This window comes from Heteronotia binoei, chromosome 21 (genome assembly GCF_032191835.1).
Source record: "Heteronotia binoei isolate CCM8104 ecotype False Entrance Well chromosome 21, APGP_CSIRO_Hbin_v1, whole genome shotgun sequence".
NCBI lineage: Eukaryota > Metazoa > Chordata > Lepidosauria > Squamata > Gekkonidae > Heteronotia > Heteronotia binoei.
The window spans coordinates 22,269,809-22,412,150 of NC_083243.1; the positions used below are offsets into that span (position 1 = coordinate 22,269,809).

Consider the following 142,342-nt stretch of genomic DNA (forward strand, 5'->3'; position numbering starts at 1 on the left):
TTTTTCACTGTCCCCGCCCCCATTCAAAGTGGTGGTGGGGAACAGGGTTTGCTGGCAGGAGACCTGTCTGAAATAGGGTTGTAAGGTTGTGACTGGAAACTTTTGGGGAGGTTTAGGGGTGGGGATGTGGGGGGCTGCAACAGTGCATGTGCCATTACATCGCATCTGGAGAAAACCCAGAAGTGAGAGAGGGTAGCTCTAGGAATTTTCAGAAACTCTATGGTAAAACCACAGAGATGTCCCCTTGAGTTTCCCACCATTCCTAGAGCTGCACTATCACCTCTGGGTGATCCCACTGTTGTTTTTTAAGTTCTGATGCCACTTGGAGCAACAGCAAGCAACGAGACCCTGGGGTCAGGGGATCCTTCCAGCCTCATGAAGACTTCTGTAGAACTTGAAAGCTTACATGGAAGTCTAGCGTGATTGGTCCTAAGTAGGGTTACCAATCCCCAGGTGGAGGCAGGGGATCCCCCAGTTTGGAAACGCTCCCCCCACTTCAGGGTTATCAGAAAGCGTGAGGGGGGGGGGAGAGAGAGAAACATCTGCTGCCCACTCCATTATTCCCTATGGAGACCAATTCCCATAGGGTATAATAGAGAACTGATCCATGGATATTTGGGGCTCTGTGGGGGGGCTGTTTTTTGAGATAGAAGCACCAAATGTTCCGCATAGCATCCCGTGCCTCTCCTTAAGATGTTCTCCAAGTTTCAAACACATTGAACCAGGGGGTCCAATTCTGTGAGCCCCAAAAGAAGGTGCCCCATCCTTCATTATTTCCAATGGAGGGAAGACATTTAAAAGGTGTGCAGTCCCTTTAAATGTGATGGCCAGCACTCCCTTTGGAGTTCAATTATGCTTGTCACAACCTTGCTCCTGGCTCCACCCCCAATGTCTCCTGGCTCCACCCCAAAGTCTCCTGGCTCCACTCCCAAAGTCCTCAGATATTTCTTGAATTGGACCTGGCAACTCTAGTCCTAAGAAAATGTATGACCTGGCTTTTTTTTACAGAAATTGCTTTGGACCAATGTGACTACTGCGGCTGTCGAATTACCTGTGGCAATGTGGCTATTGAAATAAACTTGCAGTCACAATTTACGTAGGAACGAAATATCTAGTTTGATAACTTGCTGTATCATAATAACGGATCAATAGCAAGCTAGAAAATCGCAGGAGATAATTGGGAACTCGGGGTTTGTGACGCAATTGCCTCCCTTGTGTGAAGAAATGGTTTTCCTTTAATGTATTATTGCTGAACTCTCTCCCCTTAATTCAAAATACATTCAGCACTGAACAGTTTTCCAGTACGCGGTGATTTGATGCTGGCATATATGCTTTAAGGAGCAGGTTTTGCAGAAAAAGATTTGGCTGCTGCCTCCAAAGAAATCACGGCTTACCCAAATGAATTTATGTTCTTCTGGTCGTTTTTTTTTTTAAATTGTTTTTGCAATTATGTTGTTGGATTGTAGAAAAACCAGGGAAGAAGGAAACAAGCTGCAGTGACTGAAAAGAGGAAACAGTTGTTTGAAAAGGAAAAGCATCAAAATTATAATTAAAGAGATAACCTTTGGCATTGGCTTGCAGCGAGACTTTTGCACTGCCATATCGGTTTTGTTCCTACCTGTCTTCATTCCACCGCCACCCCCTCCAACCAATGCATTTGTTTGTCTGTTTTCCTAGACATTTTATTTTATGAGCTGATCTGTCTTCTAGCCCAGTGGTCCCCCAGCCTTTTTGGCACCAGGGACCAGTTGTGTGGAAGACAATTTTTCCATGGACCAGGAGAGGGGGATGGTTTCAGGATGATGCAATTGTGCACATTATTTTGATGTGGTGGTTAAGCGTGTGGATTCTTATCTGGGAGAACCGGGTTTGATTATCCACCCCTCCACTTGCAGCTGCTGGAATGGCCTTGGGTCAGCCATAGCTCTTGTAGAGCTGTCCTTGAAAGGGCAGCTGCTGTGAGAGCCCTCTCAGCCCCACCCACCTCACAGGGTGTTTGTTGTGGGGGAGGAAGATAAAGGATATAAATCCAAGGCCCTGTTCACACAGCGTGTTGAGTCCGTGTTAAACTGACCCAGTTCTGTTCCGAATATCTTTGTTCCGGATATTATCGATCAGACTGCCATACTGCAACTTGAATCACTCTGCGGTGAAACCGTCTTCTGCCGTCCACACGACGGCCCCATGCAGTTCTTTTCCCCCCTCCGCTATTATGCGCACATTATGCACATGTGTGCATTATGTGCATGCGCACATGTTAAAACATTATGTGGTTATGCGCATATCGCTAAGTAGTTAAAAAAATTGGCGACCTTAAACTGGATGTCTGAGGCTCCTTTTGCCCTGGGACAGCCTTCAGACATCCGGAAGTTGCTTAATATCGCAGCAGAACTATCCAGATGGAAAAAACTACGAGGTGAAATCGGAGAACTCAAAAAACACCACAAAGGAGCAGGTAACAAAATAATCCGGTTCCGAGAAGGCTTGGGGGGGGGGGGCTACCACGAGTTAATACCGGGAGGCAGATGTTGCTGTCTGATCAGCCACTTTAAATCCGGAAGGAAACAGCAGCGACATCTGATTATACTGTGCGTCTGAACGGGGCCTAATGTTGTCTTATTATTATTACTACATTATAGAATCATAGAGTTGAAAGGGACCTCTAGGGTCATCTAGTCCAACCCCCTGCACAATGCAAGAAACTCACAAACACCTCCCCCTAAATTCACAGGATCTTCATTACTGTCAGATGGCCATCTAAGCCGCTGTTTAAAAACCTCCAAGGAAGGAGAGCCCACCACCTACCGAGAAAGCCTGTTCCACTGAGGAATCGTTCTAACAGTCAGGAAGTTCTTCCTAATGTTGAGCCAGAAGTTCTTCCTAATGTTTTGATTTAATTTCAACCCATTGGTTCTGGTCCTACATTCCGAGGCCACAGAAAACAATTCCACACCATCCTCTATATGACAGCGCTTCAAGTACTTGAAGATGGTGATCATATCACCTTTCAGCTGTCTCCTCTCCAGGCTAAACATCCCCAGCTCCTTCAACCTTTCCTCATAGGATTTGGTTTCCACACACCTCACCATCTTCGTCACCTCCTCTGGACCCGTTCCAGCTTGTCTATATCCTTCTTAAAATGTGGTGCCCAAAACTGAACACAATACTCCAGGTGAGGTCTTACCAGAGCAGAGTTAAGTGATACCATCACATCACGTGATCTGGACACTATACTTCTGTTGATACAGCCCAAAATTGCATTTGCCTTTTTAGCCACCACATCACACTGTTGACTCATGTTCAGCGTATGATCCACTAAGACCCCTAGATCCTTTTCGCACATACTACTGCTAAGACAAGTCTCCCCCATCCTATAACCATGCATGGGATTTTTCCTACCTAAATGCAGAACATTTATCCCCGTTAAAATTCATTTTATTGGTTTTAGCCCAGTTTTCCAGCCTGTCAAGGTCATCCTGTATCCTGTTTCTGTCTTCTTCTGTGTTTGCAACCCCTCCCAATTTAGTATCATCTGCAAATTTAATAAGCATTCCCTCTATTCCTTCATCCAATAATTGATAACGATGTTGAACAAAACAGGTCCCAGGAAGGTCCTCTGAAGCACTCCACTTGTCACTCCTCTCACAAGCACTCTTTGGGTGCGATCTGTCAACCAGTTACAGATCCACCTAACGGTAACAGGATCCAAACCACATTTTACCAACTTGTCAACAAGGATAGTATGTGGAACCATCAAAAGCCTTAATGAAATCAAGATAAACTACGTCTACAGCATTCCCCCAATCCAGCAAGGTAGTCACTTTCTCAAAAAAAGAGATCAGGTTAGTCTGACATGACTTGTTCTTGAGAAAACCATGCTGACTTTTAGTAATCACATCCATTCTTTCTAAATGTTCCAGGACCGACTGTTTGATGATTTGTTCTAAAACTTTTCCAGGTATAGACGTCAAGCTGACAGGTCAGTAGTTACCCGGATCGTCTTTTTTCCCCTTCTTGAAGATGGGGACAACATTCACCCGCCTCCAATCTTCCAGCACCTCTCCTGTTCTCCAAGAATCTTCAAAAATAATAGCCAGTAATTACATCCGCAAGCTCTTTTAGAACCCTTGGATGTAGTTCATCTGGCCCTGAGGGCTTAGTTTCATTTAAAGAAACCAGGTGTTTATGTACTACCCCTATGCTGATCCTAGGTTGGAACTTCATACCCTCCTTATATGTTCTGTTTTTGCCATGTTGAGCACCGTTCCCCTCAGAAGAGAAGACTGAGGAAAAGTAGGAATTGAGCAGTTCCACCCTCTCTTCATTACCTGTTACAATTTCACTTTCTTGCCCTCGCGATGGGCCTACCATTGTAGTATATAATAAAATAATGATGCAACTCACAGCCCAGAGGTTGGGGGCACCTGTCCTAGCCCATTGGTCTTGAACTGTTGGATCGATATCTGTGAGTGGTTGCACTCAGGAATTTTTGTTTAGCAGGAACATAATTCCAACTGGCTTGGCGTCAAGCGTGTGGCGTAATATGCATATAAGTTCCTGCGGGGCTTTTCCCACAAAAAAGCCCTGTGTGAAACAACAGTGACATCAGGGGTGTGGCCTAATATGTAAATAAATTCCTGCTGGGCTTTTTCTAAAAAAAAGCCCTGGTTGTGCCATAATCTAAGGTGGACCATGCCGGAAGTGCTAATTTTGGATTTTCTTCGTTAACACGAGCCAGGTAGAACAGAGAAACAGAAAGAGAGGTGGGAGAGGAGAAAAATGGATGTATTATTTATTTATTTTATCACCCTCCTAGAATCATAGACTCACAGAATCAGAAGGGACCATACAGGCAGGGCAGGCCCTGCCATTAGGCAAACTAGAGGATTGCCTAGGGCGTTGGTCTTCAGGGGGCGCTGAATTGGGTGCCTCCCATGTGACTTGGTGATGTTATTAGTGCTTGGGGGGGGGGTCGCCAGAAGTTAGCTTTCCCTAGGGTGCCAGACAATCTAGGGCCAGCCCTGCATACAGGCCATCTAGTCCAACCCCTTGCTCTAGGGTTGCCAAGTCCCCAGCGTTGTACCATAGAGTTTTCCATCCCAAATGACAAGAGCATCTGGGGAAACCATAGAGTTTTTCCGGAAATGTCTAGAGCAGCCGTGAGTGACGACACCGGCGCGATGACGTCACTTCTGGGTAACGTCATTGTGCTGACGACGTCGGGGGAGGTTCCTCCCATCAGCCCAATGTGGGCCGGTGGGTTGGGGACGGGGGGGCTTGGCAGCCCTACCCTGCTCAGTGCAGGATCAGCCTAGAGCAGGGGTGGTCAACCTTGCTTAATGCAAGAGCCACATAGAATAAACGTCAGGTGTTTGAGAGCTGCAAGACAGGAAGGGAGGGAGGGAGGGAAATAGATTTGGGAGAGAGGTGTAAAGAAAGCAATTTTAACTTTAAATGTATTCTCCATAGGGTTGCCAAGTCCAATTCAAGAAATATCTGGGGACTTTGAGGGTGGAGCCAGAAGACTTGGGGGCATAGCCAGGAGACATTGGGGCGGAGCCAGGAGCAGAAGAAGAAGAAGATATTGGATTTATATCCCGCCCTCCACTCCGAAGAGTCTCAGAGCGGCTCACAATCTCCTTTACCTTCCTCCCCCACAACAGACACCCTGTGAGGTGGGTGGGGCTGAGAGGGCTCTCATAGCAGCTGCCCTTTCAAGGACAACCTCAGAGCTATGGCTGACCCAAGGCCATGCTAGCAGGTGCAAGTGGAGGAGTGGGGAATCAAACCCGGTTCTCCCAGATAAGAGTCTGCACTTAACCACTACACCAAACTGGCTCTCCGTGACAAGGGCGTGACAAGCATAATTGAACTCCAAGGGAGTTCTGGCCATCACATTTCAAGGGACAGCACACCTTTTAAAATGCCTTCCTTCCATAGGAAATAATGAAGGATAGGGGCACCTTCTTTTGGGGCTCATAGAATTGGACCCCCTGCGCCAATCGTTTTGAAACTTGGGGGGTATTTTGGGGAGAGGCAAAAAAAAAAATGGGGGAGAATCCGAACAGAATCCCAGTAAAAATGTTACTTTGTAAACTTAGCCGTTGGCAGGGTGAGACACTACTATTTTTGGATTTGCAGTTTATTTCCCTGTGGTCCCGCTTGGTTCTTAAGAGACCTGCTTTTGTGGCAGAGCGGCCACGGGAGCCTGGCTCTCCCAGACTGCGGTCACACACAAGTCCTCACAGAGTTGTTCCTCTCAAGAGCAGGTTCTATCAGAGCTCTCTCAGCCCCACCTACCTCACAGAGTGGCTGTTGCAGGGAGGGGGAAGGGAAATAATAGAATTATAGAGTTGGAAGGGACCTCCAGGGTCATCTAGTCCAACCCCCTGCACAATGCAGGAAATTCACAAACACTGTCCCTCCTCCCTAAATTCACAGGATCCGCATTGCTGTCAGGTGGCCATCCAGCCTGTGTTTAAAAACAGAGCCGCTCTGAGACTCCTTCGGGTAGTGAAAGGTGGGGTATAAATACAATCCTTCTAAATAAGGCACTTTCAGTGCAATTTATAACTGGACTGGACTGTGTGACCTGGCAAAACCCAGCTGGGAAGTGCATTATTCAGGTGTGTGTCACAGATTTACTGCCACACAGTCCACCCAATAGACCACGGGGTGTCGAATTCATTTGTTGAGGGCCGGATCTGACATAAATGAGACCTTGCCGGGCCAGGTTGTGTCAGACTGTGCCCTGTGTGTACCTATTTAGGATTAGGTAGCAGAGATATAAACACAGACAAACATGACTAAAGAGTTTTTTTAAAGGCTTAAAATAAAACATGTTTAAAACATTAGCACTTGTTGGTTTGGAAGGTGCTTTCCTTGTATTTCTCCCGTGGGATCCAGGGAACTGGGCAAAGGAAGCTCTGGCTCTTTCCCTCCCTTTCCAGGGGACCAGGATGGGGAGGAGCCTCAGCCAATGGAGGAAATCCAGGTTTTGCTCTGTAGCTCCTGTGCAATTAAGCAAGCCTGGCAGAACAAGCTGCGATGCAGAAAGACCCACCTCAAAAAAAATGGCAACACAGTATACAGCAGAAAACAACAACTGTGCAGAAAACACACAATTATATATATTATATATCGTCCTTGTTTGTCTCTGTTTGTTTTCAATAATACCAAATACACAGAACTTCAAATGTCCAGAGGATACTCAGTCCTTCACTTCTCTTAGTTCAGTTCTGTGTGGTATCCAAATCCCATCCAAATCCAGGCTCCTTCACGTGCCTGTCAACTTGGATCACGTTTTGCATTAAATGCTTCCTCAAAGAGCCAATCTGCTAAATAGTGCCTATTGGACATTTGATTAAGTGGTCTTAGTTGACCTCAAAAAGAAAATATTATTGAAAACAAACAGAGACAAGCAAGAAGGACTATATTGCACACAGGTTTTTTTTTTTCCTGTGATGCAGAAAGAAGCAAGAGAGAAGAAGGAGGAAGCAGACAAGACACAAAAGCCGGTTGCTGGGGGGGGGCCTGAAACGGCCTCTGGGCCGCATGTTTGACACACCACCACTAGACCTCATTGCCCCTCTGCGCCAGCCTCTCTCCTCCCTCCCTGGCAGCTGCCGTAAGGAAACCTCCTCTCCGCCGCCTCCCTCTACGCCCCGCCTCCCGCCGACGTCACAGCACGGCCGGCACGGATTGGCCACGGGCTCTCTTAAAAGGCCAGGCGCGGGCGGGCGAAAGCGCTGCCGGCTGTCGCTTCTGTCGTGAGGGGAGGAGAGAGCGAGAGAAGAGCCCGCCTGAGGCAGCCAGTCATGTCGGGCACCCGAGCGGCCACGGCGGCAGCGGCGGCCGCCTCCAACGACCGCGCCCCTCACCCGGCGGTGGCCTCCGGGGGGCTGAAGCGGCTGCGGAGCGAGCCCGGCGGCGGCAACCGGGTGACGGTGGTGCTGGGCGCCCAGTGGGGGGACGAAGGCAAAGGCAAGGTGGTGGATCTGCTGGCCACCGAGGCCGACGTCGTCTGCAGGTGCCAGGTGGGCAGTGGCGCGGCGGTGCTTCTCCTCTCCCCGCGCCGGGCTGCCAACGTCTCGGTCCCCTCGTGCTCCTCTGCCGCCTAGGAGGGCTTCCTCCTTAGCTTCTTAAGGCGTGGAGACGAGATGGGGGGGGGGATCGGTTGCTTGGATAGGGTTGCCTTTATTTCTTATTTAAGGATTGCAAAAAATCCAGGTGCTGCCAAGAGCAGAGCCACAACAGCCAGCTGGAAGTTGGTAACGTTTGTGGAGACGTTTTCTTCCTCGACCTTATTTATCCACCCCTTCTTCTTTTTTTTTAATTTCCCAATCTTCATTTTTTGGCATAAGAACATAAGAGAAGCCATGTTGGATCAGGCCAATGGCCCTTCCAGTCCAACACTCTGTGTCACACAGTGGCCAAAAAAACCCCAGGTGCCATCAAGAGGTCCATCAGTGGGGCCAGGACACTAGAAGCCCTCCCACTGTGTGACCTCCCCAAGCAGAATACAGAGCATCACTTGTCCCAGGCAGAGAGTTCCAAGGATAAGCTGTGGCATAAGAAACGATAAGCTGTGGCATCAAAGACTGATGCCAGAATGGCTTTTTGCTAGCCTTTCAAATGCTGCTAGAAGCCTGTTTTAATTTTGCAGCTGCAGACTAAACATGGATACCCACCTGTGGGAATAAATCCTTTTCCCCCTGTCATCTCTCCCCCCCCCTGATATTATTTTCTCTGGCTTTCTTTATAGTGATCAATTCAGATAGGTAGCTGTGTTGGTCTGAAGTTCTAGAACAATGTTAGAGTCCATTGGCACCTTTAAGACCAACAAAGTTTAATTCTGGGTGTAAGCTTTTGTGTGCAACACACTTCTTCACAAAAGCTTATAGCCAGAATTAAACTTCATTGGTCTTAAAGGTGCCACTGGACTCCAACTTTGTTCTGTTGCTCTATACTGGTTGCTAGTATATCCGGCTCCCTTCCTCCCACATAGGTGTCTGCCGTTTCCCACTTTTTTGTGTGTGTTTCCTTTTCCATTACAGTTTGTCACCCCCCCCCCTTAATTTTTCATTTTTTTTAGCCTATGCCCAAAGAACGTAAAGTGGTGTATATTGATGCGCACAACAACCCTCTAAGGTGTGTTAGTCTGAGAGCAAAGTTGCCAACATGAAAAAATAAACCTGCCTCTTTAACAGAGATTCAGTGAGTGGAAATGGCAGATGAACCTTTTTGGGCATGGAATTGCAGGAATTCTCCGGATAACTACTGCAGATCAAACTGATATTATAAAAGGACAGTTGGAGGGACCATTTAACACGTTGCCAACTGTAGCTGAGAGTGACTGGCATATGGTCAGATCCGAATGAGGATTCGAACTGTTGTCCTTTGTCTCTGTGTTGTTCTCTCTCCCCCCCCCCCCCCCCACCACTTTTCTATTCATTTATTTAGAAAATGTTACCTGCTTCTTTTCTGGACACCTACTGGAAGCAACTATGGTCACTTCGTCCAGCTTTACTTTTACTTTCCCCCTTTATTCTCCTCCCCCCCCCACAAATATTTTGCTTTCCTTTGTTTGCTGTTTCCTCTACCTCTTAATATTTTCCTTTCTCTCCTTTGTCCTTGTCCCTTTCTTAAGTAGCTGCAGCTTTTGGAGGTGGGCTGATCCTTGGGGAAGGGGGTGGAGAGAAAGAAAGGTCCAAAGCTAAAAATACAAATAGCTGACCCTTAGTGATGAGTGACACAAGATCCCATGGTCCAGACGGGAGTGTGGTTGAACATTGGCACATTTGCGTGTGTGTGTGGGGGGGATCCCAGCTCTGGTGTTGGGTAACAACCTCTTGGAAGAAAGGTTGCTGAAGGTGACCAGGGAAATAAAATGGGAGCTTCTCGTGGTTTGACTTTGTGGCAGAAGTTTATGCTTGCTTGTTTGATTCCTTTCACAGACTTGACAAAGCATTTGTTAGATTTGCTGTGGTGCAGTAATAGTAGTGTCAGACTAGTGGGCAACCCGGGTTCAAATCCCAACTCTTCCTTTGCTGAGGAAAGTCATCTGTGCTTCCCGGGTTTTTGTTTTTTTCAGCCTGCACTTCTAAGAGAAATCCTTATTGTTGAGGAGGGACCTAATGAATAACCTCCGACAGTTGTAAAATGGTTTTTAGAATGGATGGCTGACATCGGGGATACCTCCCCCCCAATAATTTCTACCAATGGGCAATCTCTGCATTTTGATGTTTGGCCAAGCCCCACAGCTAACTTCTTGCATTGAACATTTAACTATTATCTACCTGACTTTAATTAAAAAGTACAATAGATTGTGATGATATGCTTTGGGAGTAGGATTGTTGACTCCAGATTGGGAAACTCCTGGCCATTGGGAATGGAGCCTGGGGTGGGGGTGGGGGAACCTCTGTGGGGTACAAGGCCTTTGCAGGGGTGTCGAACTCATTTGTTATGAGGGCTGAATCTGACATAAGAGACCTTGTCGGGTCGAGCCATGTTGGGCCGGGCCATGTGTGTACCTATTTAAGATTAAGTAGCAGAGATATAGACTTTATAAAGGACACAGACAAACACAATTACTTTTTTTATAAAAAATCCTTAAAGCGTGTTTAAAACATTATCGCTCGTTGGTCTTAAAGGTGCTTTCTTTGTATCTCTCCCATGGGTTCCAGAGAACTGGGCAAACGAAGCTCTGGCTCTTTCCTTCCTTCCCCAGGGGATGAGGAGGGGAAGGAGCCTCAGCCAATAGAAAGAAGAGAGGCTTGGCTCAGTAGCTATGGTGTGTGATTGGGAGAGCCTGGCAAAGCAAACTATCCCTCCTCCCCAAGGGAGGAGCCTCAGCCAACAGAGAAAATAGAGGCTTTGCTCTCTAGTTCCTGTGCGATTGAGCAAGCCTTGCAAAGCAAGCTGTGATGCAGAAGGAAGCAAGACAGAGGGAGAGAGAAGCAGATAACAGCCAGTTGCTCGGGGGGCTTGATAGGAGCCCTCTGGGCCACATGTTTGACACCCCTGTCATAGAGTCTGCCCTTCAGAGCATCCATTTTCTCCAGGGGAGTTAATCTCTGTAGTCTGGAGATGACTTGTAATTCTAGGGTATCCCCAGCTTCCACCTGGAGGTTGGCATCCCTGTTTGGGAGCTAGTTTGGCCGCAGAATGGGAGATCAGTTCTTCACATAAACTTTGGCAAAACAAGTCAAACGATGATGAGGAACGGGAAGAAAAATTGAATCACTCGTTGCTTAAAAACCTTCAGACCAGCAAAGAAATAAAGCATTTCTTTATGTAGATGGGAAGCAGGAAGTCAGCCTGGAAAGTGACCGGCTGGGCTATTAGACCACAGAGGTGTGAAAGAGTTGCCAAAGGTGGAAAAAAGAATTCATTCAATTTTGTGGCGGCTTTTTTCAACATTGCCCTAATTTTTTTTCCTTATCAGATGAGTAGCGTGACCATTTATTTTCAAAAAGAATCTGAGGTAGAGTTTGATGATAGGATTTCCAACTTCCAGGTGATGGCTGGAGACCTCCCAGAATTACAACTGATCTCCAAATGACAGAGATCACAGTTCACCTGGAGAAAATGGCCATTTTGGAAGCTAGATTGCACAGGGGTGTCAAACTCATTTGTTATAAGGGCCGGATCTGACATAAATGAGACCTTGTTGGGCCAGACCATGCCAGTTTGGGCCGAGCCATGTTGGACCCAGGCCATGTGTGTACCTATTTAAGATAAGGTAGCCGAGATATAAATTTTATAAAGAACACAGAGAAACACAAATATTTTTTTAAAGAAACTTAAAACATACATAAAACGTTAGCACTCATTGGTCTTAAAAATATTTTCTTTGTATTTCTCTCATGGGATCCAGGGAACTGGGCAAAGGAAGCTCTGGCTCTTTCCTTCCTTCCCCAGGGACTGGGGAGGGAGTGAGGAGCCAATGGAAGGAAGAGAGGCTTTGCTTAGTGGCTCTGCTGTGTGATTGAGAGAGCCTGGCAAAGCAAGCTGTGCCTCCCCCCACTTCCTCTCCAAGGGAGGAGTCTCAGCCAATGGAAAAAATAGAGGCTTTGCTCTGTATCTCCTGTGCAACTGAGCAAGCTTTGCAAAGTAAGCTGTTATGCAGAAGGAAGCAATATATAGGGAGAAGGAAGCAGATGACAGCCAGTTGCGTGGGGGCCTGATAGGAGCCCTCTGGGGGCCTCATTCGGCCCCCAAACTGCATGTTTGACACCCCTGTTCTACAACATTATACTCCATTGAAGTCTCTCCTCTGCGTTCCTCAGGCTCCACCCCCAAAATCTCCAGGTATTTCCCAACCCAGAGCTGGCAACTGTAGATATTTGGCTTTTGAACACTTTGGTGCTGCGTGTGCTAACGGAAGCTAATCAATCTGCATTGTTGTTTTTCTTATTTCTGCTCTCAATCTCCAGTGTAACCAATCTTCTAAATATGGATCAAACTAAAAAGCCAAGGATATTTGTGGACAGATATTTCTGCATTTTTTTTAAAGGTAAAAAAAGCTGCAGCGTTGCTGGAGCTTCGTATGTTGGGGGGTGATGGTAAAACCTCCGCCCCCCCAGCCCAGTTTTCATGGGAAAGGGTCAACTCCACCTGCTCTTAGCACTGTGGTTCCGATCTAAAATGCTGGGTGTGTGTGTGGAAGAGCTGCAGCTTTTAACTTTTAAAACCTAATTTTGGATCTCCTAAAATGCCATATAATTTGACCCTTGGAAGGGTGAGGTTTAAGTTCCTGACATATCCACTTAAAAAGGGATCTTGGAGAACAGCTGTTGGAAAAACCCTTGGCCTGGGTCTTCGGGGAGCTACTTCTGCTTAGAGAACATAGATGGACCAGTGGTCTGAATCCTGTGTGTCATTCATGCAGCCAATTAATAGTATTTGAGTAAGATGGATTTATTTTATTGAAATATGCAGAATGACATCCATGCTGGCTCTGCCTACTACATTTTTGGGGGAGGAGGGCAGAAATCAACTATCTAGTGACAGCAGAAAGATGTCTCACTCCTCAGAAAGGTATGGGTATTCTGCTAGATGTAGTTATAGCCATGAATCATACAGTTGGAAGGGATCTTCAGGATCATCTAGTCCAACCCCCTGCACAATGCAGGAACTTCACAAATACCTCCCCCACTCCCACCTCGCCCCTTCCTGATCTCTTTCTCATGATCTGCCTAATTCACAGGATCAGCACTGCTGTCAGATGGCCATCTAGCCTCTGTTTAAAAACCTCCAAAGGAGAGTCCACCACCTCCCAAGGAAGCCTGTTCCACTGAGGACCCACTCTAACTGTCAGAAAGTTCTTCCTGATGTGTAGCTGAAAGCTTTTTTGAATGAATTTCAGCCCATAGGTTTTAGCCTGACCTTCTGGGGCCACAGAAAACAATTCTGAACCATCCTCTATATGACAGCCCTTCGAGTACTTGAAGATGGTGATCATATCGCCTCTCAGTTGTCTCCTCTCCAGGCTAAATATACCCAGCTCTTTCAGCCTTTCCTCATAGAACTTAGTCTTCAGGCCCCTCACCATCTTTGTTGCCCTCCTCTGGACACATTCCAGCTTGTCTATATCCTTCTTAAATTGTGGTGCCCAAAACTGAACACAATACTCTGGGCAAGGTATAACCAAAGCAGAGTAAAGCAATACCATCACTTCACGATCTGGACACTATACTTCTGTGGATACAGCCCGTGAGCATTTTCTTTTATTGCTGTCAAGGCACATCTGATTTAGGGCAAGCCTGTAGGGTTTTCAAGGCAAGAAATGATGATGATGATGTTGGATTTATATCCCACCCTGTACTCTGAATCTCAGATCTCAGAGCGGTCACAATCTCCTCTACCTTCCCTCCTCGCCCCCACAGACACTCTTTGTGGTAGGTGGGGCTGAGGGAGCTTTTTACAGCAGCCACTCTTTCAAGGTCAACCCCTGTGATAGCCATGGCTGACCCAAGGCCATTGCAGCAGGTGCAAGTGGAGGAGTGGGAATCAAACCCGGTTCTCCCAGATAGGAGTCCACGCACTTAACAACTACACCAAACTGACTGCCTGCATAGCGACCCTGGATTTCTTTGTGATCTCCCATCCAAATATTGACCAGGGTCAATCCTGCTTAGCTTCTGACCTCTGCCAAAACCAGGCAAGCCTGAGCTATCTAGGTCAGGGTACCATGACCATAGGGAGCTTTAGAAAGGGGGCTAGACCAGGCCTTGGACAAATTTTCTTTGGCTTTATTTATTATATTCAATTTGTAAATGGCCCAATCCTGGGCAATGTACAAAATAAGCCACCCCAAACATTCAAGAGCCAGGTTTACATTTAAGTCTTCAGGGTTTATATTATAATGACCATAATCCTAAATTTTTCAGTTTCCTATCATTTTTGAAAAAAGGTATAACAGAAAGCGTATAAATAAATATGGGGCAACCCTGATGGTCATCACATCTGAAAGCTAACCTCCGGCTCTCGCCTCAATAACCTCTGAAGATAGATTCGGCTAGGTGGCCGTGTTGGTCTGAGGCAACAACAACAACAAAAGTTTTGAGACTAGCGGTACCTTTAAGACCAACCAACTTTAATTTTGGGTATAAGCTTTTGTGTGCTTGCACACTTCTTCAGATGCATGCATATGAAAGCTTATACCCAGAATTAAACTTTGTTGGTCTTAAAGGTACCGCTAGTCTCAAAACTTTTGTTGTTGCCTCAGACCAACACAGCCACCTAGCCAAATCTATCTTCAGAGGTTATTGAGGCGAGAGCCAGAGGTTAGCTTTCAGATGTGACTCAAACTTTGTTCTAAATAACCTTTGTCCTTCTACTGAGAATCACCAAGAGGCATTGGCAATAAGCAACTATTGAAAATTTTGAAAACTATTTGAATTTTCATGCTGACGATACCCTAGTGAAGATGGTTGTATACGCTTGCATGCTGTAAAGTGCAATCCACAGGGGCACTTTTGCTAGGAACGACGATTTTTGCGATTGCTCCCTGCCAACCGTTTGATTGGCTAGTGCATGTTTTCTTTTATTGTTCCAAACGTACCGTTGCCAGGGGGAAATTTCTTGCAAAGCGGTTGTTGAAATATTCAGCCATTTCCAACAATTGAGACTGTTCTTAAAAGCCTACACAGTTGCATGGCTAAATGTTTCTTTGCTATTGTTTTTAATTCTTAAATGGCTTTTCTTGGCGTATGGTTTATATGGACTGTTAAACCTGAGTAAAGACAAAGAAACAGACTAGGTGCTACAGTGAAATGTCTAGGCCTCTTGAAGCCTAGGATTTGTGAAGCCCTGGGTTCGGCAGATGCATGGAGGAGAGTTCCATTAATGGCTACCAGCTGTGGCAGCTAAAGGGAGCCTTCCTATGTAGAGGCAGCACACCTCTAAATACCAGTGGCAGGAAGCAGCACCAGAAGATACCCTTTGCCTCCGTCGTCTTTTTTTTTTTTGCTGACCATGGAACAGTCTTGGTTGATTTCCCTTAGGACGGACTGATTTGATCTTCTTGCAGTTCATGGGACTCTCAAGAGTCTTCTCCAGCACCACAGCTCAAAAGCATCTATTCTTCTGTGCTCGGCCTTCCTTGTGGTCCAACTCTCACAGCCACACATAACTACTGGGAATACCATTGCTTTGAATATATGGACTTTTGTTGGCAGGGTGATGTCTCTACTTTTTATTATACTGCCTAGGTTTGCCATAGCTGTCCTCCCAAGGAGCAAATGTCTTTTAATTCCATGGCTACGGTCACCATCTGCAGTGATCTTGGATCCCAGGAATGTGAAGTCTGTCACTACTTCCATGTCTTCCCCTTCTATTTGCCAAGGAGTGATGGGGCCGGATGCAGTGATCTTAGTTTTTATGATGTTGAGTTTCAAGCCTACTTTTGCGCTCTCCTCTTTCACCCTCAGCAAGAGGTTCTTTAGGTCCTCTTCACTTTCTACCATAGCTTTCTGATCCTGTAGGAGTTCCCAATAATGCTCCCTCTAAGCTGTGAAGTCTTGTGAGCAAAAATTCTACTTTGTTGAGTTTCTGGCATTAAAGCTGTGAGCGAGCTATTTAGCTACTGCATAACTTAGCTCAGGAAGGATGGCCCCAGAGCAAACTAAGACAAAAATGTGTGAGCCTGAGGCTAAAAAACTGAGCTAGCTCACACAGCTCAGAAGGATCACTGGTTGCTAGCCTTTCTGTGCCTCTGTGTACCTTTGGAATTTTGACCTGGTGTGGAAGGCGGAGCCAGGTAATGTCTGGCTGCTGAAGCTTACACTCAGTCATACAGGGAAGAGCCTTGTTCTGTGATGACAGCTGCTGCCAAAGCAATGCTTTAAAAAAAAATCTGTACAACCAATTAGAAATTGTGTTGGGCAAAAGCCCCACCTGGCCCTGCTCACTTTCTAAGAACATGTGGAGGGCACCAGACAACATGTTAATGAGAACCAGTTTGGTATAGTGGTTGGTTAAGTGTGTGGACTCTTATCTCGGAGAACCGGGTTAGACTCCCCCACTCCTCCACTTGCAGCTGCTGGAATGGCCTTGAGTCAGCCATAGCTCTTGCAAGAGTTGTCCTTGAAAGGGCAGCTTCTGGAAGAGCTCTCTCAGTCCCACCTACCTCACAGAACAGGTATTTTTTTTTTGTGGGGGAGGAAGATAAAGGAGATTGAGCTGCTCTGAGATTGAAACTCTGAGATTCAGAGTGGAAGGTGGGATATAAATCCAATATCTTCTCATCTTCTTCTTCTTAGTGGGCACCACATTGGGAGCCCCCATTGTAGACAGTCACCTAACCTAAGATAGTTGCATAGCAAGAATCTTTTTCACAAAGAGTTTTTTCATCTGTCCCTGTGAAATCTAGAGATAGTGATGGAGAAGTTGTCTTCCCAAGACGTGTCGTCTCCAGTCTGAATTTTTTCTCATTAGAGGGCTGGGTGAATCATGGGTATGCTTATTTCAAAGCTTGTAGAGCATCTCATCCAATGGGGAGGGGACTACATTTTTAAAAAAAGTGTAAAATGTTTAATTAAAATCTAATAAAGCAGCATCAACATAACTCTCCTCCTTTGGAGGTTTTAAAGCAGAGGCTAGATGGCCATCTGACAAGAAAGGTGAATTCTGTGAATTTAAGCAGATCATAAGGAGAAGAAGAAGATATTGGATTTATATCCCGCCCTCCACTCCGAAGAGTCTCAGAGCGGCTCACAATCTCCTTTACCTTCCTCCCCCACAACAGACACCCTGTGAGGTAGATGAAGATACTGGATTTATATCCCGCCCTCCACTCCGAAGAGTCTCAGAGCGGCTCACAATCTCCTTTACCTTCCCCCCCCACAACAGACCACCCTGTGAGGTAGACGAAGATATTGGATTTATATCCCGCCCTCCACTCCGAAGAGTCTCAGAGCGGCTCACAATCTCCTTTACCTTCCTCCCCCACAACAGACTCTGTGAGGTGGGTGGGGCTGGAGAGGGCTCTCACAGCAGCTGCCCTTTCAAGGACAACCTCTGCCAGAGCCATGGCTGACCCAAGGCCATACTAGCAGGTGCAAGTGGAGGAGTGGGGAATCAAACCCGGTTCTCCCAGATAAGAGTCCGCACACTTAACCACTACACCAAGGAGGACAGGAAGGGCTGCATCAGGGCTTAGCTCTCATGGCCCTTTTTACCTGCCCAGGGAAATGCTGATTGCCACTTTGGGGTCCAGTTTTGCCAGGGATCCTGGAGGATTTTGTCTTGTTTTTTGCCATCTTGTGGGCATGGAGCAGGGTTCACAGGGGGTGTATGGGGGAGGAGGTATTTCTGAATTTCCTGCATCATGCAGGGGCTTGAACTAGATGACCCTGGAGGTCTTTTCCAACTCTACGGTTCTATGAGTCTTAAGCTACTAGCCTGAAATCAGTTTGCTGGCCTGCCCCACTTCCCTTCCCTGGCTCAGTCTGACTACAAATGCCTTGTAACACTTCCAAAAGCTTTTGGAGCTCTGAAGCTGGCAAATTTTCAGAGAGAGAAAGAGGAGCTGTGGGCAGTTACACGAGAGGGCTGTCCTATGTACTCTGGCTGTCGGAACACGGGGCACAGATTGCATTGTTAAACAGGGCACTCTTGGTGAGTCCTGTTTGGCGCCTTAGCCAGGAATCAGCCAGAACCTGAAAAGACTACTGACTTCAGTCAACAGCCACCTTTGGGGATAAGGTAGCTTGAGAGGTGATGCATATTTTTAAACCCCCAGTTACTCATTAATTAGGTGCTGTCCATGCATGGCAATAAATAGCATCATGATTATCAAAAGAAATCAGAGGCACTCAGTGATCCAGCAATAAGTGTGCATAAGACTGCAGCCCTATCTTTTACACGGGAAGCTCCACTTCGTATTAATTAATGCTTGCATATTAATGTAAACTGCATTATGTTTGCATAGTAATGCTTTTGTATACTCCTGTGTGAGTCTGGTAAGGGCAATCTTCTGAGAGCCAGTTTGGTGTAGTTGTTAAGTGTGTGGACTCTTATCTGGGAGAACTGGGCTTGATTCCCCACTCCTCCACTTACACCTGCTGGAATGGCCTTGGGTTAGTCATAGCTATGGCAAGAGTTGTCCTTGAAAGGGCAGCTGCTGTAAGAGTCCTCTCAGCCCCACCCACCTCACAGGGTGTCTGTTGTGGGAGAAGAAGATAAAGGAGATTGTACGCTGCTCTGAGTCTGATTCAGAGAGAAGGGCAGGGTATAAATCTGCAGTCGTCGTCTTTCTGGTTGGGCCGTTGGCCTGATCCAACATGGCTTTTCTTATGTTCATCTTCAGCCATCTTTCCGTAGAGTCCTTGAAGGGACAGGCGGTGTATTGGTTAGGAGTGTCAGGCTAGAATTTGGGAGGCCCAAGTTTGAATCCCAGCTCCGCCATGGAAGCTCACCGAGTGACCTGGGGCCGGTCACACATGCTCCGCTGAAACTCCCCTGCAGGGTTGTAGTAAGGATAAAATGGAGGAGAAGAGGGCGATATAAGCTGCTTCAGGTCTCCATTGAGGAGAAAGGCAGGGTGTAAATCAAGCAAACAAATAAAGTGGTGAAACCACTAAAAAGGCTTGCCGTGAAGGAGCCGAACCGCCGGTTGATGGTTATTGAGTGCAGCGTTTTGTGCACAGTTGCTCTCTCTCTTCCCCGTAGGATCTCTGACCCTTTTATGCCAATAAAGGTATTTGGACTTGGATCTCTGCCCTGCCCAAGGTGAGCTCTCTCATCCACTGTCAGGCTGCCAGGAAGTCCCCGTTCTTGAGTCTTTCTCTGAGGGAAGCACCTGAATTCCCACCATGACAAGGATGCAACATGGTCCCTGTTGCGAGTTTAGTTGTCCTGATTCCCCAAAACTAGTTTGTTGCTATGGTTTTTGCTTTGGAAGCCACCTTTTGGGGTCCTTGATTTCATAATTGTACGCTAATGTTCCCTGATCAGAATCTCTCCTGCCTTGGAATCCAGTGAGCAGAGAGCCAGTTTGGTGTAGTGGTTAAGTGCGCGGACTCTTATCTGAGAGAACTGGGTTTGATTCCCCACTCCTCCACCTGCAACTGCTGGAATGGCCTTGGGTCAGCCATAACTCTCGTAGAGTTGTCCTTGAAATGGCAGCTGCTGTGAGAGTCCTCTTGGCTCCACCCACCTCACAGGGTGTCTGTTGTGGGGGAGGAAGGGAAAGGAGATGGTGAGCCACTCTGAGACTCTTTGGAGTGGAGGGCGGGATATAAATCCAAAATCATCATCATCTTCAGTGTCCATTCTGAATTGCTGCTGGTGACCCTTCCCCATCCATGCAAAAGAGACACCTGAAGCAAGTTTATAGTTTGAATTCATAGGACAGACTTTGAGTTGAAACTGAGTACAGTCTAGGACAGGGGTGTCAAACTCATTTGTTAGGAGGGCAGGATCTGACATAAATGAGACCTTGATGGGCCAGGCCATGTTGGACTGGGCTGAGCCATGTTGGGCCAGGCCATGTATGTACCTATTTAAGATTAGGTAGCAGAGGTATAAACTTTATAAAGGACGCAAATACAATTAAATATATATATTTTTTAAAACTTAAAACTTCCTTAAAACATTGTTGGTCTTAAAGATGCTTTCTTTGTATTTCTCCCATAGGATCCAGGGAACTAGGCAAAGAAAGCTCTGGCTCTTTCCCTCCTCCCCCAGGAGACCAGGAGGGGGAGGAGCCTCAGCCAACAGAAGGAAGAGAGGCTTTGCTCAGTTGCTTTGCTGTGCAATTGAGTGAGCCTGGCAAAGCAAGCTCTCCATCTTCCCCCTTCACCTCAAGGGAGGAGCCTCAGCCAAAGGAGGAAATAGAGGTTTTGCCCTAGCTCCTGTGCAGATGAGCAAGCCTTGCAAAGCAAGATATAAGAAGAAGGAAGCAGATGATATCCAGTTGCTTGGGGGCCTGATAGGAGCCCTCCGGGGGCCTGATTCGGCCCCCGAACTGCATGTTTGACACCCCTGGTCCAGGAGCTGGCTAGTGCAATGGCTGTTTGGGGGAACCTGTTGTAGGACTGACAGCTATGCTGTCTACTTATGAATGAATATGCTTCCACCTTCCTACCTGTAAATAAATTAGACATTGACATGGTTCAGATGTATTGACAGATTCATGCAATCCCTGCCCCTTTGTCCATGGCTCAATATTAAACACTTCTGTAGCCAAATACAGTTTGTGGCTGCCTCTGAATCTCTGTTCTCTTCCTTCTAAACCACAGTTTAATCCTGACTTGTTGGCTCAGGTGGGCAGCTGTGTTGGTCTGAAGCAGTGGCACCTTTAAGACCAACGAAGTTTAATCCTGGGTGTAAGCTTCCCTGTGCATGCACGAATCTCCAGCTAATTGGAATAGAGTTCCTCAAGCCTTACATATAGGGAGGTGCGGTTACTTGCCAGGAAGGGCTGCTTAGAGTCAAGATGCATAAGTAGGCCCTTCTTGGCAACTAACACCCTAGGGTTGCCAAGTCCAATACAAGAAATATCTGGGGACTTTGGGGGTGGTGCCAGGAGACACTGGGGGTGGAGCTAGGAGCAAGGGTGTGACTAGCATAATTGACCTCCAAAGGGAGTTCTTCTGGCCATCACGTTTAAAGGGACTGCATACTTTTTAAGTGCCTTCCCTCCCTTGGAAATAGTGAAGGATAGGGGCACCTTCTTTTGGGGCTCAGAAGTGGGCCCCCCGGTCCAATCCTTTTGAAACTTGGAGAGTATTTTGGGGAGAGGCATTGGATGCTATGCGGAAAATATGGTGCCTCTACCTCAAAACACAGCCCCCCCCTCCAGAGCCCCATATACCCGCGGATCAATTCTCCATTCTACCCTATGAGAATTGGTCTCCATAGGAAATAATGGAGTGCCCAGCAACCATTTCCCTCCCCCCTGCTTTCTGATGACCCTGAAGCGGGGGGAGGACCTCCAAACTGGGGGATCCCCTACCCTCACCTGGGGATTGGCAACCCTATAACACCCCCCCTTCCTACCTATATGTAAACCTTGAGAAAGTCTGTTTCACTGTATCTGATGAAGTGTGCATGCGCATGAAAGCTTCTGCTTAGAATTAAACTTCGTTGGTTTTAAAGATGCCACTGGACTTAAATAGGCTTAAATAGGTGTCACTATTTTTGAGTTCCGAAGTAACAAAACCCTGTAGCTTGTTATGCAAACATTTCATTATTTTCCGCATGTTTGTTATGCAAACATTTCATTATTTTCCACATATCTGTGTTTGTGTCTATGGGAGGAAAGTAAGTGAACCCAGGTGCCTCTAACTAGGGTTGCCAATATCCAGATGTGACCTGGAGATTTCCAGACTACAGAGATTAATTTCCCTGGAGAAACTGGCTACTTTAAAGGGTAGGATGACATAGTCCACTGTTCTCTCCCCCCCCCCCCCAGTTTCCACCCAAAATTTCCAGGCATTCCCCAACCTGGAGTTGGCAACCCTACCCCAGTTCATTCAGGAAACAAGCAGCCATGATCTGTTTTAATGCTTTAGCCATGTCATGACCAAAGTTCCCACTAAGCTGCAGAGTCTTGTGAGCAAAAATTCTACTTTGTGAGCTACCGGCATTAAATTTGTGAGCTACTGCATAAATCAGTGTGCTTTGGGGTCATCCTTCCTGAGCTAAGACATAATGTGTGAGCTGGAGGCTAAAAATCTGTGAGCTAGCTCACGCTAACTCAGCTTAGAGGGAACACTGGTCATGGCACCTCTTCAGTAATTTTTTTCTCATCTAAAGAAAGATAAATGCTGCAGCACCATCCCCAGAAATCCTGCCTCTCAGAAGTGGGAAACACATACCATCAGGTTTTGGGGTTTTTTTGTAGCAGGACCTCCTTTGCATATTAGGCCACACGCCCCTGATGTAGCCAATCCTCCTGGAGCTTCCAGTAGGCCCTGTACTTAGAGCCCTGTAAGGAATTCTAGCAGGACCTCCTTTGCATATTAGGCCACACCCCTCTGATGTAGCCACTAGCCAGTCCTCCTGGAGCTTACAGTAGGCCCTGTACTAAGAGCCCTGTAAGCTCGTGGAGGATTGGCTACATCAGAGGTGTGTGGCCTAATATGCAAAGGAGTTCCTGCTACAAAAAAAGCCCTGTATACCATTAGTAACTTCTGGGAAATAGTTATGGATTCCTCTGAGTAGGCAGAGCTTAAAATGGACAGTGAGCTTTAATTTAACATGTACTGATTTTTTTTTTTAATGTTGGGCTGTTGTGATTTAAGTTGATTCTTTTTATTATGTTCAATGTCTGTTTTAAATCCCTTTTTAAAACTGCCCCAAGGCAAGGGTATAAATAAAGCCAGAGTATTAATGAGACGCCCAGTTAATCATAATAATAATCATCAGACAAATGGGCACCCAAACTCCTCCATGGAAATTATCCCAAAGTGGAGCTGGTCCGTTCTTTTTGTATAAACTCTTCCAAACCACATCAAAGATCCATTAAAAATGAGTGAGAGGGACGTCGGTTAGACTAGAGGCTTTCTTGCATATGAAGAAAGGCTCTGTCTTATGGGAGCCCTCATATCAGTGAAAGATTTAAACTACAAAGTGACGTTGCTATTTTAAACCCCGGCTTCTCTTCTGGGCACCAAGGGGAGAAAAAATATCACTCCAGGATCACCAGTAATATAAATACTGTATGAGAAGGTCAAGTTTAAAGTTACCAAAGCTCTGGAAGAAAACAAGTCTGGCTTCCAGTGCCCTTAGGAGAATCTAAGCTTACCGATCCCACGTGACAATCAGAAGCGGACAATTGAAAACTTAAGTTCAGAACGGCACTTGTCCCTGTCCAGTTTGTTGCTTGCTTTTTTCTGATATGTGTAAGCAAGATAAATGGCAAAGATCACACCCTTGGGTAACACTTGCTTCCTTTGGAAGATGTTGCTGTAATTTGGTTAAAAGGAACTGAGGCACTGTTACTAGTGGTTCTGAAAGTTGAAAGGCTTTTTAAGTTGATAGGCTTTGTGGGAATTGATTGTATATGAGCAAAAGTAGAAGAAAAGCCACGTGGTAATAATCAACCCTTTGGTATCTGAGGAAGGGAACTTTGACTCTTGAAAGCTTATAGCCTGGAGAAACTTAAGTTGGTCTTTAAGGTGCTACTGGACTCTAGTTCAGGGGTATCAAATGTATGGCCTGATCAGGCCCGCGAGCATCTTGCTGTCATCTGCTTCCTTCTATCTCTCTTGCTTCCTTCTGCATAACAGCTTGCTTTGCCAGGCTTGCTCAATCACACAGGAGCTACAGAGAAAAGCCTCTATTTTCTCCGTTGGCTGACCAGCACATGAAACAGCTTATGTATAAAAGCTCACAATGCCCAGCCGCTTCATGTTTCCCCCTGGGTCAGGCTGAAAGCACTGACCACGAGATTTCTGTAATCAGAAGTGGGTTTGCAACTTACAGACACACACCTGAACAGCATACTCAAGATTGCTACAGCACAGATGTTGTCTCCAGGTTTTGATGCAATAATTTAGAGCAAGAAGTGTCAGTTATCAGAAACTGTTAAATAAACAAAATATTGCAAGTGTGCTAATCTTTTAAGCATATCTTAATTTTTAAAAAAAAAATCTTTATTTTTTTTTTGTGTCCTTTATAAAGTTTATATCTCCGCTACCTAGTATTACATTTTATGACACACATGGCCCCGCCCAACAAGGTCTCATTTATGGTCAGATTCTGCCCTCATGACGAATTCTACACCTCTGATCTAGTTGGTCTTTCAAGTAGACTTTTGTAATCAGAGACATTTCTGATCAATGTAGTCTGTAGACATGATAATGAGGCAGACCTTCTGTCTATCAAAGTCAGTACCTTCTGCTGTGATTGGCAGCTGATGTGCAGGGTGTCAGCTAGCGATCTTCCGTATCACCACCTGTGCGATCCTTGTTTTTAACCGGGGATCAAACCGGGAATCTTCTGCATGCAAAGCAGATTGTCCACCACTGAGGCACAGTCCCTCTGCCATAGGGAATGCAAATAGAATCTGTGGAAAATTACCGGCATGGCAGTGACTTGGGCCTCTGGCACTATTTGCTTCCTCTGTTATGGCAATTAAAACGAATATCTTGTTACATCAGAGGTTTAGGGCCCAGTCTTTCCCCTACAGTAGTAAGGGGCTTAGGCTTGGCATTATTGTCTGAGCTGATTTACTCTCTGCAAGCAAGGACTGTTTAACCTTTCGATACAAAGCATGCGCTTCAAGAGTTCGATAAAGATGTTTGCGCTGGGGATGTTTGGCATGCTTCCCTTTAAAGGCCGCAATGCCTGTGCCAGCTCTCCCTGTCGCATACAAAGGCTGCTCGTTTAAAATTGAGACAAGATCTTTGATGAGAACCAAGTGCTGTGAAAAGAATCATGGTGCGGAGGAGGAGAGCGGGAAGAACAATGGTTGCGTTCCTTTTATGCGTGGCAGTGGCTGGGTAAGACTGGTTAAGCAGATGAGACAGAAGAACATTCCAGCCAGTCCTTAAAAAATGTAAAGCCACACATGCCATTGATGAATTAATCAGAATGATTGATTAAAATGTGGGATGTGAGTCCAGAGGATATAGTGACGGTCCACAAGCATGAATGGCTTTAGAAGGGGATTAGACAGATTCATGGATCAGAAGAGTTAAGATTTGCATTCTGTTGGTTCTGTAGGGACCAAAGCATCCAGCCAACCTCTCTGTGAATTGCATAAAATGTCAAATGTATAAAAATGTCAAATACAGAAAAAGTGTCTATGAAATATAAATGAATACAAATCTTATAATAAATCAAAGCGTTTTCCATCCATGATATTGTTTTCAACCACACCAGTCTCTGAATACAACAGTCAGTCTCTACATAATACAACTCTGTCAGTCTCTACGTAACACCACTACTAATTGTTTCCAGTGTTGCAGCACAGGTCCATATAAACAGCACTGTAGTTGGCTTATCAAAAATAATTATCTATGTCCAACAGATTACCGGTCCTTTGTATCTGTTCTGAATTAAATCCTCCTTTCAGGGATCAATTTCAGCAAAGCTGTCCAGTTGTAATTCTGTAGATGAGTATGTTACTTGTGTGGAATTCTTAGTGGTATGTATAAAACGATCCAAATAGTCAACAAGGGATATATGGCACTTTCATACAAACATGTTTCAACTGAACACCACTGCCATTATTTCCTCCTAGACAGCAATAATGTTTCCTGTTTTCCTCTACAGTTTGGTTTCCTGTTTTTCTCCGGGGTCCCGGTTTGTTCAGAGTATAAGCTTTTGAGCAAGCATAGCCAGCTTCAAGAGGGGACTGGATAAATATATGGAGTCGAGGTCCATCAGCGGCTATAAACCACAGCATATTGTTGGAACTCTGTCTGGGGCAGTGATGCTCTGTATTCTGGGTGCTTGAGGGTGCCCATTGAGAGGGCTTCTACCGTCCTGGCCCCACTGATGGACCTCCTGATGGCACCTGGTTGGTGTTGTTTTTTTTTTTTTGCCACTGTGTGACACAGAGTGTTGGACTGGATGGTCCATTGGCCTGATCCAACATGGCTTCTCTTAGGATGAGAGTCAAAGTTCCCTTCATAGATGCAGTTGTCTAAGGGAGCTTTAACTGTTGAAAGCTCATACTCTGAAACTCTTGTTGGTTTCTTAAGGGGTTACCAGACTCAAATCTAACTGTTCTACTGCAGACCCACCTGGCTACCCTCAGGAGCTATCTTGATAGAAGAGAGGAGGGTCCATCATTGGCTACTAGGGACGTTGCCTGGTTCAGTTTGCAAGCCATGGTTTGGCGAAGGCTTCCCACGAACCCTCACTGAGCTTTTCAGCTTGGTTCGGCTCACCTGTTTGGCCTGGCACTTCGTGGGGGGGGGTGCGTTGGGTTTGGGGCCATCCAGTTCGTGAGCCCTGGACCAAACTAGGCATTCCTGGTCTGAGTGCATCCCTAGTGACTATTAGCCGCAGTGACTAAAGGCAATCACCACATTCAGGGCTTTTTTTGTAGCAGGAACTCCTTTGCATATTTCCACACACAGCCCAATGTAGCCAATCCTCCTGGAGCTTACAGAAGGCCCTGTACTAAGAGCTCTGTAAGCTCTTAGAGGAGTGGCTACATCATGGGGTGTGGCCTGATATGCAAAGGAGTTCCTGTTACAAAAAAAGCCCTGACCGCATTCAGAGGTGGTAAGTCTCTGAGTGCCAGCTCCAGGAGGCAACCTCAGGAGAGAAGGCTTTGACCTCTAGGCCCTGTTGTTGAGCTTCCATAGTAATGGATTGGCCATTGTGGGAGACAGGATGCAAGACTAGAGTGACTGCTGGTCTGATCCAGCAGGGTTGTTCTTGTGTGTTCTCATGAGCACTCTCCAAATCCTACAGAAGTTGAAAGGCAGACCTCTAGTTAATGTTGAATGGAGTTAGGTATCACCCTATTCTACTTGCCTGTGCATGAGTTTACAGTGCAGTCCTCACCAGAGTTATGTCTTCCTAAGCCTTTTGATTTCGGTTTTATCTAGAACAGTGTAACTTTGCTTAGGATGGTACTGTTAAATATTTAACCAAATCACTGGTTATTGGCTGATGTTTGTATGTCTCCATATAGTAACCAAACCAGTTTATTAATCAAATGTTTATGTACCCTTGTGCTGCGTAGCTATTTGAAGCAAAGCAGTGGGGACAAAAAAAAGAAGGAAGGAACCTTGAAGGTTGCCTGCAATTTAGCTCTGGCTGTAAAGATTAAGTATAACATCTCTGCAAGGGCAATGTCTGGTAGAAATACTGAAAATGCCATATCACCACTTTTCAGAAGTGGGCACAATTTCAGCCCCTGCAAATGGATTCTTAAACTGTCTAGTCACACCTTTAATCTTTGTTTTTGTGTGTTTACTTTTTTGCAGGGTGGAAATAACGCGGGGCATACAGTGGTGGTTGATGGGAAAGAATACGATTTTCACCTTTTTCCTAGTGGCATCATCAATCCAAAAGCAATTTCTTTCATTGGTAAGTTTAAACTTCAGTTCAAAGACTAATCATATGTTGTAAATAGATCCCTTCATCGCTAGGAGTCCTGAAGTTTAAGTGATCAGGTAGTGGAGGGCAGGGAGCTGTTCCTGTTAGCAACAGAATAGGGCTTGCAATAATGGGTTTAAATTACAGGAGGAAAGGCTCACCACTTTAATGCCAGTAGCTCACAAAGTAGAGTTCTTGCTCACAACACAGCTAATAGGGAACATTGATGCCCACCAGCACTTTTTCTGGTGCTCATGAAATGTTAGAAAGTGGGCAGGGACAGGTGGGAACTCAGAAGTCCAGCAAGACTTCTGATTGGCCATTGGAGGTTTGATTGACTAGTGTTTTTTTTTTGTCGGTTGTATGAAAAATAGTAAAAGGCCATTTAAGATGATCAAACAGAACGATGCTTTCAGGGTTTTGGTTTTGTTTGTATGTGTCCCCTCCACCCCCCAGAAGAAAAAAAGGAACAGCTGTTATCCCCGTTAATCTTGACTCCTTTTGCACCTTCAGCGTATGACATCCGGTGCTCCTAGAATTCAATATGCAGATTTATGACAAGGAAAATGGATTTTGTTAAAGCAGCTGTTCAGAGCTGTCTGAAGATGGTGGCATCAACTAGTTTTGCTGATATCTGAACTGTGTGTGTTGACCTCTCGTGGGGTTTCAAGGCAAGAGACGTTCAGAGCGATGTTCCCCCTTTTTTGTTTTGATTTTTTTGCAACTGAACAGAGCAGTTTACATCCTGAGCAAAATAGGACTGCTGCAATCTTAAAATGAGCAAAACCTGGCACGACTCCAGATTTCTACCGAGCGGGGCTTCTTGTGTTATTGAGTGGCCGCTCATGTGCACAGCTTAGAGCAGAGGTGGCCAAACTTGCTTAACATAACAGCCGCATAGAATAAACGTCAGATGTTTGAGAGCCTCAAGACAGGGGGTTGGACAAGATGGCCTGTATGGCCCCTTCCAGCTCTGTGATTCTATGATTCATGGGGACCTCCACCAAGGGGCTTTCAAGGCAAGTGAGAAGCAGAAGTGGTTTGCCATTGCCTTCCTCTGCAGTCTTCTACTTTGATGCTACCGTAAGCTTTTTGTGGTGATCCATTGGACACAGTGGTCTTTGGTCCATAAAAGCCTATGTCACAAGATAATGTGGCACAAGACTCCTGTGTTCATTTTTTACTGCAACAGGCTAACAAGGCCACCTCTCTGGAAACGTTCAGGTCAAAGAAGGTAGGCTGATCTGTTTGTGTAAGATTCAGGTGGAGACGAATGACAGATGTCACAAAGGTGTGGCCCTTAAAGTGATGGAGAGCTGTGGTTTTAAACATATCTGGCTTAATAAGAGCTCCAGTTCAATCCCTGGTCTCTCCAGTTTCAGTTTCAAGTTGTTTTAATTTTAAACTATTGATGGGTTCCATGCATTCTTTGTTCTTTTGACCATTGGATTCCCTGTCTTGTAACAGATCTTTTGTGTATCATTTTTAGGCAACGGGGTAGTTATACATTTACCAGGCTTGTTTGAAGAAGCTGAAAAAAATGAGAAAAAAGGTTTGTATCAAATAACTCGGATACCTTTTTTAAAGGGGAGGTTGGGAAAAATGATGGGTAACATGATGCTTCGCTGTTTTCAGTAGGGTAAATAAGTGCAGAAGCACAGGGCACAGCTAGACTCAGGCGAAGGCAGGGCTGGAATTCTAGCAGGAGCTCCTTTGCATATTAGGCCACACACCCCTAATGTAGCCAATCCTCCAAGAGCTTTTAAAAAAAAAAGAGCCTTGTAAGCTCTTGGATTATTGGCTACATCAGGGGTGTGTGGCCTAATTTCCAAAGAGCTCCTGCTTGAATTCCACCCCTGGGCATAGGGGTTGTCTGCCTCCTGCTTTTGGCTGAGGCCCCAGGCCAGAACATGCTGCCTGCTGCCACCTTTTGCTCCTCCAGCAAGATCATGTTGCAGTCCTGTGTCTGCTGCCTAGGCTGCTGGAAAGATGGCTGGCTGTTCCATGTGCTGCAGGTAGACGCTCTTTGGTCCCACCTCCACCATAACAGAGCTATGGGTTTCTTATCATGCTATGCATTCTAAGTCACTCAGTTCTCATTTATACCTAGAAAAACCGTGTTGGTCTTAAAAGTGCCACTGGACTCAAGCTTAGTTCTCACATTTGTTGTTAATTCCTTTATTATCTGTTTGCCAGTTTGCTATTTACACGTCTTACCCCAAATGTGTTATTCCAATCTTAACTGTATTTATTGCTCAGTCACTTATGCATTTTGACTGTTCCTAGCTACTGACCCTCCCTCCCCAATAATATTCAAGGAAATCTGTTTCATTCAGTGTATCTGAAGGAGTCTGCATCTATACACGCTAAGTCTTTCAGTTCTCGCTTATACCCAGAATTGAACTTTGTTGGTTTTGAAGGTGCCACTGAACTCAAACTTTGTTCTCACATCTGTTTGTTTTTTGTATTTGTATGCTAATTTGCTGCTGTTCAAACATTTTACCTACTGCCTTAATCTAATCTCAGTTATACTCATCATCCAGTTACTTATGCATCTTGACTCTAACTAGCCCTTTCTAACAACTAACCACACACCCACCCTCTCCGTACCTATATGTAATGGTTGAGGAAATTGAGGAAATGATTTAAAGAAATTAGTAATTTAGTAGCTGAGAGCTATGTTTTAGTCCTTTTTTTCTGGAACAGGATAAGAGCATAACAAGAGCCCTGCTGGATCAGCCCAGTGGTCCATCTAGTCCTGCATCCTGTCTCACACAGCGGCCAACCAGTTCCTCTGGAGGGCCAGCAACAGGGCAGAGAGGCTGAGGCCATAAGAACATCAGAAGAGTCCTGCTGGATCAGACTAGTAGTCCATCTAGTCCAGCATCCTATCGCACATAGTGGTCAACCAGTTCCTCTGGAGAGCCAACGGCAAGGCATAGAGCCCAAGGCCTTCATAAGAACATTAGAAGAGCCCTGCTGGATCAGCCCAGTGGTCCATCTAGTCCTGCATCCTGTCTCACACAGCGGCCAACCAGTTCCTCTGGAGGGCCAGCAACAGGGCATAGAGGCCAAGGCCTTCATTAGAATATCAGAAGAGCCCTGCTGGATCAGACCAGTGGCCCATCTAGTCCAGCATCCTGCCTCACACAGTGGCCAACCAGTTCTTCTGGAGGGCATAGAGGCTGAGACCTTCCCCTGATGTTGCTTCCTGGCACTGGGATTCAGAGTATTAGTGTCCCTGAATGTGGGGGTTCCCCTCAACCACCAGGGCAAGTAGCCTTATCCTCCATGAATCTTTGTAATCCCCTTTTAAAGCAGTTTATTCTTGTGGCCATCATGACATTTTCCGGCAGTGAATTCCACATTTTCATCACTTTCTGTCTAAAGTAGTGTTTTATTTTCTCCATCCTGAACTTAACTGTGCATCAGCTTCATTGGATGCCCTTGAATTCTAGTGTGCTGGGAGAGGGGGGGGGGAATTTCTCTTTGTCAACTGAGATTTTCTAAACTGAAAAATCTCAGACTCTTCAGCCTTTCCTCCTAGGGAAGGTGCTCCAGCCCCCAAATCATCTGCGTTGCCCTCCTCTGTACTTTTTTCGAGCTCTGCAATGTTCTTTTGGGGATACGGTGACCAAAACTGTACACAGTATTCCAAATGCAGCCACACTGTAGACTTATACAGGGACATTACAACACACTAGAGCAGGGGCAGCCAAACTCACTTCACGTAAGAGCCACATAGAATAAATGTCAGATGTTTGAGAGCCGCAAGACAGGAAGGAAGGAAAGCAAAGAGATGGGAGGAGGGAGAGGTGGAAAGAAAGCAAATGCATTTTCCAAGCTGCCAGCTGACTTGCAGAAATGATTTAAAGATTGAAATACTTTCTCCAAGCCAGTTGACGGGGCAGCGAGGGCTTCAAGAGCCACACAATAGGTGTGAAAGAGCCACATGTGGCTCCCGAGCCACAGTTTGGCCACATCTGCACAAGAGAGTATATCCTCCCTGATTACTACAGCAGTTTTATTTCAAAGAGCTCTTTTAGAAATACAGGTAAAAGGACAAGATCGTAGTTGGAGGCCTTTTATATTTTGGTTTGTGGATGATTTCAGCTTTGGGGGTTTTAAAACGGATTTCATGCGTTGGCTTTTTTCTGTATCTGACCTTTTAATAACTTTGGGGGAAAGAGTTTATAAATTCATATGCTGTGGATTAAAAATTAATCCTAACTGGCAGCACATTTCTTTCAACAGGTTTAAGAGACTGGGAGAAAAGACTGATCATATCAGACAGAGCACATATTGGTGAGTTTTAGTCGGACGGTGCAATGTACTCAACACATGAGCGAGGCGCGGGCCCTTTTTGTTTTGTGAGAGTTCTGATTGGCTGCTCCAGCTTCTTATTCGCATTGAATAGAGTTCATGCTTTTCTTACCTAGGAGGTAAGTAACCCTGACTCAGATTGGCTCAAGGCAAATAAGAGTTGTAATTGCTCTGGCAGATGGTACCTCTCACAGTCACACAGGGGCTTTCCCCCCTTGGTTCCTGGGCCGCTAAAGTTGCAAATGCGTGTGTGTGTGCGCCCGTGATATTTTGAAAAAAAACCAAACTCTCTCTTTGTTTCCCTTGATTCTTCTTCCTGTGACTTTTCCCTCTGCTGTGCAGTGTTTGATTTTCATCAGGCAGTTGATGGACTTCAAGAAGTTCAGCGGCAAGCACAAGAGGGGAAAAAGTAATTATATATATGTCTTAATTGTTGCTTCTAGATTTGGTGTAGGACTGTAAAGAATATTAATCTCACAGCTTATGGTACAGATTAATAATAACTGGGGACTGTCGAGTCTCAGTGGACTCATGGGGTTTTCAAGATGAGAGAGGAGCAGAGGCGGTTTGCCATTGGCTTCTTCTCTGTAGTAACCCCGGACTTCCTTGGTGGTCTTCCATTCAAGTACTGACCAGGGCTGACACTGCTTCCCTCCCCAGCTTTGACAAGATTGGGCTGGGTTTAGGGCTGCCAATACTCAGTTGGGGGACAGGGCATCCCCTGGTTTGGAGGCTCTCCCCCTGCTTCAGGGTTATTAGAAAGTGGGGGGGTGGATGGGAAATGTCCGCTGGGCACTGCATTATACTCTATGGAGACCGGTTCCCATAGGGCATAACAGAGAATCAATCCGTGGGTATCTGGGGCTTTAGGGGACTGCTTCTTGAGGTAGAGGCACCAGATTTTCAGCATAGCATCTGGTGTCTCTCCTCAAAAACAACTCATCCAGGTTTCAGAAAAATTGGACCAGGGGGGTCCATTCTATGAGCCCCAAAGAAAGGTGCCCCCATCCTCCATTATTTCCGATGAAGGGAAGGCATTTAGAAGGAACGCAGTCCCTTTAAATGCGATGGCCAGAACTCTCTTCAGAGTTCAGTCATGCTTGTCACAACCTTGTTCCTGGGTCCACCCCCAAAGTCCCTAGATATCTCCCGAGTTGGACCTTGAAACCCTAGCTGGGCTGAGCTACCAGGCTTCTATGTAGTGCAGAATAGGATCCTGGGGAGCACTGCTTTTGAGGTCTAGGATGTAGCAAACATCTTGTTCTGTGTCTGAATTGCATTGGTAATTTGCCATTTCTCCCAAGAGCTCTGGACAGTGGTGTAGTTGAGGCTTCTGGTTCCCCAGAAAACCCTTATGAGGCAGATTGAATTGAGATATGATGATCAACTCAGGTCCCCTCGCAGGCTTCTTAGCCAAATGAGGATTTAAATCCCAAGTTGGTGAGAGCCGGTTTGGTGTAGTGGTTAAGTGCACGGACTCTTATCTGGGAGAACGGGATTTGATTCCCCACTCCTCCACATGCAGCTGCTGGAATGGCCTTGGGTCAGCTGTAGCTCTTGTGGAGCTGTCCTTGAAAGGGCAGCTGCTGTAAGAGCTCTCTCAGTCCCACCTACCTCACAGGGTGTCTGTTGTGGGGGAGGAAGGTAAAGGAGATTGTGACCGCTTTGAGATTCAGAGTATAGGGCGGGATATAAATTCAGTAAAAGAAAGAAGTTCAGTTTGTACATCCATCTACAATTTCACGCCATCTTACCCCTTTCTGTGTATGGAACTATGTTCTATCTTGGAAATGGCACCTGTTTCCTCATTCTACAGTAGAGAAACAATAGGTGTGTTCCTAATTGTGAAAAATGCATTTTGTGCAGGATACCCATAGTGTTAAAGATATAGCACTGAGACTACTGTAGCAATAACAAAAGTGATTCCCACATGAACCTTTCCAGCCACTCTTGTGGCGGATGGTTGTAACTGAAGCAAGGGTTACTTATAGGTTGGATGGAGCATAGCAAGAGTTGCACACATAAGAACATAAAGGAAGCCATGTTGGATTAAGCCAATGGCCCATTCAGTCCAACAAAGTGTCACACATTGGCCAAAACCCAGTTGCCATCAGGAGGTCCACCAGTGGGGCTAGAATTCCAGAAGGCCTCTCACTGTGGCCCTCCCACTCATACTCCTTTGGCACATCTGCACAAATTTGGCAGCCAAACCTCTGCAGTGTGCGTCAGGATCCCAACATCCGACCTGTTCAGCGGCAGGGAAGATTCTGCCCTGAGCAGGTAAAGATTCCTTCTTTGCTAGAGGGATGACATCTACATCTGTGTGCAGCCCCTAAATGTTGGCAGTGTCAGTAGCGACTTAGTAAATGTAGAATGCTCTCTTAGCTGTCACGCTTCTCTCCCCCCCCCCCGGTACATCCTGGCCACGCCCCCTATGCTGGGTTTAACTAGGTCAGTGAAGTGGAAAGCGATACTCATCTATCCTGTTTGGAAGAGCTGTGAAAGATATGCGTGAAGAGAAGAGACCCACAGGAACCTCAGCTGGAACATACCCCTTGGCATGAAATTCACTTTTTGTCACGTGCACCAGTCCAGCCACCGTGTGAACTTTGGGAGGGAGGCGCGAAGGGGCACCTGTTGAAACAGCAATTACTTTGTAGCTCTCCCAATGACTCTGCAGAATCTGTCATAAGACTGTGTGAGTGAAGGCAATAACACAGAGACAGAAGTCAGGATAGGTAGAAGTATATCTTGGCTATTACAATAGAGGGCCCCTTTCAAGGCAGGGTGCACAAGGAGATGATGCATAAGAACATAAGAAGAACTCTGCCGGATCAGACCAATGGTCCGTCTAGTCCAGCATCCTGTCTCTTATAGTGGCCAGATAGTTCCTCTGGATGACCAACATCAGGGGCATAGAGGGCCAAGGCCTTCCCCTTATGTTGCCTCCTGTCTCTGGAATCCCAACATCCATATTGTTGGAACTTTCTGTCTGGGGCAAGTTATGCTCTGTATTCTTGGTGCTTGGGAGGGGCAACAGTGGGAGGGCTTCTGGAGTTCTGGCCCCACTGATGGGCCTCCTGATGGCACCTGGGCTTTTTTGGCCACCGTGTGACACAGAGTGTTGGACTGGATGGGCCATTGGCCTGATCCAACATGGCTTCTCTTATGTTCTTATGTGACACAGAGTGTTGGACTGGATGGGCCATTGGCCTGATCCAACATGGCTTCTCTTATGTTCTTATGTGTGACACAGGGTGTTGGACTGGATGGGCCATTGGCCTGATCCAACATGGCTTCTCTTATGTTCTTATGTGACACAGAGTGTTGGACTGGATGGGCCATTGGCCTGATCCAACATGGCTTCTCTTAGGTTATTATGAATCCAGAGGTTTAGTGCTGCTGAATTTGGAGGTTCCCCTCAGTGAATGTGGCTAGTGGCCATTGATAGACTTGTCCTCCATTAATCTATCTAATCCCCTTTTGAAGCTGTTTATTCCCGTGGCCCTCACTGCATCCTTTGGCAGTGAATTCCACATTTTAATCACTCTCTGTGTAAAGTAGTATTTCCTTTTGTCTTTCCTGAACCTTGGATGCCCAGAAGTTCTAGTAAGTCTGGGAGAGGGAGAAAAAGTCTCCACCCTGTGCATAATTGTATAAACTTCTATCATTGCACCTTTTAGTTATCTCTTTTCTAAGATGAAAAGATTAGAGGATGGTAGGATTAGTGGTGTCATTCGGGTAGCTTGTGAAGGAACAGGCCACCCGAAAAACATTTTTGTGTAATATGTGATGAAGCTTTTGAAGTTCCATGTACCAAATGGCTGGACTAGACATCAGCTCTCTTCTACCCCCACTCCCCTCCCAAAATTTCAAGTGACATCTAAGAGGGGATAAATCCTTTATTTTAGGAGTTTTAAGTTACAAAGCAAAATGTTTACCCTTTTCTGAGTGATTCCACATTATATATTTAGAGCTGTCTTATTACTTTTCCCAGCTTTTGATAACAATTTATTATTTTTTTGTTTTGCTAGTATTGGCACAACAAAGAAAGGAATTGGACCAACCTATTCTTCCAAAGCTGCGCGGACAGGCCTTCGGGTCTGTGACCTTCTCTCAGACTTTGACGAATTTTCTTCAAGGTATTCTGATAAGCCATGCAACTTTTTAAAAAAAGTGAATTGTAGTCTTACGTGGTAATTCTTTCTAGTAAAGATTTTAAATGTATGGAGGCGGAGTGCAGCGAGACAGGAACAGTTATGTAACTCATTGTTTAGCCCTTCAGTAATTTCCAGATGTATTGAGTTTTCAGAAGAAGAACATAATAGAAGCCGTGTTGGTGTAGTGGTTAAGTGTGCAAACTTTTATCTGGAAGGACTGGGTTTGATTCCCCATTCCCCCACATGCACCTGCTGATGTGACCTTGGGTCAGTCATAACTCTCCCAGTGCTGTTCTTGGAGAGCTCTCTCCAGCCCCACCTACCTCACGGGGTGTCTGTTGTGGGGAGGGGAAGGAAAAGAAGATTGTAAACCGCTCTGAGACTCCAAGAGGAGGGTGGGGTATAAATCCAATCTCCTCTTCTTCATCAGGCCAGTGGCCCATTCCGTGCAATGCTCTTGCGTCACACAGTGGACTAAACTCAGGTGGTTCAACCTGTTCTGGGGCCTGCATATCTCTGGGACCACCTCTCCCCATATGAGCCCCCCTGGGTTCTGAGGTCAGATGCACATCTCCTTGTGATCCCTGGTCCTAAGGACGCCTGATTGGCTTCAGCAAGGGCCAGGGCCTTTTTGTTCTGGGCCCCCACCTGGTGGAATGAGCTTCCGCTGGAGATCCGGGCCCTGTGGGACTTATCTAAGTTTCTCAGGGCCTGTAAGACGGAGCTCTTCCGCCAGGCTTTTTAATCGATCCAGCCGGTGTCCCCTGAAATCACTGCTTCCCCCAGCACCTTACCATCTAGGTGTTGATGTTATGCTGAACACTACCAGCCTATATGTGGTTTATGACCTGTTGCCAATGATCATAGTTTCTGTTAATTCTGTAACTATGAGATTATTTAGTTTGGATGTAGGATGTTTTGTAAGATTTTTTTAAAATGTTGTGAGCTGCCCAGAGCCCGCTTATGGGATAGGGCGGGGTATAAATCAGAAAATGAAATTAAATTCTTTGAGTGGCTTTAACACAGGCTTGCCAGCTCAGGGTTGGGAAGTTTCTGGAGATTTTGGGGGTGGAGCCCGGGGAGCAGAGGGACCTCAGCAGGGTACAATTTGCCATTACTGAGCCCACCTTCCAAAGCAGCCATTATCTCCTGGGGAACTGATTTATGTCGTCTGAAGATCAACTGGGACAGCAGGAAACGTCAGTCCAGCAGTCACCTGGAGGCTGTGCAACCACAAAAGAGAATCACAGCAAACCGAGGTGAAGCAGACAAATGCAAAAGCTACCGTGAAGTCCAGCCTGTGTCCAAAAATCATAGAAAGCTATTCCAAAATGGAGAAATAATCCATATATTAATTTTTACAAATATAAACCTTTTCATACAAAATAAGGGACGGTCGCACCAGAACAGCAGTCCCTCTTTGTCTCACAAGAAAAAGTTGAAGCTTCCTTGGGAACGTTCCGGTGAAGTTGATTAGTGTTCAGTCCGTTCAGTATCTGCAAACAAGTACAGCCCGCAATTCATTGGGCTGTGCAGCCAGTCAGTCCATAGTGCAACAGGTTTGTACTAATTTCCCCCGTTTCGCTTTTAGCTTCCTCAAGCTTTACAAAAAGGATTTCAATCATGGGTAAGAACGCCGACAATTTTACTCAATGAATAACCACCTGGAGGCTAGCTACCCTACTTCTAACAAGCGCAGCAGTAGCCTATCTGCTCCACTTGAGAACTGATCCACTGGGCAGTCCCATTTGAACTTTATGCACCTTTGTTAGAGAACTCTTTACGTTAGGGGTCCCCAACCCACAGGCCATGGACTGGTACCGGTCCAGGGTATGTTAGCAACTGGGCCGTGAGTTGTATAATTATTTCATTATATATTATAATGTAGTAGTAATAATAATAGATTGGATTTATATCCTGCCCTCCACTCCAAATTTCAGAGTCTCAGAGCGGCTCACAATCTCCTTTACCTTTCACAACAGACACCCTGTGAGGTGGCTGGGGCTGAGAGAGCTCTCCCAGAAGCTGCCCTTTCAAGGACAACTGCTACGAGAGCTACGGCTGACCCAAGGCCATTCCAACAGCTGTAAGTGGAGGAGTGCGGAATCAAACCCAGTGCTCCCAGATAAGAGTCTGCACACTTAACCACCATGCCAAACTAATAGAAATAAAGTACACAATTGTATCATCCCAAAACCATCACCCCACCCCCCTCCCTGGTCCCTGGAAAAATTGTCTTCCGCAAGACTGGTCCCTGGTGCCAAAAAGGTTGGAGACCACTGCTTTACATTGAGTCATTCTGTGAATGGAAGCCAAAGGTTGTAAGTGCCAGAGGATGAAGTGTGAAAGTACTGTTCAAACGGTTGCTGTTTTACAGATTCAAGAATCTGGCTCACCAGTACAAGTCAATGTTTCCTTCTTTAGAAGTCGACACAGACGGACAGCTGCGGAAACTAAAGGTAAACATCTCAAACTTCAGCAAGCAACTTCTGACCAACGCAGAGCGACATCACAGGTCGGGAAGAGAATTTTTTAAAAAATAAGGTGATCTAGTACAAGATATTTCTGCCTTTATAATCTTTAAAAGACACAGCTTTAAAGAGAACATACCTGGAAGTGCAGACAACGACCAGAAGAAAGGCGTATAGCAAAAGGTGCATGGTACATTACGTTTCGTTTTTATGCCTAGTTTTGGTCTGGGTTCATCAGGCTTTGGAGACTACTAAGCAGGATTGACCACGGTCACTACCTGGATGGGGGACCACCACGGAGGACATGGAGGAAGGCAATGGCAAACCCCTCTCTGCATCCCTTGCCTTGGAAACCTCATGGTGTCACCACAAGTCAGTTGTCATTTGACAGCATGTTGTTCTTAATTCTTAAAGACATTTAAGCTTTAGATAACACTAAAGGTAAAAAGGTAAAGGTAGTCCCCCTGTGCAGGCACCAATCATTTCTGACTCTGGGGTGATGTCGCATCAGGGTGTTTTCACGACAGACTTTTTATGGGGTGGTTTGCCATTGCCTTCTGTAGTCATCTACACTTTCCCCCCAGCAAGCTGGGTCTTCGTTTTACCGCCCTCGGAAGTTAAACAAGCGCATTTCAGAGTTCATGCACATACTCTTATGATCTCTGAGTGACGTCAGCACCCAGCGATAGTCATGTTGCAAATGTAACATCCAGTATGGTGCTTTGGAATGGTAGCCGATCATACGTTCCTTGGGAAATCGCAGTGAGATAGTGAGCAGTGTAATTTTTATACATGAATCCCCTCTCACACAGCATCACTTCCAAGGGCAACGGCTCTCCAGGATGGCAAAGGGGCTCACTTTGTTGCATGACTGGCCCGAGACCCCCTTGCTAGACATTTAGGTTTGGCTGAGAGATGGGCTTTGGGCTTGTTACTGCCATTTCAAAGTCAGTGGCCCTAGTAGGGACACTTGGCAAACTTTGTAGAATATCTGAGAGCTGGTGGATTATGAACTGGATATATGGGAATGAGTTGGTTGTATTTCGTAGGATTCCAGGAAACTTCCTGATTAGCGTCCCCTGGCTGTAAGAACAAGAGAGAGGAATGTGCATCTGTTTGATGCAACCGTAGGGAGGAAGTACTGCAGAAAGACATGAGCCCAGTTCATTGTTTTAGATAAAATGGTGACTAGCATAAATTGGAGGAGAAAATTTGCAATCACTCTTGAGTTACAATTGGGAGTCTTGTCCCTGAGAGTACAGATGGCTTGACTATCCTCAGAGAAACTGCAAATTCACCTGCAGTGAATCACCCTAATTAGAGGCTTCAGTCTCCTGAAGGCTATGATGCTCTGCCTTAGCTTCTGGTCTTTTTTCTGTCGTGTAGCCAATCCAGTAGAAATATCTGATTAAACATATGCAGGTTGACTCTTGCAGGCCTATGCTGAAAAAATAAGACCCATGGTCCGAGATGGAGTTTATTTTATGTATGAGGCTCTGCATGGCTCGCCAAAGAAAATCCTCGTGGAAGGGGCCAACGCAGCTCTGCTTGACATTGACTTTGGTAAGCCACCTTCTCCAGTACGCTTGTCTTCCTCCATAAATTTATTTATTTTGTGGGCTTATATTCTGCCCTTTCTCACAATACAAGAACTCGTGGGCATTTGATGAAATTGCTGAGCAGTCGGGTTAGAACAGATAAAAGGAGGTACTTCTTTACCCAAAGGGTGATTAACATGTGGAATTCACTGCCAAGGAGGTGGTGGCAGCTACAAGCATAGACAGCTTCAAGAGGGGGTTAGATAAAAATATGGAGCAGAGGTCCATCAGTGGCTATTAGCCACAGTGTGTGTGTGTGTATATATATATAATTTTTTTTGCCACTGTGTGACACAGAGTGTTGGACTGGATGGGCCATTGGCCTGATCCAGCATGGCTTCTTTTATGTTCTTAAGGTATTTCTGCAGTACAGGATATAAAGACCTGCAGTTTAAACATCCTCTGGATTTCAGGGTTGTTAAGTGTGTGTGGATGTAGGGAGGAGTTACACATTTGCTTCCCAGCCACAAATGCACATTCAGTGTACAGTAAACTCCGCAGGCTGGCTGGGAGATTGTACATCTTCATCACGGAAACATATACATGTGCTGGTTTGGTCTCTGGCTCTTTTCTGTTGTGTCTAAAAATACTAGAAGCAGCCCTCAGAATCATTTGTACGTGTTAGCCACACAACAACCCTGTGAGGTAGCTCAGGCTTAGTGTGTGTGACTGGCCTAGGAAGGCCCATGGCAGAGTCTCCCAAATTCTAGGCTGACATGCTAACCACTTGACTCTCCCATTCGGAATCTCCTGTTTCGGAATGGGGTGTGATATATACCAGGACTAGCCTGGGCAGGTCAGTTGGAAGCTAAGGAGGGTCAGCCATGGTTAGCACTGGGATAGGAGGCCGCTAAGGAAGACCTGGGACATTACTAAGGGGCAAGCAGTGGCAAACCCCCTCTGTTCGCCTTTTGCCTTGAAGATCCTACAGGGTCACTGTAGGCCTCCTGCACTTGCCATGCTGTAGTGCAGGGATGTCAAACTCATTTGTTATAAGGCTGCATCTGACATAAATGAGACCTTGTCAGGCTGGGCCGTGTGTGTCATAAAATGTCGTGCCAGGAAGCAGAGATGCAAACTTAAGGACACAGATAAACACACAGATTTTTTTTAAAAGCTTAAAATAAAACATACTTAAAACATTAGCACGTTGGTCTTAAAGGTGCTTTCTTTGTATCTCTCCCATGGGATCCAGGGAACTGGGCAAAGGAGGCTCTGGCTCTTTCCTTCCTTTCCTAGGGGACCAGGAGGGAGAGGAGCCTCAGCCAGTAGAAGAGAGGCTTGGCTCAGTAGCTCTGCTGTGCGATTGAGAGAGCTTCCCCCTCCTCCTCCCCAAGGGAGAAGCCTCAGCCAATGGAGAAAACAGAGGCTTTGCTCTAGCTCCTGTGTGATTGAGCAAGCCTGGCAAAGCAAGTTGTAATGCAGAAGGAAGCAAGAGAGAGGGAGAAGGAAGCAGATGACAGCCAGTTGCTCGGGGGCCTGATAGGAGCCCTTCGGGGGCCTGATTCAGCCCCCGGGCCACATGTTTGACACCCCTGCATGTAGTGTATCCTTAAGAAAAACTATAAAATTAAGATTCAGTTTCTGCTTTTCTGCCCCAGTAACCCCCTTCACAAGCTCTTCTTTGCTGTGCCGACTTCCACCCTCATATGATTTTGTTACTATAAGCGAGGCTCTTCTAGCCTTATAAAACCCCTCAGAGTAATTAATGGTGCATGTGAGAGGTTATTTTAAAATATATAGAGCAAAACAGCATGTCTTCTATGCACAATTCCTATGTTTTGTATTTCTTTTTTGCAGGCACGTACCCTTTCGTGACCTCTTCCAACTGCACCGTGGGCGGCGTTTGTACCGGACTCGGTATCCCTCCTCAGTATATTGGAGAGGTGTATGGTGTAGTAAAGGCCTACACGACAAGAGTGGGAATTGGAGCCTTTCCCACTGAACAGATAAATGTAGGTTGGACTTGACCGATGCCGAGAAATGAGGTTGATTAGGGAAGAACGGTGGGCCGTATTGTACTGCCTGAGTTGTGTAAGGCACACAGGAGTTTCCCCACACTCCTCTTCATTGCTGCAGTTCCCTCTGACTCTTGAAAAGATCACTGGTGGGGAGGGAGGCTGCAGAATCCACACAGAGGAACAGCTGTGAGTTGGCGAACTGGAGGAAGATGGGGCAAGGTGTGTTTAATCCCCCCTTCCTTAGCAGAAGTGCATGAGCGAAACAGGAAAGAGGAGCGATTTCCACCACTTTTACCCCTTATTACTGTGGAGCCATGTGGGTCCTAAAACTCCCCACCCCCATCTGATTCCTCCAGGGTTCACAAAAAAACCACAGCAATGGAAAAGAACACAGGAGTTAACACCTGTGGATTTAGTAACTAATGGATGGCCATTGTCTGACACTCAGGCAGAGTTAATGCTGAGAGGGGCTGTGTTTTTTCCTGGAGCCCCACAAATATTAAGCCTCCTTCTGAAAGCAGGATGCATGTGGCCTTAATGATCTCTTTCTTTACACAGTTGCTTAATTTCCTAGTACTGTGCAATTTCTGCATGCTTTTAGAGCTGCCATCCTCCCAGTGGTGGCTGGATATCCTCTGGGGTTATAGCTGATCTCTAGGCTGATCTCGGGAGTTTGGTGTAGTGGTTAAGTGTGCGGACTCTTATCTGGGAGGACCGGGTTTGATTCCCCACTCCTCCACTTGCGCCTGCTGGAATGGCCTTGGGTCAGCCATAGCTCTGGCAGAGGTTGTCCTTGAAAGGGCAGCTTCTGTGAGAGCCTTCTCAGTCCCACCAACCTCACAGGGTGTCTGTTGTGGGGAAGGAAGATAAAGGAGATTGTGAGCCGCTCTGAGACTCTGAAATTCGGAGTGGAGGGCGGGATATAAATCCAATATCATCATCATAGGCGAGATAAATCAATTCCCTTGTCAAAAACGACTGCTTTGGTGGATGGAGTCTCTCTCCTTCCATCTTTAAAACCCACTGTCCCCAGGCTTCATACCCAGATCTCCATTTCCCAACCAGGAGCTGGCCACCCTAGTTCTGTAGCATACCACTCTGTTGCCAAGGCAGGCACCTGTGGCTTGCGGTGATGTTCTCTCACTGCTGTGGCATGGTCCCCGAGTCTCGCCATGTGGAATTCAGCAGAATTTGCCTTTTGTGTTTTCTAATAGCTGGAGGAGACAGCTTTGCTGGAAAAACTAGTTGGAACAAGTTGATTCCCACCCTCCAGTTTCAGAAACGAATGGTGTGCCCTAGTATGTGGATTAAAGGCCTGTAGCAAAGACAAGAATTGCTTTAAAAATTGATATAGGCCAGGGGTGGCCAACGGTAGCTCTCCAGATGTTTTTTGCCTACAACTCCCATCAGCCCCAGCCAGAAGTTGTAGGCAAAAACATCTGGAGAGCTACCGTTGGCCACCCCTGATATAGGCTGGATGTCTTTAAACCAGGGGTGGCTAAACTGTGGCTCGAGAGTCACATATGGCTCTTTCACACGCATTGTGTGGCTCTCAAAGCCCGCACTGCCCCTTTGGCCGGTGGCTTGGAAAATGCATTTAAAGTTAAAGTTGGTTTCTTTCCACCTCCCTTCCCTTCCTTTCTCCCCCCCCCCCAAAAAAAATCTGATGTTCATGTCTTGTGGCTCTCAAACATCTGACGTTTATTCTATGCGGCTCTTACATTAAGCAAGTTTGGCCACCACTGCTTTAAACCATAATTAAGCAGGGTTGGCCCTGGTTAGTACTTGGATGGGAGCAGGGGTGGAATTCTAGCAGGAGCTCCTTTGCATATTAGGCCACACACCCCTGATGTAGCCAATCCTCCGAGAGTTTACAAGGCTCTATTTTGTAAGCTCTTGGAGGATTGGCTACATCAGGGGTGTGTGGTCTAATATGCAAAGGAGCTCCTGCTAGAATTCCACCCCTGGATGGGAGACTGGCAAGGATGGCCAGGGTCGCTATGCCAAGGAAGGCCATGGTAAACCCACCTCTATTTTGTCACTTGACTTGAAACTCCTACAAGGGTCACTGTAAATTGGTACTTTCCACCACTACATAAAGCATTATTTTGCCGAATAATGTGTAGAATGTGGTGTATTGTGTACATGGGAATCCCATGGACTCTTAACTTTTTGGTCAGAGCCAATCTACTGTTTTTATGCATCATTGTGTATTGACTTTTAACTATGGCATTGACTTTGGAAACGGAACGATCAGATCCTTTCGACTGCCTGATGCTTAGCTCCGACGGTCAATATTTTTGCTTCCCGGCAGGAAATCGGAGACCTCCTACAGTCTCGAGGCCACGAGTGGGGAGTGACCACGGGCAGGAAGAGGCGCTGTGGTTGGCTAGACCTTATCATTTTGCGATACGCTCATATGATCAACGGATTCACCGCGTAAGCAATCACAGATTTTGAGCTACACTTGGAACTCATAGCTTTTTACCCTGTGGATTACCAATATGTAGGTAACTTTTAAGAGTAGTCTAGCCAAGTATAGTATTTTTTGTGTGTGTATTGACAAAAACCTATATTGCCCCTGTTGTCATGAGAGAATATTAATCTCTGCCTCAGTGAGAAGCCACATTTGACATAGGTTGCTTCCAACATGGTAACAGGTCTTATTGCTGCTACAAGCAAAGAACTTTTTGTAGCAGCTATCCAGTATTCATTAGGGTTGCCAGCTCTGGGTTGGGAAATACCAGGAGATTTTTGGGGGTGGAGGGTGCGGGGGGGAGGGACTTCAGTAGGGTATAATGCCATTGAGTCTACCTTTCAAAGCCAGACATTTTCTGCAGGGCAACTGATCTTGCTTGTCTGAAGGTCAACTGTAATAGCAGATCTCCAGGTGTCATCTGGAAGTTAGCAACCCTAGTACTCATAGATTCTGGTTCCCATGATTTTCCCTGCCTTTCCTTCAAATGTATTTGGGTACCCAATTGAAAATGGTGGTCACAGGAGGAGGAGAAGTGGTACTGATGCAGGTTGGATCGGAAGAGATCTGGATTTTTCCTGTCCACATGGCATTCCCTCCTATTCCAAAAAAGGAGGTTTAGGAAGGATCACAGCAAAGCTGAAAGAAAGCGAGAAATTGTGAAGGCACTTCAGAAACCCTTCATGTTAGCATTCCCGCTGAACCAAACACCCGGTGTGGAAGTAACCTTGGGGTGCCATCACACAAGAGATTTGGCCCGACCTAGCCATGCCTCCCATTCGGATTAAATGTGCACGATCACATGAGCACATCTGCCCTCCAAGCTGCACCCGTTCTCATCCCATCTCCAGACGCCGCCTATCCGGATTAAAAAGCCACCTGGATCTTTCCAGTAGTATCCCCCTGAATCACCTTTAGGTCACATATTTGCTGTGGCTGTCTGATGGCCCTGGGGCAACTCTCAAACAGAAAAGCAGTGTGGTTGTGCCAAACCACTTCCGGCACGCTCAGAATTTTTGTCACTTCATCCTTTTCTGCTTGTGTGCAATCGCGATGCGACTTTATTAAAAATTTAACCTGCCTCTTGGAGTGGTTTGGTGCTTGAGCTGCGCTAGCACATTGAATGGGCAACCACAGACCACAGCAAGTGTCTGATCCCTCGGAAACGGACCAAACTCAAACGGCTTTTTCGGAGTTGAGATAATGACATACCAAATCTCTAGTGTGATCCCACCCTCTAGGTGTCTCCCTACTGCTTTATAACCTGGAGAAAGAGAAGGGTGTGTGTGGGGGGGAAGGAATTAATCAATTTTTGAAGAACCAGGTAAGATAGCACCTTGATTAGCCCTAACCATGGTTAGTGGGTCTGCTGATGTGATCTTTGATTAGGCTGAAGGGTGGTCAGAATACATGCTCGAGAGAAGAGGTGTGGGCATGATTCTGTGATCGATCTCTGATTCCCTTAATTATGCTTATAGGATGGATTCAGATTATATGTGCATGCACTGGAGATAGGGATAGTAGGTTCTGGGAGCTTAAGATACAAATAATTCATACTGGGGGAAGGGGGAAATAACCACCTGCATTACCTGTAAGTTTTAAAATAATCTAACACTTGTGCATAATACATTATCTTAACTGATACATTATATTCATGCTTAAAAACTATTATGAATTTGATATTTTTTTTACTCTGTGGCCCATATCTGTTTTTTGAAAACGGATTGGGGGAGTTAAGCGTGTATTAAACTCTCGTAATTCATCTGTTAGAGTCATTATGTAATTACCGAAATTCATATTTTATATCTGTTCGTTTTTTGGAGATGGCTTATACATTCATAGGAGAAAGCAAGGGGGGAGGGGTTTTAGACAGGAAGTGGGGCGTTAAAGCATTAATTTGAAGATCTTCTTTACATTAATTTGAAGATCATCTTCCTGTGAATTTAGGGGGAGGTGTTTGTGAGTTTCCTGCATTGTGAAGGGGGTTGGACTAGATGACCCTGGAGATCCCTTCCAACTCTATGATTCTATATGACTATTGATTTTTTTTGGGCAGTCTGGCATTAACCAAGCTGGATATTCTGGACGTCCTCGACGAGATCAAAGTTGGCGTTGCTTACAAGCTGGGAGGGAAAAGGATTCCGTATTTTCCAGGTATGTTGTTACCTATCTTGATTTCAGAACCTTTAAGGAATTGCTTGCCTGTCATTCTCTGCATCCCTGACCTAGATGGCTCAGGCTAGCCTGATCTCATCGCATCTTGGAAGCAAAGAAGGTTAGTACTTGGATGGGAGACCAGCAAGGAAGTCCAGAGTCACTATGCAGAGGCCTGTTTGTCTCCTGCCTTGAAAACGCTATAGGGTTGCTATTAACTACAACTTGAGAGCACTTTCCACTGCCAATTCTTAGCAATGCTTTGCCCTCCTTCCCCCGCACAGGATGGTGCTGCTACATGTGTGAGCCATTCACCTAGTAAGGTGACTACATATCATAGAAACAGAGCTGGAAGGGACCTCCAGGGTCATCTAGTCCAACCCCCTGCACAATGCAGGAAACTCACAAACACCTCCCCCTAAATTCACAGGCTCTCCATTGCTGTCAGATGGCCATCTAGCCTCTGTTTAAAAACCTCCAAGGAAGGAGAGCCCACCACCTCCCGAGGAAGTGTTATTTGTAACACTGATGCCAGAATTTTTGAAAACAGAACAGCCGTCTTCATTATTTCCTGTTTAAACTGAGGCTCTGTGACTGCGGTTCATTTTTATTTTTTCCTCCCATCTCTTTTTTTTTTATTTCACTTGATTTGATATTTACTACTGTATTCGCGAAAACTCATTTTACTGTAGTTCCTCTAGTTTAGGGCCTACTCTTTATTGTGTTAATGGGATTTGTAAGCTCCCTCAGGAATAGTTTTGGAAGCATGGCGTAAAATAAAATACAATCTGCCCGAGAGCAGCTAATGGATACAGACAACTCCTTCAGCCTAAACATTTATTTTCTTGACGTCGACTAACAAGCGGCTGTTGCCAACCCAACCAGTTATGTCTTAATAATGATGCCAAATATTTGTACAAGTTTTTTCAACGTTAAATTGTGTTCTGATTCACACCTCTTTGGGTTTGGTTTTTTTTAAAAATACAGCTAACCAAGAAATATTGCAGAAAGTGGAGGTGGAGTACGAAACGATGCCAGGGTGGAAGACAGACACAACTAATGCCAGAAAATGGGAGGACCTCCCACCAAAAGCACAAAACTACATTCGGTTTGTGGAAAACCACGTCGGAGTGGCAGGTAGGCTCCCTTTGCTCTTCCAAGACAGCCCCTGTTCTGTATAAATTAGTTTAAATACTCCACTCTTGTCCCACTGGGGGACCCAGAGTGACTTGCATCGTTCTCTGCTCCTCTGTTTTGTCACCACAGTGACCCTGCAAAGTAGGTTAGGCTGAGAGAGTGCAACTGGCCCAAGGTCACCCACTGAGCTTCCACAGCAAGACGCCATACATGGAAGACTTGCTGTTGGCCAGTAATGTCACCTTCAGAAGAATAGATGCTTTCGAGCTGTGGTGCTGGAGAAGACTCTTGAGAGTCCCTTGGACTGCAAGAAGATCAAATCAGTCAGTCCTAAGGGAAATCAACCCAGACGGTTCCCTGGAAGGTCAGATGCTGAAGCTGAAGCTCAAATACTTTGGCCACCAAATGAGAAGGGAGCACTCACTGGAGAAGACTCTTGAGAGTCCCTTGGACTGCAAGAAGATCAAATCAGTCAGTCCTAAGGGAAATCAACCCAGACTGTTCCCTGGAAGGTCAGATGCTGAAGCTGAAGCTCAAATACTTTGGCCACCCAATGAGAAGGGAGCACTCACTGGAGAAGACCCTGATGCTGGGAAAGACAGAAGGCAAAAGAAGAAGGGGACAGCAAAAGAAGAGATGGCTGGACACCGTTACTGATGTAACTAACACAAATTTGAGCAGACTTCAGAGGATGGTGGAAGACAGGAGGGCCTGGTGTGATTTGGTCCATGGGGTCACAAAGAGTCGGAATCAACTGTGCAACTGAACAACAACAACAGCGTCACCTTTGGCAGGATTTCATCGGGCTAAATGAGTGATTCCCAAACAAGTGGGGCCCGTACCCTGCAGTGATCTAGTTCTGTCAAGGGCCAAACTGGATGTGATTGGGGCTTTGTGTGTAATTGATACGCATCTGTTCCTACACCCGCTAAAACATGTGAACATAAATTCAGGAGCAGGAGCAGGAGTTACTCTTTGAGCTGAAGGTATAAATGTGGGGAGATGGGGAATAGGAGAGAGAAGTGAAACACGGAGAATTGGCTTGCGTGTTTGTAGAGTGTGCAGAAAGCTGGGATCTTTTACTTTAGAAGTGTCTGTGAGTAGAGAGTTTTCAATAGGAAAGGGGATGACAGAGACCTGCTTTTAAAAGGAATATAGAGTATATTGAGGGATTTGGCACAATAGTGGGAGGAGGAACATGTCCTTACACAAATATTCACAAGTACCAAATCAAGCATAGATAAATAGCATATTCTTTATCTTAACTAAAAATCTAACAGGAACAAGCCAAAATCAATAGAGTTTCTCCAACTTGGAGCAGGAGTTACTCTTTGAGCTGAAGGTATAAATGTGGGGAGATGGGGAACAGGAGAGAGAAGTAAAACCCATTGGATCAAAGGTGTCCAGTCTTCCAGGAGGTGGCTGATGGACCTGGCCTCTCTTGTCATTCATTTTCTGTGGGACAGGATGCTGGACTAGATGGACTATTGGTCTGGTCCAACAAGGCTCTTATGTTCTTATGGAAATGGAGGAAGAGAAATCAGTGCTACAACCAAGATGTTGATTTGCAGAAGTTGTTAATTTGCAGGAGTATCTGCAGCCTCAGAGGATTTGCCATTGCGGAAGATTCTAATAGCTAAAAAGGACATAAGCATGCCTATAGCCTTTTACGTTGTAGCTTTTCTACGTTTATAGCTTCAATTAGTTTGGCTTTTTAAAAAAATGCTCTGCGTAATTGCATGGAGCTAAAATGTTAGAATAAATTGTTAGTTGATAGTGTTTTATAGACCACATTTGAGTTTTGTTACTCATTTCTGGCAAAGTTTAAGTATCCTTTTCATTTTATAGAACCACAATTCTAAATCCGTTGGCTTTCAATCTGCAGGGGATCTGGAGTCGGCACTAACACATTTAAGATTATGGCCTAAAATATGTTAGTGTTTACTTCCAAGTAAATTGTGCTAATAATTATTTATGTCTTTCCTCCGCAGTGAAATGGGTTGGAGTTGGAAAATCAAGGGAATCGATGATCCAGCTCTTCTAAATGAACAAAGAACTTTGAGAAGCAATTTTTAGTATTTGTCTGCTCCTTCTGACTTCCGAGCAGAGATGAAGCAGCTCTTAAAACGGAAGTGTTATTGTTAGATTTTGGTTAGACGTCTCTTGTATTTTCAAGTAGGTATATGTATTTTTAAAAAATCAGGAACAGGACAGATTTTGGGACGGGGGGAGAATTCAGGGTCACCTTTGAAACAAAGATTATTTTTCCTAGCCTCTGCAAATACTTGAAATTTATGCCAGAATGTAGATGACAGTTAAGGGGGAATGGTTGCTATTCAGGTGTTAAGCAATTGAAATGGTAAACCAAAATGGAGTAGTCCTTTTCACGTCTACCAGTCAAAGCAAAAAAATACCACCTTGGAAACTATCCCAGAAACTGCCCAGATACAAATGAGGGAGGAGCAAAGGAGATGGCCCATACAGTGAAGAAAGCCAGTAGCTGAAGTTCTTCTCCGCAGCGGATCAAGCTGGAGACACAAAGCCAGCTTTAGGCCATCCCAAGTATTCACATGAAGCCCCGTGGCGCAGTGTGGTAAAGCTGCAGTACTGCAGTCCTAAGCTCTGCTCATGACCTGAGTTCGATCCCGGCAGAAGCTGGGTTCAGGTAGCGGGCTCAAGGTTGACTCAGCCTTCCATCCTTCTGAGGTTGATAAAATGAGTACCCAGCTTGCTGGGGTGGGGGGAACTGTAGATGACGGGGGAAGGCAATGGCAAACCACCCCGAACAAAGACTGCTGTGAAAATGTTGTGATGTGGTGTCTGTCACCCCAGAGTCAGAAACGACTGGTGCTTGCACAGGGGACTACCTTCACCTTTTTTAAAAAAGTATTCACACACTCCTTTGGATGTGCTGTGCTCTTGCCTGTTGCATAACAGGTGGGCGATCAAAGAAACTTTGGCCAGGTTGGAAGGTTCTACAAAACATAGGAAGGGACGTGGACATAGTAGCATCACACACACCTGTTTAGTTCCTGGTCTGAGTGTGATGTCCCGCAGATGGCGAGTGGCTGGGGTGTTGTGAGTGAGCAGCAGCAAGTCCTTACTGCTGCACTCTCAGTTGCTTTGCAAACCAACAGTAGTTTTAGGTGAGTAGCTGTGTGGGGCTGAAGGAGCAGAACAAAGTTTGAGTCCATGGCACCTTTAAGACCAACACAGTTTTATTCAAGGTATGAGCTTTCATGTGCATGCGTGTGTTTGAACCAGGCTGCCCAGCCCAGCTTGTGGGGGAAGATTTCTCCTCGCAGGATCGCCTCCTTTGTGGGCTACATTGGGCAGTCAGGCTTTGAATGGCTTTTGCAAATTGCCGCATGCGAGTGAAGTCCAAGCAGCGAGTTCGCCCGGTCGTAAACCTCACAAAACAAACAGGTTCAATAACCAATGAGGCTTGTGAAGGTTTGTGGTTCATGTGGCCCCACGAACCAAAACGAACCTCTTATTTTCCTAGTTTGTGCCCATCCCTAGCTGTGACATTATGGCCATTTTGTTCCTCTTCAGGCAGAACTTTCCCAAGCTCCGTGACTTCTGTTGTGGAAATATTGCATACAAGAAGAAAACTAGCTGTGTCCTGTTGCTAGTAACAGCCTTATCTAGAGTAGGAGTGGCCATAAGCCTCAGAGGTTGCATGTTATCACTAAAAAACATAGCCTCTGCTGGAATCCTGAACATTGCAGATATAGTGTGTTCCAGAGTTAGAGGCACATGGGTACCTTTGTAGACCTCCTATGTAGGACGAGTTATTACCTTTATGGTGGAGCTTTACAGTCCGTAAAAAGGTACCTGCAGAGCTTTCACCAACCCAGGAGTTAACAGGGAATCTTTAGAACAGGGGTGGGGAACCTTTTTCCTGCCAAGGGCCATATGGATATTTATAACATCATTCGCAGGCCATTAAAAATTATCAACTTAAAAAACAGTGCTCCGCCGAGGGAGAATGATTAAGCCCAGCAAAATGAATGCAAATAATTGTTTTTCTATTTAAAGTCGTGGGGAGAGCCTAATCTGGCACACACACACACACCTGGCTCGCCGCCCTAGGCAAATGCATAGGTCCAGGGCTTTTTTGTAGAAAAAGCCTAGCAGGACTCAGTAGCATATTAGACCACATCCCCTCAAATTAGCATATTAGGTCACACACTCATTAGCATATTAGGCCACACCATCTGGGATAATCAAGTGCAAACTGAACTGTGACAGTAACTTTTCCAGGCCCTGCAGCAATTCTGGCCGGCCAGCCGGGTCCCAGGGAGGCTGCGGCACAGTACATCTGGGCCCTGTGATCCCTGCCTGGCCCTGGGGAGGCTGCTGCATAGCATGTCTGGGCACCATGATCCTTGCTGGCCAGCCAGGCCCCAGGGAGGCTACCACATGGCTCAGTTCGGTCCAGCAATCCCCGAGGGCCGTATATGGTCCTCAGGACGGAGGTTCCCCACTCCTTTAGAACATAAGAGCCCTGCTGGATCAGACCAGTGGTTTTGTCTATTCTTGCATCCTATTTCATACAGGAGCCAAGCAGGTGCCTTAGAGAGCCAACAAACGGGGGACAGAGGTCACGTGCAGTGTTCCCTCTAAGCTGAGTTAGCATGAGCTAGCTCACAGATTTTTAGCCTCCAGCTCACACATTTTGTCTTAACTCAGGAAGGATGACCCCAGAGCACAATAATTTATACAGCAGCTCACAACTTTAATGCCAGTAGCTCACAAAGTAGAAAAGTAGGGGAGGGACGGTGGCTCAGTGGTAGAGCATCTGCTTGGGAAGCAGAAGGTCCCAGGTTCAATCCCTGGCATCTCCAAAAAAGGGTCCAGGCAAATAGGTGTGAAAAACCTCAGCTTGAGACCCTGAAGAGCCGCTGCCAGTCTGAGAAGACAATACTGACTTTGATGACCAAGGGTCTGATTCAGTATAAGGCAGCTTCATATGTTCATATGTTTTAATCACAAGATTCTGCAGCTTAGAGGGAACATTGGTCGCATGTACAATGTATATGTGGAGATATCCTGGGCAGAAGAAGAGTATTTTTAAGTGTTTAAAGGTGACAGTGGATTCTCTGTTTTGGCTGCACCAGGGCCCTCTTTAGGATACTTACTTTATTTTATATAAAACCTTTCTAGGCTGCATTTCCATCCAAACAACTGTCCCTATGCATCTCTCTCAGAATTCCCCTAGGCCATTCCCTAAAATTAGCGTTTCTGTTTTTCATATCTTTGCAACGAATAACTTTTCTTGTGAAGCACTTTCAGAAATTGTTAATAGCATGGCTCTGTGTATTTGGTGGGGTGCTAATTGGTTTGCATTTCTGATAGGCTCCAGTTCCTGTCAGGAAAGGGTCCGGAGCATTCCCTCGGACTGTGGTGCCTTGGCACATACTGAGCATCTTGGACAGCAAAATTGACTAATGCAGCCCTGCTTTTACTAAGGTTGGGTTTTCAGCATTCAATAGCGGGAAGTCCAGGAAATAAGCCATAAATTATCGCCAGCAACTTTTAAAGCAGCTTTGAATTCCAACTATCATTGCTTGGGTTTAATCTATCTTTGCATTACTTGGAAATACATTTTCTGCTAAATGATTTCTGCTGTTCAAGGCCTGATGCAAAAGGAAAGGAAAGGTCTTATTGAAATTGATAAGAGAATTAAACAAAATGAACTGTTTGCTGGCTGGCAGCAGCCATTTCCTTGTGCAAGATTATCCATGCGAGACCTATTGAAACGATAGGTCTCGCATGGCAATTGTGTCCTTTTGCAGAACTTTCCCATGGACTGTGCCCATTTATCATCAGGCCTTTTAATTACAATGAAACTTTTTTTTGTTCCTGTGATTTTATTGTTTGACTCTGATCTTCTTGATTTTTTTAAATTTCAGCAGAAATGTGTTTTTTCCCTCCCTGAAATTCAGACCTCTTTTAATTCATAAGAAGACTGCAGATTTATACCCCACCCTTCTCTCTGAATCAGACTCAGAGCGGCTTGCAATCTCCTTTTACCTTCCTCCCCCACAATAGACACCCTGTGAGGTGGGTGGGGCTGAGAGAGCTCTCACAGAAGCTGCCCTTTCAAGAACGTCTGTGGGAGCTTTGGCTAACCCAATGCCATTCCAGCAGCTGCAAGTGGAGGAGTGGGGATTCAAACCCGGGTCTCCCAGATAAAGAGTCCGCACACTTAACCACTACATCAGACTGGCTCTCCACACCAAATTGGCATTGGAGTTGTTTTACAGTTCACTCAGTGATACAAACATTAATATGAAGTATATTTTTGAAATGAGTAATGGCCTTTATCACAGTGCCTGTTTTTCCTGTTTTATATTTTTAAGAATCATTTTGCGTGGAACGTGGTTGTTAATAGTTGAGTGTAGCTTCGCTTGGTATGGTTTAAATTCAATATTCATAACCTGAAACAAAACTGTTTTAACCGAACTTGGGTTTGGGGGCAGAGCAGATGTCTTAAGAGGATATCCTAGCACAGAATATAGGGGGAAGACAAAGGACTAAGTTCTTGTTTTCTGTGTCCCTGTTACTGAGTACAGCCAAGCACAGATCTTTGTTATTTTTGTATATTGTAAATGGAAATGAATACTCTTATCTTAGAAATCTCCTTTTTTGCTCAATAAAGCCTTATGGAAATGCAAGATTTGTCCTGTTTTTCTTTCTTTTGAATTCACAGGAAATTGTACTCATGTGTATTAACCAAAATATCAGCTAAGATAGAGCCCAAACTACAGTGAGGCTGGAGTCTCTTGGTCCCTCAAAAGCAGCTGCAAGGAGCCCTTGATGTGGCACCAGGGATTTTTAATTAAAAAAAAAACTCTCTCCCTTCAATCAAAAATGGTGACTGCCTTAAGCCCATCTCAACACCTTAAAAAAATGGCTGCACTACCCAAAATCCTGCCTAAGATTAGAAAAGCATGGGAGTTTACCATGTTTGTTCCAACATTTAACTGGTTTCTGCCATATTAAGTTTCTCAGAATTTCACTTCCTCCCCCTCTGTAGCTCTGAGTACTCATTCTTCTTATTCTACATGGGAGATCAGCTTAGTGGTAGAGCATCTGCCTGGCATGCTGAAGGTCCCAGGTTCAATTCCCATCATCTCCAGTGAAAAGGATCAGGTCACAGGTGATGTGAAAGACCTTTTCCTGAGATCCTGGAGGAACTGCTGCCGATGTGAGTAGACAATATTGATTTTGATGGATGGTGGTCTGATTCAGTTAAAGGCAGCTTCGTGTATGTACATGCAGTATTTAAAGCAAACAGGACATCCTATGTCAGTGCACCCTCTAGTTATCATAGCTGTGCTTGCTTGTGAGGGAAGCCAAACAGTGCAACTATGTTTTTTTAATCTGACAGATAAGAATGTGATGTGCCTATGGCTCAGGGCATCTCTTTATGCAGAAGGTTGCAGGTTCAACCCCTGGCATCTCCAGTTAAAAATACGAGGTTGTAAGTAATGTGAAAAATCTTCTCCTGAGACCCTGGAGAACTGCTGCCAGTCAGTAGATAGATCTACTGACCGTGAAGGACCAGTAATCTGACTTGCCAGTCCTCTATACAAAACCCCAAAGTGTTTTTGAATCATTGCACATAGTGGGAGAAAGGGCACAAGTGTGCTGGCCCCTCCCGTTATTTGCATGTGGTTCCGGGGTTGTGAAAACCCCATCTGTGTGTGTAACATACAGTGCCTTGATGATGAGGCTGGTGCCTATGCACATAGATGTGTGGGTGTCACAACCCTGATATTTCTTGGAGGGCTCCCATCCAAATACTAGCCAGGGCCAATTGCTTAGCTTCTGAGATCTGGCCAGCCTGGGCTATCTAGGGCAGGGCAAGGCACACAACACAGCAGAATCCATCTGGTTTGTGTGTGCTGCTAAAGTTACACACAGAGCCTCTGCAAAACTAATACAAGTGTTTTATTGCAAGGAACTCCATTCTAGACAGGACACTGACAGGATTCTAATGTATATCTAACTAGCAAGGATGGATAGAGATTCAGAAGTTACATCCTGCCCTCATGGTGCCAAGATGGAGATGGGTGCAAGAGAAGGTATCTGCTGGAAGAAAGATTCCCGGAGAATAGCAATCTACACACCAAAGGGATAGCATCAGAACAGTAGAAAGGATGTTCCGGGTCTTGGCCTATCTATCCTTCTGACTCTCTATAGCTCCCCTCTGAAGTTTGAGGCTAAGAGATAATGCAAGGTCTTTCACTTCCTACAAAATCAGCCCAGGAAACTGCATGGTTAAGGACACCTTTCAACATATTTCTACCATATTCCAAAATCAATCCTTGAGCCTCTAGAGCAGGGGTCCCCAACCCCTGGGCTATGGACTGGGACCAGTCCATGGCCTGTTAGCAACCAGGTCATGGAACAAGGCAGAGGGCATCGCACCACCCTTTTGCCTGCCTGGGACCCGGGCGGACAAAAGAGGCTGTGCAGCCTTGCTTCCCTTGCAACACCTCTTTCCTTACCTTGCTTCCCTTGCACCACCTCTTTCATCTGCCCAGGTTTCAGGCATGTGGAAGGGGTGGTGTGGCAGCGACCTTTGTCTAGCCCTCATTTAAAGACCCCCCACGGAGGTGCAGGGATAGCTGGGGGGCAGCCTGGGGTGGCAAAAACCTCAGCACACCCCCCCCCCCACTGGTCCATGGAAAAATTGTCTTCCATGAAATTGGTCCCTGGTGCCAAAGAGTTTGGAAGCCACTGCTCTAGAGCAGATGAACTTCCACTGGCCTGAGCAGCTACTGATTAGCAAATCATGTTCTGCTGTCTGGCTAACATGACAAAACATGTGGATATAGACAAGACAGATTTTGTTGCTCTTGTTCTTGGTTAGCTCGCAAACAAGGAGGTGGCAGATGTTGTACAGCAGTTAAGAAATGTAATATTGTCAACACCTCTGGCACTATCTGCACATTCTTAGCAGACTTAGGGTTGCATAGCTGTGGGTTAAGGCCAGCATGTGGCAAAAACAGTCGACATCTTTGTGATGGAGTAATGGTTCTGTGATACAGTATGCAGAAGGTCCCAGGTTCAATTCCTGGCATCTTGTTAAAAAGGACCAGGCAGTAGGTGATATGAAAGACCTCAGCCTCAGATCCTAGAGAGCTGCTGTCAGGCTGTGTAGACAATACTGATCTCAATGGACCATGGGTCTGATTCAATACAAGGCAGCTTTATATGTGTTCATGTGATTACAAACCTGCCTTAAGGAATAAACATGCTGTGTTTTTATTCTTGAGTCCAGTTGCAGCTTTAAGACCAACAAATTTTAATTCTGGGTGTAAGCTTCCACGTGCATGCACACTTATTCAGATATTCAGTGTGCATGCAGAAGAAGGTATTGGATTTATACCCCACCCTCCACTCTGAATCTCAGAGTGGGTTATAATCTCCTTTACCTTCCTCCCCCGGAACAGACACCTGTGAGGTAGGTGGGGCTGAGAGAGCTCTCGCAGGAGCTGTCCTTTCAAGGACCACCTCTGCCAGAGCTATGGCTGACCCAAGGTCATTCCAGCGGCTGCAAGTGGAGGAGTGGGGAATCAAACCCAGTTCTCCCTGGTAAGAGTCCACGCACAACCACTACACCAAACTGGCTCTTGAAAACTGCACACAAAAGCTCATACCCAGAAGTAATCATGTTGGGTTTAAAGGTGTCACTGGACTCATTAAACTTTGTTCTAATGCTTCAGACCAACACAGCCACCCACCTGTCCTTTATTGTTTCAGAAAGAGATGCTGCTCATTTTCAAAAACATTTGAGATAGCTGGCTTGGATTCAATACTGCATTTCCACAGAGGGATTTCTGTCACTATCATCCCCCGCTTGCAACCCTAAATGTTGCTGGAGGATTAGGTGTTCATTAATGGCTTCCGTATCTGCTTTCTTGTTCTAACTTGAAGATTTCAGGTGAGAGTGTGTATGTGTGATTTGACCAACAAGAAAGGGGATGCCGTATGGAAACTTCCCTTGAAGTCAGGACCAATGAAAATATTCTTTCCCTGGATGATGTATCCCTCTGCACTCTAAAAAGATGAGGATGGTGTTCAAAAGTTCTACCCCTTTGTGGGAGGTTTACAAAAGGAGTCCAATGGTCCAGTTACTAATGACTGTGCAACTCCTTAACTTTTAGAATATGTGCTTGATACGTTGTAGGGTGCAGTAAGAAATTTCCTGGATTCCTAAATACAATGGACTCCAGAGAATGAGTTGATGCTTGGGGAAGGTCTGCCAAAAATCGACCCCATGTCTGTACCAGTTGCTCCAACTTATCCTTGGGGCTTATTCAACCAGTAAATCTATCGTTTTTGTTCTTAGACATGGGCAGATCCCTCCTAATAACACCTGCTGGGCTTACTGGAACCTTTTCCCTTTCCTTAGCATTCCTTTGATGTTTGGGATAGCCACCAACCACCATTCACTTTAAAATTTCATGATAAATGGAGAAGGACCTAAGTAGTTATATAAGAGAAACTCCTGTAAAAATTCTGTCTAGCCTTTCTCTTTTCACTTCTCTCTTGCCAACAAAATTTCATAGTGACTTTCCCCATTCTTCAAATACAGTGATTATATTGTAAAGATCCTCCAGCTGAAGCCAATCCAGTTTTGAGATGACCGCCTATTACCAGTTAGTAATGTCCCACTGTTTATTTATAGATCCAAATAGAGAGCCGTGTTGGTCTGAAGTAGTAGAACGAAATAGGAGTCGATTGCACCTTTATGACCAACTTAGTTTTATTCAGAACGTAAGCTTTCGTGTGCATGCACACTTCTTCAGACGAGGAATGAGGTACAGTAAGCAGAGCTACATATAGCTGGTGGGGTTTGGAATGCCAAGTGGTACAAAGTTAAAAACCAATAGCAGAATAGTAAAATTAACAAATTCAGAAAACCTTTGATCTGGGTTGCCTTAGCGTGGGAAACCATAAAACAGTAACTTGTCAGAATGTGAGAATGCCTTCTTTTTGACCCAGGTTTATTAGCATTAGAATAATTAACAGGCATTCTCACATTCTGACATGTTACTGTTTTATGGTTTCCCACATTAAGGCAACCCAGATCAAAGGTTTTCTGAATTTGTTAATTTTACTATTCTGCTATTGGTTTTTAACTTTGTACCACTTGGCATTCCAAACCCCACCAGCTATATGTAGCTCTGCTTACTGTACCGCATTCCTCGTCTGAAGAAGTGTGCATCCACACGAAAGCTTATGTTCTGAATAAAACTAAGTTGGTCTTAAAGGTGCAACCGACTCCTATTTTGTTCTACAGTTTATTTATGTTACTTGTAGCTGTAGAACCAGGGGGGTTTTTTGTAGCAGGAACTCCTTTGTATATTAGGCCACACACCCCTGATGTAGCCAATCCTCCAAGAGCTTACAATAGGCTCTGGAACAAGAGCCCTGTAAACTCTTGTCGGATTGGCTACATCAGGGGTGTGTGGCCTAATATGCAAAGAAGTTCCTGCTACAAAAAAAACCCCTGCCAGTTACAGAAATCTATTACCACGGTATAAAACCAGCTATGCAAAGAAATGTGTCCTTCCTTTGAAAAAATACAATTGAATTACTGGCATGATCATCTCCTGATCCAATATATCCGTTAAGATCTTTCTCAGTGCTCCTCAGAGGATGTTGCTGTGTTTTGTAGGTCACCAGAGCTTCAGTGGGCCTACCAAACTAATTCACTGTTCTCTTACCCCCCCAAAACACAGTCCTATGAGAAAGGCAATGGATCCCTGACAGAAGCTTCTCTGCACTTATACCAACCCCGCCAAGATTCATGAAGGGCTGCCATGACTGCTATACAGCTATGCAACTGTTTCCAATTTGTAGTGTAGCCACTGCCTCAACAGCTAGACAACTCACACTGTGATCCTAATAACACTTTCCTGGGAGCAAGCCACCAGGGCTTTTTTTTGTAGCAGGAACTCCTTTGCATATTTGGCCACACATTCTTGATGTAGCCAATCCTCCAAGAGCTTACAGTAGGCCCTGTAAGCTCTTGGAAGACTGACTACATAAAAGGGGTGTGGCCTAATATGCAAAGGAGTTTCTGCTACAGAAAAGCTCTGCAAGCCCCAATGACTAAGCCTGGGTAGGAGTCTACCTACTTAGGACTGCTCTCTCAGGCAATGCTGTAATCAGACCAACTAACGTTCAAATCGGCAGGTGATTCAGCACAGAACGAAGCCTGTTTCTATGCAACACACAAATTTATATTCACTGCCCGAGGAAGCAGAGGGCCTTTTTCCAGGTGATTTTTTTTTTGTGAACTACTCAAACTCATGGAGAGAACGGCTTATTAATGGCTACATCATCCGTTCTCCATATGGCTGGCCAGCTGCTGAAAGTGTAAAGGACTGCAGATATTCAAGAGCAAGGGAAAGCAGGGTGCTCTGCCAGAACTGCCACAAGACCCAAGCAGCATCCCAAGCAAAGGACATCTTTCATGCCACTTCATTTGTTCAACTTTTGAATGTAGTTTTATTCACATTTAAAAAAAAAAGAAGAAATTACACATTTTGTATTAATAGAAATTTATAAGCCTGCCTTTCTCCTAAATAACCAGAACTTGAGATAGGTACCATCAATAAGAATGATACAAAACAATCCTTTGAAAAAAAACAACAGCAGCGAGAAAAAAAAATCTTTAAAACCCAAGGTTTGATCGCAGGATCAAAGGGCTTTAAAGGCAGGGGTAGAATTCTAGCAGGAGATCCTTTGCCTATTAGCCCACACTAATAACCCTGTAAGCTCTTGGAGGATTGGCTACATCAGGGGTATGTGGCCTAATATGCAAAGGAGCTCCCGCTAGAATTCCACCCCTGTTGAAAGGTAAGAATCAGCACCTCTGAGTGGGCGGAGAAACCAACTGGCAACCCCCGCTGCCCAGATCACAAAATAAGTCTAATAAGGTCCATGCGGATTGCCGTGTGCTGCACCAACTGCTCTTTCCAAACCATCTTCAGGGGGTAGCCCCATGTTGCTGTAGCCTACTTCACAACTGTAATGCGTGATTTGAAACCACAATTTATCCCGGCCACAAGAGAAGCGCATGGGGTTTGGGGGGTTTTGCCATCAAGTTGCAGCCAACTTGTAGGGTTTTCAAGGCCATTAATGGAAGACAGAAATTCAGCTTCGTATTTAGAGTTCTCAAGTAATAATGGCTTCAAGGAATGCCTGTGTAATTATTTTTCCATTCTCAGTTGGTTTTTTTACATTGAGCAAGTAGATAGCTTACCCACAATGATGCTATTTTTGCAGCCTTTGACTTAGAGCAATCAGAATTCCCCAGACCCGTGACTGTTGTCTTCAGCTCCCTAGCTTTGACTAGTTCGTTGTTCTCTGGGTAGTGTTTCACAAAGTGTCTGTGGTTCGTCTTGAAATGTCTGTTGAAGTTCCACTTTCTCAGCTCAGCTACTCTAAAATGGCATATAAATGATAATCTAAAATGGAAAACAATACATTTTCAGGAAATTCACCAGAAGCCGTGAGGTAGCCTGGGAAGAAATAAAGGTTTTGAATTAACATTTGTATTATGTTTTCAAAATCTGATAGAAAAAATGTTGACAGGATTATGCACAAACAGTATGAGTTGTGAACGGAATCATAACATGCCATGGCAACCACACAAGCACAGAATATGGTACATGGTATAAAATCTTGAAGTGCTGAAGCTTGGGAATGGATTAGTGAAGGATTAGAAACCTAAATGGAGCAGATAACTGGTTTGGAACCACCAATGCCTACCTTTCTCACCTCCCTCCGTTGCCCCAAATGTAACACCTGGAAGGCATTTTAGGAGATGTTTCAGATTACACCAGTAGGTGAGAGAAATCATGCTGAGGGCAGAGATTCTTGTGTCTGCAGAGATGCTTCAGTGGATTGAAGCCACTGTGTCAGAGTAGGGCTCAAACGGCCTTTTGCTGAGTGAAAGGCTCAGGTTAGGTTTTCAGTACATTTTTATTCAGTTTGACCTACAAGGCGCTTAGGGTGGCGGCACCTGTGGCTCTCCCTTCCTCCTCACAAGAACCCTGTGAGGTAGGTTAGACTAAGAGAAAGCGATTTCAGCGCTTTTTTGGAGCAGGAACACAGTTCAGGCTGGCTTGGCATCAGGGAGTGTGACCTAATATGCAAATGAGTTCCTGCTGGGCCTTTTCTACCAAAAAAGCCCTGGAGAGCATACTTGCCCAGGTCACTCACTAGGCTTCATAGCAAGCAGGGAGTGCCTTATTGATAGTGCACTTATAGTCCGTGTAGATGCAGATGACTCCATTGGGCTTAATGGGTGTCACTATCTGGGTTTCCCTTAGAGTGTGTGGCACTGGCTCCAACACCCCTTGTGCTACGAGGCAGTCTAGCTCAGCCTCTATTTTCAGCTTGAGTGCAAACAGGACGTGCTTTAGCCTTATGGGCTACACTGCTTGATTTTAGTGACACTGGGGGACCGTATAGTGGCTAAGAGACCCATCATATACTTCTGGGAACTTGTCACAGAAGCTTAAGAGGCTTGATGGTTGCATCTGGTGCACCCCAATGACTTCAGTTCCAAAGAGTTTGAACCAAGCCAGTCCTAACAGACTCGTGAGCCTGCCCTCCACTACCAACAAGTCCAACATGCCATCAAAGTGCTTGCATTGCACCAGGAAACTGCCCCATCCCTTAATAGTCACCGGGTTCTTTTGGAAGTCTCTCAGGATGAACCTGGCTGGCTGCAAATGAGGACCTCCCCAGGGACGAAGTTTCCTGAGTGTGTCCTCGAAGATGACTGATATAGAGCAGTGCCCCCCAATCTTTTTGACATCAGGGACAGGTTTCATGGAAGACAATTTTTCTATGGACTGGTGGGGAAGGCGGCACTGGGGCTTTTGCCACTCCAGGCTGCCCCCCCTGCCCATGCCACATCCTCTCCCCCCATGGGGGTCTTTAAATGGGGGGGGGGGACTGGGGCTGTTTCTGCCTCCCCCTCCCATTTAAAGACCCCTGCCAATCAGCTGATTGGTAAAGATCTATAAATGAGGGGTAGCCTAAGGTCACAGCAATGCTGTCCCTTCTGCTGGCCTAGGACCCGGGCAGATGAAAGAGGTGGTTTGGTCTCGCTCCATGGCGACCTCCCCTTCAAGGGGAAGCAGCCTTGGAGCAAGGCTGTGCTGCCTCTTTCGTACTGGTCCATGGCCCAGTGGTTGGGGACCCCTGATATAGAGGACATGGTGTCTAGCTCCATCTGGCATGGAGCACGCTCTATTAACACCATGACCTTGATTTTGTCAGGGGTGTCCTAGGGCAGATTGAGTACCTGGAGATGGCCAATGGTGGTAGTATGCAACTACATGAACTCCTGGTGGGTGGCTTGGCGTCTCCGGGATCCCTTAGTTCTGCAGACGCAGGCAATGTGGCCTGTCTTGCCACAACTCCAACACGTGGCATTCCGGAAACGGCAGGAACGACACTCGTGCATTTCTCCGCAGCTTGCGCAGGCCACCTGAGCCTGGCTGTTGGGCAAACGAGCGGTGGTTGCTGGTCGGGTCTTGCGGCGAGGGGGGTGTTGAATTTGATGGGCCTCCTCGCCGTCAGATGCCTCAGATTCAGATGAAGTGTCCAGATGTGCGGCAGCCTCCTGGAGCGCCTTCATCAGGGTCAGGTCATCCTGGACTATGAGCTTCCAGCGCAGTTTATCCTCGCGAATGCCCACCACAAATTGGTCAAGGAGAGATTCATCTAGGTTTGGGAACTCGCATTTGCGCGCTAGTCCCCGCAGTGCGACAACATACGCCGCGACTGATTCAGAGGGTTTCTGGTGCCGGGAGTAGAACTCGAGGCGGCGCTGCATGCGAGTCTGCCGGGGCACCAGATGGTCGGTGAGCGCCCGGACCACCCCCTCGTAAGTGGCATCTTGCAGCGTGGTGGGTGCGATGAGGGCCTTCGCTAATGCCAGGGTATCGAGGCCACAGGCACTGAGCAGGAGGTATTTCTGAGTCTCCTCATCCTTGATATTGTGGAAGAGCGCATAACAGTTCAGCTGCTTCACCCAGGTTTTCCACAAGTCTGGGCGAGCGAGGTCAAATTCTGGTAGATGAATTGCAGCCATGATCCCAGCCGCGGGCGAGTTCTGCACAGGCACTAGAGTATGGTGCGACGCAGCTGAGCTATAGGCTGACTCAACAGGATCCAGACGTTGATGTGTCGCTGCTTTGCACGGGCTTGTCAACCTAACCCACCTCAGTGAGGAAAAAAATGGGAGAAACTGAAGGACTCTGTTTAAAGGCAGGGGAGGACCGGCCGCCGTCCGTTTCCCGAGGCAGGCTCGCCTAGCGATTCACTCCCTCCCCGCCTGCCCAACAGCCCGCCGACGGTCGCCCTCTCCACAGGGCCAAACCACAACTTATTTAACAGCAGCGGCCCGAGCGCGCGAAAAGTCCACGCACGCGCACTCGATCCGAACGCGACAACCTTCAGTGCGCCAATGGAAGAGAGCGACTAAGGGAGCGAAGGGGGACTGGGTGGAAAAGGCAGGTAGAAGCTTGAGAGCGATTGGTCGTGTCGGGAGTGACGCGGCGAGCCCGCCCTCAACCGTAAACCGAACAACTTCGCGCCCTTGGTTATTATCTCCCTTTCCCCGCCTAATCCGATGATGTCACATCGACCCGCCTACTCGCGTCTTTCATTGGTTGTCCTTCCCGCTTGTCCCTTCCACGATTGGCAGGCCCGACGGTGACGTAAAAGGGGGCGGTTGGTCTTGAAGAAAGGCGGGCTGTGCGTTCCTGTTTACCTCAGGGGAGGCTGTCTCAGTTGTCTAGAGTTTCCCGCGCGCGATAATAATCGCGTGACCCGGTGGCGGTTGGTTAAAAAAAAAAGGGATGCCGAAGCGGTCCTGCCCGTTCGGGGACTCGGCCCCGCTGCAGCTGAAAACGCGAGTCAGAATGCGGGAGTTGAGCCAAGGCGTCATGGGCGAGAGGTACCGGCGAGAAATCTTCGGTGAGGAAACTTGGGGAGGGGGGAAGAGACGGCGGGCGGGCGAAGTCTCGTTCTCGCGAGAGCTGGCGGGAAGGAAATTCCTTGGTCAAGAGCCCCCAACCCTTAACCGCAGATCTCGTTCTCGCGAGAAGTGTACTTATTCCAGGACTGGCAATGTGAAACCAAGGGAAGCCCGCACCCTGGTCCTTCCAAGATACTGTCCTGCCCCACTGACCTTTCTCAAATTTGCAAACGCTGGTTTTTAGTGCTCTCTTGAGGTGCCAAAAGTACAGTTAAAATAAAAATGTATTGCATAAAACCATTGGCATTTGCAATTACAGCAACATACAAGTTGAAAGTAGTCAAGGATAAGATGAACACTTTAGATTATTTAAAATCTTATTTACATACAGCAACCCTGAGATTCCATAGTCAGGCTGTAATAGTCTGGTTAACAACATCATTTTACTGTCTGCTGGAAATTGCCTTTGCCCTGATATTACTAGCAGCCAAAGCAAAAAGGGCTACCTTGTAAGAAACCGCAGAGACAATATCTGATAATAGAAACATTAGTTTATCCGTATCAGAAGCCGTATACAATTGATTTCTTATTTCAGTCAGAAACTTGCATCTAGTTTCAGAATACAATGGGCAAACCATAACATAATGGAAGAGGTCCTCCACAGGTGCCAAAAGTAGGTTAAGGCATTGGCAGCTTTCCTAGTTTGCAGTCTCATTCTCTGTCCCCGTCCCTGATCTCTGTACAAAATGCTTTGCAAACTTTTATTCAGAATGTGAGCTTTTGTGTGTGTCAGTCTGAAGAAGTGTGCATACACATGAAAGCTTACATTCTGAATAAAAGTTTGTTGGTCTTAAAGGTGCTGCTTGATTCCTGCTTTGTTCTACTGTTTCAGACCAATATGGCTGCCCACCTGGATCTATCTACAGTGCTTTGCAAAGTTACTTGATTAATTTTTGGGGGGACTTGGATCTGTAGTCAGTTTGGTGTAGTGGTTAAGTGTGCGGACTCTTATCTGGAGAACCGGGTTTGATTCCCCACTCCTCCACTTGCACCTGCTAGCATGGCCTTGGGTCAGCCATAGCTCTGGCAGAGGTTGTCCTTGAAAGGGCAGCTGCTTTGAGAGTCCTCTCCAGCCCCACCCACCTCACAGGGTGTCTGTTGTGGGGGAGGGAGATAAAGGAGATTGTGACTGCTCTGAGACTCTTCGGAGTGGAGGGCGGGATATAAATCCAATATCTTCATCTACCTCACAGGGTGTCTGTTGTGGGGGAGGAAGGTAAAGGAGATTGTGAGGCGCTCTGAGACTCTTTGGAGTGGAGGGCGGGATATAAATCCAATATCTTCATCTACCTCACAGGGTGTCTGTTGTGGGGGAGGAAGGTAAAGGAGATTGTGAGGCGCTCTGAGACTCTTTGGAGTGGAGGGCGGGATATAAATCCAATATCTTCATCTACCTCACAGGGTGTCTGTTGTGGGGAAGGAAGGTAAAGGAGAGTGTGAGCCGCTCTGAGACTCTTTGGAGTGGAGGGCGGGATATAAATCCAATATCTTCTTCTTCTACGGTATATCGTTTACTGTGGGTTGGGTCTTGTGTGATTTCCCCCCCATCATTTATCAGGTGCTTTCACACACTAAGCTCAGTTTCAGTCAACTTTCAGTGCAGTTTGCAGCTGGATTTTACTGTGCGAAATGGCTGAATCCCCTTGCAAATGGTCGCTGAAGTGGATTGCAGCTGCATTATTTAGCATGTGTGGAAGCACCAATAATGTGTCACCCTAATGCTTTAAGAGTTCTGTTTTGTAGACTTCTGGTTGGTGCTGCGATCCAAATCTTATTTCAGTCCCATCTTGTTAATAGGGTTGACTCATTTGGTGCCTTGAAATTCCAGCGAGAAAGGTGGACTATAAATAATGTAAATAAATGTACCGTACTTGTGTGCTGTATTGAGAACTAGTAGAGGTGGGATGAGATGGTGGTGGAAAGTGCCATCAAATCGTGCTGTGATTCAAATCCCTACTTGCTGTAAAACTTACTCAGTAACATTCTTTCGCAGCATAAATTTGGGTTTGATTATTTATGCCTCACCTTCCTCCTCAGTGGAAACCCAAAACAGCTCACATCATTCTTTTGTACTTTGTTTTATCTCTGGATAAAATGTTCCCTGGAGATGCACCTTCTTTCCCACTCCACCCCCAACTGTAAATAAACTGCCTCACTGGGTGGTTGTGGTGACTGACTAGTCACTAGAGAATGGGAGATCCATATATACGAAGAAAGGCATCTTTAAAAAAAGAAAAAAAGCATGCAATAAATATATCTGTATCGTGCCATTCCTGCAAGGATTTCAGGGCTGCGTGCAGAATTCTTTTCTCTAGATTTGACCCTTACAGCAAACATAAAAAGTTTGGCTGAGAATGGTTGGCCAGAGGATGTCCTGTGAGCTTTTATGGCTGAATTTTGAACTTGGGTCTCCACATTTGTTATGGGTCTCCTGCTGCTCTGACCTCTGCCCTGGGTCCTTAATTTGTTCCTCTTTTGCCTCAGGGCGATGCCTCGTTTAAATGTTGTTGGTTATGAACTGCTTGTGTGTGTATGGAGGTGTGGAAGTGGAACAATGAAGGAAGATGCCAGGAAGAAAGCTGATTCCTTTGAAATGTGATGTTGGATGAAACTGTGGACCAACTAAAAGACAAATAAGCGGGTTCTAGATCAAATCAAGCTTGAACTCTCTCTAGAAGTTAAATCACTAAACTGAGGCTATCGTACTTTGGCCACATTATGAGAAGTCAGGAGTCACTAGAAAAGACAGTAATGCCAGGAAAAGAGGGCGACGCAACATGAGATGGATTGGCTCAGTCAAGGAAGCCGTAGCCCTCAGTCGGCAAGACCTGAGCAATAGAACATTTTAGAAGTCATGAATCCATAGGGTTGCCACAGGTTGGAAGCAACTGGACAGCAATTAACACGTGCACAGAGGATGAACTGCTCAGCATTGCTTTCCTTCAGGGTTTCCTTTGTTTCTCTCTTGAAGCACGTGTAGGTAATCTTTTATTTTCTAGTGCCCATCCACATGTGAGCACCCACACAAAAACATCGTGCAATGTCATTTCACATTCTGCTGATGCCGAAGCGTTATTTTGAAATGCTGCCAGCTCTCCTTGTAGGCCTCTTGCAGAATGCACCAGCGCAGCCAGGCAGGGAAGAGTTTCTAACAGTCTGCAGTAAGGAAAGGGGAAGTGATACTTGATGTGGGGCCTAGGTATAATTTAAGCATGTCTCTATTTTGATTTTTGAATCTTTAGAGGGTGTGTCTAAGGAAAAAATAGGCCCTGCTTAGTAGCAGGGCAGTTTGGTTGCCCAGGAGGGGAGTGCATAGTAGCAGCTGGCCAAGGAAGCGTATCTCTGGAGTGTGCCAGTATCAAACTATTCCTGTTGTTGTTTAACTGCACAGTCGAGTTCGACTCTTTGCAACCGCATGGACAAAGTCACGCCGGGCCCTGCTGTCTTCCACCATCCTCCGAAATTTGTGTTTGTTACATCAGTAATGCTGTCCAGCCATCTCATCTTTTGCCACCCCTTCTTCTTTTGCCTTCTGTCTTTCCCAGCATCAGGAACTTCTCCCGGGAGTGCTCCCTTCTCATTTGATGGCCAAAGTATTTGAGCTTCAGCATCAGTATTTGACCTTCCAGGGAACAGTCAGGGTTGATTTCCCTTAGGACTGACTGATTTGATCTTCTTGCATTCCAAGGGACTCTGAAGATTCTTCTCCAGCACCACAGCTCAAAAACATCTAGCAGGGTTCAAAACCACTGAAGATGCTCCGTGTTCGTGGAAGGAATTGTACTTGTGAAACATCATTGATGTTATGGCTGTTGGACTGTCACTGGAAGCCAATGTTGGGTGGGGTTCTGAGTGGCAGTCTAGGCCAGGCGTAGGGAACGTTGGGTCTCCAGATGTTTTTTCCTTCAACTCCCATCAGCCCCAGCCAGCATGGCCAATGGCTGGGGCTGATGGGAGTTGTAGGCAAAAAACATCTGGAGAGCCAACGTTCCCTACCCCTGGTCTAGGCTCTGGAAGACTCAGGTCTGAATCCCCGTTCTGCCTTTGGAAGCTTGTCTGAGTGACCTTGGGTCAGTTACATATTCTCAGCCTTTCCTGCTTTACAGGGATGTTGGGAGGATGAGACGAAAAAGGGGGGAAATTTTGTAAGTCACTTTGGGTGCTCATTGGAAAGAAAAGCTGGGTATAAAACAAGTAAATAGGCTGGAATGGAGGTGGGAGTTAAGTTGTGGTCCTCAGTTTGCTTCAGAGTTTGGAAATTCCAGAACCTGAAAGGGCTTTTGTTTAGGTGGAGGAAGCTGATGTTCATCAGGGTGACTTCGGGAGTTGGAACAGTTAATATTAAGTATCTTAACATTCAGCTGAGTCTGTGGATGTTTTGTTATTCTGTGGCCTTCCTGATGCATGGGGGATGCCATTTATTTTATGCCAGATGGGAGATGTATGGGAAGAGTGGAGGCGACTGATACCACCAACTGCAGAATTAGAGTTTGTTTTTAGACTACTATGTTGTTTTATTATATGAATCTGATTTTAACTTTGTATTATTGATTGTTGTTACCCACTAAGAGCCAGTTTGGTGTAGTGGTGAAGTGCTTGGACTCGTATCTGGGAGAACCAGGTTTGATTCCCCACTCCTCCACTTGCAGCTGTGGGAATGGTCTTGGGTCAGCCATAGCTCTTGCAGAGCTGTCCTTGAAAGGGCAGCTGCTGTGAGAGCCCTCTCAGACCCACCCCCCTCACAGGGTGTCTGTTGTGAGGGAGGAAAGTAAAGGAGATTGTGAGCCGCTCTGAGACTCTGATTCAGAATGGAGGGTGGAATATAAATCCAGTGTCGTCATCTTCTTCATTCGGGAAAGGGCAGGCTGTAAATCTAATATAATAAATATTCTTGACCATTTGCAGAAAAAACAAAACAGCTGCTTTTCAAAGGAGCCCAAACTTACATGGATAGCAAGTGGGACGGAAGCGTGGCAGGAGCCTGTCTAATTACACAGTATCCAGCATCACCGGCAGGCAGACCGGAAGCTTGCTCTCAGTATTCCTGCAATGGACAAATGTTAATCGGGCAGGATGGGAAACTTCGACCGCCCCGCTCAAGAGAAACAGGTACATGGACTTAATGCCCCTGTGACTGATTCCTTTCCTGCTTGCCTCCAGTGATGGCAAGACACATTTACAGTGTGGATGCAAGCAAGGGCCAAGTAGGAGGAGTAACAGCATTATGTGTCATATGCCACTTTGAGTACGTTTCCTGGAGAGGCCGCGTAGAAATTTTCTAAATAAATAAAAGACTCTCTGATTGAAGCAGAGGAATGGGGCAGCGTTCCTCTGTGTTTTATCCTGCAGTAACCCTTTGAAGTAGATCGGGTTGAGCCAAAGAGGGACGCACCCCCCCCCCGGGTCTCTTTGATGGGAAAAAATATATAAAATCTGCGACTGTAAGCATGACAAAGCGGCTGTGGAGTTACTCCAGCACCCGAACAAGTTCTATAGCAATAACAAAGCATAGCAAATTTTACACTGATTACACAATAGCAAATAGCTAATTTTGCACAGCAAATCTTCCTCCAATTCACCATTATTTTGTACCAGGGAGAAAACTCAATAGTTGTCTTATATGCTATAAAGATATGTGCCCCTGACATTCAGCACCAACTGTATGTTGGATTTATTTATTTTTTAAATATACCACAGAGTGCTGAGCTTAGTGCCCTTACTGATTCAGGGAAGACTAGGAGCCCAGCCCTCTTCTCTGTTGGAGGATTAGTTAAACCAGGGGTGTCAAACATCTGGTCCGGGGACCAAATCGGGCCTCCAGAGGGCTCCTATCAGGCCCACGAGCAGCTGGCTGTCATCTGCTTCGTTCTCCTCTCTTGCTTCCTTCTGCATCACAGTTTGTTTTGCCAAGCTTGCTCAATTGCACAGGAGCGACAGAGCAAAACCTTTATTTTCTCTGTTGGATGAGGCTCCTCCCTTGGGGAGGAAGGGGGGAGGAAGAGCTTGCTTTGCCAGGCTCTCTCAATTGCACAGCAGAGCTACTGAGCCAAGCCTATCTTCCTTCTTTTGGCTGAGGCCCTTTCCCCACCCCTCCTAGGTCTCCTGGGGAAGGAAGGAAAGAGCCAGAACTTCCTTTGCCCAGTTCCCTGGACCCCATGGGAGAAATACAAAGATGATATTGGATTTATATCCCGCCCTCCACTCCGAAGAGTTTCAGAGCGGCTCACAATCTCCTTTACCTTCCTCCCCCACAACAGACACCCTGTGAGGTGGATGGGGCTGAGAGGGCTCTCATAGCAGCTGCCCTTTCAAGGACAACCTCTGCCAGAGCTATGGCTGATCCAAGGCCATTCCAGCAGGTGCAAGTGGAGGAGTGGGGAATCAAACCCGGTTCTCCCAGATAAGAGGCCACACACTTAACCACTACACCAAACTGACTCAAATACAAAGAAAGCTCCTTTAAGACCAATGAGTGCTAATGTTTTAAGCATGTGTTATTTTAATTTTTTTTAAATCTTTAATTGTGTTTGTCTGTATCCTTTATAAAGTTTATACTTCTGCTACCTTATCTTAAATAGGAACACATGTGGCCTGGCCCAGCAAGGTCTCATTTATGTCAGATCAGGCCCTCATAACAAAAGTGTGATATCATTTAAACAAAAACAAAAGCAAGCTAGTCCCTTATGGGCCTATGTAGCTGGGATATTGTGCTGTTGCCACTGTGAAGAGGACTGGCAGGATCACAATTTTTTTGCTCTGTGTCAGGGGTCCCCCAAATCTTTTTGAGCGTGCGGGCATCCTTGTAATTCTGACACAGTGAGGTGGGTGCAAATGCAGAATGGCTTCTGCAAGAGGTGGAGCCAGTCACAAAAACAACAACAACTTGTCTTTGGTCACACAAGGAAGATCCTTGTGCTGTGGTGGCAGCTGCTACCAAAGCAGTGTTTTTAAAAATCTGCACAGCCAATCAGAAAAAAGACCCACCTGGCCCTACCCAGTGGCGAAAACCATTTGGTGGCTACACTAAGTGGGGGACCCCAGCTCTGTGGATTGACCAAGCCTTTAAATTGCCCTTCTTTTGAACTCTTATTAAGAGTAGTTGAATTGCAAACTGCTTGTCAGGATTGTGGTTCTACATTCTAGTGGCTTAGTTCAGGGGTGGGGGAGGGATTCACAGGGATTTATCTCTGAAGGCTACCAAGGGCTGAAATCGCTTCTGATCCCTAGCGCTGTTTCCACAGTAACAGCAGAAGGAATTTCCAAGCCCTGCTCGTCGTGTGTTAGAACAGTGGACGCCCAAGAGGCCTGCACGCAGTGTGACCGGCCCATATGCAAGAACTGCAGCAAACTCTGCAGCTGCTGTAATGCTGTTGCGTGTTCCTTGTGTTCGGTGATCGAGTGAGTATTCATGTAATTGAAGGGCAGAGCTGCAACTCTCGTTTAATTGTGGAGGGCTCCCGTGCACGCAGCATAAAAATGATCAGAAATGGAACATCCCAAAGCTCCAGTCGTCTTATTCTTTTTTCAGAGAAAAACAAACTTTGTGAAATTATGCAATTTTTGGAAGTCTGTTTTGTCCTATATCAAACTCATCACAGGTTACAATATCTCCCATAGGCCTGAAATTCTTCTGTTAAACATGTGACAAGAACTCGTGGGCATTCGATGAAATTGCTGAGCAGTCAGGTTAAAACGAATAAAAGGAAGTACTTCTTCACCCAAAGGGTGATTAACATGTGGAATTCACTGCCACAGGAGGTAATGGCGGCTACAAGCATAGCCACCTTCAAGAGGGGGTTAGATAAAAATATGGAGCAGAGGTCCATCAGTGGCTATTAGCCACAGTGTGTATATGTGTGTGTGTATAAAAAAAAATTTTTGGCCACTGTGTGACACAGAGCGTTGGACTGGATGGGCCATTGGCCTAATCCAACATGGCTTCTCCTATGTTCTTATGTTCTTAATTGTGCGCTCCCAATTCCCACTCATACTACTCTATTAGAAAAGTTATGCACCGTAGCCAGACTTTGGAAGACTACTAAAGCCTTAACAATTTTTGACAGGCTAACAAAGGTTCAAGAACTATGCATACTGGAAAAAATTGCTGAATCATTACAACGTTAAAAACTCAGAACACCATGATTCAAAATTTATAGCTGTCTGGTTCTCTTTTTTGGAATACCTAGCTAACGATGATGAATACCAGTCTTCTTCACTAACATAACAAGAGTTGCAGGTTCATAACTGGTGTGTCCAGTGGATGGACTTTGAGCCTTGTTAATTATGCATCTGTGCATTTTTAAAATATTCCGCTGTTTATTTCTGTTACTTGTAGTTGTAGAACTAACCAGGAATTAAAAAAACAAAACTGAAGCAAAACAGATTGGTAGTCTAGCACAGTAAAAAATGCAAAATTACACCGTAGGATCAGTTTTAGAGTAAACTATATACAGTAGTTTAGACCACAGTCCCTAATAATTTATCCAAGTCACCTCAAAAAGCATTTTGTATGGTGTCTGGGTGGCAGTGGGGGATAACAGGACTGCTGCTAGAAACTAGGGAAAGTTGGAGGCTGTACAGATGACATTCCCTAGTAATCTATTCAGGTAACTTTGTGCATAATTTTGTGCAGTGGTGTCCTATTATCTGCATAGAAAAGCCCTCCTGAATGATTCAGTTATGCATAATTTGTCGAATGCCAGGAGAATGGGGGTCCTCCTGACCTCAGGCAGACTATTAGAAGGGGGGGGGGAGACGCAATAGAGAAGGCATAGTGTATGAGCAGCTGCTGATTTTTCCCAGTTGCAGACTGGCACCTGCAGGACTCAACGCAGCTTGGGACCATCATTCTCTCCTCCTTCGTTCTCAGAACAACAACCCTGTGAAGTAGACCAAGCTGAGAGTTTGTAACAGGCCCAAGGTTACCTAGTGAGCTTCCATGGCAGAAGCTGGGATTTGAACCCCTGGTCTCCCAGAACGCTGGTCCAACATTCTATCCCAGGGGTGTCAATCATGCAGCCAGGGGGCCGAATCAGGCCCCCGAGCAACTGGCTGTCATCTGCTTCCTTCTCCCTCTCTCACTTCCTTCTGCATCTCAACTTGCTTTGCAAGGCTTGCTCAGTCACACAGGAGCTACAGAGCAAAGCCTCTGTTTTCTCCATTGGCTGAGGCTCCCCCCCCTTCCTGGTCCCCTGGGAGGGAGGGAAAGAGTCAGAGCTTCCTTTGTCCAGTTCCCTGGATCCCATGGAAGAAATACAAAGAAAGATCTTTAAGACCAACAAGTGCTAATGTTTTAAGCATGTTTTGTTTTAAGGGTATTTTTTAAAAAAAATCTTTAGTCATATTTGTCCGTGTCCTTTTAAAAGTTTCTATCTGTGCTATCTGTGTTACCTAATCTTAAGTAGGTACACACACGGCCCGGCCTCATTTATGTCAGATCCGGCCCTCATAACAAATGAGTTTGACACCCCTGCTCTATCCACTATGCCCTACCTTTTATACAAGGAAGTTAGAGTCCAGTGGCACCTTTAAGTCTAGACCAACAAAGTTTAATTCTGGGTATAAGCTTTTGCGTGTGTGCACACTTCCTCAGATTTTTCAGGTATCTAAAGAAGTGTGCGTACACACAAAAGCTTATACCTGGAATTAAACTTTGTTGGTTTTAAAGATGCCACTGAACTCAAACTTTGCTCCATTGCTTTGGACCAGCACAGCAACCCACCTGGATCTGTTTTACACAAGAAAACAGGTACAGTGTTTGGGCTTCCCTTAAGACTGGTGGGGCAGGCATGAGAGAAACTGGATAGACTGCTGGTATTGAAAGCTGCAGCTTGTGGTCCTTTGAAGAGTTCAAAGGCTTTCAAAAGCTGGGCTGGTGTAAGATTTTGGTTAGCCCTAATAATAAGGGTTAGCCAATGAAGTCGACTTGTAGTAGGCTGATAACAAACAGAAATGCATATTCTTTAAAGCAGTGATTCATTGCTGGAAAACACTGCCGCTAGATTGCTTTTTAAAAACACTGAGCCAGTGTGGCGTATTGGTTGGAGTGTTGAACTAGAATCTGGTAGATCCTAGTTCACATTCGCGCTCACCCAGTGAGCTGGAAACTTGTTGGGTGACCTTGGGGTCAGTCACGCATTCCCAGGTCCATCAGGCGCAGGGTATTGATGGAACTCTGTCTGGGGCACTGATGCTCTGTTTTCTTGTGGGGGGGGGAGCGCAACAGGCTTCTAGTGTCCTGGCCCCTGATGGCCCTTAGGTTTTTTTGGCCACTGTGTGACACAGAGTGTTGAACTGGATGGGCCACTGGCCTGATCCAACAGGGCTTCTCATGTTCTTATGTGTGACACAGAGTGTTGGACTTGATGGGCTACTGGCCTGATCCAATATGGCTTCTCTTATGTGACACAGAGTGTTGGACTGGAGGGGCCTTTGGCCTCTAAAACATGGCTTCTCTTATGTTCTTATGTGACACAGAGTGTTGGACTGGATTGGCCATTGGCCTGATCCAATATGGCTTCTCTTATGTGCTTATGTGACACAGAGTGTTGGACTGGAGGGGCCTTTGGCCTGATCCAACATGGCTTCTCTTATGTTCGTATGTGACACAGAGTGTTGGACTGGATGGGCCATTGGCCTGATCCAACATGGCTTCTCTTATGTTCTTATGTGTGACACAGAGTGTTGGACTGGATGGGCCACTGGCCTGATCCAATATGGTTTCTCTTATGTTCTTAAATTTCCTCCCAGGGTTGTGGTGAGGACAAAATGGAGGCGAGGAGAACGATGTGAATCTTTTTGGGTCCCTATTAGGGAGAAAGGAAGGGTGCAAAATAAATAACGGTCTCGAGAGCTAAAGACGACAAAGAATTCCTTCATGCATGGTGGCTGCAGAAACTAGCATGCAGAAATATTCTGCCTTTGTGCACAGCCTTATGAAGGAAAGCTGATTTCCAGAAAGGTGACCTCCTCAGGAACTGCTTGTGAGTTCTTGGGTGGTCTGGAGTCCGGACTGCTAGTCTAGATATACTCTGATCTGTTCCAGCGGAGAAAATTCTTGCACGGATAATTTGCTCAGTTATTTTTGTCTTTGACGTGGGTGGACATGCACATAGAGGTCAGTGACGGGGGTTGTTCTTTTTTCCTCGACCCTACTGAAAAACCAGCTGCCCTTCTCTTTCCTTCCAGATCAGACGATGTCAGCGAGCAGATCCTTTGCAGCGGCTGCTTAATGTTTCGCAATTGAAGCGCCAGGACTTCTAAAAGAGCACATAAGCTTTTTAAAAAAAAAAAAAAAAAAAAGCTGGACAATTTTATTTTAGCATATGAGATCTGAGAATTTTTCTCTCCTCTAATATTATACTGTATATTTCTCTAACCGTGGTTTAATCAAATAAACGTTTTTGTATTTTGAGTCTTCATTGTTAAACATCATTGCTTTTAAATGTTCTGAGATGGTATCTGGTGCGGTAGTGAAAAAAGCAAAGATGATGATATTGGATTTATATCCTGCCCTCCACTCCGAAGAGTCTCAGAGCGGCTCACAATCTCCTTTACCTTCCCCCCCCCCACAACAGACACCCTGTGAGGTAGATGAAGATATTGGATTTATATCCTGCCCTCCACTCCAAAGAGTCTCAGAGCGGCTCGCAGTCTCCTTTACCTTCCTCCCCCACAACATACACCCTGTGAGGTGGGTGGGGCTGAGAGGGGCTCACAGCAGCTGTCCTTTCAAGGACAGTTCTGCGAGAGCTCTGGCTAACCCAAGGCCGTTGCAGTAGCTGCAAGTAGAGGAGGGGGGAATCAAACCCAGTTCTCCCAGATAAGAGTGCACACTTCGCCACCACACCAAATTGGCTCACTTTGACATAGAACTCGTATTATACCTCTGAGGATGCTGGTCACAGTTGCTGGCGAAATGTCAGGTACTACTATGCCAAGACCACGGACATACAGCCCGGGAAAGCTACAACAGCTAATGAACTCTGGCCGTGAAAGCCTTTGACGACAGATCTAAGCTGTGGCAATCATATTTGTGGCAGCCATTCTGTTGCTGCATCCCCCATGCCAGGCCAGAATTCCAAATGTGCCTGCAGTCTCAAAAAGATTGGGGACCCCAGCTAAAGGGAAGTATACTCTGAAATGTGATTGGTGCAGTGGTGCTGGGCAGAACTACTGTCTCTCCTGAAGAGGTGATGACTTCTCATGGCACAGAGAATCCTTGCTGTGTTAGGCACCTAATTCAGGGGTTGGTCTTAGGTAAGCAGCACAGAGGAAGCTGACAGTATACTTCAGCTTCTGTGTGGAAGATCTGGAGACCTGCTAGCCCCTTAAGCCTGCAATATCGGCAGTACAGGCCTTGGCTACCAGAGGAGGCAGCTCTCTTAGTACAGTGTTGGTACCATTGATACAGTGCCCCGAATGAGGTGTGTGCAGATATGGTTGTCCATTCAGTTTGATGAGTGTGGAATTGGGAGGCTAGGGTATATTCCTATGCCCCAGGGGAAGCTTTACAGCAAAATGGGATGACTCAGCTCACAGTGGGAGGGGCCACACCAGCATTCTAACCCTGGAAAGATCTGCATGTATTCTTCAGCCCTTCCCCCCCCCTCTACGTAGCCTCCACTCTCTAAATTCCCTCTCCGCCATACACAGGTTTTGCACCTTTGTCTGAACTTAACCCCTCTTTCTTTGCACACGCACTTGCTGTCTGTCTCACCGTGGTTTTACCCCTATCAAGTTCTGAGAGCTTTCGCGGCCCCACCTACCTCACAAGGGGTGCCTGTTGCGCTTAGGAAGGGAAGAAAAACGTAAGCCGCTTTGAATAATAATATAATAATAATAATAAAATTTTATTTATCCCCCCCCCCCCCCCGCCAAGGCAGGCTCAGGGCGGAAACTCCTTAGGGCAGAGAAGGGCAGGGTATAAAATCCAACTCATCTTCTCCATCGTTTTTAATCGTGATTCTTCTTTACTGCAAGAGCATGCAAGGTAATTCATATGCCAAGCGTCAGAATGCTGGGAGTGTGGTTTCAGAGAGCAGCTGTGTTGAAGAGCAAGATTTGAGTCCATATTATAGACCAACAAGATTACCAGGGTGTAAACTTTTGAGAGTCAAAGCTTGCTTCTTCAAATAGTGATACCAGTGTGGTGTAGCTGTCAAGAGTTTGGGTGCGTTCACACTACACTGTATTTTTATAGTTTTACATGCGGATTTTACTTTGTAAGAATAGCAGAAATCGAGGTATAAAACGCATTATTTAGTGTAGTGTGAGCACACTGTGTCAGTCTCAGATCTGGGACACCTTGGCTCACGGACTTGCGAGGTTAAAAATGGAGGAGAGAAAAATGATTTAAGTTACTTCAGGTCCCCATTAGGGAGAAAAGAAGGCTACCAATATATCCCTGTTTTCTAGACTCAAGAATAAGAATTACGACAGAGGGAACATCTATGTTGTGGCCTTGTATAATTCTACTGGCAGTGGGCCAGCACTTCTGTCCCTAATTTTATTTATAATGTTTGGGTCCTCACGACTAAGAACAATTACAAATAGTGAATTCTCATTCTGCTGTGTGTTGTATCTCGTGAAAAGCATCCCACTTGATCTAAGCTTTACTTGCTGAAGAGACAGAAGCTTTTGTTTTTAGACTCCTTTCAAAATTGTGGGCAGTCAGTTACCCTGTTGATAGTAATGCCCCGTTCCTGTAACAGTGTGACCATATTTCCCAAATTTGGTGTAGTGGTAAAGTGCGTGGACTCTTATCTGGGAGAACCGGGTTTCATTCCCCACTCCCCCACCTGCAGCTGCTGATGTGACCTTCAGTCATTCACAAGTTCTCGCAGAGCCATTCCTTTCAAGAGCAGTTTCTGTCAGAGCTTTCTCAGCTTCCCCTTCCACACGGGCTGTCTGTTGTGAGGAGGGGAAGGGAAAGAAGATTGTAAGACACACAGAGTAGTAGTGAAGGGTGGAGTATAAATCCAATATCTTCTTATGGTATGAGATAATTACAGTTTCAGGTGACCTGTCACTATCAGAACATATATGAACATATGAAGCTGCCTTATACTGAATCAGACCTTTGGTCCATCAAAGTCAGTATTGTCTTCTCAGACTGGCAGCGGCTCTCCAGGGTCTCAGGCTGAGGCTTTTCACACCTATTTGCCTGGACCCTTTTTTGGAGATGCCAGGGATTGAACCTGGGACCTTCTGCTTCCCAAGCAGATGCTCTACCACTGAGCCACCGCCCCTCCCCAACCGAGCAGCTATTTGCCTGGACCCTTTTTGGAGATGCTAGGGATTGAACCTGGGACCTTCTGCTTCCCAAGCAGATGCTCTACCACTAAGCCACTGTTCCTTCCCTGTAGTTGGGTGACTACAGGGAAGGGAAGGTCAGCAAAAGCTATCTGACCCTCATGACAACCCAAGAATAATAAAAAGGAAAATATGACTAACAATGAAGTCCAGGGGATGCAATGCAAGTCTATATTCCTGAGCCACAGTTTGGCCTCCCCTGGTCTACTCAGACTGGCAGCGGCTCTCCAGGGTCTCATGCTGCAAGAAGAATTTTGAAGACCCCTTCCATCTTGGGTTGAACCAATGCTTATCCTTTTGAAGCCCTAGCTGCTTGTACACCGAGTCTGGTTTTCAGTGTAGCATATTATTAACTCTCCCTGGGGGCAGCTAGAACGGTGAGAGTCTGCGACAGATGTGCACAAACTGGCAGAGCCAGATGCTCAGGAGCAACAACTGCTGAGTGTGCCATTTTTTTTAGGGGGGGGGGAGAGATGGAAATAGTCTCTTTAAGCCATCCAGGAAGGAACCAGATGAGAGTGAGGTCAAAGAGGTAGGTAGATGGAAGGAGCAGTACAAAAAAAAAACAACCAGCTGGCTAGCAAAGACTGTCCAAGCTCATCTGGTGAATGAAAGACTAGCTGGCAGTTTTAAGGGCACTTTCACACACACACCCTAAATCAGGGGTGGCCAAACTGTGGCTCTTTCACATGTATTGTGTGGCTCTCAAAGCTTCCAGCACCCCATCAGCCAGCTTGGAGAAGGCATTTTTCTCTTTACATCACTAAGCCAGGCCAGCCAGCAGCTAAGAGAATGCATTTAAAGTTCCTTTCTTTCCACCTCTCCTTCACTCCCCCCATCTATTTGCCTTTCTTCCTTATCGTCGTGTGGCTCTCAAACATCTGATGTTTATTCTGTGTGGCTCTTAAGTTAAGCAAGTTTGACCACCCCTGCCCTAAATACTGAACTTTCAATCCATTTTGCAGCTGGATTTTAGTAGGCAGGTGAAGTGGTAAAATCCGCTTGCAAACAGTTGCTGCAGTGGATTGGAGCTGCATTATTTAGCGTGGGTGAAAGTGTCCTTTTCCGCACTCCTCCACTTGCACCTGCTAGCATGGCCTTGGGTCAGTCATAGCTCTGGCAGAGGTTGTCCTTGAAAGGGCAGCTGCTGTGAGAGCCCTATCCAGCTCCACCCACCTCACAGGGTGTCTGTTGTTGGGGAGGAAGGTAAAGGAGATTGTGAGCCGCTCTGAGACTCTTCAGAGTGGAGGGTGGGATATAAATCCAATATCTTCATCTACCTCACAGGGTGTCTGTTGTGGGGGGGGGGGGGGGGAGGTAAAGGAGATTGTGAGCCGCTCTGAGACTCTTCAGAGTGGAGGGCGGGATATAAATCCAATATCTTCATCTACCTCACAGGGTGTCTGTTGTGGTGGGGGGAGGTAAAGGAGATTGTGAGCCGCTCTGAGACTCTTCAGAGTGGAGGGCGGGATATAAATCCAATATCTTCATCTACCTCACAGGGTGTCTGTTGTGGGGGGGGGGGGGGGAGATAAAGGAGATTGTGAGCCGCTCTGAGACTCTTCAGAGTGGAGGGCGGGATATAAATCCAATATCTTCATCTACCTCACAGGGTGTCTGTTGTGGGGCGGGGGGAGGTAAACGAGATTGTGAGGCGCTCTGAGACTCTTCGGAGTGGAGGGCGGGATATAAATCCAATATCTTCATCTACCTCACAGGGTGTCTGTTGTGGGGGAGGAAGGTAAAGGAGATTGTGAGCCGCTCTGAGACTCTTCAGAGTGGAGGGCGGGATAGAAATCCAATATCTTCATCTACCTCACAGGGCGTCTGTTGTGGGGGAGGAAGGTAAAGGAGATTGTGAGCCGCTCTGAGACTCTGAGATTCAAAGTAGAGGGCGAGATATAAATCCAATATCTTTTTCTTCTTCCCTTGGAGAAAATGGCTGTTTTAGAGGGTGGACTATATTCCCTTGTACCCAAACCCCTCCCTCCCCAGGCTCCACCCCCAAAATCTCCAGGTATTTCCCAAGCAGAGCTGGTAATACTAATTTGCACAAAGACACCACTGGGACAGAAACTAACTCTGTGGCATTAGCGAAGCCTTCGTGAAGTCTGTTTTTGCTCCACCCTAAGCATTCATGGATTTGAGTGTCTGAAGAAATGAGCTCTGGTATTTCTCAAAAGCGTATGCTGGAAAATAACATAGACTCTAAGGCTTCATAAGACTCCTGGACTTCCTTTCAGCCATTAAGAACCCAGCTTGCTTCTAGGTTGCCAGCTTCTAGGCAAGGAAGGAACCCATTAGAGTACCACAGTAAGGAGCAGGAATGAAAAAGAAACTGTGGCATATTAACGAAAAACCCTTTTGGTAAAGAAGAATACACTTACTGTATATCCTTCACAGATTCTTAAAGCTGAAACAGCAATGAGGAAAAACAAACTCCTACCAGAATTTTAAATATTTTTCATAGTTATTCCAGACTACAAGCTCTACTGTGATGAAGCGTATATTAGAATACAAAAAAATCATCAACATTCACAGTTCATAAAAAAGGGGTTCTTTTTATACCCACGTCTGAATTTCAATTTCTTTCTTACTTTGAGTATGAGAAGCCTTTAGTCTGGTGATTTTGCAAAACGAAAAGAACTCTTCTAAGACTGATGGAATCATTGTGAGCACTAGCACTTTAATTCGCCGCATCGGAGTGGGGGGGATCGTCTTGGAAGCTGGAAACTGATATACATCCAGGAAAGGACTATAACTGTTTGTATGAACTGTGAATTTTGATGATTTTTTTGTATCCGAATGTATGCTCCATCACTATAGAGCTTGTTGTTTGGAATAACTGAAAAATATTTAAAATTCTGGTAGGAGTTTGTTTCCTTTTTGCTGTTTCAGCTTTAAGAATCTGTGAAGGATATAATAAGTGTATTTTTCTTTACCAAAAGGGTTTTTCGTTAATATTCCACAGTTTGTTTGTTCAGCCTCCAGGTGAGGCCTGGAAATCTCCCAGAATTACCCCAGACCATGGATTTCAGTTTCCCTGAATGAAACAGTTGCTTTGGAGGATGAGCCAGTTTGGTGAAGTGGTTAAAAGCGGCTGGCTCGAATCTGGAGCATGGGGTTTGATTCCCTTCTCCTCCTCCACATGAAACCTGCTGGGTGACCTTGGGCCAGTCACGGTTCCCTCAGAGCTCTGTCAGCCCCACCTACCTCACAGGGTGCCTTTGGTGTGGCTCTTAATCTTGGAGAAACGTCAACTGAGGGGTGACATGATAGAGGTTTACAAGATTTTGCATGGGACTGAGAAGACAGAGAAAGAAGTACTTTTCTCCCTTTCTCACAATACAAGAACTCGTGGGCATTCAATGAAATTGCTGAGCAGTCGGGGTTAGAACTGATAAAAGGAAGTACTTCTTCACCCAATGGGTGATTAACACATGGAATTCACTGCCACAGGAGGTGGTGGTGGTGGCTACAAGCATAGCCAGCTTGGATAAACATTTGCAGCAGAGGTCTATCAGTGGCTATTACTGTTGGAACTCTGTGTCTGGGGCAGTGATGCTCTGTATTCTTGGTGCTTCGAGGGGGGGGGGCAACAGTGGGAGGGCTTCTAGTGTCCTGTCCCCACTAGTGGATCTCCTGATGGCACCTGGGGGGTTTTTTGGCCACTGTGTGACACACAGTGTTGGACTGGATGGGCCACTGGCCTGATCCAACTTGGCTTCTCTTATGTTCTTAGAGAAAGAGAAGATGATCATAGTTGCTTTGAGACTCCTTTGGGTAGCAAAAAAGGGTATAAAAACCAACTCTTGTAGCCTACTGAGGTCCCTCCCCAAGCTTCACCCCCAAATCATCCAAGAATTTCCCAACCCTGAGTTGGTAACCCTGAGCCTGCTGTGGGATCTACTCCATCCTGTAGGACTCTAATGGGAAAGATCTGACCTGTTCCAGAAAATAAGAGGACCCAATATATTCTTACAGGGAAATGCCTTCTCCAAGCTGGATGATGGGGCGGTGGGGGATTTGAGAGCTACCCAACATGTGTGAAAGAGCCACGCGTGGCTCCAAAGCCGTGATTTGGCCACCCCTGTATTAGACAATCTGGGCAGGAAGTTTACTTATTCTCTCTCGAAATCACTTCTCCAAGCCAGCTGGCGACTTCAAGAATGCAGTTAAAGTTGCTTTCTTTCCACCACTCCCTCCCCCCTTCCCACCTACATCTGATGTTCATATCTTCCGGCTCTCAAACGTCTGATGTTTATTCTGTGTGGCTCTTATATTAAGTAAGTTTGGCCACCCCTGGTCTAATAAAGCTTCTGGGGTGGGGCGTGTACCCAGAAAACTCTTCAAGCACACACCCACACAATTGCATGCAGAGCCTTTTAATCATCCAAAACCCTTTTTAAAAAAAACAAACATAGCCACATTAAGGACTTTTTAAGGTTAACAAGAACTGAGTGGTGGGAATCCACTTGCTTTTGAGCCCCGGTCAAGTTGCGTATATAAAAAACCCCCCTCCACTGTGCTTCTCCTCACCCTCCTCTCCAGCCAGATTTTATTGCCTAAGTGAACCTTTCGTAGCAGCCCAGTCTGAGAGGTGCTTTTTCTCATGCTCTGACAGAGGCCTCTTGACCAGCTATTTCCCTTTGACACACTTCTTTCGCCCTCACTCAACTAACCTCCAGGGCGGCCACCTGCTTTTGTTACAGGGCTGACTGATTTTTCCCCCCCTCCCCTGCAACCAAGTCAGGCTGTTGGGAGCCCCAGAATGCGTCCCTGTTCACATCTGCTCAGCAATCCCTTCTCGCTGTGGCTGGTTTTGCCTCCCCGTCTCTCCGTGAAAGCGGCAGATGCCTTTATTATTTTCTCTCTCTCTGCGTAGTCATTTTGACTCGCCGCACTGCTCTAGCTAGCTGTTTCGAGCAGGATGTTGGCTTTACAGAACGCACTGCTGTCAATCCGTATTACTCCGATCTGATTTGTTTTTAAATTATTTGAAAGCAGATTATAGTGGAAAGTATAATTGGAGTCATGAACCTTTTAAAATATTGTATCGTTTTATCTGAACTGTTGTTAGTGGTAACTACCTGTAATAAGATCGTTGCTCAGTTACTTTATGATATTTGAATGTAGATTGTAGAATGCAGAATTTTGTTTATTAATACATTTTTAAGAAATAACGCGCTGTCGGGGAACGTTGTGTAGAAAAAGAGGTGCTGGAGCTCATGAGCACAAATCATTTGCATAAGCCACACCCCTGACATCACTGGACATCACCCCTGACATCATATGCCACATCACCCCTGACAGATACTAAATTTTATCTGCTCAGCATCTACCTCAAAATGCTTCTTGAATTGTCATTAAAAAATCTTACTCTCGTCATACATTTAAAATGACTTTATCCTGTGTGGCCACAGCGGCATGAGGGAGATCTCCATCCGTCTGCTTTATATATTTTGGTTATTCCCCCATTTTTTGCAGGGGTGGGGGGATATTAGAAAGTTTGTCAAATCGTAAAAGAGTTCAGCAAAATTCTCACAGGGGGGGGGGTTGAACAGTGGAGCCCTGAAGCAAGTATTTGGGTGGGAGTTATGAAAGGAAGAGCACAATAAAATTTTGAGGTTCTAGAGCTCCAATCCTGTGAGTTCCTGCCCAAAATGAGGCCTCAGCGCTGTAAGAAAGCCTGGAGCAGGAAATGGCTAGCTGTGTTGTTTCTGTATACTAATAGTGACACCGTGGCATATATACTAATAGTAATGCTTGAATTCAGCAGGAGCTCACAGGAGCACAGCTCCTGAACCTTTCTGAGGGTTCACCCTCCTCCTCACCTACGTTGTCCATTGAATAGCAGGTGCAGCTGAATAACAATCCCTGGATTAGGAGGGTGGGTAGCCAACCAGCCACCACTAACTCTTTACTACAGCCCCAGCAGCCCTCATTAACCTCTGGAGAAGCCTGCGCCACCCTTTCCCCACTTCTTATGTGATTTTGGGTGGCAGGTGGCTTGCTGGCCTTTTGACTGGGGGGAGGTGGGCAAGGAGAGCCCCAGGTGAGTGAGGACTGCTTGGGCTGGCTAGATCTCCAGCCAGCCCAAGCAGGCCTCGCTCATTCAGGGCTCTCCTTTCCTGCATTGGGTTGCTTTTGGCTGGGGGAGGGGGGGCGACATATGCTAATGAGTTATGCTAATTAGCTCCACCTGCTAATAGTGACACCCAGCTGTGGATACTTAAATCTGCTGATCAGGACCACAGGGATGCTGAACAGATTTTCCTGCAAAGTTGGGGGACACTTCGGGAGTCACTTGAGCTCAGCAGAGGGGAGCCAGTGTGGTACAGTAGGAGAACCAGATTTGAATCCCCGCTTTATAACATGCAAAATTGTTGGGTTAACTTGGGCCAGTCACACATTCTCAGCCTAACCTACTTCACAGGGTTGTTGTGAGGCTGCCTTTTCAAGAACAACTCTTCTGTGAGCTATGGGTGACCCAAGGCCATTCCAGCAGCTGCAAGTGGAGGAGTGAGGAATCAAACCCGGTTCTCCAGATAAGGGTCCACTCACTTAACCGCTATGCCAGACTGGCTCTCAATGGACAGCACTCTGAGGAACTTGGGAGGAGCGGGCAGGATAAAAATGTACTAATTATCCAATTTTTTAAAATGTGTGTCTCTAGCTCCAATCTGATTTCCCAGGCATATGTGCATAGGTGTTTAAAAATGTATAGACACATGTATATCCTATTTGTCTGCTGCAGCAAACTCAGTTAGAACATCGGGCTAACAGCAACTATAATGTGCGGCGGTGCCCTTACTGCAGACAGCCAGTGGTTAGAGTGTCACGCTAGGATCTGGGAGAGTCGGGTTCAAATCCCTACACTGTTGTGCCAGCTTGCTGGTGAGTCACCATAACATTTCTTTTTCATTCTCTCTTTGTAAGGGCATGTTTAAAAAATTACTCTTCTTGTCCCTTGCATGTGACCTTCCTGTTTGGGTGTGTAAGTGTGGGTGTTTGCCTCCTGTAAGGCCCATTTAATGGCTGGCGCCATCTCCCACAGCAGCCGATTTGTGGTCACGCCCACCACTCTGTGTCAGAATCCCCATGGTGCCCACAGGCTCAAAAAGACAGGGGTCCACTACTCTGTAACTTCTCCACCAAGGCTTTTTTGAGCAGGAACGCAGTTCTGGTTGGCTTGGCACCAGGGGTGTGGCCTAATAGGCAAATGAGTTCCTGCTGGGCTTTTTCTACATTCTCCTCTATAGCGCCATAACATCTTTTTTTTAGAAGTCCAGACAGACAGTCCTGTTGCGTTTCGGAGCCACTATTTGAGAGTAGGGTCATTTTTTTGCAGGAGAGAAAAGGTTTTTTTGCCTCCCTCAGTCAAGCTTGTCTAATGGTAGCAGGAACTGAAGCGTTCCAGGCGCAGGCAAGGAAGCATTTCGGTGGGGACAAAACACAGACCAAAGTAACTTGTTAAAGCGCGTTTTATTGAAGTATTTCGAGGGAAACTTTCATACCATAAGTAAAAATACTAGAACGGAACATTGGTTAAAAAAAACAAAAACAAACCAAAACATAATGGGGTTTCGTGTAGAGGGAAAAGTTTGAGGGTAACTTTAAATATGCTCCCTTTCAAATTAAAAAAAAAATGCTAAGGAACTGCAGAGTTTATTTAATCAACTTTGTACAGATAAGAGAACAGAGAAACAAAACAAAACAAAAGCATATCTAAAGGAACAAACAGAAAAGCCACAAATGAATAAACTTGTTCGCAGCACAAGTGGAAGCCAGAAAGCCCTGGCTGCAGCAACGGCAAAAAAGATGGGTCTTGATATCATTTTTTGGCAGAGTCAGAATGAAGTGGTTTCTTTACGAAAATACAAGACAAAACCATAGAGGGGAAGGGGGGTGGGGGGAAGTCTCAAGAATGGGGGGGGGGGGGGAAACCAACCTTTTTGAACGCCCTTATTTCCTTGAACACATGAAGTGCCACCCTACCCTTTTTTCTTTTTACACCCCACCCCAGCCACTGTTAAAGGAGTCTCCTCCAAGCACAGAAGTGTCCCCTCCCCCCTGCAAGAACCTTTACAAAAATGTACATTTAAAAAAAAAGAGCAGAAGATTCAGGATTGCCGTCTGAACTGTGTCTGGCACGTGGTCGCTTCGACCAGGGACCCTTGAAAGTATGAAGAAAAATGGCTCCGGTGCTCAAAATATGTCCCTTGCTGCATCAATTCATTCCGTTAAAAGGCAACTCGAGAAAAAGCTTTCTGTGGGTTTTTAAAAACGGAAAGCGGACTTCCCACAAGGTCAGTTTTGCAGCTGTGTAAGCATTTGCAGATGGCGCTGGGCAACTGCCTCGTATGCCTGGGGGCCGTGTCCTTGGGAAAACTCCTGGAACAAGCACTCCAACGAGGCGAGTGGGGGTGGGGAAGCGATGCAGTGCTCCGGGACTTCCTCAGCTGGTTTCAAAATGGCCTGTACACGAGGAATTGCCAGGGGGTGGTTGCCAAGATTTGGCAAAGCCAATCTTAGCGTGTGCGTGCACACACACACAACAATGGGATCGTTCAACGCACCATCTTGCCTGCGTAATGTCAAAAACGGAACGGATTTCATGCTCAGCTCCGTTGGATATGTAACGTCTCTCGCAGCCGGGTTTATGTTTTTTCTCTCACACACAATTTATTTCACCTCACTGAGGTCATCAATGCCATTCCTATAGTTAAGTTCCTAGAGCAGCCAATCATCTTCACGACTGCCCGAGTGGAAGTTGAACCGTCACATCTCTGGAATTTCTTCATTTTCTTTGTCACGTCCATTCTTGCACTCTCTTAAGTCTTGTCTCTTGTATCGTAAGAGTGCTGTTTACTACTTACATGACAAACAGTATGAAATAAATAAGAAACTGTGTTGTTTAGTTAAATGGTCAATGTAGCTGCTGTGTTGGATGCCGTAAACTTCTAGAAAGTAAACGGTGTCGGGGGTGCATATCCTTAAAAAACCTAAAAGGTAGTTGTTTCCAGAAGAAAATGCCCCCCTTTTATTTTTAAACAACATTTTAATCATTTTAAGAATGGATTTCTTGTCTTCCTTCTAAAAAAAAAAATGCATCAGAGACTCGGTCTCAAAAACACATCAGGATTGCTTTAAATATACAACCCGCAAGGCTTTCTACAAATTCAACTGAACCCGAGTACAAACATAGTTTGCAATTCACGTGTCGTAGAGAGTTCTCTAGTGTCCGTCATCAAAATAAATGTCCACCAAAATGCTGTTGAGCCGCTTCCTCTGCGTGGGCGAGCAAAACGTTAAGCCGTCCCGCTGGCAGAATATGAGAACTGAGGGAAATGAGGCCGTCGCTCGCTATCGATGCAATCCATGCTGTCGTCTGGAAGCAGCGAGAAAGCACAGTTAGGGTTAACCTCAACAGTGATGCGCTTGATGAGGTGCAAAGTAATGAAAGCATGGACCCCTCATAAGAACATAAGAGAAGCCATGTTGGATCAGGCCAATGGCCCATCCAGTCCAACACTCTGTGTCACACATAAGAACATAAGAGAAGCCATGTTGGATCAGGCCAATGGCCCATCCAGTCCAACACTCTGTGCCACACATAAGAACATAAGAGAAGCCATGTTGGATCAGGTCAATGGCCCATCCAGTCCAACACTCTGTGTCACAGAAGAACATAAGAGAAGCCATGTTGGATCAGGCCAGTGGCCCATCCAGTCCAACACTCTGTGTCACATAAGAACATAAGAGAAGCCATGTTGGATCAGGCCAATGGCCCATCCAGTCCAACACTGTGTCACACTTAAGAACATAAGAGAAGCCATATTGGATCAGGCCAGTGGCCCATCCAGTCCAACACTCTGTGTCACACAGTGGCCAAAATATATTACACACACACACATACACAGTGGCTAATAGCCACTGATGGACCTCTGCTCCATATTTTTATCTAACCCCCTCTTGAAGCTGGCTATGCTTGTAGCCGCCACCACCTCCTGTGGCAGTGAATTCCACGTGTTAATCACCCTTTGGGTGAAGAAATACTTCCTTCTATCCGTTTTAACCTGACTGCTCAGCAATTTCTTTGCTCATCTTACCTATTGCCCCCTCTACCTGACAAGAGGGTCCCCAACTTTGCTGAGTCTACGGGCACCTTCAGAATTCTGACACAGCGTGCCAGAAAACAGCTGCCACAAAATTGATTGCTAGAAATATACCCAGAACTATGGCAAAAGGTCAGCCATGAGAAGGAGACGATGATTGCAGATTTATACTCCACCCTTCTCCCTGAATCAGAGACTCAGAGCTGCTCACAATCTCTTTTATCTTCTCCCCGCACAACAGACACCCTGTGAGGTGGGTGGGGCTGAGAGGGCTCTCACAGCAGCTGCCCTTTCAAGGACAACTCCTGCGAGAGCTATGGCTGACCCAAGGCCATTCCAGCAGCTGCAAGTGGAAGAGTGGGGAATCAAACCTGGTTCTCCCAGATAAGAGTCCGCACACAAGAAACCAAAAGACACTGTGTGATACAAATAGATAATATTATTGTAATAAACACCAATCCAAAAATATTTGTGTCAAACCTTATTTTGTTTCTATCCCTACACAATCTCCGTCTAAATTTACACCGTGATCCACTGAATTCATAATGATGCAGTTCCAAAAATATAGTAAATAATAATAGACTCAAATATACTCCATAATATACTCAAATAATCATATATATATAAGCCCAATGGATCAAATTGACTATATAAAGTCTACTTCAAACTAGAGTTCTTTTGCAAGGGTTAACTTGCATATTCATAAAACGCATAGTCTCTCCGCTGTGCTGACTCCATAAGAGCTGCGTTGCTCCACTGATAGGATCTTGGAAAATGCGATCTGAACTAACCTGATGCCAAAAAATTCATCAAAACTCTCTACAATAAAATTCATACACAATATATAAACCATATAAAAACAATGTGATAAATATCAAGGGCAGCAAAGACTCACCACCAGGACTTTTTTTTGGTAGAAAAAGCCCAGCAGGAACTCATTTGCATTTTAGACCATGCCCCCTGACATCACCATTGTGGTGCACAAGACTTTTTTTGTAGAAAAAGCCCAGTGGGAACTCATTTGCATATTAGGCCACACCCACTGACACCAAGCCAGCCAGAACTGCGTTCCTGCGCGTTTCTGCTAAAAAAAAAAAAAAAGACCTGCTCACCACCATGGAAGACAATATTTTTCTCTCTCCAGTAGTTCTGCATTGAGGAACGCTGTATCAATCACTTTCACATTCGATCATTCACAAAAAGGCATTCAGCATCTCTAGCAAACATGTCAACTTTTAAAGGAAAGGAAAGGTCCCCTGTGCAAGCACCAGTCGTTTCTGACTCTGGGGTGACGTTGCTTTCACAACGTTTTCACGGCAGACTTTTTATGGGGTGATTTGCCATTACCTTCCCCAGTCATCTACACTTTCCCCCCAGCAAGCTGGGTACTCATTTTACCAACCTCGGAAGGATGGAAGGCTGAGTCAACCTCGAGCCGGCTACCTAAAAACCCAGCTTCCGCAGGGGATCGAACTCAGGTCGTGAGCAGAGCTTAGGACTGCAGTACTGCAGCTTTAACACTCTCTGCAATGGGGCTCTTACTCAACTTTTAAAACAAATCTTCTAAATCTAATACAGGTGGTTGCCTCAAAGGCATATATTTTAAAGTAACACTCAAACGCTCAATGTTCTGAACAATTAATGACGTGAATTTTCTGATTAGATGAGAGATTGTGTAGGTATTTATGGAGAAACAAAACAAGGTTTGACACAGATATTTTTGGATTAGCGTTCATTACAATAATGTAGCACACGGGTGCCTTTGGATTATAAAATGCGGCTGCTGCAGAATGTGGAGCCAGCCACAAAATGGCTACTGTAGCTTGCCTTCCGCCACACGGTGAATAGTGTCAGCCAGGCCTTGAATTCAGCAGGAGCTCACAGGAGCACAGCTCCTGAACCTTTCTGATGGCCTCCCTCCTCCTCCCCACCTTGTCCATTGAATCGTAGGTGCAGCTGCACAACAATCCCTGGATTAGGAGAGCGGGCAGCCAGCCAGCCACCAGGGGCTTTGCCACACCCCCAGCAGCCCTCATTAACTCCTGGAGAAGCCTGCACCACCCTTTCTCCACTTCTTATGTGATTTTGGGCAGCGGGTGGCTTGCTGGCCTTTTGACTGTGAGACGACCAAGGAGAGCCCCAGATGAGCAAGGCCTGCTTGGGTTGGCTGGATCTCTAGCCAGCCCAAGCAGGCCTCGCTCGCCCAAGGTTCTCCTTTCTTGCATACGGTTGCTTTTGGCTGGGGGGGGGCAGCATATGGTAATGAGTTATGTTAATGAACCCCACCACCTATTTTTCTACAAAACGACCCCTGGTGTCAACTGTTGCCAAAGCAATTCTTTTTAAAAATCCGTGCAGCCCCGTGCAGTGGCCAACTGGAAGCCCCCTTTAGCACTGCCCTCTCTTTAAAAACATTTGGGGGGCACTGGAAAAGGTGTTGGTGGGGGCCCAGAGGCACCACGTTGGGGACCCAGGACCTAGCAGGTGAAAAACCCTCTTCCTCCACCTTCCATCTATGCAACACTGCAGAAGGAGCAGCGATGACCTCCCCTTCCCCTATCCAGGCAGCAACCTCCCAATCCACATGATTATTAACCTACAAGGGTCCCCCATGATCCTAAGAACCAACTTTCCGGGGACTGGAAAGGGCTGCTGGGGAAAAGTTACGCAAGAAATATCCACGACCATCAGTACTTTCTGCTGAAGGATTTCTGAATCCAGCCCCTAAAATGCACGTAGGACTTACAGCCTTTTTTTTCTGGCCTCAACAAGGTCAGAACTGTCTGTACTGAACGGAAGTACGGATTTTGACGGCAATGCGTAGTTAAAACAAACAAACAGCTCGCCTGCTGCCTTAGGTTGGCTCAGCCTGTTCTTTGGAAAGCATTCTTTTTGATGGTGCCATTTTAGCGAGACAGGTATCTCTGGAAAAGGCAAATGCTAGGAAAAGTGGAAGGCAGAGGTCCATCAGTGGTTATTAGCCACAGTGTATTGTTAGAACTCTCTTGGGGCAAGTGATGCTCTGTATTCTTGGTGCTTGGGAGGGGCAACAGTGGGAGGGCTTCTGGTGTCTTGGCCCCACTGGTGGACCTCCTGATGGCACCTGGTCTTTTTGGCCACTGTGTGACAGAGAGTGTTGGACTGGATAGGTCATTGGCCTGATCCAACATGGCTTCTCTTATGTTCTTGTGTTCTTATGCAACAGAAAAAGAGGAAGATCCAACAGGAGATGGAGGGACTCAATCAAGGAAGCCAGGGTCCTTGGTTTGTAAGCCCTGTGCAAGGCTGTGAACGATGAGACGACTCAGAGGTCATTAATTCACAGGCTTGCCATATGTTGGAAGTGACTTAACTGCACACAGCACACGCGTCCCCTTGTTCTACAGCTCAAACATTTGGCTGCTAGGGTCACCTTGAGAAGAGACTACTGTAGTGCCCTCTACATGGGGCTGCTCTTGACTCTGACTCAGAAACTACAGTTAGTGCAGAACGCTGCAGCATGGTTGTTCATGGACTTCCCCCGATGGGAGCACATTCAACCGGTGCTGAAAGAGTTGCACTGGCTACTTATTGCGTTCCGAGTCTGTTTCAAGGTGCTGGTATTGACCTTTAAAGCTCTATATGGTCGAGGACCTGTCTATCTATGGGGCCGCCTTTCTCCATACGTTCCCCAGAGAGCACTATTTATTTATCCCTGGACCAAGGGAGGCCAGATTGTGCTCTACAAAGGCCATGGCCTTCTCGGTGGCAGTGCCAATGACGTGAAACGCCCTTCCAGAGGCCATACGGTCCCTGAGGGATCTTTCCCAATTCCGCAGGACCTGCAAAACTGAATTATTCCAACTGGCCTATAATATCTAAACGGGAGAGGACTGCCACTTTAATACTGCTAAGGATCATTATATGGGGACCATCATACGGACCGCAGCCAGAAAAAGAAGAAATTATAACACCATTAACTGGACTGGCGATTGAAGAAAACTAGAATTCTGCCTATATTAAAACTCTGAAGTAGCACCATAAATGTAATTTTTAATTGCTAAGTTTTATTTTAATTCTGTGATTTAAAATTGTTGTTGTAATGATTGTTAGCTGCCCTGAGTCCGCTTGCAGAGAGGGCGGGACAGAAGAAGCTAAATTGATTGCAATTTAGTTTCCCATTATTAATTACCTGATTGAGACGGACTTCTGGGCTACGTCGCCTTGCTAGCAAGTGGATTCGCAAGCTCTCCTGCTTGCGGCTCCCTCTGATCGGGCAGGGGGAGGGGTGCAACGGATGTGACACCCCCAAAGAGATCCTGGGGGGGGGGGTTCTCTTAGGCATGGGGCTTTCACAGGGGAACGGGGGTGCAATGGCAGTTGCTCCTGTTCCTTCTGTGTGCTCTGAAGCTCTTCCCGTCGCGATCGGTAATACAGCAGCAAGAGGTGAATGCTCGATGCTTGCCTTTCTTTTCTTTAACAAGTTTTTGATCTATCACCCCTCTATCTCAAGCATGACAAATCTGCAATGCAAGTAAGTTGGCTTTCAATTGCCAAGGGCTAATGGGTCCTTTTTACATTTTAATGATTTAGTAGTTCAAAGGAAGGGAAAGAGATCAATATCTCTAATTTCCCTGTGAATGAGGCCGTGAAAAGTCAAGAACATCTTTAAGTACTGGAAGCAATTTGAATTAATCGGAATATGGACATTTAAATTGACCCAGATCATAACGGGATATTTGTTAAAGAGACTATTATTTGGCTGCAATACGGTCTGAACAAAATGAGATACCTGTTAGAGGGATTTTTCCTTGTTGTCTGATCTGAAATTCACATGTTAACATCTAAAATTTCAGTTGGAGGAGACTAAGAAGGATGGGCTATCTGGGATTCTGAGCTACTTTTTAATCAGGATTAATGAACTGAGTTTGCCAACAGAGAAAAATGGCTTTGCGAAGCGAAATTTCTTATTAAAAAGACATTTTAAGCAGTTTAAAATCTCTGAGGCAAGATCTTGGTTTATTGGCTAACTTGGTTAAGAAGCAAATGGCAGCTTTTTTGTTGAAAGCTAGCGAAACCTCAAATCTACACAAGCAGAGTGCTAAAGAGAACCTGGTGATGTCGGTGGAATTGAAATGGGAGACTGAGCTGTAGGGAAATCAACAAAAGAAAATTAAAATGGAATCTTGTGGCGTACTTAAAAAAGAAAGCCGGAAATGGAGACCGACTCAAGCTAGGTTGAGAGGAACAAAGGCTGTGGAATTTTTCTCATCTCCTTCGAGAAGGATGACTACATTAAGAAGTAAGAAGATGCATTTTAACCAGAAAATCATGATGTGGAAATATTTCAGAAAGAAGAGCCTCCTGAACGAGATTTTTCTCAGTGGATAGCTGAACATGGACTTTGTAAGAAATTCTGATATGTGAAATTAGAAGGCTAAGTGAGACTTCCTTTTTGTTTTGTTTTGTTTTTGGGCTACAATAAGCTATCTTGTTTAAAATGATATGGATTTAAAAGTTAAAGGGCTAAAGTTTTTGAAAAGAATTTTATATAAAAAGTTATTTTAGATTAATTTTTAAGAAGGCAGATAACGTAATTTCCTGACAAATTGCTGAACTTGTTTTTAATAGATAATGATATTAGTTTCTATGTTTGTTATAGATATGGGTAATTCTACAAGCTAATCTATAACTCAGGCGATAGATTTCTTTTTAGTAAGAAGGGTTTCCTGAAATGTTTTTACCTTGGTGGATACTTGGGTAGGTAACTCACAATAAGAACAGGTACCAGATTTTTATTTTTGGGTCATAAAAAGTTGTTTTTCCTAGTCTAATAGGAATACAAGAGGTGGATTAATTGTTAAAAAGGCAGACAACACAGATGTTATGTAAACTGCTAGATTTGTTTTTTTAATAATGAGAAACTGTTTATATTGAGATAGACATAATACCAGGTTGTATTTCTTTTTAGTTTTTTTTTAAGGATAAAGATATGAATTTTTCGTGTCTGTTAATGAGAATGGTGATAAACTAACAAATTAGTTTGTGTTTTTAACAAGGTTAAGCCAAAGTAGTTAATTTTGTGCTGAGACTGCTCTGACGTGTTCATATTTATATGTGTTGAAGAAGAACTGTTTAGACTTGTATTGCAAATAATAGCTTAGTAAAAATGGTTTTTTTAATAAAAGATAAAGATGGTAAAATATATGGAGAATTTTATACTTGCAGGTAGAACGAATTGGATAGTTTATTTGGAGGTAGATTTAAAATTGATATATTTATATTTTTCCTTTTTTCACCCCGCCCTTCCCATCCTGTATATGCCCCCCCTCTTTTTTTTGTATCTATGCTTATGCTTTTTCTTTTGTAGTTAAAACCAATAAAAATTATAAAAATTAAAAAAATATTAATTACCTGATTGAAAATGAGGTTATTCCAAATAATCATTTCTATTAAAAATGTTATATTTCTGATTGCTACTATTTAAATTAATTTTGCTCTGTTTCAGATTATTTACTATATGCAAGCAGTGCTCTTTTATTGTGTTATATTTAAGGTTCTAATTTGTATTCTGTTTTATATTCAATAAAAACTTTACCCTTTGAAAAAAAAATCTGAAGTAAGTAAATAAATAAAGAGCAATGACTGGGTGTTTTTTTCCCCCCACAAAGTGCGAGTCTCATTTTTAGGCTTACGTGTTGGAAGTGCATTTAGGGATCTTGGTTGTTAGCTGTTACATTTACACAGTATTTAGATTTGGCTTCCTGAAGTCAGCAGGCCGCATCGCGGTGTGCCACGACTTTGTTAGCACAAGGCTGGTGAGTTACAAAGGAGGAAAGCTGCTGTCCCTTTACCTTGGTCTGGGGGGGTGATTGTGATCATCTGTGCTGTGAATTCTTCATCGAAGTAGCGCGTGTCCGTTTCAGACGTCACCTGTGGCTTAAATGGAGGTACCAGCTAGGAAACAAAGACAAAAGCCAAACAACTGAGTTTGCAGGGTACTCAAGAGCAAGCCCAAGAGCACAGCTTTAAATCCAAACGATGGAATCAAAACCCAACCCAATCCTAAATTACAGAGAGGGAGTTTGAAACTCTATGGACATATTCTACAAGCTCAGAGTGATGACGACATCCCCCCCATCCTTTTATCTTTGCCATAATGCCATGGGGTTCTTTACTGGCATCTAATGAAGCTGACGGGCAGTAGGTTCAGGACCGACAACAGGAAATACCACTTTGCACAGAGAATGATGATGTGGGATTTGCGGCCAAAGGATGCAGTGATGGCCATAGGAACAGACAGCTTTAAAAGGGGGATTAGATGGATTCATGGAGGACAGGTCTATCAGCGGCTACCAGCCATAGTGACTAAGGGGAACCTCCACATTCAGAGGCAGTGGTCCATCTAGTCCAGCACCCTCCCTGACACAGTGGCCAACCAGTTCCTCTGGAGGGCCAACAACAGGCCAAGGCCTTCATTAGAACATCAGACGAGCCCTGCAAGATCCGACCAGTGGTCCCTCTGGTCCAGCATCCTGTCTCACACAGTGGCCAGCCTGGAGGCCCAATCGCAGAGCATAGAGGCCGAGGTCTTTTCCTGCTGCTTCTTCCTGCCTCTGGGAATAAGAGGTTTGGTGCCTCTGAATGTGGAGGTTCCTCTCACTCACCATGGCTAGTAGCCGCTGACAGACCTCTCCTCCACGGATCTACCTTATCCCCTTTTAAAGCTGTTTTATTTCTGCGGCCATCACAAGTTGGAAAACTGAGTTCCGGGAAAAAGAAATCCTTTGTAAAGGCATTGCAGCATAACCCTTTCCCCTTGCCATTTTAGAAACGTCTATAGACATACAGATCGATACATACCGATATGCACACGCACTTCTTTTCCTATGCGCCCTGCCAAATCAATGTACCGTTTCTTAAAGAGGACGTGTGCCAGAACCTGCAAATCGACCGACCACATTAGGTAAAGCAGATCCTTTTAATCAAGTGATGGATCAGGTCCTTGGCTGTCCAGTTCGAAGGCTGGAATATGTGAATCCTCTCGGAGCTGCATCCGGCCTTCCATTTCCTAATTAACAACCCTCCCCTTCCAAACCTACAGTGGGGATTTTGTTTCGCTCTCTCTCACCTGCTCACTCACCCTCTACTGCTTTCCTATTTCTTTATAGTCACCTTGGCTTTTTGGCTGCTTCCTGTTGGCTTTCTAAGTAATTGCTTGACAGGCTGAACTTTATTATGCCCCGATAGCTCACTGGGGAAAATCACGGATGAGGCAAAATGGGAATGGAAGGGGATCAATTCCCAGGAAGGGTGGTGCTGGCCAGAAGGCAAAGCTCACTCCATCTTCTGTCCTTACAGATGTCTTTAAAGGGGGATTATACCCAGGGCTTGTTTTGTAGAAAGAGCTCACCAGGAACTCATTTGCCTATTAGGCCACACCCCCTGATAGCACAATTGTTTCACACAGGGCTTTTTTGTAGAAAATGTCCAGCAGGAACTCATTTGCCCATTAGGCCACACCCGTGGTGTTACCACTGTTTCACACAGGGCTTGTTTTGTAGAAAAAGCCCAGCAGGAACTCATTTGCCTATTAGGACACACACCCCTGATGTTACCACTGTTTCACAAAAAGCTTTTTCTTCAGCAGGAACTCATTTGCCTATTAGGCCACACCCCTTGATAGCACCATTGTTTCACACAGGGCTTGTTTTGTAGAAAAAGCCCAGCAGGAACTCATTTGCCTATTTGGACACACCCCTGATGTTACCACTGTTTCACACAGGGCTTGTTTTGTAGAAAAACCCCAGCAGGAACTCATTTGCCTATTAGACCACACACCCATAGCACCATTGTTTCACACAGGGCTTGTTTTGTAGAACAAGCCCAGCAGGAACTCATTTGCCTATTAGGCCACGCTTGATGCCAAGCTTGGAAAGGCAGCTATGAAGGAACTAGAAAAGATTCTTAAGCGTAAGGATGTGTTGCTGGCAACCAAGACAAAGATCGCTCATGCTGTGGCATTCCCCATTGCTGTGGATCGATGCGAAAGTCAGACAAGGAACGAAGCTTACAAGAAGAAAATGGATTCATTTGAAAGGTAATGTTGGAGGTGGGTTCTTCCAGTACCATGAACCACCCAAAAGATCAACCAGTGGGTTCTAGCCTCGGGATTCTCACTCGAAGCCAAAACAACTGCTCTGAAGCTATCGTAGTTTTGGTCACATTATGAGAAGGCAGGACTCCCTGGAAAAGATCAATCATGCTAGGAAAAACTGAAGGCAGCAGGAAAATGAGGAAGACCTCATAAGAGATGGATGGACTCGGATCAAGGAAGCCACAAAGGCCCTCTGTCTGCAAAACCCTGAGCCAGGCTGTTAATGACAGAACACATTGGAGGCTGTTAATTCCCAGGGTCACCTTCAGGGCTTTCTTTGTAGGAGCTCTTTAGCATATTAGGCCGCACCCCCTGATGTAGCCAATCCTCCAAGAGCTCACAAGGCTCTTCTTACAGGGCCTACTGTAAGTTCTGGGAGGATCGGCTACATCAGGGAGGTGTGGCCTAATATGCAAAGGAGTTCCTGTTACCCAAAAAAGCCCTGGTCACAAATGTTATGTGATTTGAGGACATGTGCAGCATTGCTTCCTTCTGTGGACGGACCCTGCCTGGACAAGCTTCTCATGAAAAGGAGGGAAAGGGGGATTCTTGCAGAAGAAGAAAGCAAAAATTTAAGAAAAGCCTCTTTAAAAAACTCCTTTCCTAATCTGCCACTGCATTTCTGTTTTGTATCAACTGCACACAACAGCGGCGACGGAAGAGTACTTTCTGTACTCATAAAGCACTGGACAAGTTCCCAAACCAGTCTTTACAGCCAGCAAAGTTGAATCTGTGTCTGTCACAACAGGGCAGCGGCAGGCTGGAGGGTGCGAAAGCTAAAAACCTTTGTTGGAGCAGAGACACCTTGGGTTGGCCCGACAGCGGAACGGCAGTAGCAGTGCAAGAGACTGAGGCTCAGTGGTAGAGCCTCTGCTTAGCATGCAGAAGGTCCTGGGTTCGATCCCTGTTGACTCCCATTCAATGGAGCTGGCAGCAAGTGATGAGAAAGGTCTCAACCTGAGCCCCTTGGAAGCCACTATGAGTCTGACCTTGATGGACCAATGGCCTGATTCAGTATAAGGCAGCTAGTAAGGGGCCATGACAGAGTGTCTGTTTGGCGTATAGAAGACCCACGTTCCATCCCTGGCATCTCCAGTTAATAGGATCAAGTAGAAGGTGAGGTGGAAAACCTTTCTCTGCTTGACACACACACATCCCCAGTGAGCCCTGCTCCTTGCCCAGAAGATGGCAAAAACCTCCAGGATCCCTGGCCAAACTGGCCCGCAGAAAGACTGACTGATTGATGCAGATGAAACTGTCAGTTTTTACATGATACTCAGAAGGTATTTTTAATTGATAAATGGCCATCTGCTTGGGAAGAATTATGCTGCCGCCCCCCCCCCCCCAATTCAAAGAAGTCACTGAAGAAAGAAACAAAAATACAGCCTCAAACATCTGCCAGAGTTAGAAGTGTCCCTTTTGACTTATGGAGAGCATACACGTTATAAACCAATGAGAACACTAGAGGGCATCAGAGAGCCACACAGTGATAAAACAGGAACTGGGAGAACCAAGAGGGAAGAGAGAAGAAAGGGGAGTCTGGACAACAAGGAACATCTGTGATGGAACACACACACACACACTTTCAAGCAATCATGCTTGTGCGTACGCAAATTGTTCAGCTAGTCATTTTTTAAAAATAAAACATCCATGACATAAACCACCACCAAGGACAGAGACACACAAGGCAGGAAATGCTGGAAGGAGATGGGTCCAAGTGACCAAGCTTCGGTAGAACGAAGTTTTGAGTCCAGTAGCACCTTTAAGTGCAAGGTGCAAGCACACAAAAGCTGATACCCGAAATTAAACTTCGTTGGTCTTAAAGGTGCCACTGAACTCAAACACTCTTCGGTTGTTTCAGATCAGGGGTGGCCAAACTGCAGCTCTTTCACACATAATGTGTGGCTCTTGAAGTGTGTGTCGGCCAGCTTGGAGAAGGCATTTGTCTCTTTAAATCACTTCACCAAGCCAAGCCAGCTAGCAGCTTGGTTAAAAAGTTGCTTTCCTTCCTTCCTTCCTTCCTTCCTTCCTTCCTTCCTTCCTTCCTTCCTTCCTTCCTTCCTTCCTTCCTTTTGGCTCCCCAGCATCTGATGTTTATCCTGTGTGGCATTTAACATTAAGCAATTTTGGCCACCTCTGTTTCAGATCAACATCGCTACCCAATGCTATTCTATCTTCAAAGAAGGCTTTGGTAGAGGAAGCAGTACCAGGAAGTTTGCAAGACAAATTAAGTCCTTGAGCAGTCACATAAAGGTTCCCAACTGCCCTAGTGGCCCCTGCATGCTTCCAAAAGAAGAGGAGGTTGGGTGGCAAAGCAGATGGTCGCACACAAAAGGGCCCAGGTTGTGGCACGGCTTTTTTTGGTAGCAGGAACTCCTTTGCATATTAGGCCACACACCCCTGGTGTAGCCAATCCTCCTGGAGTTTACAGTAGGCCCTGTACTAACAACCCTGTAAGCTCTTGGAGGATTGGCTGCATCAGGGGCGTGTGGCCTAATATGCAAAGGAGTTCCTGCTACCAAAAAAGTCCTGCCTTTGCATATTAGGCCACACACCCCTGATGCAACCAATCTTTCTGGAGCTTACACTAGGCCTGTATGAAGAGCCCTGTAAGCTCTTGGAGGATTGGCTACATAAGGGGTGTGTGGCCTAATATGCAAAGGAGTTCCTGTTACAAAATAAGCCCTGATTTATGGCATTCTTAGTCTGCCTTTCTCCCAAGAATGGACTCCAGGCGGGTTACAATGTTAATTGGGAACAACAGAACTATCCAATAATACAGCTTGCTAACCCAGACAAATCAGTGGGTTCTAGATCAAAAATGACTCAACTGAGGTTATTGTACTCACAATATGAGAAGACAAAAGTCACCAGACAAACCAATCATGCTAGGAAAAGTTGATGGCAGCAAGAAAAGAGGAAGGCCCAACATGAGATGAATTGATTGATTGGGAAGTAGTGTGTGCGAAAGAGATCTTGGGGTCCTAGTGGACTGTAAACTAAATATGAGCAGCCAGCATAATGCTGTGGCAAAAAAGGCAAATTCAATCCTGGGTTGTATCAAAAGGGCTGTTATATCACAGGAGGTCACAGCTCCACTGTATACTGCCTTGTTCAGGCCACACCTGGAATACTGTGTGCAGTTCTGGAGGCCTCACTTCAAAAAAGATGTGGAGAAAATTGAGAGGGTGCAGAGAAGAGCCATGAGGATGATCAAGGGCCTGGAGGAAGAACCCTATGAGGAAAAGGCTGAGGGGGCCTTGGGAATGTTCAGTCTGGAGAAAAGGAGATTGAGGGGGGAGCAATAAGGATGATCAAGGGCCTGGAGGAAGAACCCTATGAGGAAAGGCTGAGGGCCTTGGGAATGTTCAGTCTGGAGAAGAGGAGATTGAGGGGGGAGCAATAAGGATGATCAAGGGCCTGGAGGAAGAACCCTATGAGGAAAGGCTGAGGGCCTTGGGAATGTTCAGTCTGGAGAAAAGGAGATTGAGGGGGGAGCAATAAGGATTATCAAGGGCCTGGAGGAAGAACCCTATGAGGAAAGGCTGAGGGCCTTGTGAATATTCAGTCTGGAGAAGAGGAGATTGAGGGGGAAGCAATAAGGATGATCAAGGGCCTGGAGGAAGAACCCTATGAGGAAAAGGCTGAGGGCCTTGGGAATGTTCAGTCTGGAGAAAAGGAGATTGAGGGGGGAGCAATAAGGATGATCAAGGGCCTGGAGGAAGAACCCTATGAGGAAAGGCTGAGGGCCTTGGGAATGTTCAGTCTGGAGAAGAGGAGATTGAGGGGGGAGCAATAAGGATGATCAAGGGCCTGGAGGAAGAACCCTATGAGGAAAGGCTGAGGGCCTTGGGAATGTTCAGTCTGGAGAAGAGGAGATTGAGGGGGGAGCAATAAGGATGATCAAGGGCCTGGAGGAAGAACCCTATGAGGAAAAGGCTGAGGGCCTTGGGAATGTTCAGTCTGGAGAAGAGGAGATTGAGGGGGGGGAGCAATAAGGATGATCAAGGGCCTGGAGGAAGAACCCTATGAGGAAAAGGCTGACGGCCTTGGGAATGTTCAGTCTGGAGAAGAGGAGATTGAGAGGGGACATGATTGCTCTTTAAATATCTGAAAGGCAAGGAGCTGTTCCACTTGGCAGCCGAGGACAGGACCCAAAGCAATGGGCTCAAATTACAAGCAAAAAGGTACCGGCTGGATATTAGGGAAAATTTTGTTACAGTCAGAGTAGTTCAGAGGTGGAACCAGCTGCCTAGGAAGGTGGTGAGCTCCCCTTCATTGGCAGTCTTCAAAACGCGGCTGGATGAGTATTTGTCGGAGATGCTTAAGGCTGATCCTGCACGGCGCAGGAGGTTGGACTAGATGGTCTGTATGGTCCCGTCCAACTCTATGATTTGGTGATTCAGTAACAGAAGCCACGGCTCTCAGTTTGCAAGGCCTGAGCAAGGTTGTTAAGGACAGGATGTTTTGGAGGACCTAGTTTCATAAGGTCGCCGTAAGTTGGAAGCGGCTTGACAGCACATAACATGCACACAAACATGCAATACTTAACAAAGCTCAAGCAGAAGAAGATGATATTGGATTTATATCCCGCCCTCCACTCTGAATCTCAGAACAGCTCACAATCTCCTATATCTTCTCCCCACCACCACACAACAGACACCCTGTGAGATGGGTGGGGCTGAGAAGGCTCTCGCAGCAGCTGTCCGTGCAAGGACAACTCCTACGAAAGCTATTACTGTGGAGGAGTGGGGAATCAAACCTGGTTCTCCCAGATAAGAGTCTGCACACTTAACCACTACACCAAACTGACTCTCCAACTCAGTCCATGTATGCCAATGGGTTAAAAATGTCGATTCACTTACGTAATAGCCCCTTTAAACAACTGAGCCTTGCAAAGCCTCTGGAAAAACAAAAAATGGGAAGGGGGCTTTCCTAACAGATTTGAGGAGGCCGTTTCATGACATAAGAGCTGCTATAGAATATGCTCTGGAATGGGCAGTGATGGTCTTTCTCACAATACAAGAACTTGTGAGCGCTCAATGAAATTAAAGAGCAGTCGGTTTAAAACAGATAAAAAGGAAGTGCTTCTTCACTCAAAGAGCAATTAACGCGTGGAATTCACTGTCACCGGAAGTGGTGGTGGCTACAAGCACAGACGTCAAGAGGGGATTGGATAAACAGATGGAGGTCCACGAGTGGCTGTTAGTTACAAGGAACACTCTGTCTTAGGGCAGTGATGCTCTGTCTTCTTGGTGCTTGTGAGAGGCCACAGTGGGAGGGCTTCTGGCCCCACTGATGAACATCCTGACAGCACTTGGTTTTTGGGCCCTGTGTGACACAGAATGTTGGACTGGGTGGACCACTGGCCTGATCCAGCACGACTTCTCTTACGTTCTTATGGACTTCACATGCCCTGCAGGCTGGCTCTGTCAACAGGGCCTGATTCACAGAGTGTAACTGCCACTTAGGAACATATCAGAAGAGGTGGTCCCACAGATATATATGTGTGTCCTAGGCCACAAATGGCTTTCAAGGTAATGACCAACAGCTTAAATTGAGGTCGAAGAATTTGAGGAAAGCTCCAGGCCCTGGAGAACAGCACCACTATTAGCTGAGTGTAGTGACAGCATACAATTTTATTTCCATTTGCCCGTCAGGCTTTCTCCAAAAGAATCGCCCTGGACGGTGGAGAGGGAGATGGGTTCAAATCCCATACTCGTCCACGAAGCTTGCTGGGTGAGTATGGGACAGTCTCTCAGCCATAACCTACCTCACAGAGTTGTTGTGAGGAATTAGAAAAGAAGATGATATTGGATTTATACCATACCCTTCCCTCTGAATCTCAGAGCGGCTCACAGTCTCCTTTTACCTTCCTCCTCCACAACAGACACCCTGTGAGGTAGGTGGGACTGAGAGAGCTCTGACCAGAAACTGTTCTTCAGCAGAACAGCTCTGAGAGAGTTATGACTGACCCGAGGCCATTCCAGCAGGTGCAAGTGGAGGAGTGGGGAATCAAACCTGGTTCTCCCAGATAAGAGTCTCTGGACTTAACCACTACACCAAACTGGCTCTCTGACGAGGCTGATGTGTGTTACCCCGAGTTTTCTAGAATTGGATAAAAACTCATGACAGATTACAGTTAGATACCTTTTTCTCATATACATCTTGCCATACGATGCCGGCAAAAAATTTGTGTTGCATTATCTCCTTGGCGTCATCCGGCCCACCACCTAACCTGTGGAGAGAAAAGACACTGTGATTAGTGCTTAGCACCATCCACTTCTTGTACGGCCTATGCATTGTGAGTACGACATTTTTTTTACATGGGGGGTTGGACTAGATGACCCTGGAGGTCCCGTCCAACTCTTATGATTCTATGAGACTGTAATAAATGACAACACAGATGTAATGCAGCATATCCACTTATACGTTTAATAGAGTCCTGCTTTATCTCTTCTTCAATTCAAGGCAGCTATCGAAGCAACCATCAACTGCAAACAATTAAACCACAGTAAGAACAAGTTAAACCTTGGCACACTTTCTTCTTCAGGTGCAAATTCTACAGCAGCTGAAGAGCATCTCTGGTTAACTTTTCCCACCTTGTCTGGAGGACTATCAATTACTTCATCTTCTGTTTGGAAACAAAAATCACATCTCTCTGGCAGTTGCCAAAGATATCGTAGCTGCACTAAAAATTTGTGTCACTGCCATTCATTTGGTGCCTAGTCAAACAGGCACACCAATGCATGAAGCTGCGTTCTACTGAATCAGACCCTGGGTCCATCAAAGTCAGTATTTGTCTAGCAGCTCTCCAAGGTCTCAGGCTGAGGTCTTTCACATCCCCTACTGCCAGATCTTTTAACTGGAGGTACCAGAGAGAAAACCTGGGACCTTCTGCATGCCACAACCTTTCCCTTAGCCAATCTAGGTCAGTTTTTCTGCTCAGACTGGCAGCAGCTCTACAGGGTCTCAGGCTGAGGTCTTTCGCATCATCTACTGCCAGATCAACTGGAGATGCCAGGTATTGAACCTGGGACCTTCTGCATGCCAAGCAGATGCTCTTCCACCGAGCCACAACCCTTCCCTTAGCCAATCTAGGTCAGTTTTGTCTGCTCAGACTGCCAGCAGCTCTCCAGGGTCACAGGCTGAGGTCTTTCACATCATCCACTACTGCCAGATCATTTAACTGGAGGTGCTGGGGATTGAACCTGGGACCTTCTTCATGCCAAGCAGATGCTCTACCACCGAGCCACAACCCTTCCCTTAGCCAATCGAGGTCAGTTTTGTCTGCTCAGACTGCCAGCAGCTCCCCAGGGTCACAGGCTGAGGTCTTTCACATCATCCACTACTGCCAGATCATTTAACTGGAGGTGCTGGGGATTGAACCTGGGACCTTCTTCATGCCAAGCAGATGCTCTACCACTAAGCCACATCCCCTGCTTCCAGCGATTCTGTAGCTATTTTAATTCTGACATTTTAAATTATGTATTCAATATTTACTTTCCCCTCTCCCTTGACTGTTCCTTTTTCTCAAGGATTTCAATCACTGTTACATTATTCTGTCTAAAGGCCTACGTGCCTTGAATACATTAATGAATATGACCAAGCAATCAGCCTGGTGAGGAGGAGAAGATGATGATGATGATACCGGATTTATATCCTGCCCTATACTCTGAATCTCAGAGCAATCACAATCTCTTTTACCTCCCCACCTCCCCCACAACAGACACCCTGTGAGGTAGGTGGGGCTGAGAGAGCTCTCCCAGAAACCGCCCTTTCAAGGACAACTACGAGAGCTATGGCTGACCCAAGGCCATTCCAGCAGCTGCAAGTGGAGGAGCAGGGAATCAAACCTGGTTCTCCCAGATAAGAGTCCGCACACTTAACCACTACACCAAACTGGCTGTCAAAAAACCAGCCAGCCTTTGGAAATAGCTGCATGCTGTCCTGGTACAAGCCACTGGGGCAAAGGCAGGAGCCTTCCACGTTTTCCCACCACCTAGAGCTCTGTGCGAATACAAAGGAAACACCCAACAGTACGGAGTGTCTGTGTACTTTGCATGTCTGTCTAGCACTTTGCATGTCTGATTCAGGCTTAGGAGTTCCAGAGTTCAAAACCCAGCAGTTCCCTTGAAACTTCCTAGGGGACCTTGGCCTAACAACTCACACTCAAGCCTTGTCTACCTCAAAGGGTTGTTGTAAAGGTTAAACGGAGAAGGTTGTATTCAGCTCCTTGGAGGGAGGGCAGACCTGGCCTCTGGCTTCAGGCCTTCTACCACCGAAAACAGTAGCCCTTGAACATTTTAAGGGACGATGCACTGCAGAGCAGCTGGGGGCTGAGGTACACTGCTTCTTCCTTCCTGCTCTTGACGCCTCAGGGATGGAGAGGCGCTTCAAAAATTACCATTTTAATTTCCTACAGAAACGGCATCATAACTTGTTTCAGTAAACTGGGAGTACTGTTCCGATATTTATTAAAACCAAAACTTTTCCCGACGCGACTTTCGGTAACGGTAACACCACCCCAGCTATTTAACGAAAACGATAATTACGTCCTTCCCATTTTCCTAATATGAAATTAAAAACAATAACTTTTGAATTGCTCACCCCTCATATTGGAGGAAAGCTGTTTTGGTCTGCAGCAGAACAGGTAGGTTCGAGTCTAGTAGCCCCTTCGAGACCAGCAAGATTTTGGGGAAATAAGCTTTCGAGAGTCGAATCTCCCTTTCTCAGATATCTGACGTGGGGAGCTCTGAGTCTCAAAATCTTATATTCTGAAAATCTTGTTGGTCTGTAAGGTACTCCTAGACCAGGGGTGGCCAAACTTGCTTAAGGTAAGAGCCACATAGAATAAATGTCAGATGTCTTAAAGCCTCAAGACATGAAAATCAGACGTTTGAGAGCTCCAAGGAAGGAAGGAAAGCCAATAGATGGGGAGGGAGAAGCAGAAAGAAAGCAACTTTAACTTTAAATGTTTTCTCCAAGCCACCAGCTGGCTTGGCTTGGAGAAGTGATTTGAAGAGACAAATGCCTTCTCCACGCTGGCCATCTGGGCAGTAGGGGCTTCAAGAGCCACACGATATGTGTTGAAAGAGCCACATGTGGCTTCTGAGCCACAGTTCGGCCACCTCTGTCCTAGACTCAAATCTAGCTGTTACACCCAATTTTTATCTTTCAGGGTGGTGAGACCCCCCCCCCTCCCACCTTTTATGCACATGTGAGGTGCTTGTCCAGGGGGCCTTCTGTGATTGGCAAGGCTCTGCCGAATTTCAAGTACTAATTAGGGAAGTACTAATTTCCCGAGCCCGGACACACAAATGGGTCTCACCTTTGCTTAGGATCCTTCTTTAGCAAGCCCGATAGAAGAGATTTCGCTTCGGGCGACAAGGTGCGCGGAAACCTAATCTCTTCCATGAGGATGAGTTCAAAGAGCTTCTCGTGGTCCTGGTTGTAGAAGGGGAGACGCCCACACATCATTTCGTACATGACGACTCCTAAGCCCCACCAGTCCACCGCACGCCCGTAGTCGTTGTCCTCCAACACCTGCAAAGGGCACAGCATCAGAAGGTTAGGTTACCCGTCACAGGAAGCTGCCTTATTCCAAGAACAGCTATCAGCCCACCTAGCTCAGTATCGCCCACTCTAATTGGTGGCAGCTCTCCAAGGGCTCCAGCCAAGAAAGGTCTTTCCCATCCTCTGCCTTCCGAGGAACCTTTGATTGGAGATGCCAAGGATTGAACCGGGGACGTCCTGTGTGCCCAGCAGGCAGCCTCCCATTGGTTCATTCTTTCCTTTGAGAGCAACATCAAGACTGCTATTCAGGGGTCGTTTTGTAGAAAAATAGGTGGCAGAGCTCATTAGCATAACTCATTAGCATATGTCCCACACACCCAAGCCAAAAGCAACCTGATGCAAGAAAGGAGAGCCTTGGGTGAGCAAGGCCTGCTTGGGCTGGCTAGAGATCCAGCCAGCCCAAGCAGGCCTCACTCTCCTGGGGCTCTCCTGGGCCGCCCCCCCAGTCAAAAGGCCAGCCAGCCACCTGCCACCCAAAATCACATAAGAAGTAGAGAAAGGGGTGGTGTGGGCTTCTCCAGGGGTTAGTGAGGGCTGCTGGAGGCACTGCAAAGCCCCTGGTGGCTGGCTGTGTGGCTGCCTGCTCTTCTAATCCAGGGATTGTTATACAGCTGCCCCTACTATTCAATGGACACGGTAGGTGGGGAGGAAGAGGGGGAATCGTCAGAAAAGTTCAGGAGCTGTGCTCCTGTGAGCTCCTGCAGAATCCGAGGCCTGCTGCTATTAATTCTTCCAGCAGATAAGGACGATGCCTCTTACTTCATGCAAGCATGAACGTGGGATTTTTTTTAAAACCTACTTGTCAATCCGTTTGTCACCTTCATTTTCCTGCATGGCATCTGCCACAGTCCTCTCTGCATGGGCCCAGTCCTTTAGAAGTTTCTCTGCTCAGCGGCTCTGGTCCCTGTGTATTCTTGGCTGATGGCAAACTGTTTAATTCTTATTTTAACTGTTTTAATATATATGTTTTAACTATGTTATTTTATATGTTGTATTGTGCTCTGAGCCTGCTTGTGGGGAGGGTGGAATATAACTCAGCTAAAATAAATAAATCTGTCTAGAGCAGCTCCCCCCCCGCCAACCTTTTTGAGCCTGTGGACACCGTTGGAATTATGACACAGCATGGTGGGTGCAGCCACAAAATGGCTGCCATAAAATGGCTGCTGCAGGAGGTGGAGCCAGCTACAAAATGGCTGCCCCAGGTTACCTTCATTCCCACAGTGAACAACCCTGTGCTGTGGTGGCAGCTGCTGCTAAAGCGACGTTTGTAAAAATCCGCACTATCGAACCTCCAGTGAACAACCAGAAATCTTGCCTGGAAAAAGCCCCGCCTTGCCCCACCCAGGAGTGGACTTCTAGCAGGAGCTTCTTTGCATATTAGGCCACACACCCCTGATGTAGCCAATCCTCCAAGAGCTTACAAGGCTCTTTTTTGCAAGCTCTTGGAGGACTGGCTACATCAGGGGTGTGTGGCCTAATATGCAAAGGAGCTCCTGCTAGAATTCCACCCATGGCCCCACCTACTTTCTAAAAACAACTGGTGGGTGCCAGGAAGGTGTCAGCGGGCACCACGTTGGGGACCCCTTGTATAGACCAAAGCACTAAAACACAGACACTGTGGGCAAGGTAGAATGCTGTAATCTCAAAACCAGCTATTTTGAGGAAGAAAGGACGCACCTCCCTTCTTCACATGTGTAAAACAACCCTGAAAACACAGGTAACCCAGGTAGCCAGTGGAATCAAAACTAAATATAATAGAACAAACGTAGCAAAAACCAAGGAAGGTTTTGCAATGAAAACAACATACAGCGGTGCACCTCGAGTTATCTGTGTTTACCAAAAATACTTCTAAGCCTGACTTTCTGCTAGGCGACGGTGGGAAACGTTTTGGCTCAGATCAGTTGAACTTTTTTTGCAGTGAGAAGCCTTCCCACCTGTGGAATATGACTTACTTGGTCTGTGACTGTAAATAAACTGACTGACTTACTGACAACTTTCTCATTTCTCCCTCTCCTGCTGCAGTTCAAAATGAACCCCCAAAATTCTGCTCATGGGGGACAGGGGCCCCAGAGCGGGGGGGGGGGGACACAAAAATGTCATACTTTATTTATTTATTTTATTCATTTAATAGGATTATATTCCACCTTTTCCCGTAAACGGGCTCAAGGCGGATCACAGCATATAAAAATAACAACAAAAACCTACTTATCAAAGTTAAAACACCAATTTAAAATTAACAGTAAAAGCAATATTGTTCATTGATGCATACTCTGGGTGTCTTCCATACATTCAACATGCTGGATGCTTTAAGTCTGCCATCTTTCCTGCTTGGAGCTACCCATCTCTGCTGGGGGGAAAGGCATATGCATAGGCATGCAGTAAACATTGATTTTGCTGCAAGTTCATGGCCAGCATGCTGTGTATTCTTGGTGCTTCGGGGGGGGGGGGGGACAACAGTGGGAGGGCTTTTGGAGTTCTGGTCCCTCTGGAGGACCCCCTGATGGCACCTGGGTCCTGGCTGCTGTGTGACACAGAGTATTAGACTGAATGGGCCACTGGCCTGATCCAATATGCTGTGCCCACGGACACAGCACATCAACAACCAGTTGTAGGCCTACCTTAAACTATGGTAATAACAATAGGATAGCACTGTAACAAAGCATGATGTCACCACAAGGGAGGCCAAATGAAGGAATAATAGGACGCCTCAACCATAGCCCTGGCAGAACAACTCCGTCTTGCAGCCTCTACGAATGGCAGTAATTCAGGTAAGGCCCGGATCTCCACAGGGAGCTGATTCCACCAGGCAGGGGCCAGGGCTGAAAAGGCCCTGGTCCTGGTTGAGGCAAGTTGGACGTCCTTAGGACCAGGGGTGGTCAGGAGGTGTTGCATAGCTGATCGCAACAACCTCTGGGGTGTATATGGGGAAAGGTGGTTCCTCAGGTATCCCAGACCGCATAAGGCTTTAAATGTCAGTACCAAAACCTCAAAGCGGGTCCAGTACTCAATAGGTAGCCAGTGCAGTTGGCGCAGCAATGGTTGAATGCCTGCCCGTAAAGGCAAGATAGAAATCCTTCCATTTGCAGAAACACTTCAGTTGATCCATGCCATTAGGTCTAGCTGATATGGCAAGGGAGTGGAGTAGGGAAACGTGCCACGAAGGCGGAGACCGGCTTCAGAATAGAGCAAGAGTCCAGTAGCGCCTTAAAGACTAACAAAATTTGTGGCAGGGTAGGAGTTTTCGGGAGTCCCTGCTTGTTTCTTCGGAAACCTTGATCTGCCTCCTTTCTGGTTAATATCAAAAGCCTCTGCCCGCAGACTTTTCATCACTTTCCTTGCAAGCGACAGTGCCGAAACAAACTTTCTCCTGCTGCAGTTCAAAATTAATCCCCTGAAGGTTTCAGAAGGACAAATTCTCACACCCACTACGAGCTCCATCTCATACACACCGGGAGCTCAGTTGATTCATAGCAGGGGACAGAACGGTGGAAGCCCTGACAGGGAAACCAGACCGCTGACAGATGCTGTCTCTCCCCGCCCTCCCCAGCCACCAACTAGAGGCAGAAGAGCTGGGAAGAAAATGAAACTTTAGGGATATGGGGGGGGGGGCGGTTGGAACTGTTTGCCCAAGCTCCCCATTTCCATTTTGGAGTGGGCCTCTAAGGAAATGAGATAAGGACATAAGAAGAAGATGAAGATGATACTGGATTTATATCCCGCCCTCCACTCAAGAGTCTCAGAGCAGCTCACAATCTCCTTTATCTTCCTCCCCCACAACAGACACCCTGGGAGGTGAGTGGGCTGAGAGGGCTCTCACAGCAGCTGCCCTTTCAAGGACAACCTCTGCCAGAGCTATGGCTGACCCAAGACCATTCCAGCAGCTGCAAGTGAAGGAGTGGGGAATCAAACCCGGTTCTCTCAGATAAGAGTCCGCACATTTAACCACTACACCAAACTGGCTCTCGAAGCCATGTTGGATCAGTTCAGTCTAATACTCTGTGTCACACAGCAGCCAGAACCCAGGTGCCATCAGGGGGTCCTCCAGAGGAACCAGAACTCCAAAAGCCCTCCCACTGTTGCCCCCCCCCGAAGCACCAAGAATACACAGCACGCTGACCATGAACTTGCAGCAAAATCTACGTTTACTGCATGCCTATGCATATGCCTTCCCCCCCAGCAGAGATGGGTAGCTCCAAGCAGGAAAGATGGCAGACTTAAAGCATCCAGCATGTTGAATGTATGGAAGACACCCAGAGTATGCAACAGACACGGAGATGGATTCTGCACCTCATAAAGACAGCCTGCCTGTTATACAGCAGAATCACTTAAGGATGCAGGAGGGGTTTTCTTAGCAGGAACCCGGTTCCGTCTGGCTTGGTGTCAGGGGTGGTATGGCCTAATATGCAAATGAGTTCCTGCTGGGCTTTTTCTACAAAAACCCAAACAAAACCCTGGAAGGATGTGAAAACTCGGTGAACTGAGACATCCCACACTTCAGGGAATCAGAACCTAACTGGCCATAGCTGGAGAAATTGGAAATATTCCAAAATGGCTTTTGACTCAGAGAGAGAGAGAGAGAGAGAGAGAGAGAGAGAGAGAATGAATAGTTTGGGAGCTCCAAAATAATAACAAAGTGTTACTGGAAAAGGAAAGGTCCCCTGTGCAAGCACCAGTCGTTTCCGACTCTGGGGTGACGTTGCTTTCACAACATTTTCATGGCAGACTTTTTACAGGGTGGTTTGCCATTGCCTTCCCCAGTCATCTACATCTTCCCCCCAGCAAGCTGGGTCCTCATTTTACCGACCTCGGAAGGATGGAAGGCTAAGTCAACCTCGAGCCGGCTACCTGAACTCAGCTTCAGGTTGTGAGCACAGCTTAGGACTGCAGTACTGCAGCTTTATCACTCTGCGTCACGGGGCTCCTAAAAGTGTTACTAGATATGGATTTCGCCCCATGTGGCTTTATTGCAGGTGGGGAATGTCTAGGGTGTGTCCATGTTTAAAAGCATGATTAGAAGCCACTATGGCGTAGTGGTTAAGAGTGGCTGACTCTCGTTTGGAGAACCAGGTTTGATTCCCCACAGAACTCTCTCAGCCCTGCCTGCCTCACAAGGTGCCTACTGTGGGGAGAGGCAGTTTGGTGCAGTGGTTGAGAGTGGCGGACTCTGGTCTGGAGAATGGGGTTTGACTCCAGACTCTTCCTCCATCTGAAGCCTGCTGGGTGACCTTGGGCTAGTCCCAATTCTCTCGGAACTCTCTCAGCCCCAACTATCTCACAAGGTACCTGTTGTGGGGAGAGGAAAGGAAGGTGATTGTAAGCCGCTTTGAGGCTCCCCAGGGAAAAGAAGAACAAGACCGCAGATTTATATCTCACCCTTCTCTCTTCATCTCAGAACAGCTTACAATCTCCTTTATCTTCTCCCCCCACAACAGACACCCTGTGAGGTGGGTGGGGCTGAGGGAGCTCTCACAGCAGCTGCCCTTTCAAGGACAGCTCTGCGAGAGCTATGGCTGACCCAAGGCCATTCCAGCAGGTGCAAGTGGATGAGTGGGGAATCAAGCCTGGTTCTCCCATATAAGAGTCTCTGCACTTAACCACTACACCAAGCTAGCTCTCTAAAAACAACCCAACCCTTCTGCTGCTGCGGGGTTTTTTTTTTGATACTCAGCCAGAAAGATAATGTAAGAGGTGGGAAATCACTTTAAAAGAGAACAGGTGAGGGGAGACTAAATATCTGCTATTTTGAAGGTCAGTTTAAAACAGCTGGTGCTTTAATGCTTGAGGATGTAAGTGCTGAAGGTGAAACCTGATAAGAGATTTATAAAACCACGAGTGGTGGGGAAGAAACAGATGTGGGGGGGGGGGGAAATTTACTAAAAAAAACCCAGGATCGACCAGTAAAACCATTATGTAGGGTGTGTTCCAGCAGTAATGGGCACAAGTAAAAGAGAGAAAGAGCACCCTTTGGAGGCATGGATACCTGCAGAATCCACACGTACGTGAAAGCTTATACCCAAAATAAAACTTTGTTGCTCTTGCCAGTGGACTCTAACTTCGTTCTGCTGCTTCAGACCAACACGACTACCCAGGGCTTTTTTTTGCAGCAGGAACTCCTTTGCATATTAGGCCACACACCTGGATGTAGCCAATCCTCTGGAGCTTACAGCAGAACCTGTAAACAATGTTCCCTCTAAGCTGCAGAGTTTTGTCAGCCAAAATTCTACTTTGTGAGCTACTGGCATGAAAGTTGTGAGCTACTGCATAAATTATTGTGTTCTGGGGCCATTTTTCTTTAGCTAAGACAAAAAGGTGTGAGCTGGAGGCTAAAAATCTGTGAGCTAGCTCATGCTAACTCAGCTTAGAGGGAACACTGCCTATAAGCTCTTGGAGGATTGGCTACATCAGGGGTGTGTGGCCTAATATGCAAAGGAGTTCCTGCTACAAAAAAAAAGCCCTGCGGCTACCCACCCAAATCGACAAGCAAAAGAGTTCGTTTTCAGAATGTTCGTGCCAACTCCTATTGATTTTCAGGCACCTTGATGAGGCACTGGAATATTTGTGATCCTCAAATATGTGGGCATGAGAGAGACTCCTTTGGATGCGCCACAGTTCTGAATTCAAGCGGAACAGCTATTTGCAAACAGTAGCCTGGGGGAAGGGTACGTCTGAAGCCACATTGGACATGCGGATACCTGAAGCTGCCTTATACTGAATCAGACCACCGGTGCATTGAGATCAGTATTGTTCATTCACACAGGCAGCAGTTCTCAGGCAAAGGTCTTTCACATCTCCTCCTACCTGATCTTTTTAACAAGGATTGAACCTGGGACCCTTCTGCATGCAAAGCGGATGCTCTGCCCCTGAGCCACCCTGCCTTCTTCCTGATCCAAACTGGGCTCCTCCATCTTGCTCCTTAGCAGCAACAACAACAAACTCTCCCTCAAGAGCCAGTTACAGTTTGTCTCCCATCTCGCCCAGTTCGGAAATGACGTACTTTTCTTCTAGAGTTCCTGTTGGAAGGCATCCAGTGAAGCCGATGGGCAGGAGGTTCAGGACGGAAAAAAAAAAGGAAATACCACTTTGCACAGAGAGTGATTAAAATGTGGACATTGCTGCCAGAGGATGTTGTGACGGCCACAGGAATGAACAGCTTTTAAAAGGGGATCAGGTAGATCAATGGAGTATAAGTCTATCAGTAGCCACTAGCCTTGATGAAAGAGCAAGAGCTCCACATTCATAGGCACTAAACCTCCGAATCCAGGAGCCAGGAGGAAACATAAGGGTCTATGCCCTGTTGCTGACCCTCCAGAGGAACTAGTTGGTCACTTGGTGAGACAGGATGCTCCAAGGATCAGATGGACTCCTGGTCTCATCCCACACGGCTCTTCTTATGTTCTTATGAGTCAGCTACTCATGCTTGAGAGAACAGGCCAAAGACTTATGGTACATCTGAGACCAAGCAAAAAGGGAGTACTACTTCTGAAGTTTAGTGTAGAGGTTAAGTGTGCGGCCTCTTATCTGGGGGAACCAGGTTTGATTCCTCACTCCTCCACTTGCAGCTGCTGGAATGGTCTTGGGTCAGCCATAGCTCTCGCAGAGTTTTCCTTGAAAAGGGTAGCTTCTGGGAGAGCTCTCTCAGCCCCACCCACCTCACAGGGTGTCTTGTTGTGGGGGAAGAAGATAAAGGAGATTGTAAGCCACTCTGAGACTCTGATTCAGAGAGAAAGGTGAGAGTATAAATCTGCAGTCTTCTTCTTGGGCACAATGCCACAAAAGCCGCTAGCCCAGACAGTCTTTACAATGGCTGGAGGAACAGACCAACAATAACCACCGTAGCAGTCAAAAGAGACTTCTGGGTTGGACCCTGCAGTTTTGTTCTGCTGATGATGGCCCATTCCCCTCTACAGCTCCTGCACCATGGAGAAAGAGCACTCCTTGGAGGCACGGATACCTGCAGGATATGCCTTTCAGTTTTTCCACCAAATGTGGGGAACTAACCCATGCTCAGAGCTGCTCACTCATCTTTTTAAGGTGCCTCAGTGGCCACTGGATGTTAGTTGGGATGGCCGCTGGAATGAACAGCTTTTAAAAGGGGACCAGACAGATTAATGGAGAATAAGTCTATCAATGTCTACTAGCAGAACTGGATGTGGGACCACTGACCCGATACAAAATTCCCTATTTGGGTTCTTTCCTCATAGAATCACAGAGTTGGAAGGGGCCCTCAAGGTCATCTAGTCCAACCCCCTAAGTGCAGGAGGATCAGCCTAGAGCATCCTCACAAGAGACCAGTTTCCTCGTATTACTTGGGGAAGAGCAGAGGCATTAATGCGATTCATCAGTTTAGAAATGATGGATTTTGAAAAGACCAGGTTTGCACTATAAGCTGGCTCACTTTGGAAGAAGTTTCTGTACCGCCTGCCTGTTGGCAAACACGGCTACGGTGGAAAACATCAGCAAGTCGCAGATGACATGTGGCAGGGGTGTCGAACATGCAGCCCAGGGGCCGAATGCTCCTATCAGGCCCCCGAGCAACTGGCTGTCATCTGCTTCCTTCTCCCTCTCTCTTGCTTCCTTCTGCATCACAGCTTGCTTTGCCAGGCTTGCTCAATTGCACAGGAGCTACAGAGCAAAACCTCTGTTCTCTCCATTGGCTGAGGCTCCTCCCTTGGGGAAGAAGGGGGGAAGGCAGAGCTTGTTTTTCCAGGCTCTCTCAATCGCACAGAGCTACTGAGCCAAGCCTCTCTTCCTTCTATTGGCTGAGGCTCCCCCCCATCCCCTGAGGAAGGAAAGCGCCACAGCTTCCTTTACTCAGTTCCTTGGATCCCATGAGAGAAATACAGAGAAAGCACCTTTAAGACCTTTATAAAGTTTATATCTCTGCTACCTAATCTTAAATAGGTACACACATGGCCTGGCCCGGCCCAACAAGGTCTCATTTATGTCAGATCTGGGCCTCATAACAAATGAGTTCGACAACCCTGATTTATGGTGACCCCCCTCAAGAGGTCTTCAAGGCACAAGAAGTTCAGAGGTGGTTTCCCATTGCCTGCCTCTGCACAGTAACCCTCGGCTTCCTTGGTGGCCTCCCATCCACGTACTAACCAGGGCTGACCCTCTTTAGCTTCTGAGATCTAATGAGATCAGACCAGCCTGCACCTTGAGGAGGAGGAGGAGCCCAACCCCACCCCTGACCAAAGAATGAAAAGAAAAAAAAAACCAGGCTGCCCAATTACACCAGTTGTCAATGTACAGGTATTGGATTACCCAACACAGTCCATTGAAGTGCTCAATAGTTGAGGAATAGAATACCTCATATTCACTGTATGAGTCTGTGCCTCTTCTTTTGAATTTTGTCGGCAGGGCCTGCTCTGCAGAGCCTTTTTTGGTTATGGCCCCTCCAGACTCTGGAATCCCAAAAGCTATCTTATTTTGGAGGGCAGCTGGGATTTCTTCTCCCCAACCGTTCCTGTTTTCAAGTCCATTGTCACTGTTTCTAATTTCCTAACTGCTGGGCCTGACCGTGTGGGTTTTTATGCTTTTAATTAAATCCACCACAGTCCCATAGTAACTGCTTTTTAAATTGCTGTTTTCACTTGTGCTGCTGCCATTCAGATGGGCCTGGTCAGAGTTTTTATAAACACCATAAACTCATCTTTTAATAGTCTTAACAGATTAACTGCATTATACTGCCGTTATTTTCATTAAATCAGTGAACTGAATAAAAGTGAGAGTTTAAACAGAAAAAAAACCCACGATGATGCCACTATTTACTATAATAGTGTACCACGTCCTTCTCTGTAAGCAACAGATCTGCAAACTTTCTGATGAAGACCACAAGCCGTTCATGGCAGAAGATAGGCTAAAGCAGGGGTGTCAAACATGCAGCCCAGGGGCCAAATTAGGCCCCCGAGCAAATGGCTGCCATCTGCTTCCTTCTCCTTCTCTCTTGCTTCCTTCTGCTTGCTTTATTTATTTATCGGACTGCCATCTCATAGGTCCTCATAAATGACCTATAAGATGTTCTCATAGCTTCGTCATAAGTACGCCGTCACTATCTCTCTAGTCGTCTTAATCGCCGTTTCATCGATCGCAGCTCCAGGGTATACCATGGGGTGGATCGTGAACGAGGAGGAAGAGGACGTCGGGGAGCGATCTTGTCGATGGCTGTGGAGTGTTGGCTATTCCAGATCTCTGTAAGCTCATCCAACGAGTCACCAGAGGGCCAGGGATCCCGCAAAGCCATTTGAAACCGCACAGGGTCCATCTGGCTTCGTGGGCGAGCCAAAACTTGCTCACCGCCTAAACAAGGTACAGGTGGAGTATCCACACGGGCCTTCAGGGCATAGTGATCAGACCATGGCACTGCCTCGGCAGAAATCTGATCCATTGCAACTCCCGCCACGAAGATCAGGTCCAACGTGTGCCCCGTTTGATGTGTGGACGTTGTTACATATTGGGAGAGTCCCAGTGCTGCCATGGAAGACACTAGGTCTGCTGTCCAAGTGGAAGCTGCGTCCTCGGCATGGACATTGAAGTCACCCAGGACAATAGGTCGAGGGTACTCCAATGCCCAGCCTGCCACAGCCTCCATCAGGGACGGTAAGGTGGTAGATGGTACACCAGCCAGATTGCCAACCTCTCCCCAACATCCCACATCAGGCCAGCACACTCTATGCCCATGATCTTGGGGGACGGAAGCGCCCTGAAGGAGCAATCCTCCCGTATGAAAAAGGCTACCCTCCCCCTGCCCGCTAGTCCGTGCCTGGTGAAGAACGGAGAACCCCGGCGGGGCTACTTGGGAGAGAGCTACCATCTCCCCGTCCCGCACCCAGGTCTCCGTCACGCAAGCCAGGTCCATGTCCTGCCCGATTAGAAAATCTCGCAGGACTGAGGTCTTATTATTATTTATGGACCTGGCATTGCACAACACCAGGGACGGAGGCGAGTATTTCCACTTGGCCCCCATACCCGCTATCCTTGGGATGGCATGCAGGCTGGAAGGACAGCGAGTTCTCCTGTGTCTCAGTCTCCTTCCATTCCAACCCCGCCTGCTCCCACTGCTGTACATTCTCCTCCCCAGGAGCACTGAAATCCCCTGACCAGACATCTCTTGCCGATGCGTCTTCACTAACTCTCAGATCACCAACAGTACGCAGATCAGCGTATCCTGCTCCCACACCCACTCAACCTGATGCTCTATCAATTAGTTAACTAATTAATATCTTCTATGGCCTAGCTAAAACTAATTCCTGCTACTAATAATTTATTCCAATTAACTTAAACCCTCTCCTCCCACAGTCTATCTAATTAATTAGCAAAATCTACATATCAATTCATTTAGTTAAAATATTCCATTTAGGTCCGTATACAGTCAATTATTAAAATATCAAAAAGAGCAATAGTAATGGGCGGGGTCAATCAGTTGGAAGACGCTAGAGTATACCACAGCAATTAATCTGTTGACTAGAGGACAGTTTTAAAGTGTTGCTGCAGATGTTATAGATTGTTCCTAAAGTGCTGGTACATCTGAGTATTAGAGCATCTTTAAATGTCTTTAAAGTGCTAGTGTAAAGTGCAAGGGCAGCAGTTCTGTTAAAGTAATGGTGTGCGGTACAGGCACCAGCTCTTTTTTAAAGCGCTGGTACAAGATGCAAGGACCACAGTTCTCAAAAACCAGCGGCTCTCACAAGCCAGTGGGTTTCCTCTCTTTCTGCTGGCCGTCAGCCGCACCTTGTTGGGCGTCACAGTGTCCAGGAGGGTAGAGACCCCCCTCAGGCCCCCGGATGCACCGACAATGCGTCTCCCTTCGTGCGGCAGTGGCTTCCGGGCCGGGGTAACCCCTGCCCCCTACTGGGGACTGGGGGCCCCACCCCTCTGACTCTCACCGCACGCCGCCACACACTCTCCGCTGACTCTTTGCCAGCTCCCCTTCAGCCAAGGGCCCAAAGTTCTCGTTTCGCTGTGCCGCCACACCCTGTTGTCACACCTCACTGGTTATTCGCTGCCCTCACCGGCTCACCACTCTTGCCACCCGGATGCTCTCGAGCTCCGGGCCGTAACAGGAACAATTTCCCGCCGCAGGCACAGATCACCGTCGCACCAACTGGCGCTCCGCCGCCACTCGCTGTTGGCTCTGCCGATTCTCCACTCTTGCCGCCCAGTCAATTTCAAACTCCGGGCCGTGGCTGCAGAAGCTTCCCGCCATGGGCAAAGGCCAGTGCTGCTCCCCCGAGCACTCCATTCGGCTGTTCTCACAGCCGGTCTCAAAAGTCCCCTCTCTAACTTCCTCAACATACCACTACAAGCAAGTGCACCACCAGACAAGGCTTGCTGATTTGCAAGGCTTGCTCAATCACTCAGGAGCTACAGAGCAAAACCTCTATATTTTCTCCATCGGCTCAGGCTCCTCCTTTGGGGAGAAAGTCGCGTACTGAGCCAAGCCTGTCTTCCTTCTATTGGCTGAGGCTCCTCCCCCCCCGTCCCCTGGGGAAGGAAGGAAACAGCCAGAGCTTCCATGGGAGACATACAAAGAAAGCACCTTTAAGACCAATGAGTGCTAAGGTTTTAAGCAAGTTTTAAGTTTTTTCCACTATATATTTGTGTTTGTGTCCTTGAAAACGTTTATATCTCTGCTACCTAATCTTAAATAGGTACGCACATGGCCCAACAAGGCCTCCTTTACATCAGATCCCCCCCCCCCCTCTCATAACATGAGTTCGACACCCCTGGGCAAAAGTGTACTCGGTAAAGCCCAGCATGGATCTCACAAACGTGGAGACCTAAATGCGCTGCAAAGAGTCGAGCTGCCCAAACACACCAGCAATTTAATATTTGTTTTTCTCCCTCTGCTCCCCCCCCCTCCCCTTAGCGTCCGCTCACCGCTTCGCATGCTGCATCGAGGGAGGAAAAATTACTGGAACCTGGAAAAGGGCCTGCAGCGAAAACCGGGCGGCTGCCAGGTATCGGGTTACCCCACGCAGGTCTATTTACGGCATCTCCTGCCGTATGATTCGAACGGAGGAGCGACAGCTGGTTCTGCAGCTGCCCCATATATGTAGAAGACCAACACAGCTGCTTCGTCTGCCAGGATTCCAGGAGCCGGCCTCATCATCCTTTATGAGCCAGCGAGACGCACGAGGGGTCGAGCCGTGGAGGCGGGATGGTGTGACAATGCAGTTAGCAGGCCCGGCCCATTCCTGGCAAGGGCCCTCTCTCAGACTCAGGCCCAGAGTGCCTTCAACTAAAACCAGACGGTTGGCTATTCTAGGAGATTCGGCAGTAAGGAAGAGGAAAGGGGCTGGGAATTATGAGGAAAGGGGCTGAGAACAAAACGGCTGATGTGGTAATGCCTCCGTATGAGTCAGGGGTGGCCGAACTGCGGCTCGGGAGCCACACGTGGCTCTTTCGCACATATTGTAGGGCCCTCGAACCCCCCACTGCCCCATCAGCCAGCTTGGAGAAGGCATTTCTCTCTTTAAAGCACTCCTCCAAGAGGAGTATTCTCATTGGAGAATGCATTTCAAATTAAAGTTGCTTTCTTTCCACCTCTCTCCTCCCTTCCCCACTCCACCTATTTTCCTTCCTTCCTTCCTTCCTTCCTTCCTTCCTTCCTTCCTTCCTTCCTTCCTTCCTGTTTGGTGTAATAGTTAAGTGTGCGGACTCTTATCTGGGAGAACAGAGTTTGATTCCCCACTCCTCCACTTGCAGCTGCTGGAATGGCCTTGGGTCAGCCATAGCTCTTGCAGAGTTGTCCTTGAAAGGGCAGCTTCTGGGAGAGCTCTCTCAGCCCCACCCACCTCACAGGGTATCTGTTGTGAGGGAAGAAGATAAAGGCGATTGTAAGCTGCTCTGAGACTCTGATTCTGAGAGAAGGGTAGGGTATAAATGTACAGTCTTCTCCCTCCCGGCTCTCAAACATCTGATGTTTATTCTATTTGGCTCTTACATTAAGCAAGTTTGGCCACCCCTGGTATAGATCTGTAGTACGACCTCATTTTATTATGATTATTATTTATTGCATTTGATGAATTGCCCTATCCCAGCTAGTGCCAGGCTCTGGGGAATGTACAACATTAAAAAATCAGTTACATTAAAAAGATTACAAACCCTGATGGCGTCTTAAATGTGCTCTTATTCAGTCATTACATCACATTAGGGGTGGGGGGATCCCCCCAAGAGGGGGTGGGGAGGGAAAAAAAGTATTTGGAATACTGTGGGCAGTTCTGGTCACTGTATCTCAGAAAGGACACTGAAGAGCTGGGGAAAGTAACATAGAAGGGCAAGCAAGATGATTAGGGGGACTGAAGCACCTTCCCCAGGAGAAAAGGCTGAAGAGACTGGGGCTTTTGGGCTTAGAAAAGAGATTACTAAGGAGGGACATGATAGAGGTTTCTAAAATGATGCATGGGATGGAGAGAGCTGACAAAGAGAACTTTTTCTCCCCTTCCCAAAATAGCAGAACAAAATCAACCAGTATCATAATGCCCCTGTATAAATCGATGGTGTGGTCTCATTTGGAATATTGTGTACAATTCTGGTCACCGCACCTCAAAAAGAATATTATAGCATTGGGAAAAGTCCTGAAAAGGGCAAACTAGAATAATTAAAGGTTTGGAACACTTTTCCTATGAAGAAAGGTTAAAATGCTTGGGGCTCTTTAGCTTGGAGAAACGTCGACTGCGGGGTGACATGATAGAGGTTTACAAGATTATGCATGGGATGGAGAAAGGAGATAAGTGCTTTTCTCCCTTTCTCACAATACAAGAACTCGTGGGCATTCAAGGAAATTGCTGAGCAGTTGGGTTAGAATGGATAAAAGGAAGTACTTCTTCACCCAAAGGGTGATTAACATGTAGAATTCACTGCCACAGGAGGTGGTAGCGGCTACAAGCTTCAAGAGGGGATTGGATAAAAATATGGAGCAGAGGTCCATCAGTGGCTATTAGCCACAGCATATTATTGGAAATGTCTGGGGCAGTGATACTCTGTATTCTTGGTGCTTTTTTGTGGGGGGGGGGAGCAAAGTGGAAGGGCTTCTAGCTCCACTTGTGAACCTCCTGATGGCACTTGAGGGTTTTTTTGGCCACTGTGTGACACAGAGTGTTGGACTGGATGGGCCATTGGCCTGATCCAACATGGCTTCTCTTATGTTCTTAGAACTCAAAGGCTTCCAATAAAGCTGATGGGCAGTAGGTTCAGGACGGAAAAAAGGAAATACTACTTTACGGACAGAATGAATATAATGTGGAATTTGCTGCCAGAAGATGTCGCAGGGATAAACAGCTTTCAAAGAGGATTTGAAAGATTCATGGAGGATAGGTCTGTCAATGGCTACTAGCCCTGGTGACTGAGGGGAACCTTCATGTTCAGAGACACTAATCTTCTGAATCCCACAGCCAAGAGGCAACATCAGGGGAATGCCTCGGCCTCTATGTCCTGTTGGCCCTCCAGAGGAACTGTTTGGCCCCTGTGTGAGACAGAAGGCTGGACCAAATGGACTACTGGTCTGATCCAGCAGGGCTCTTACGTTTTAATGAAAGCCTCAGCTTTAATGCCCTGTTGTTGGCCCTCCAGAGGAACTGTTTGGCCCCTGTGTGAGACAGGAGGCTGGACCAGATGGACTATTGGTTTGATCCAGCAGGGCTCTTATGTTTTAATTAAGGCCTCGACCTTAATGCCCTGTGGTTGGCCCTCCAGAGCAACTGACTGGCCACTGTGTGAGGCATGAAGCTGGACTAGATGGACCACTGGTCTGATCCAGCAGGGTTCTTCTGATGTTCTCAGGAAAGGGGGAAACAGACCAAGCTCACCCCCCCTCCTTTATATGCAAAGAGCTTTTCCCAACACCAGATCTTACACTGTTTTTAGAATGTTGTTTTCCGCCCTGAGCCCATCCTTGGAAAAGGGCGGACTATGAATTACCTGAATGAATGAATGAATGAATGAATGAATGAATGAATGAATGAATGAAGCAGCTCAGAATGGGAGTCAGATTCCTCATAAAGCAAGAATATGCGCATGCATCTCCCCTTGTTTTTAATTCCGGAATTATTTTGCAGCGAATGCAACCCAAAAACAAAGATCAGCATCTGTATGCTCACTTCAGTGGGCGCAGTAGTTTCCCAAGGAGCAACGCTGCAAGACAATCAGACCTGACCTCACGGACAGACTGCCACTGGAAACCCACGCCCACTACCTATAAGGAAGCTTCAGGAATGGAACCAGTAATGTGACTAAATCCCAACACGAATGTTGGCTCAACCACCTGCCCATAGTAGCTATCAGAGTCGTTCTTAGCAAGTACGGTGGCGTAAGAGGTGATAACAGGATTGAAAGCTGCTGTTGTGAAGTCTTCTCTTCACAACACCATCAAATGTTGCTTCTGCTGAGAACATACACATGAACATATGAAGCTGCCTTCTACTGAATCAGACCCTCGGTCCATCAAAGTCAGTACTGTCTACTCAGACGGGCAGTGGGTCTCTAGGGTCCCAAGCTGAGATTTTTCATGCCTATTTGCCTGGACCCTTTTTTGGAGATGCCAGGGATTGAACCTGGGACCTTCTGCTTACCAAGCAGATGCTCTACCACTGAGCCACTGTCCCTCCCTTAAACAGCCTCATTGGATCAGCTCTGGACCCTACCTAAATTTCACATCCTGCTTTCCACAGAATCCAAACAGAAGCTTCCGAGAGGCCTGCAACCAGAGGAGGAACTATTCCCCGCTAGCCTTATGCCACTCTCTCACTCCTTTTCCCCGCGGGGCCTCTGTTGGATTTCACAAGATTCTCTAAAACTGGTTTCTGTTTGCCATGCGAGAAAGGAGAAGTGAGCTGCAACCCCAGGGCAGATAGTGTGAAATCCAACGGAAGCCCCGCAGAGAAGAGAAGCGTGAGAGCGACATAAGGCTAGTGGGGAATCGGTGAAGGAGACAGCAGCCCCCTCCTGCTTTTTTGCTGTTTCCTTAACACTCAGTTTCAGGGGAGTCTGCATACAGTTACCATATTTTTCGCACCATAAGATGCACTTCTCCCTCCAAAAAAAAGTGGGGGGGAAAGGGTGTGCGTCTTATGGAGCGAAGGTACTGGTACCTTCCTTCCGGGGGGGGGGGGGGATCTGCTGCCTCCGATCCCGGCGCTTCCTCCGTGCCTGCCTGCCTGGCTCCAGCTCTGATGCTTACAGCAAGCGCCAGGATCACTCCCTCTGCCCTCCGATCCCGGCGCTTGCTATAAGCATCAGAGCTGAAGCCAGGCAGGCAGGCACGGAGGAAGCACCCACCCCCTCTGCAAACTCAGTGCTTTGCGAGTGCCAGCTGTGGAGAGGGCAGCGTGCTTCCTCCCTGCCTGCCTGCCTGGCTTCAGCTCTGATGCTTACAGCAAGCGCCGGGATCAGAGGGCAGAGGGAGTGATCCTGGCGCTTGCTGTAAGCGTCAGAGCTGGAGCCAGGCAGGCAGGCGTGGGGAAAGTGCCGGGATCGGAGGCAGCGGATCGCCCCCCAGGAGGAAGGTGTGTCCTATCGTCTGGAGCGCCTTATGATGCGAAAAATACGGTAATCTAAAGGCTAACCAGTCCAAGACCTGCTTAGCCTCACACAAAGCGTCGTATGTCTTCCGTTCCCCTTCCACAGGGGCCAGATGTCAGCCCCTGTACTGAGAGGGTCTACTGTAAGCTCTTGGAGGACTGGCTACATCGGGGTGTGTGGCCTAATATGCACAGGAGTTCCTGCTACACACAAAAAAAAGCCCTGCGTTTCTGTTCCAGTAGCACTTTAAGAGTCCAACAAGATTTTGGGGCATAAGCTTTTTAAAGTCAAAGCTCCCTTTGTCAAGTATCCAACAGAGAGAGGACTCTTGAAAGCTCTGAGTGCGTTGCGCCATCAAATCACATCCGACTTATGGTGACCCGATGAACCAATGTCCTCCAAAACATCCTGTCATTAACTGCCTTGCTTAGGTCTTGCAAACTGTGGGATGTGGCTTTCTTTATAGCAGCGGTGGCCAAACTTGCTTAAGCCACATAAACGTCAGATGTTTGAGGACGGAAGGAAGGAAGGAAATAGATGGGGAAGGGAAGGGTGAAAGAAAGCAACTTTAAAGGCATTCTCCAAGCCACTGGATTTCAAGAGAGCAACGCCTTCTCCAAAGCAGCCGATGGGGTGGTGGAGGCTTCAAGAGCCACACAGTTTGTGTGAAAGAGCCACAGTTTGGCCACCACTGCTTTATAAGATCAATTCATCTCCTGTTGGATTTTCCTCTTTTCCAGATGCCTTCTACTTTTCCTAGCATTATTGCCTTTTCCAGTGACTCTTGTCTTCTTGTAATGCACAATAGCCTCAGTTTAGACGTTTCAGCTTTTAGGGAAGAGTTCAGGCTCAATTTGATCTAGAACCCACTTACCCCTCCCCTGCCCCAAAAAAGATCTTGTTGGTGTCTAAGGCGTGACTGGACTCTACACCAACAAGAAAGGGTGCTTCGTATCAAAAATGCTGATACGAACACATCAGAATCAGGCATAAGAAAGCCTGACCTGGATAACGCAGGCTAGCTTGATCGTGTCAGAAATCGGAAGCTAAGCAGAGTCAGTGATGGCTACTATCCGGCTGGAAGACCTCCAAGAATATCAGGGTCATGACGTGGATGCAGGCAATGGCAAATCACCTCTGAATGTCTCTTGCCTTGAAAATCCTATGGGGTCACCATAGGACAGGTTCATGGAAGATAAGTATCGATGGTAACCAGCCATGGAGGAGAAGTCTATTGATGGTAACTAGTCACTGAGGGGAACCTCCACATTCAGAGGCACAAAACCTCTGAATCCCACAGCCAGGAGGGCAACATCAGGGAAAGGCCTCAGCCTCTATGCCCTGTAGGTCCTCCAGACGAACTGGTGGGCCACTGTGTGAGACAGAATGCTGGACTAGATGGGCCACTGGTGTGATCCAGCAGGGCTTTTCTGATGTTCTAATGAAGGCCTCGGCCTCTATGCCCTGTTGTTGGCCTTCCAGAGGAACTGGCTGGCCACTGTGTGAGACAGGATGCTGGAGTAGATGGACCCCTGGTCTGATCCAGCAGGGCTCTTCTAATGAAGGCCTCGGCCTCTCTGCCCTGTTGTTGGCCCTCCAGAGGGACTGGTTGGCCACTGTGTGAGACAGGATGGTGGAGTAGATGGACCCCTGGTCTGATCCAGCAGGGCTCTTCTAATGAAGGCCTCAGCCTCTCTGCCCTGTTGTTGGCCCTCCAGAGGGACTGTGTGAGACAGGATGCTGGACTAGATGGACCACTGGTCTGATCCAGCAGGACTCTTGTGATGTTCTTATGAAGGTCTTGGTTTCTATGTCTGTTGTTGGCCCTCCAGATGAACTGGATGGCCACTGTGTGAGACAGGATGCTGGACTAGATGGACCACTGGTCTGATCCAGCAGGACTCTTGTGATGTTCTTATGAAGGTCTTGGTTTCTATGTCTGTTGTTGGCTCTCCAGATGAACTGGATGGCCACTGTGTGAGACAGGATGCTGGACTAGATGGACCACTGGTCTGATCTAGCAGAGCTCTTTTTAAGTTCTTATGAAGGCCTCTGTGCCCTGTTGTTTGCCCTCCAGAGGAACTGGAGGGCAAACAACTGAAGCATGATGCTGGACTAGATGGACCACTGGTCTGATCCAGCAGGGCTCTTTTGATGGGGAAGGCCTTAATGCTTATCAGGGGAAGGCCTCAATGCCCCGTTGTTGTCCCTCCAGAGGAACTGGTTGTCCGCTGTGTGAGACAGCATGCTGGACTAGATGGACCACTGGTCTGATCCAGCAAGTCTCTCCTTATGTCAGCTGTGTCTTGACAGTAAAAAAAATAGCAAAAAGAAGAAGTAAGGAATACTTTTTATCTCTGTCTCTTTCTCTCTCTGCCTCAATACTGGCATTTAAGGGTTCTCATCCAGCCGTGATTTACGGCACAAGGTAGGGTGAATAGAAGGTCAGAGGAGAAAAAGGTCATTTCGACTTAAAAATAAGCAGCTCTGTCAGGTAGAGAGCCAAGAGCTCCCAAACAGCTGCGAGGGTGGAATTTACAAGGGAAGGTGCAGCAGCTGTAAACACCCCGGTGACCGATGATGCCTCCGACACATCAAAGGCCGTGCTGGGCAGCCGCTGCCGTCTATGTACCAAATTCCTGCATGGCCCTAAAACAACTATGCGGCAACTGTACAAACAGGCTCACAGGCCCAGCTCCAATTACAAACAGATGACAGGGCGGTAAGCCCCACTTCTTTCTCTCTATCTCTCCCTTACCCCCCCCCCCCTTTCCCCAGGCTGGGTGACTTCATGTACTCAGGGACATTGGCTCACATGCCGTCCGGATGGTTTGAATGCTAAGCCATCACCGGAGGCCTTTGGGGCTATTGGTTGGAGACGCTGCAAAACCACACAACAAGCCGGGTAATGAGAAGTTAGGGACGGAACACGGCATAACAAGATTCAGAAAACTATTAAGGAGAAAAAGAAGAAGAGCTGGTTTTTATACACCGCTTTATATATCGATCTCAAGGAGTCTCAAAGCCAGGGCCGGCACATGGGAGTAGGCAATTGCCTAGGTGCCAGCTCCCAACAGGGGCGCAGGGCAGGCGCCCCCCCTGCTTGCTCGGGCTGTCCCTGAGCCACCGAGCTGTCCCCGAGCTCGGAGAACGCTGAAGCCTGAAAGCACCGCTTGTTGTTTCTTGGTGCTGAGGGCCGGAAGGATTCCCCCACCCCTCAGCGCCGAGAAACAACAGCACTTCAGTGACTGATGTGATGATGTCCCCTCTGGGTGATGTCATCACCCCGTGTGCACGAAAATTTTCCCCCGTGGGTCCCCCCGAGTCTCAGAGCACCTCACAATCTCCTTTACCTTCCCCTCCCCCACAACAGACACCCTGTGAGGTAGATGAAGATATTGGATTTATATCCTACCCTCCACTCCAAAGAGTCTCAGAGCGGCTCACAATCTCCTTTACCTTCCCCTCCCCCACAACAGACACCCTGTGAGGTAGATGAAGATATTGGATTTATATCCTACCCTCCACTCCAAAGAGTCTCAGAGCGGCTCACAATCTCCTTTACCTTCCCCTCCCCCACAACAGACACCCTGTGAGGTAGATGAAGAGATTGGATTTATATCCCGCCCTCCACTCCGAAGAGTCTCAGAGCGGCTCACAATCTCCTTTACCTTCCCCTCCCCCACAACAGACACCCTGTGAGGTAGATGAAGATATTGGATTTATATCCCGCCCTCCACTCCGAAGAGTCTCAGAGCGGCTCACAATCTCCTTTCCCTTCCCCCCCCCACACACAACAGACACCCTGTGAGGTAGATGAAGATATTGGATTTATATCCTGCCCTCCACTCCGAAGAGTCTCAGAGCATTTCACAATCTCCGTTTAGTTCAACTGCAGCTGCGCAAGGCGACCGAAAATCAACGTACCTCCGGCGCGAGATACTCCGGCGTGCCGCAGAAAGTCTTCATCGTCGCTCCGTCCTTGATCCCTTCTTTGCACAACCCGAAATCCGTTATCTTTATGTGCCCGTCTTTGTCCAGCATCAAGTTTTCCAACTTAAAAAAATAAATAAAAATTTAAAATCGCATTAAAGAAGGCGGCTCATCGCTGGACGGACGACGCAGAAATCTCGAGCGTGTGTTTGAAACAGTCACTCTCTATGCTTTCTTAGAATGCCCCCCCCTTCTCCCCACTGTCCTGCTGCTGAAGTTATGTCTCCTTTCATGTTAACCAAGTAGTTTCACCTCTTTGTATTTATTTATTATTTACTGACTCACCCTCCCCTACTACCATGCAGGACAAGTAACAATATTTTCATAATAACCACCGTAAATGAATTTAAACAATTCTTAAAATACTAGTCATAACAACAAATGACACAAAACAATACAATTAAAGCCTATCTGGGAAGATATGGTTGCATGAAGAAGAAAAAGAAGACTGTAGATTTATACCCTGCGCTTTTCTCTGAATCAGAGTCTCAGAGCGGCTTACAATCTCCTTTATCTTCTTCCCCCACAACAGACACCCTGCGAGGTGGATGGGGCTGAGAGAGCTCTCCCATAAGCTGCCCTTTTCAGGACAGTTCTGCAAGAGCTATGGCTGACCAAGGCCATTGCAGCAGCTGCAAGTGGAGGAGTGGGGAATCATACCTGGTTCTCCCAGATAAGAGTTCGCGCACTTAATCACTACACCAAACCGGCTCTCAAAACTGGAGAGAGGCAGGAAAAGAGGTGACAAAGGGCCCAATCAGATAGAGCTGTCAGTCTCATCCATCAGAAGCTTTACTTATAGGCCTAGTGGAACAGCTCTGTTTTGCAGGCCCTGTGAAACTGTAATGGACAAGGCTGTAGCCAACAGGGGCGGGGCACAGGGGCAGTGCCCCCTATAGACTCTGCTGCACCCTCCCCCATTGGGTGCCCCACCATTTGTGCCCCCTCTGATGGCTATGGCCCTGGTAACAGATCTTGCAAGGCCCGGATCTCAAGCTGGGACAGCATCCCACTAGGCTAGGCCCAAAAAGGCTCTGGTTCTGGTCAAAGTTAGTCGAATGCTTCTAGTTTCGGGGATTTGACTTGGGACCTTCTGCATGCCAAGCAGAGGCTCATCCACCGAGCCAAGACCCCTCCTCAAGTTAAACAGGGCAGAAAGACAGGTTGCTTACCTGTAACTGTAGATCTTCGAGTGGTCATCTGTGCATTCACACTCATGGGATAGAGCGCCTGCGCCGATCCCCGAATCGGTACCTGAAAAGCCCGGGATTTTTCCGCGCTCGGCGCCAATGGGCATACGCAGGCATCCCAGTACGCATGCTCACCGGCACCAGCACGGGGATCCCGCCAGTTCCTTCCTGACCGCTGGAAGGCCCTACTGGAGGGAGACCGTCAGCAGTGGGGAAGGAGGGCGGGAAGTGTGAATGCACAGATGACCACTCGAAGATCTACAGTTACAGGTAAGCAACCTGTCTATCTTCTTCGTGGTCTCTGTGCTTCACACTCATGGGAGACTAGCAAGCAAGACATACCTGGAGGCGGGAAGACGGTCAACCGGAAGAAACAGCTTGCAACACCGCAGTTCCCAACCGAGTCCTCTGCTGAGCATGCACGTCCAGCGTGTAGTCCTTCATGAAGGCATGCGGAGAAGACCAGGTGGCAGCCTTGCGGACGTCAGTAAGGGACATGCCTCTCAGGAACGCCACTAACGTGGCCATCGCTCTGGTGGAGTGTCCACGAACAGGTCCAGGTAACGGCTTCTTTGCCAAATAACAGAGTTTAATCGTCTCCGTGAGCCATTTTGAGAGCCTCTGAGACGAAATCCTGGAACCTAGCTTGGGAGTAGCGTACGAAACAAAAAGCTGCTTGTCCTTGCAAAAATTCTTTGAACGGTTCAAATAAAACAGCAAAGCACGCTTAATGTCCAAAGCATGCAACCTACGTTCCTCGTCCGAGGAAGGGCTAGGGTAAAAAGTGGGCAACCAAACTTCTAAATTGAGGTGGAACTGAGAGACCACCTTCGGAAGAAAACTAATGTCCAGAGCCAGGGAAACCCCAGCCTCTCGAAAAACAAGATAAGGATAATCACAACGCATCGCCGTGAGCTCCCCAACACGACGCGCTGATGTGATGGCAACCAAAAATGCAGTCTTCCATGACAGGAGCTGCAAAGAGCACATGGCCATTGGCTCAAAAGGGCGACGAGTTAGTTTGTCCAGCACTAACGTCAAGTCCCACAACTGTGGGGGCGATCTTGATGGGGGATGAAGCCTAAACAACCCCTTCAAAAACTTCTTGGACTGAGGGTGTGCGAAAACAGAGTACCACTCCACCTGATCATGGAAAGCAGATATTGCTGCCAAATACACCTTGATGGAGGAAAAAACCAGGCCCACATCCACTAGGGATAACAAAAAATCAAAAACTGCCGACAACCCCACCCAGCTAGGTGAGACTGAAGGGTCAACTAAGAACTTAGTGAATCTCCGCCACTTCCTGTCATAGGAAGCACGGGTGGACAGTTTTCTGCTGTTCATAAGGACGTGCTGGACCCTGTCAGAGAACCCTACTGGTCGATGAACCACGCTGTCAGCTTCAGATGGGGCACGTTGTGATGGAATACATGCCCGCCCTGGGCTGACAGAAGGTCCGGTTCTGCCGGGAACTGGTAGAAGACTCCCCTCAACAGTTGGAGCAGGACCGAGAACCAGTTCTGGCGAGGCCACCAGGGAGTCACCAGGATGCAGCATGGTCTCTCCCTTGCTATTTTGTTGACCACCTTCGTCAACAACGGCAGAGGCGGGAACATGTAGAGGAACCGGCCCTCCCAAGAAAGCAGGAGCCCATCTCCCAGAGAGGCTGGATCCGCTCCCCCTCTGGAACAGAACATGGGGCATTTCTTGTTCTCGGCCGTGGAGAAGACATCCAGCTGCAGGTACCCCCAAAGCTGGAATACAGGCTTTAGAAAACGCCACTGCAGTTCCCACTCATGCGGGGAAGCCCCACCCCTGCTGAGGGAGTCTGCCTGAATGTTGAGGACCCCCAGAAGGTGTGCCGCCTTCACGAAGATGTCGTATTGGAGACACTCCAACCAGAGATCCATCGCCAATGCGCAGAGCTGACGAGACACTGTCCCACCCTGCCTGTTGATGTAGCACAGGGCAGTGGTATTGTCCATAAGTAGCGCTACAGTCTTCCCCGCCACTAAGGAGCGGAAAGAGTGTAGGGCAAAGTGAACTGCCAGCAGTTCTAGATAGTTTATATGGAACTGAGTCAGATTTGGCAGCCACTGGCCCCCCACACACAGGCCTTCCAAGTGGGCCCCCCAACCCCACAAGGAAGCATCTGTGGTGATAGTCACAGTAGAAGGTGGGAGATGGAAGGGAGCTGTTGTTCTCTGACCCCCACCACTGTAGCGTCTGGAGAGTCCCGGATGGGATGATGAACCTCTTTCGAGGTGAGTCTCTGAGTGGGCGAAACTCGCAAAGAAACCCCAACTGTAGGCCTCTCATCCTCAGTTTCGCGAAAAGTAGTACGCTTGTCAACGCTGCCATCAGCCTCAGCATCCATTGAAGCTGCTGTGCTGTGCCCCATTTTCGCCTCTGTAGCAGTTGTACCAGACCGACAATATCCTCTGCTCTCTGCGGAGGCAGGTATGCACGATGCTGGTTCGTATCCAGCAAAGCCCCTATGAACTGCACTGTCCTTGACGGAGTAAGGTGAGATTTCTCCAAATTGACCTGCAACCCCAAGGTGTCGAGAAGACGTAGAGTGATGGCAATGTGCGTTGACAAACTTTCCCTCGACTTTGCCACAAGGAGCCAGTCAATGTATGGAAAAACGACAACTCCCTGGAGACGGAGATGGGCAGCCACAACGCTCATCATCTTCGTAAACACCCGAGGTGCAGTGGTTAGGCCGAATGGAAGGGCTTTGAACTGGAAGTGTTGGGAACCCACTGCAAACTGGAGGAAACGCCTGAACGCCGGATGGGTGCTAACATGGAAGTAGGCATCCTTGAGGTCCAGGGTCGCCATCCAGTCCCCTTGATTGATGAGGGGCAGGATTGTTTGCAGCGTGGACATTCTGAACTTCTGGTACAGAATAAATTTGTTCAGATTCCGGAGATCCATAATTGGTCTTAAGCCCCCGTCCCTCTTGGGGACCAGGAAGTAGAGAGAGTAAAAACCTCCCATCCTTGCCTCCATTGGAACTCTCTCTATGGCTTGTTTCTGTAGGAGGTTGTTCACCTCCGCCAGCAGAGATGGGGACGGGGGAGTGGTGATCACCACGGATTGGTTCGGAATCTGAGCAAACTCTATTTTGTAGCCCTCTTGTATGTTGGACGAAGCCCACCTGTCTGTAGAGATCAACTCCCAGGCAGGCAGGAAAGGGCGGAGGCGGATAGCTGTTGAGCCAGTAGGGGCGATGACGCGTGCCACAGGAAAGTCAAAGGCCCTGCTTCTGAGGGCGAGCACCCTTGGATTTGCCAGTGGCCTGAGAGCCATAGCGGTTCCTGTTGTTGCCTGAGTACGATAGTCTGTCAGGCTGGGTGGAGAGAGGTCGCCATTGCTGTTCGGGCGAGAACTTTTGGTAAGGCTTCTTGGCCCATGGTTTGTGCCACTGCTTCGCCTTGGGAGCCCTGGAGGTGGCCTGCACACCCAGGTTCCTGGAGGTCTTCAGGCTCTTGCCTATTTCTTGCAGTGCACTGTCCGTGGTAGTGCTAAAAAGGCCATCCCCTTCAAAGGGCAAGTCCTCAACAAAAGCCCTAGTGTCCTGCTGCAGGGCTGTTGACCTTAGCCAGGAGTGCCGACGAATGCACACAGCGGATGTGATGGCCTTTGCCGACACGTCCACCATGTGCTTTGCTGCAGCCAATTGTTGCTTGGCCGCAGCAAAGCCTTCTTTCTGCAGCTTCCTGGCAGCAGCCTTTTTGTCCTCGCTCAGGGAAGAAAAGAGAGGGGTGAGTTGTTCCCATACGGAGTATTGGTATTTAGCCATGCAAGTCGCATAGTTAGATACCTTTACTCTTAGGGCCCCTGCGGAGTAGACCTTCCTTCCCATATTGTCCAGCTTTTTTCCCTCCTTGTCAGGTGGGGATGAGTGGACCTTTCGTGCCTTGGAGGAAGACGAGACGACCACTGAGTTCGGTTTCGGATGGGTGAAAAGGAACTCAGCCCCCGGCTCCTGGACCCTGTACATGTGGTCCAGCCTTCTGGATGACACCGGAGTCGAAGATGGTTTCTTCCAGGGCTCCTTGACTGCCTGCAGAATCACTTTGGTGACCGGCAAAGCGATTGCTGTGGATGTGTCCCTTTGCATAATGTCAAAGACATTATCATCCACGACAGGTTGTGGTTGCGTCACAGGCAGGGAGAGGGAGGTTGCCATCCTCTTCACCAGGTCGCCATAGGACTTCAGATCCTCCAATGGCAAAATAGGAAGATCTTTGGCCGTTTGGGAACCTGGCGAAGGCTCCAAAGCACCTTCCTGGGCGTCGGTACCGCTCTCTGAGTCCGATGAAGAAGACTCCTGGTGTACGGAGTGCTCAGAGAGGATCGGCGTCGATTCTCGAATCGGCGAGCGGATCGACGTCGATGGTTGCCGACGAGTCTCAGCCGCTGGGGTGGTGCGCCTTTCCGGAGGGATCGATACCGATGGCCTTTGGGAATGGTGCGACAGCCTCGACATGCAGGATGCCTCTGACTGTTGATCCCACTCCGCAAACTCCCTTGGTGGATACCACTGGTAAGGAGGGTAGGGATACGGATAGGTGGGCGGCCACTGATGCTGCTCCCACGATGGTAGCGGTGGGAAACGGCGTGGTGCCATGGAGGGCTCTAGCTCCCGTCTGCCTCTGGGCTCCATCAGGGGAGACGGGTCCATCGGCACCGAAGCCTCCACTTCTGAGATCGAACCGCTCCCACTGCGACGCCGCGACCTGGATGACGAGGATCACTGGGTGAGGTCGATCTCATGCTCAGACATCGAGAGACAGGGCTGTTGAGTACTGCTTCTCGATGCCGATGGGCTGTGGCACAGGGACGCCAGGATCTTCCTCGGCGGAGCAGAGGACATCGGTGTCGAAACGCCATGAGAAGGCAATGGAGTGCGGGGCCTCTTCCGCTTCTCCTTGGACTTGGCCTTCTTCGGAGCGGATGTTCGGGTCCCTGAGTCATCCCGATGCTTCTTGGCAGGCGTGTCCACTGATCCGTCATGGGATCATTTTGTGGAGGAGCCTCGCTCGATCGGCATTTCGGTCACGATCGGGGTCACATCGGCCGATGTGACTGTTGGGGCCGAGGTGTCTGCCATGGTCGATGCCGATGGGCCCGATGCCGATTTCTGAGGGTGGAGTGCCGACTCAGTTAAAGCCGCCAAAAGCCGCACCGCCCGGTTCTTCCGCGTTTGCTTGGAGAAGCGGAGACAGTGTGGGCAGGACTCCACGCGGTGCGGTTCATCCAAGCAGAGAAGACACAGAGAATGGCCATCTGGGGGGGCAATCTTCTTCCCACAAGAGCGGCAGCGTTTGAAAAAACCCCATCTTTCCATAGACGCCAATCGCCAAAAAACCCACTCAGAGTCCACTGAGGGGAAAAAACTTTTGGGGGAAAACAAACGGGGGGGAAAGGCCCCAAAGGGCAGTCCAACAAACACACACACAAAACTTTTTTCTTTCTTTCTTTCTTTTTTTTTTTTACTAACTATCTAACTAAGAAAACAACAAACGGGCTATATACAACGAATAAAGGCAAAAACTGATATCTCACCGACTGGGGACACGAAAGGTAAACCTCTCCGCGCAGCGGTCAGAAAGGAACTGGTGGGATCCCCACGCTGGTGCCGGTGAGCATGCGTACTGGGACGCCTGCGTATACCCATTGGCGCCGAGCGCAGAAAAATCCAGGGCTTTTCAGGTACGGATTCAGGGATCGGCGCAGGCGCTCTATCCCATGAGTGTGAAGCACAGAGACCCCAAAGAAGATCTGGGTCAATCCAAGGAGCCTTCCTCCAGTTTAAGAAACCTTCCTCCTATTTAAGCTGTTCTGACACTCAGAAGAAAACACCTCTTCCCTCCCCAGCAGTTTAGTCTGACAATTGCATGAACCTCCCCCCCCACACACACAAACCAGCTATTTTGATTGCAAGATATAAGAAGATTCCAGCTAATTACAGATTTTGTCCCCATTTGGATGATTCGATTGAAACACTGGCATGTGCACTGTTTCAGTGTAAATTTTACAGGCCAGCGCATTTGCATTTATTGGAACCCATTAAGGGAAATGGGGCGGAAGCCAGTTTGGTGTAGTGGTTAAGTGTGTGGACTCTTATCTGGGAGAACCAGATTTGATTCCCCATTCCTCCACTTGCAGCTGCTGGAATGGCCTTGGGTCAGCCACAGCTCTCTTGAAAGGGCTCTCTCTTGAAAGGGCAGCTTCTGGGAGAGCTCTCTCAGCCCCACCCACCTCACAGGGTGTCTGTTGTGGGGGGACAAGATATAGGAGATTGCAAATTGCTCTGAGTCTGATTCGGAGAGAAGGGCGGGGTATAAATCTGCAGTCTTCTTCTTTAAGGATCAGAAAGTTGTTGAAATGTGACTGGCTGGAATTAATCAGAGAGTTACTGTACAAGCTGCCAAAATTCTCTCCTCTGCCATAAGAATTTGGGTAGAGTAAGAGCAATTCCCCACTAGGCTTGTTCTGGAGTCGGAGCTCTTTCCGCCCCCCCCCCCCCGACGCTTCCCTTTGATTTCACACAAGCTGCCCCATTGCTGTGACTTGCCCCACCTCTTTCCCATGGCAAGCAGAAACCGGTTTTCAGAGGATCTTGCTTGCCGCGGGAAAGGGGCGGGCCAAGTCACTGCAGCAAGGCAGCTTGTGCAAAATCAGATGGAAGCGTCAGGGGAAAAAGAGCTCCAATGCCAGAACAAGCCTAGTGGTGAATCAGTCTAAGTTCTAGCGTACAAGTTGTATGTTAGCTTTAACTCTGTTCTATGTGTAGTAAGACTGTACAATAATGGTGAAAGTGGTCTGTAGTATGAACACTTCACTGGTTTTATTGTGTACCCAGCTTGTGGACGGTAATGAAGACCGATTGGCAGCAAGTTGTATTTGGGAGGTGTTTCTTAATTTAGTTTATTTGCAGTCTGCTTTTCTTGCTAAGACTCCAGGCAGGTGATGAAAAAAATGATATTCTCAACCTCAGGCCAGATTTCAATATATCTCAGGGTGGCGAAACATCATCCAGTCTGTCCAACAACAACAGATACCTGGTTTTTGCAGAAGAAGTCAGAGTTTTCACAACACCTAGAGCCTGTCTCAAGTGGAGCGATTCTTTTGATCAACCCCCGCCCCCCCACACCACATACATTTTCCCATACTGAGTCACTTACACCAGTTCTATGGAATGTTAATCAGATGGCCTTCCAGTGAAAACAGGGAGGGTCTAAATCTAGCTAGGTACTTTGTAATGTTTACCCTCATCCAGGCCTTCTCTTGCAGCAGGACCTCCTTTGCATATTAGGCCACACCTCTCTCATGTAGCCAATCCTCCTGGAGTTTACAGTAGGCCCTGTACTAAGAGCCCTGTAAGCTCTTGGAGGATTGGCTACATCAGGGGTGTGTGGCCTAATATACAAAGGAGTTCCTGCTATAAAAAAAGCCACTCCTCCATCACTGTTTTTAGTGCATGTGGGGACTCATGGGGTCTTATTTTACTCCAGTAGATTGTGCTGAAACAAATTCCATGGTGTTCAGGCCAGAAGGATCACCATTCATTCCTCTGCAGCCAAAACAACAAAGGGTCTTGTGACAATTTCAAGATTAACAAAAATCCATCTTGGCGTAAGTATCCCTGAACCAGAATCCACTTTATTGCAGGCATCTCTAGAAGTCGCCATAATACAGAGAGTTGAGCAAAATCACCAATCAAAACACCGTTATTCTTTCCAGGCTCTAAAGAGATTTAGCAACACAAGCCTCACGGATGGAATTTTAGACAAAACCACACCGGGCTACCTTCTGGAAAGTCAGCACCCCTGTACATACCTTTAAGTCCCTGTAGACCACATTCTTCTCTGAATGCAGGTAATCCAGTGCTGATACAATCTCAGCTCCATAAAAACGGGCCCGGTCTTCAGAAAAGACACGCTCCCGTGATAGGTGGAAGAACAGCTGCAAAGAAACAAAACTTGCTAGCTTCACATCTTGGTGTGAGTGGTAAATTTAAACAAGTCAACCCTGCCTCAACTTCTTCACCCAAAGGGTGATTAACATGTGGAATTCACTGCCACAGGAGGTGGTGGCAACTACAAGCATAGCCAGCTTTAAGAGGGGATTGGATAAAAATATGGAGCAGAGGTCCATCAGTGGCTATTAGCCACAGTATATATATATATGTGTGTGTGTGTACACATACACACACATACATATATTGGCCACTGTGTGACACAGTGTTGGACAGGATGGGCCACTGGCCTGATCCAACATGGCTTCTCTTATGTTCTTAAGTCCACATGCTCCCAAGTACAGTTCTCTGTTGCCCACAGAGTAAGAACATAAGAACATAAGAGAAGTCATGTTGGGTCAGGTCAATGGCCCATCCAGTCCAACACTCTGTGTCACACAGTGCCCCCCCCAAAAAAAGTATCTTCTTCACCTCTTACCATAGTTTGTCTTAGGGCTCATTTTTGGCATACGGAAGTCTCGTATGTAAGCAAGATTAGGCTTTGCCATTTCTCTCCCTGAACTCAAAATGCAAACCCAGACCATGCCCCAAACTACTCACAAAGCAAAATGGAGGAACAGATTTACTTCCTAACTAGTTCCTTGTTAAACTTCCCCTCCCAGCTCCCTACATTATAAGCCATGAACCAGAAAATAGTGTGTGCGTAAAAAGACATCCAACTGCAGCCGACTTATGATGACCAATGTTCCCTCGAAGCTGTGGAGTCTTGTGAGCAGAAATTCTGCTTCGTGAGCTTCTGGCATTGAAGTGGTGAGCTCCTGCATCAATCAGCGTGCTCTGGGGCCATCCTTCCTGAGCTAAGACAATAATGTGTGAGCCGGAGGCTAAAAAACTTGCGAGCTAGCACACACTGACTCAGCTTAGAGGGAACACCGATTAGGATTTTCAAGGCAAGAGACAAATAGGGGTGGTTTGCCACTGCTGCCTCTGCGTAGCAACCCTGGGCTTCTTCGGTGGTCTCCCATCCAAGTACTAACCAGGGTTGACCCTGCTTAGCTTCTGAGATCTGATGAAATTGGGCAAATCTAGGTCACTCAGGTTGGGGCCTTTGAAAACTGGTGGCGGAGAGTGCCATCAAGTTACACCTGGACTTATGCCAATCCTGTAGAGTTTGCAAGGTGAGAAAGAAACAAAGGCAAGTTTGCCATTGCTTTCCTCTGCATAGCAACCCTAGACAACCAGGGCAAGCCCTTCATAGCTTCCTAGATCGGATGGGATCAAGCTAGTCTGGCAGAAAAGAACGCACTGCTGACTTTTCATCAGTGTGTTTTGTTCCCTCTTGCTAATCCAGGGTGTACCAAGGAACTCTCTGGAATTTCAGTGCGCATGTCAAGCTATGCATGAGGAAGGGGTGTCTACTATCATATCCCCTACTCCCATAAGTCTCTCAGTTTGCACCGGGAAGACAACACTGTGTCATTTTGGAAGGATAGGAAGCCAGATTCCCCCTCTCTTTTTAAGCTGACTCACAATGCCATGGGACAAAGGACGAATATTCGCCTTTCCCTCAGTCACACAGAAACGATAATCCATCTTTCTATGTAATTCGGAACACGTTTCCCTCCAAGTCAAAGGTTCCTAATTCACAGTGGGCAAGCACACAAGGACTGCAGCCATGATTACACCTCAAGAGACTTTCACCTGTCTTTCTCATCAAAAGTCGTCTTAGATCAAGTCAGGCCACCGGGACTGCCACGTATTGACTAGCAGTGGCTCTCCAGGGGTCCCGGGACTTCCCCTGGCCTTGCTACCCGATATGCTGTCGAAGAGAGATGCCAGGGGATTGAACTAGGGACCCTCTTCACGGGAAGCGCGTGTCCTGCCACCGAGGCCCGCTACGACACGCTCCAAGCACTCGGGAGCCGCTAAAATAGTACACGGAGGTCAAACGCCGAACGCACAAGAACGCTTGACAGAGAGAGACGTGGCTCTTACCTCCCCTCCGTTGGCATACTCCATGACAAAGCACAGCCGGTCATGCGTCTGAAAGGAATACTTTAAGGCCTGCAAAAGAAGACGGGTTTTTAAAATAACGCGTGCCATTTTCTTTAATATCAAGTTGTTGGGTATTTTTGTTAAATTAACCTACATGTAGACCACGAGCTCAGGGGCAGGGGTGGAATTCTAGCAGGAGCTCCTTTGCATATTAGGCCACACACCACTGATGTAGCCAATCCTCCAAGAGCTTACAAGGTTCTTTTTTGTAAGCTCTTGGAGGATTGGCTACATCAGGGGTGTGTGGCTTAATATGCAAAGGAGCTCCTGCTAGAATTCCACCCCTGCTCAGGAACAAGTATCAATACTGTCATTTTCAGCTGCTCTTATTTCCACTATGCCGGCTGGAGAACTGGGGCTGAGCGACTTGTGGCTCAGCTGAAGCCATCCTCTGAATCTGTAACCCAAGCCGGAATTCAAACACAGGTCCCAAAGCCCAATCTCCTACATGTCTCCTCCTAAATTAACCTACATGTAGACCACGAGCTCAGGGGCAGGGGTGGAATTCTAGCAGGAGCTCCTTTGCATATTAGGCCACACACCACTGATGTAGCCAATCCTCCAAGAGCTTAAAAGGTTCTTTTTTGTAAGCTCTTGGAGGATTGGCTACATCAGGGGTGTGTGGCTTAATATGCAAAGGAGCTCCTGCTAGAATTCCACCCCTGCTCAGGAACAAGTATCAATACCGTCATTTTCAGCTGCTCTTATTTCCACTATGCCGGCTGGAGAACTGGGGCTGAGCGACTTGTGGCTCAGCTGAAGCCATCCTCTGAATCTGTAACCCAAGCCGGAATTCAAACACAGGTCCCAAAGCCCAATCTCCTGCCCAGCTTCAGAAACCCCTTTCCGCATTAGCTGTCTACCACAGGGTTCTGTTCTAACCACAGTTACTTAAGGGAAGCTGGTAATAACAGGCAAGTTGTCTTTCCAAGAAAGCCTGCTTATGTGGATTTAGGTAGTGGCTCTACAGCTCTTGGGCAGGGGACTCCAGACAGAACTCATGTCATTCTGCATGCAAGCCAAGAGCTTTAACCGTAAGATGTCCTGTGAAGTACAAGGGTCCATAAGAACATAAGAGAAGCCATGTTAGATCAGGCCAATGGCCCATCCAGTCCAACATTCTGTGTCACACAGCAGCCAAATATATATATATATATATACACACACACCCACACATATACACCCACACGCACAGCTAATAGCCACTGATGGACCTCTGCTCCATATTTTTATCTAACCTCCTCTTGAAGGTGGCCATGCTTGCGGCCGCCACCACCTCCTGTGGCAGTGAATTCCACATGTTAATCACCCTTTGGGTGAAGAAGTACTTCCTTTTATCCGTTCTAACCCGACTGCGGAGCAATTTGATTGAGTGCCCACGAGTTCTTGTATTGTGAGAAAAGTACTTCTTTCTCTACTTTCTCCATCCTATGCATTATCTTGTAAACCTCTATCTAGTTCAGCAACCTATTTCTCACAGCAACCAGAGGCATTTACTAAGCCAGCCTACTTGGGTCACTGCTTATTCTTTTCAGGCTTTTGAGATGTGACTGGCACGGC

General features: G+C 46.9%; 4 protein-coding genes across 5 annotated transcripts in view; 2 read left to right on the plus strand and 2 right to left on the minus strand.

Moving 5' to 3' along the window:
- The first annotated feature begins 7,802 nt into the window (after positions 1-7,802).
- On the plus strand, positions 7,803-50,163 carry ADSS1 (adenylosuccinate synthase 1). The gene is made up of 13 exons (XM_060262681.1): positions 7,803-8,036; positions 27,402-27,504; positions 29,003-29,065; positions 31,768-31,818; positions 32,179-32,245; positions 35,871-35,978; positions 38,374-38,455; positions 39,904-40,030; positions 41,866-42,020; positions 44,341-44,465; positions 46,559-46,656; positions 47,644-47,793; positions 49,785-50,163. Exons 1-13 carry the CDS (start codon positions 7,818-7,820, stop codon positions 49,835-49,837), a joined length of 1,401 nt encoding a protein of 466 aa, XP_060118664.1. The 5' UTR covers positions 7,803-7,817; the 3' UTR covers positions 49,838-50,163.
- Positions 50,164-60,306: 10,143 nt separating this feature from the next.
- LOC132590167 (uncharacterized) lies at positions 60,307-64,325 on the minus strand. 2 transcript variants are annotated; one of them, XR_009556646.1, is made up of 3 exons: positions 63,143-64,325; positions 60,696-61,346; positions 60,307-60,565 (listed from the first exon to the last, which is right to left on the minus strand). XR_009556646.1 is itself a non-coding variant. In XM_060263103.1 (2 exons), the coding sequence occupies exon 1, from the start codon at positions 63,932-63,934 to the stop codon at positions 63,173-63,175; it is 762 nt and encodes a 253-aa protein (XP_060119086.1). In that variant the 5' UTR covers positions 63,935-64,325; the 3' UTR covers positions 60,307-61,346; positions 63,143-63,172. The 2 variants fall into 2 exon arrangements, 1 of the variants encoding a protein (XP_060119086.1); XM_060263103.1 differs by having other exon boundaries at positions 60,307-61,346.
- A 170-nt stretch (positions 64,326-64,495) lies between these two features.
- Positions 64,496-76,295, plus strand: SIVA1 (SIVA1 apoptosis inducing factor). The gene is made up of 4 exons (XM_060263104.1): positions 64,496-64,821; positions 69,788-69,991; positions 72,124-72,280; positions 76,070-76,295. The coding sequence occupies exons 1-4, from the start codon at positions 64,704-64,706 to the stop codon at positions 76,125-76,127; spliced, it is 537 nt and encodes a 178-aa protein (XP_060119087.1). The 5' UTR covers positions 64,496-64,703; the 3' UTR covers positions 76,128-76,295.
- A 10,366-nt stretch (positions 76,296-86,661) lies between these two features.
- The window catches only part of AKT1 (AKT serine/threonine kinase 1), a 210,764-nt gene continuing 155,083 nt past the window's right edge, over positions 86,662-142,342 (minus strand). Inside the window, exons 8-14 of the mRNA XM_060263105.1 lie at positions 140,723-140,791; positions 138,589-138,714; positions 129,476-129,604; positions 107,781-107,995; positions 104,600-104,687; positions 96,147-96,249; positions 86,662-88,586 (exon numbers count right to left, since the gene is read on the minus strand). Coding sequence (XP_060119088.1) covers positions 88,507-88,586; positions 96,147-96,249; positions 104,600-104,687; positions 107,781-107,995; positions 129,476-129,604; positions 138,589-138,714; positions 140,723-140,791 — 810 coding nt within the window. The 3' untranslated portion in view covers positions 86,662-88,506. The remainder of the gene's footprint in view (positions 88,587-96,146; positions 96,250-104,599; positions 104,688-107,780; positions 107,996-129,475; positions 129,605-138,588; positions 138,715-140,722; positions 140,792-142,342) is intronic.

What these genes read in the sequence shown, in the direction of transcription:
- ADSS1 (XM_060262681.1), top strand. Translation starts at nt 7,818, where the DNA reads ATGTCGGGCACCCGAGCGGCCACGGCGGCAGCGGCGGCCGCCTCCAAC. An exon ending in ACGTCGTCTGCAGGTGCCAG is followed by an intron (nt 8,037 to 27,401) that starts GTGGGCAGTGGC and finishes ACTTTTTTGCAG; the next exon opens with GGTGGAAATAACGCGGGGCA. An exon ending in CAAGCACAAGAGGGGAAAAA is followed by an intron (nt 32,246 to 35,870) that starts GTAATTATATAT and finishes TTGTTTTGCTAG; the next exon opens with TATTGGCACAACAAAGAAAG.
- LOC132590167 (XM_060263103.1), bottom strand. Translation starts at nt 63,934, where the DNA reads ATGGCTGCAATTCATCTACCAGAATTTGACCTCGCTCGCCCAGACTTG.
- SIVA1 (XM_060263104.1), top strand. Translation starts at nt 64,704, where the DNA reads ATGCCGAAGCGGTCCTGCCCGTTCGGGGACTCGGCCCCGCTGCAGCTG. An exon ending in GTACCGGCGAGAAATCTTCG is followed by an intron (nt 64,822 to 69,787) that starts GTGAGGAAACTT and finishes GACCATTTGCAG; the next exon opens with AAAAAACAAAACAGCTGCTT. An exon ending in GCCCCGCTCAAGAGAAACAG is followed by an intron (nt 69,992 to 72,123) that starts GTACATGGACTT and finishes CTGTTTCCACAG; the next exon opens with TAACAGCAGAAGGAATTTCC.